This window comes from Schistocerca gregaria, chromosome 5 (genome assembly GCF_023897955.1).
Source record: "Schistocerca gregaria isolate iqSchGreg1 chromosome 5, iqSchGreg1.2, whole genome shotgun sequence".
NCBI lineage: Eukaryota > Metazoa > Arthropoda > Insecta > Orthoptera > Acrididae > Schistocerca > Schistocerca gregaria.
In genome coordinates, this window is record NC_064924.1 from 229,432,867 (window position 1) to 229,577,045 (window position 144,179).

The 144,179-nt window shown below is 42.5% G+C and overlaps 1 protein-coding gene across 1 annotated transcript; it reads left to right on the forward strand.

The window, feature by feature from the left end:
• Positions 1 to 41,528: 41,528 nt before the first annotated feature.
• Positions 41,529 to 104,527, forward strand: LOC126273296 (skin secretory protein xP2-like). Its single transcript, XM_049976842.1, has 4 exons — positions 41,529 to 41,743; positions 65,769 to 65,956; positions 87,342 to 87,551; positions 104,283 to 104,527. The coding sequence occupies exons 1-4, from the start codon at positions 41,529 to 41,531 to the stop codon at positions 104,525 to 104,527; spliced, it is 858 nt and encodes a 285-aa protein (XP_049832799.1).
• The last annotated feature ends 39,652 nt before the right edge of the window (positions 104,528 to 144,179 follow it).

Consider the following 144,179-nt stretch of genomic DNA (forward strand, 5'->3'; position numbering starts at 1 on the left):
AGGTCAAACGAAGGAGAACCGACGACCTTCAGAGAATTACGTTACAGCAGAGCTATCATTTATTGCACAAATGAGTCTTCAAGTTTCAGATAAAAATTGATGCTTCAAACGATGAACATGTTATATCGTCCAACCCATACAAGGTCAGAAGGAATAGGAAACGTGCAACTTCAGCTTTTCAGGCAAACTTTATATTATAAAAAAGAAAATGAGAACATATTGGTTCAGAAATTAAGCTTATAATTTTTTAGCTTTTCTTTTCTAACCGCCATATTAGAACCATCATTATGATTTTTACAGTTGCCAAATATTAGTATCGTACATATTTTCATGAAAATAATGGGATTTCTTCTGGATTTGGACAGTATATTCGATCAGGCGTTTTGAATATTTCAGATGTGGTGTCTGATTTATTATTAGCTACATCTACAAATCCATTTTGAACGACTTCTTTCTATATTCAACGAGGTTTTGAACTCAGACAATGTTTTCGAAATTCTGGCCCACTGCGAGACGACAAGATGCACCAAAAAGTCTCTGCCATGGTGACGTTATTTCATGAAAATAAAGGCGTAAACATGTCTGAGATGGCTACGCAGACGGCCGCGTGTCGCTCTGTGTTGCTGCCTGTAGCCCCCGGGCACCCCGCCCGTGTGTTGTTTACAACAACAGAGGGGCGCTACGCAGCCAGCCCGTCCCTAGCGCCAAAGTTCAGAGGCGCGCCGGAAGCCCGCAAAGGCCGTCGGAATAACACGGCCGGCAGTCGTGCACAGGCGGGGTTCGCTTCGTGACCGTGCTTTGATTGTTTCCCGGAAAAGCTCTGCACGCGTAATCCAGAGCCAACAATTAATTATTTTGCGAAATCAAGACTTTTGTCATTATTAGCTGTTGGCGGGCCCAGTGTAAATTCGACACAGACTGCATGATGTGTGTGTGTTAGTTATCAGACTTTGTTTGCATTATCATGAGAACCCTGACGGAACAACATGCACAGGGTGATTCCTATTACAGTATATGACGCTGATACAAGTAATGTAGGATAAGACACATAGGGTCGCAAATATGGGGAAATAACCCAAAAGTGGATGACAGATGCTGAACATGTGACGTCATCATCTGACGCACTTCACCGCACGTGCAGCGGTGGAGGTTACTGGTTTGTCGCACCTGATGATTCCAACCAAAGTATTCACGTCGGTGTGGCTCCGGATCTAAGTGCGTGACTTAAGCGCGTGTGGCTGAGGTTTCGAGTCTTGTGTCTGGCAAGTAGTTTTTTTTTGCATTGCGTTAGACAATTATTTGTATAAATTAAGATAATGTTCATTATTTTATTTATCGGTCTCGCAGTCTCCGCTGGTTAATTGCAAAGTACAGTACAACAAAAACCTACCATATTGCGTCACACGTAGATAATTATAAGCTTCCGCAATACAAAGGCCGTTGGGTTGCCACATGGTTTTGCTTCTTTTATTTGCGATGCATCTTCAGTTAGCTATTTTGTGTGGTTTTCCTCACGCATGTGCCACAATGGAAATGAGTTGTTCTACGTCTTATACGATAGTCATTCTTAGAATTCCACAGTTATACAAAGCGACTTTCTGCAGTTTCTATTGAGACGTATTTATTTATTCATTGGGTACAAATAGGTGAAAATCGAATAGTATGATGGTAGACACGAACCGGTGAAAAACAACTGTTTTATTGCGGCGCATATATGCAAAGAAAGGGCCACGCGCAATCGGCACTGAAGTTCCTTAGAAAATAAATGATGAGAAATGTGTCTGGCATTCAAACAAGCAGCCTCTCATTTAGTCGCAGAATCAGAATTTATACTCTAAGAGCACGCATCTCGTGGTCGTGCAGTAGCGTTTTCGCTTCCCGCGCCCGGATTCCCGGGTTCGATTCCCGGCGGGGTCAGGGATTTTCTCTGCCTCTTGATGGCTGGGTGTTGTGTGTTGTCCTTAGGTTAGTTCGATTTAAGTAGTTCTAAGTTTTAAGGGACTGATGACCTTAGATGTTCAGTCCCATAGTGCTCAGAGCCATTTTTATACTCTAAGAAAATACTAATATTCCTTATCTCGACTAGAGAAAACATAAAAAGTTTCATAATAAATGTTCATAATACTTTTCGGTTCCTTCTCATGTGTGAGAACAGAATGTGATATTGTCCTATTTCTAGCTTTCGGAAATATGTTGAACTGCACTAATGGTGGCTTGCGGAGTCCTGTGAGTTGCCTCATAATCACCACGAAAACTGCTTAATATTTTGGTGTACCATAAAAACCACCAGTACATCGAAGTATATTTGTTTTTCATTACTACAAGTTTCTTTTTCTTTATGCTTTTAAAATCATAATCTGTATAACGTGGATACCAACAAAATTGTTAGAATAGTTGAACAGCTGAGAGGAAAAACTTATTTTCATTCGATTACAATTCTGTAAGGGTTTGGTGGTGAGGCGAAAGTGTCTGATGCAACATAATTTTATTAACTGCTCATGTTCTTTCATATGAAAATGAACACGGACCTAAGCGTATAGAACAAATAGAAACACGTCCATGATCAAGAAACGAATGGAAAGCAAAGCTACTAATTACAATTAAAGGACTATCTTAATCCGCTGTTGCGGACTGTCTCCTGGGGACGGTGTCAGCGCTACCTACATATGTAAACGCGCTCAGCTACACCGTCCCGAATCCAATTACAAGATGTACATGGTATCAACAGGTCCCTGACCTCAGATATTGGCTATAAATGTTTCCTCACGGTCTAGCAGATCAGGTGATTAACAGTTTGATGTAGGTTCACTGTAGCAAGTAGTTTTGGAGAGAATGCTTGTCGTGGACTTTAAGCTGTAATCCGAAGATATTTTACCATAAACACTAAGGTGAGTGAGAACTTACGTATATTACTCTGAGATACAATATTCATTAGAGCACAGAATACGGAGACCCCGATGAGTAGGAAGGGGCCTGGATGCATAAAGATGATTAATCAGCGCAAAAATTCAAATAGGTAAATTACTTTAGTATTTCCCCCAAATATATATTTGTATCGACTATATACGTATATCATGTATTAATGTGTTACGGTGTTTAAATATTACTTGGCCCCTTTACCATTCCACTGGGAGCCCATGCCCCAGCACCCAAAAAAAGGGGTTGCGATATTCAATTGATCATACTAGAACTTCAGAAATTAGCATAGACAGATAATTTTTGATTTGGTAAACTACTGGTTAAGTTAAGAATTATTTCTATATATGGGTTAGGAGACGTATTCCTCGATCCATTAACCCCCCTTTAATCTATTTTTAAACATTATTGTTTTTATATTTTATCACTAAGACTGGCATAGCTGGCATTGAATTCCAATTATTATATTATAAAAATGCATTATTGATAGGCATTGTTGTGACATTTTATTTGTGAACATACAAACAATAGGATTTTTCATAGATTTTCAAGTCGGGCCACAATTGCTGCATGTAATTTTTTATATCCTCTGTAAGCTTTTCAGTTACTTCTTAGTGTCTGCTGACTCTATTTGTGCAGGAAAAGGTTCTTACAGTAATACTGCAAGTAAATTATTTGCTAATATGAGCCTCCATTTTTGTTTAGCAAGCGTAAGGACAAACGATCAATTTTTATATCACTGGGAGGAACAGTATCGTCTGCTGAGATCTCTAACAACAACATTGCAGTAATAGCATTCAGTTCTAGTAGTAGAGTTGATGAATGAAGTTTACTTTGTACGAAGTAGCACAATAAAATAGAGAAAATGCAGACAAGCTACGGCGCAGTGTTAAAACGCATTGCAGTGTATGTTTTATACGTTATAAATAATGATAGTTCTGAGGGACTGATCGTTGGAGACAATGAATATGTTGGTGGTGGTGGTGGTGGCTCTGACACTATGGGACTTAACATCTGAGGTCATCAGTCCCCTAGAACTTAGGACTACTTAAACCGAACTAACCTAAGTACATCACACACGTCCAGGACTTTTCATGGATCACAAATCATAAACAAGGCGAAGTGGTAACTGTGGCAGTAATGAGAACTACGTTGGACACTTGACTAGGTAGAGCCATGCCCTGTGCGACAGGCACAATGGGTCATATAACGCATTAAATAAACCTTATTTTGGGTGTGCAGGATAAATAAGACAACCTGACGGGTGTACACCGATCGGTACTGGTTCATATTGTGTACGAAGATACATAAAACGTGCAAGAGGGAAACCATTATGTGCTTGTGAGAGTTGATGGCAGCAGACCATAGTATTCGTTTCGGACCTCTTGGTAAGTATGGAGGTGCTATTACGCATGTCAATCACATCGCGATTACGGGCAGCATGGGGTTCACGCCTGAGCCTCAGGACGTGCGCTAGCAGCGCACGTCGGGTGTTTCAAGCGTCGACTTCGCGTCTTAATATCTCGGGATGTAATGGGAATATTGCGATGCAATCAACGCCATTGTGTATGTGCTATGGATTTCTGAAAAATAATATAGGAGGTCCATTTAAAAAAAACAAAAAAACATAAGTTTGTGTTAAGAAACACATATGCTTTCGTTTTAGAATGTTCCCAAATATGTACATTCATGGGCCCCAGCCCTACATTGATACCGCTGAAAGTCGTTTTCCAATAGCTGTTATTGTTCCAGAGATATTTTGGGTGGACAAGATAGCTGGGACACCCTGTATATGTTAGCACAGGCTGCCGATTTTTTGACTTTCTGTAGTTTGCATTATACTTTTTTTAACAGTTTATCATAAGCAGCAACAGAGGACTTAATGCAGAAAAGTTATTTACACCAAAAGTTTTTCGAGAGCTGAGGAACAGCTTCTGAAACAACCTCTCAGGTTTAATTATGTACTCGTACACTGTCTTCAAACGCGCTTGACGCGCTTGGTCTTCGTTGTGCACATGAATTTGTCCGCAATTGCGTGCCGGAATTTTATCTCTTTTCAGAACAAAAAGTAGTAATGCATATCGGTCTCTGAGCCAATAATTCCTGCCTGCAACCTTCATCTTTCACACTACGCGTGCTCACCTTTTATTGGTACAGACAGCAAAGAGAAATTACAACCATTTTAATAATTGCGATATTTAATTAAAATGTTAATTACAAACTGAAGTAAAAAATAAAACATTAGACACATCTCACAGTCGAAGCATGAACGATGTGGTGAAACATTCAGTTTAAAAAAATGGGAGACGTCACGAACAAACGAGATTATTTTTCCTGCGGCAGAGTTTGGGCCTGTGGTTCCGAAATATTTTTACGGGGAAACAATAAACTGCAACCTTACAGAGTCGTAAAATTGCTATCGCAAAGCACTGTACTGAAAAAGCTCACACACATTCATACAAAAGCTGACTGAATGTTCGCTACAGCGAGTAATGAAAGGAACATAATTAAGACGTGAATAGATTTTTAGAAATGTTGTTTTATTCAAAGTTATAGTTCTCGTAATTACCATAAGGGTAATATTAGCGAAATTCTGAGGTACTCTAAGTTTGACGGCATCTAACCTTACTGAAAATAATTCCGATATATCAAATAACGTCGTCTGAACAGCATATGGTACTTTGAGGAGTAGAAATGTACAGTAGCTCTATGGAATGTTATACAAGCAAAGAAACGGTTAGGTGAGAGAAACAATAGCTTGTCAGTGTCGTACTCATGACCTTTCAAAGATGAAATTTGCATGTTTAAGAAGACTTGCACATAAATTCCAACTGTAGCTCTCTTACTTGTTTTCTTAAAAACCTGGACAATACCGTTATCATCAGTCAACAACTGAGAACCGGTCACCTGCTCATTACGTTATGACCAGTCAACAACTGACTACCGGTCACTAGGACGCCAATAGTATAGGAAACTTAAAATACAAAAGAGGGCACAAAATGGTAAAAACTGACTCGAAGCGTCATATACAGCAATTTCTGATAACTCATGTGAAGCACAGTTTACAGATAAACTGCACTTAATAATAAGCGGTTAACGAGTTACTGTAGAGACGTACACATACACAGAAAATACAGAAGTAGAGAAGCGCGGTCTATAGTTTATCAAGTAGTACATCTCTCCCTTCCCCCCTTCACCCACCACCATCGCCGCACGTAGCACGCACGCACGCACGCACGCACGCACGCACACACACACACACACACACACACACACACACACACACACACACCCTTACGGTATAGTATATCAGGACACGGAAAGTAAACTATTATCCCATTATTGAGTGCAATTTAGTGGTAAAGCACTTCGCCGGAGCATTTTCATATCTCTTAATAAGTGGCAAAATACTTAAAACTAGATATGAAAATGCTCTCGATGCGCCGTTTCTTGAGCGTTACTAGATGTTAGTGATTTCTTGATGTTCGTGATTTCTTCAGAAATCTTCAAATGTGTGTGAAATTTTATGGGACTTAACTGCTAAGGTCATCAGTTCCTAAGCTTACACACTACTTAACCTACATTATCCTAAGGAAAAACACACACACCCATGCCCGAGGGAGGACTGGGTCCTCCACCGGGACCAGCCGCACAGTCCATGACTGCAGCGCCCAAGACCGCTCGGCTAATCCCGCACGGCTGTGATTTCTTTATTTGGTAACAATATTACACACAACAGTAGTAAATATTTTTGAATAGCGCTCAATCACACATTTCCGGTCCCTTGTTATAACTAACAGCACTGTGCAATCCGTGTCACCTTTAGTCTATTGCGTTCTCTTGAGCGCTAATCTAGTGGCACCTGATGTTGGTCTAGTTTATCCGAAAATCCATTTCTAGCACAAGTACAACAACTATAAAAAACGTTTGAAATACCAGATGTTTGGAATGAAACTAGATGCCGAAAAGTTATGGATACCAGCAGTCCCCATATTTCATAGCTGCTTTCCAATGAACTTCAGGTTGGCATGCGGATTAGTGCGCTCGCCAACAGCTACACAGCACTGTTCGGTTTGCTTGTGGCCGGTTTCAGCATTGCCAGATCATTTTGCTTTGAACTGTTGCGAAATAAATACGGCTGCACCATTGTCCGTTTACACCAATGAAGGATCTGTAGTCTGTTCTCAGGGTGTACAGGAGCTGAAGTTCATAGAAAACAGTTACCATAATAGGGGTAACTATATATTACAGTAAAGTACTTGCTAAATGGTCTGAACATTTCAGAAGCGGCTGAAGAAACGTTTAGGTTTAAGAAATAGCAAAACGTCCAGTTACATCCGCTACTGACGCCAACGTAGTGCGATTCCATGAACTGATTTTGAGTAATGGGCGATTTGCTGTGAATAGAGTGGCGAACTAAATGGAAATTAGCCATGTTTTAAATAGTTATGATATCATTCATCACGTTTTCAAGTTTCATAAAGGCTTTGCGAGGTGGGTCCCAAAATAACTCATTGAAGAGCGCAAGCATAATCGTGTGGAAATCTGTCAGCAGCTACTTTGGTATCACCATCCTAATCATGACAAAGTGTTTTAGAACTGAATCATGATTAGGTATGTAAAATGAGTGCAGCACTTAGATAAAGCGGGAAAACACGCAACATGGAAAGATAACAGCCAGAATCTCCAGCCAAAGTTCAACCCTCTACAGAGAAAGTGATGCTCATAGCTTCTTGGGGCAAACAAAGGCCAAGTCCGGAACATTATGTGAAAAAATAGTCAACGCTACAGTGACTGCAACGAAGTAACGTCTATAGTACGAAACGCTGTCTATTGTCAAACAGCGTACACTTTTTCTCGTGACAACGAGCGTCAACTAATCTCTGTCAGCACCTTTCAGGCTCTTCAAAATATACATATGGAGGTGTGGGAGGATCCTGCACACAATCCTTGTCCTGCCCTTGGGAATGACATTTGTTTGGTCCACTTAAAAATGGCTTAGGAGGCAATTTAATCACCTCGGGCGAAAAGGTGCGTACGTCCTCAACCGACAAATTTTTCTCTAGGGTACTGGAAATAAGGATGTGAAAAACCGACCGCTTAACGCCGAGTCCGGTATTTTATTTCTAAATAACAGGTATTTTTTGGTACTTGTTTGGTCTCCTTTATAACAGCCGCCCTTTTTTTATTTTTTGACTAACAACCGAAGGAAAAAAAAGAAATAAGTCAGCCATTGTAAAAGTGCTAAAATTTTTTGTTTTTAAATAAATCCACTTTTTAAAAAAGGATTAATTTTTATTCGTGAAACTTGCGGTTGCTTGGAATATTGCTGTATGGGAAAGTCAATCTGTGCAGCTAGAAACGAGCAACAAACACGTGGCCTAGAATTGGTTCAGCATTGCTGAGACAGTAACGTCCCTGTTGCCGTGTGTTGTGGTTTAATGTACTCGTGTACATGCAGTGCAAGACTTGCCCGCAACTGGTGTAAACGGTAATCTCTCGCTGTCGTCGCTGGACATCCATTATACTGCACAGTGGGACAAACTATAGTCTAGAAATACTTTTACTAAGTGACGGAGCAATGAAGTAAAATTCTTCATTTGCTTTAAAAGATTACATATTTGTCTGTCATTTCTGTGAAATAATAAAACAGGAAGGAAATTATTGTAACAGTAATAAATTAAAAACTTAACAACAGTTCATTCAGAGCATACAATAAAAGTAGGAGGTAGCTGATCTGCTGCCTGTGTCTGTATAATATGCGTTTTACTGCTTGTAACCCTGAAAACGAAGAAATTAACATGAATTTCAACTCCGTTTTCACCCTTTGTCACTGACTATTCGTAGTGCCCAAATAGTGGCATGAACCCCGATTGCTACATAGGTTTTGCAAAGAGCTTCAAAAAATTAGAATCAGTGGAAGAATAGAGGTGTTTTTTTGGTAGTATTCAACCATTTGTCACTTGTCGAGAACAAGAGTGAAAGTTGTACGGACAAAGCTTTCTTTTATTTGCCTGTTTAATTTAACATTTTGAGTCTATGTATCTTGAAACTGTGAGAGTCAAAATGTTTCAGTCTTTGTTCATTTTCTACATGGATTACAAAAACACTTGGAATAGAAAACCGAAAAACGGTTATTTCAGAAACTGGTTATTTTGAGCGGGTCGAACCGTCATATTTTACCGGCGTGGGAAAACCAATATGGCCGGAAACCGGTTGTTTCGGCGATAACCACCATCCCTAATTCTAAAGCTTGTGCAACAATTGAGGAAGTGCATTGGAATATGACGTCTTTGTAAATTTTATTCTGCTCTCTTGATAAATTGAAAAAAAGATTGTGTAGGTACTTTGTGATTTACACTCGCGGTATCCTATTGAAGATCCCAATATGCACCAAATGTTATTTTTCTCCACTCTTGCGTTTATTTCCATCTGGCGGACACTACTTTCTCCTGTCCTTTTAATAGGGGAAAAAGTGAAGAAATGTGTTAGGGCAGATAAAAAGTGAAATAATATCTCTGTCTCTGAGCTTCCACTGTACGGGATGCGCGACTGCGGCGGCGGTGGAGGCAAGAAAATTTCATTTTGCGCACGTGCATTAGCATCGGACAAGTCGCAACAGGAAATGTGGACGTGCGTGATAAAGTGTGCCTCTGTTTATGGCACGGAAATAATGTTGCACTTCCTACGGCCGCCGTCCTCTCAGGCATTCGGGCCCGCTCATGCATCTATAAACGCGCTGCGCTGTGCTCCCTCTTAATTATGGATGCCAGCAGCATTATCAGAATTAAAATACCTTTTACATTTTTTTCTCCCCATCGTGACGCGCGCTTAGTGTAACGTTATTTATGCTCGATGTATTCGAATTAATTTCTTCAGCCGGAATGTTTTGATGTATGTTGGACAAAAGGCGACCACTGTAATTGGTTCCCAGCGCCACAGAACATTAAACACTGACTGTTCATTAGAAATACTTCCTTTTGTTCCGTTCACAAATAAAGGGGCTCCTGAGGCACCGAAGAATCATTGTGGTTTAAGTTTTGTGATTCGATGGGAATGAATCACTGTTAGCTTTCTGCTTGTCACAGTCGGGTCTTTTAGTTCGTCAATAAAACGTCGCCAGAAGTAATTAATATTCGCTATATTAACGTTCCCCATGTCGATTTTTCTCATGATGCACATTATATTATTTACTGTCTATAGTTTTTAAACGGAAATTAACTGCTTCGCCGAAGAAGGGAACCAACTGGAATTGCTTCTGAAGTGCATTTAGATGGGGAAACTCTGTACCATTGAGCGAAGCGGTAGAAGGTATGTATTACGCGAATACGAGACATGCATTGAGCACCAGTAGCTGTCCTATTATAAACTGGGTAATGGGAAAGATTTATTCGTATTATTTGGCAAATAACAAATTGAAGTTTTATTATTCGTGTCAGCCGTAGATGATCATGATTTACGTAGTCTGCAGTTTGCTGAATTGGTCACAAATGAAGGAAATGCGATACAGACCGGTATTCCTTGATTTATCAGTCAACATTAGAGTCACGGTTCAGATGAAAACAGAGGAATACCCAGTTACTGCTCACGTTAGTTTCATGCCAACCACGTAACTATGTAATCCCCTGGTTTTCATCTGAACCAGGATTCTGATGATGACTGGCGCAGAAACATGTAAAAAAATGAATTAACAAATGAAGTTAACGAATGAAGGAATACCGGCTTCTCGTTTTTGGCAATCACATACAGTGATCGTTAGACGTGATTAGCACCTAAGGACTAGAAAGTTTAACAGGTCACCCCACTACCCAAGAAAAGAAACACTATTAATCCGCTGAATTATATGCCCATATTACTGACGTCGATTTGCACTAGATTTCTAGAACATATGCTGTGTTCGATCTTTATGTATTGCTTCGAAGAAAATCATCAACTGCTACGTGGTTAGATCGGATTGAGAAAATGTCAGACAGGGAATCTCAGACTGACTCCATATTTCTTAATTTTTGGAAGACTTTTGATTTCGTTTTTCTTCTAATGGAACTGCGTGTCTATGAAGTATCTTCTGTTTTACGCAACTGGTCTCTTGATTTTCTGTCAGAAAGGTCACCTGTATGGTGTCAGGCAAATCCAACACTTTCCATGAAAACCCTGACATGATAAGCAAATCCAGTAGTTTGTCACATAGCTCCGAATAAATCGTGACATTAAATTAACCAAAGTAGTACGAGTAACAAGTGAACAAATGGAATACCACAGGCTAACACGAGAATGCCTAAATGCATGTCATACCTTCCCACCGTGAGACAGACGCAGCTCCGAGGGGAGAAACGAGAACAGAAGCCGAGAGCAGAACCGTGTTAAACTAGAAGGCCCTCCGATAAGGGATGGGCGGACACCCACGTCGCCAGCTAACATCTAAGACCACACCACCCACAAGTTTTAGTGTGAGACTTTTTCGCGTCTCTGTTACGTTGCAAACTTTAAAAACATTGCCCCACCACGAAACATATAACGTTTCTCATTGGATAGACAGAATTTTTGTAGGCGGAGCTTAAGGTTAACATTGAGACCCTGATTTGTCAGATGAAAACACAGCCAGATATTTTTAAACCAATTTCGGTAGTAAGGAGAAGTTAGGTGAGGGGAGTTAGATCAGAGGCGGCGAGCTGGATGACGCCGCGCCGGCCGCTGCCCCCTGAAGCTGCCTAACCAACGACAAGGTAATGAACGGGCGCGATGCCGCATAACAGCGTATAAAGCTTCACTCAGAACTCCAGAAGTCTCATCTGTTACACCCCCTTTTTGCATAATACTAGTGTCGATCGTCAATTAAATCTCATGGTGTTCACATTTGCCACTTGAAGTAAAAATCTGAAACGCGATGATTTTTTTTGTTATATAGTTATTGAGAAGCCACATCAGCCACTGTAATTTACGACAAGTTAGATAGGTAATTAAAGATAATTGAGGGTCACTGCAGACCATTTTGATAGTTTTATCTTTTGTGAAACTTAATTTAAACCTAGATTATAAATGTGATATGGCATAGGTCATCCTTCGATCGATTGTAGAACTTGGAAACCCATTCAGGGAATATTCGTTCACATTTCTGTTGAACGCAGTTGCTTTTTACCATCCTGTATTAAAACATTTCCTTTTATCAATAGTGCAATTTATAAACAATGTTTTGTGAGTAGAATAAAATTTCCAATGGTAAACTTAACTGCTTTTTCGACGTTATTTTACCAGCTAACTAAAAATAGGAAAGCCTTGAACCCCATCCAATAAATTTAGTTAATACTAAGATTCTTTTACAGGGAGTGCAGTGGAGCTGACGCTGAAATCATTAAGTATTTGGTTATATAATCGCTAGTCTCACTGAAATCTTCTGAATTCTACATGTCACGTGTGGTCTGGCGTCCTCTCACCAGCAACAGGTCCCAGGTTCAAACTAGTCAATTCCCTAAAAAAACACGCCCAGAGCGTCGTTGTGCGAAAGTGGTAGGAAGACACGATACAGAACAAATAGACACCACCATGAATGTTAGACACCGTTGGTAAAATCATCGAATAAAACACAGGTGATACAAATCTTGATAAGTATACAAATATTCTGTGGGTACAAGACACGGAGAAAAGTCGTGTAGCGGGAAAGAGACAAAAGCTTATCTTCTTCACTCCTAGCTCGTGAGAACAGGGTGGATCCGGAGTGGGCCAGAGGGAATCGTAGCTGGAAATGTTTAGAAACGAATTTCCACTTCAGTATGTGCCTTATGGCCAAGCCGAACCTGCCGGAAATCCTGGTCTGGCGGGGGGTTGGAACTATTTTAATTAATGTCTGTGACAGTGTGTGTCTTTCGTGTGTAAACTTAAGTTTATCCGAAAGGCAGTCACAATTTTTACTCATAGAACTACTCATTTGGACTGTGAGCATCTCAGCATGACGGACGATGGAGACCAATTGAATGGCGTGCTCATTCACCGGATCTCAACCTGTGTGATTTCTGGCCATTCGGTCATCTCAAAAGTATCGTGCATGCAGTGCCCATTTCAGATGTGGAGACACGTGAGCAGCATATTTATGCTGCCTGTGACATTTTTCGGATGTAGCTTGGCCGGTGTAAACATGTGAGACAGAACATGCTGCAGCGCTTACACGCATGCGTTGAGGCACTTCGAAACCTTTTCACCACATACTGATTGTGGCTGCATGGTATAGCGCGTATTAGACCGCAGTTTCTGTACTAATGTATGATTGAATAAATGGTCTCTAGCATGGACAGGGCAAGACAGAAGATCCCTAGAGGTTGCACACGGTGGAAAAAAATATCGTCTGTATTCTTCAATTTTTCACAGCGTTTCTACTGGTGCCTCACTACCTACCACATCACCACACACACACACACACACACACACACACACATACACACACACACACACCAAGCTCTAAAGAGGTGCGACTACAGAGTGGTCAATTCAGTATGAATAAAATTATTTTATTGTCATCTAGATTTTGAAAACAAGTATTAGTCACGGCATTGTCCAAAACGAGTAATGACATATAGCATATGAAACACCGAGACTCATAACATAGCCGTCTGTGAATTTACAGTAGAGCATTAATAGAAAACAGAAGAGTTGGACAGTAACGGGGCGCCGTCGCACTTTGAGAAACTTTAGACAGACAGCTGTACTTGTCTGATTATCCTTTCTGGTAATTCCCAAATGACGGTGGTAACTGCGTTTCTTTGTAATCAGCATCAAACGCTGCGGATTTTGTTCTCTAATATGCCGTAATGACCACAAAACGAAATCTACCTAGGACGTATACAGGGTATTACAAAAACTTATACATTGAGAGGTCGCAATATGGAGCAAAACAAGACAAAAATGTCCAGTAGATATGGGCTCTGAAATGCGCACACTAAAAGCTATAAGCACATATTCTTCATCGCTATTGTGAAACTCATCTCTTCCCTCCTACTATACGAGTGATCTACAAAATACAGTACGGAAATGTTCCTGTGTTATGTTTGTCATGGATACCGCTTGTAATAAACAATTGTTGGTGTTAATGTAAAGCGTAAACACTATTCACAGTTCTAGTTAAGTGCAGCGCATACATTAGTTCTAATGGAACCAGCTCTATATCGAATAGTTCGTGTACTTTCATCTTCGAACTCAGCAGCGTAATGGAAGCCTATTATTCCACAAGGGAAAAGCAGACGTGATCTTCCGCCATGGTCTGTCAAGAGGAAGCCATTAAAGATGTATAAACTCAGTAGGAATGCATCATTACTGCCAATCGGAAGGTTTTCAGACAATACGTGATTCTCTGTGACGGTGAACAGAAATATGGCTTACTGTGAATGGAAATCATATTACGCACCTCTTTTAGTGAAGGCTTACAAATGGAGGTCACATGTTATAGCAAGCAGGTTACACTCAAAGCAGTGTTGTTTCACAGTATCAGAATAACGTTTCGTCACTTGTTTGTTACAGTCTGTAGGTCGTTCGTAATTGCAAAGAGCTTGCAGTAGAAGAGATGTGTTTCATAGTAGTGGAGGTAAATAAATGCTCACGACTCTTAAGATACGCATGTTAGAGTCATTGTTTACTGGATTTTTTCCTTGTTTTGGTCCACACTACCACCTCTTAAAAATATACTTTTTTAACACCTTATATAATGACTATTACAGTTTGTAGGAAAATATTTCGCAAAAACTGCCATCGTGCTGTCATCCTGTAATTCATCTGAGTTGATTTATATGCACAGGATAAATACACCGCCGGAAGAAAATGCAGCAACCTCTAGGACTGTGTTCAGTGGCACTGAATGTTTGCAGTGTTGATGTTTCATTTGTCACGGTCATCGACGATCAGATATCGCTCTTGAGGACTGTCTGTGAAGCCTCTGTTTTGACTCTGCAGGTAGTAACAGTGCTGAGTTCAGAGGTGAACAGTGTTTGCAACATTGATTTATGTATGTAATCATGGTCCACCGAATAACGCATACTTCTGCTGAACAGTTTCAGCCATCTGAAAGATGTCTCATTACGAGTCCGCGGGAAGCTTTACGCACGTGTCGGCGGACTGTGTAGATGGTGGGCACAATGTGTTGGTGGTTCGTCGCTGCTTTTATCAGTGGTCTGTGAAACATTTCCACATCTGTAGACCAGGTTCCGGACACATGCGTACTACAGCCGCACGTCATGATCGACACATAGAGGGCTCAGCGGTGGCGGACCGTACATCACGTAGGAAAGATATCGTGGCATTGATGCATGTGCTGCGTCGTCAGGGACCACTGCGAACCATCTGCTTCAAGCAGGATGGGGACCACTTGAGCCTCTGGTCAGGCTACCACTGACAACACGATACCGCCAAGTATGGTCTCGCGAAAGAGATACCTGGAGAGCAGAATGGTGCTCTGTTGTCTTCGGTTATGAGAGCAGCTTCTGACTGTATACGACTGATGGACGGACACGTGAATGGTGTGGACCTGATGAGCTGCCTATAAGAAAGTGTATTCGCGCAGCGCACTCAGGTCCCCTCCCAGGCTCCATGGTGTGGTGGGCCATCAGTTACAATTCGCGGTCGCGTGTGGTGTTTCTGCAGGACAAAGTGACCAGTGACCGCTACATTGAAGTGGCTATTACCCAATTGTTATCGTCATGTATTTGACAGGAAGCTTATGTGATTTTTTAGCTGGCTGCAGTGTGCTTTCTGTGGTATACAACAACGGCCCTGGCCAGCAAGGTCATCAAATCTCTCCCCGGCTGGACCTTACTCTATCTCCAGGGCCTGCAAGAACCATTGACGAAATGTAACAGGGCGCAAGATGCTTGCGACACTCTGTCGTAGGATGTCATTCTGCATCTTTACGATCGCTTGCTTGCGAGAATATACGTCTGCGTTGCCACAATAGGGGTATACTGTGTATCGATGAGCCTGTTTGTGTACTCTTTACTGTGATTTTTGTGTTTAATTTTGTCTGAATTTGGTATCATGTACTGCTAGAATGATTGACTACTCGTCACATTACTCGTCAATAAAATGACTGTGTCTCTTAGGGCACTACATTTTTTTCCAGAAGCGTAATATGTATCTCATATTCTCGAATACTTTGTTTCCAGAACGAAAACTGCTCCTACCGTAACACAAAAGGCGAATATATCCTGGGCAGATATAGGGACGTAAAAGAAAGGAACTAGCCTTTCGATATATCCAGCTGCTTCAAAGACATTTAAATCAAAACACGGACATATCCTCGTTTTTTACTTGTTTCATTATTACCCACGTCAACTAATAAAACGAACCAAGTAAAAAAACTAACATGATACATGACATATGGCCTCACGTCATCCAATATGGCGTTTGTCATTCAGTGTCACTAAAGTTTAGGATCCATTCATCCTCACTCTGGGATACTTCCTATTACAGATGCCGCCCCATTAGAAGATAATTCCCATTGCAGATGCATCTCACTCTCTAGAAGCACATAAATGATTCTTCTTACACCACTCCCCCTAAATGCAACAGGTCGACGCCATAAGAGAGCTCACTGGCCTGAGGAAGTATGGTTAACTCAGGAAAAAGCGTGAATTTAACAAGGGTTTTGATTTAAACGGTTTTGAAGCTGCCACATTATACGAAAAGCTAGTTCCCTTCCTTTACATACCTAACTCTTCTCAGGACATATTTGTCATATTTTTGCTACAATAGGAGAATTTTTCAGTGGGGTTTCCAACTTTTACGCTACATTAGACCAACATAGTTAGGCAACCGATGTAGTTTCTTGGTGACTCGGGCGACGACTGATCCGGAACACTTTTCCTACATTGTCTTTCGAAACATGTTGCTTACATAGTGGCAACGGGTAAAGCTTTCAGAAAACAACAGGATGACCTTTAATTTCATGTACTTGCTTACCTTCTTACAAACCTGGAACCGAATCGTACAAGTTGAAACAAAGAAGTGTGTGTAAAAAAACTCAGAAAAACGTGTTTCTAGCCGGCCCCTGTCCAGTCCGGAACCGCGCTGCCTTTGCGGTCGCCGGTCCGAATCCTGCCTCGGGCATGGATGTGTGTGACGTCCCCTAAGTCTAGGGGACTGATGACCTCAGATGTTAAGTACCATAGGGCTTAGAGCCATTTGAACCATTTTGAAAAACGTAGTTTCCCCGTAAAACCCGAATGAAGCTAGTTTTTGAATGCGTGCTTTCAGTTTTATCGCAAAAGTGTATTTTTTATTTATCTGGTACACTTTAAACCGTTTCCACGTCTTCAGTTCACTTGAGAACGATTTTTCATGCTACATTTAGCTCGAATTTAAAGCATCGTATGTCGATTTCTGGATTAAAAAAACATTGGTTTTGACTTCATCTATTTATCTATTTTTGTGTAGAGTTTGAACTGATTCATACAATTTTAGTGCACAGAAGTCGTACGCTCCGATAAACTCCAAGAATAAAGTCTTTTTTGGACGTAAAACCCAAGCGAAGCAAGATTTTTTCAAACGAATAAAAGTTTTCTTAGACAGTGGTCGATAAATCGCTGTACCACATTTGAGCCATCAGTCTCACTCCAGTCCGGTGTTATTTCAGGTTGACTGTTCATGCAGGTAAAATCCGAACGATGTATATACCAGTGGTCCTATTAGCTGAGAATTAAGTCTGTTCCTGCAAAAACTGAGCCAACGACGAATGAAGACAATCGTTCAAGTGACAAAAGTGCAACCCTTCCGCAGATTGCCGCAGATTTCAATGCTGGACCATCAACAAGTGTCAGCGTGCGAACTATTCAACGAAACATCGTCAATATGGGCTTTCGGACTTTTTATGACTGAACGACAAAAAGCAAAAATAACCGGAATTTCTTTCTAGAAAGCATACACTTTATTGTTTTCATATACGACCTTAATCTCTTTCGAAGTACTCCCCATTAGCATTAATACACTTGTCCAAACGTTCATTCCAGTGTTCGAAGCACCTTTTAAGTTTGTCCTATTTGATACCTGCTAGCACTTTCATGACATTGCGTTTTACGTGTTCCACATCCGCAAAACGCTTCCCTCTCAAGTCTCTTTTCATCCTCGGGAATAGGAAGAAGTCCGAGGGTGCTAAATGCGGCGAATAGGCCGCCTGGGTCAAGGTAGTCGTCTTCGTTGAGGCCAAAAACTGGCGAACGTTGAAAGCCGTGTGCGTGGGAGCGTTGTCGTGATGCAGGAACCACAGGCCAGAGTCCTACAAAGCCGGACGTTTTCGCGACAAACTTCTGCGAAGCCTTTTCATAACCTTTAAATAGAATTGTTGATTTACTGTTTGGTTTTCAGGGACAAATTCATAGTGTAAGATATCTTCGATGTAAAAAAGATCAACATCGTTTTCACATTCGATTTCACTTGTCGAGCTTTTTTGGTCGAGGTGAGCCAGGTGACTTCCATTGTGATGACTGTTGTTTACTTTCTGGATCGTACCCATAGCACCATGACGCATCGCCTGTAATGATTTTGTTGAAAAAATGTGGATCATCTTTGAACGCGTCCTTCATTTCGAATCAGGCTTGAATGCGACGATGCCTTTGATCTCTGTTAAGAAGCTTCGGCACGAATTTTGCTGCCACTCTTCGCATCCCCAAATCGATGGTCAAGATGCGGTGAATTGAGCTCCAGGACAAATCAGACAAGTTCTCGCGTTGGTTGATTGTCCTGCGTCGATCTTCACAGACGAGTTCACGGATTTTGTAGATGTTGTTCTCGCTTCGAGCAGTTGGAGGTCGACCGGAACGGGGCCGATCTTCAACCACCATTTCTCCGTTTTAAAACCGAGTAAACCATTCGTACACTTGCGTTTTACTAAGAGCATGGTCTTTGTAGGCTGGCTGAATCATAGAAACAGTTTCTGCTGAGCAAGAAACAAAACTTCACTGCCCCACGTTGTTCATAAGAACTAGCCATTTCCTCGTGTGACGTCTGCACTGTACGCACACTCAAAGAACTGTCAAAGAAACCACACTTCTCACTGTTGGGTGACGCCGCGTGGCAGAATGACTCAGCAGAGCTCTTACTGCAACCCTCTGGTGGCGCAACGTGCTACTACAATTATACGATGTGCAGCATTATGATTCCGGTTAGTTTTGGGTCCCCCTTCGTATCAGGGATGCCTTGCAACGTGCTGTTCAGAAGACATCTCCACCCCCTCGTACTCTTACGGATTTATGGACAGTCTTCCAGGATTCATGATGTCATTCGCTCGAGCACTACTTCAGACATTAGCAGAGTCCATACCACATCGTATTGTGGCACTTCTGCGTGTTCGCTGGTGCCTACACACTATTAGGCACGTGGACCAGTTTCTTTGGCTCTTCAGTGTATGTGCGTTACAGTGCTCCATTTGAAACAAAACAAATTGTAGACATTTACATTAATCAATTATTCAAAAACAGTCTTAATTGCATTTATTATTATTATACCGCCAACCGGTTTCAACCCAAAGTAGCGGTCATCTTCTGGGCGTTTGCACCATTGGTCGATTGCTGGTGGTGTCACTCCTCTCATAACGACCCTTATGTAGACATAGGGGTCATCTTCTGGGGGTTTGCACCATTGGTCGACTGCTGGTGGTGCCACTCCTGTCATATCGAGCGTTATGTGGGAATAGGGGTCATCTTCTAGGCGTTTGCACCATTGGTCGACTGCTGGTGGTGTCACTCCTGTCATATCGACCGTTATGTGGGAATAGGGGTCATCTTCTTGGCGTTTGCACCATTGGTCGATTGCTGGTGGTGTCACTCCTCTCATAACGACCCTTATGTAGACATAGGGGTCATCTTCTGGGGGTTTGCACCATTGGTCGACTGCTGGTGGTGTCACTCCTGTCATAACGGACGTTATGTAGACAGGAGTGACACCACCAGCAGTCGACCAATGGTGTAAACGCCCAGAAGATGACCCATACGTCGGGCTGAAACCGACTGGCGGGATAATAATACTCTCCTGGAAATTGAAATAAGAACACCGTGTATTCATTGCCCAGGAAGGGGAAACTTTATTGACACATTCCTGGGATCAGATACGTCACATGATCACACTGACAGAACCACAGGCACATAGACACAGGCAACAGAGCATGCACAATGTCGGCACTAGTACAGTGTATATCCACCTTTCGCAGCAATACAGGCTGCTATTCTCCCATGGAGACGATCGTAGAGATGCTGGATGTAGTCCTGTGGAACGGCTTGCCATGCCATTTCCACCTGGCGCCTCAGTTGGACCAGCGTTCGTGCTGGACGTGCAGACCGCATGAGACGACGCTTCATCCAGTCCCAAACATGCTCAATGGCGGACAGATCCGGAGATCTTGCTGGCCAGGGTAGTTGACTTACACCTTCTAGAGCACGTTGGGTGGCACGGGATACATGCGGACGTGCATTGTCCTGTTGGAACAGCAAGTTCCCTTGCCGGTCTAGGAATGGTAGAACGACGGGTTCGATGACGGTTTGGATGTACCGTGCACTATTCAGTGTCCCCTCGACGATCACCAGAGGTGTACAGCCAGTGTAGGAGATCGCTCCCCACACCATGATGGCGGTTGTTGGCCCTGTGTGCCTCGGTCGTATGCAGTCCTGATTGTGGCGCTCACCTGCACGGCGCCAAACACGCATACGACCACCATTGGCACCAAGGCAGAAGCGACTCTCATCGCTGAAGACGACACGTCTCCATTCGTCCCTCCATTCACGCCTGTCGCGACACCACTGGAGGCGGACTGCACGATGTTGGGGCGTGAGCGGAAGACGGCCTAACGGTGTGTGGGACCGTATCCCAGCTTCATGGAGACGGTTGCGAATGGTCCTCGCCGATACCCCAGGAGCAACAATATCCCTGATTTGCTGGGAAGTGGTGTTGCGGTCCCCTACGGCACTGCGTAGGATCCTACGGTCTTGGCGTACATCCGTGCGTCGCTGCGGTCCAGTCCCAGGTCGACGGGCACGTGCAACTTCCGCCGACCACTGGCGACAACATCGATGTACTGTGGAGACCTCACGCCCCACGTGTTGAGCAATTCGGCGGTACGTCCACCCGGCCTCCCGCATGCCCACTATACGCCCTCGCTCAAAGTCCATCAACTGCACATACGGCTGTCGCGGCATGCTACCAGTGTTAAAGACTGCGATGGAGCTCCGCATGCCACGGCAAACTGGCTGACACTGACGGCGGCGGTGCACAAATGCTGCGCAGCTAGCGCCATTCGACGGCCAACACCGCGGTTCCTGGTGTGTCCGCTGTGCCGTGCGTGTGATCATTGCTTGTACAGCCCTCTCGCAGTGTCCGGAGCAAGTATGGTGTTTCTGACACACCGGTGTCAATGTGTTCTTTTTTCCATTTCCAGGAGTGTAATAAATACGATTAAGACTGTTTTCGAATAGTTGATTAATCATACTAATCGTTGCTTCATCTTCACAACCATGTTGTCCAAACATTTACATTAAATCACGCATTTAAAAATATTACAGAGCGTACATAAATTGAACTTCCCAGTGGGTTAGATGTGGGATCCGATAAGTTATGTCAGTGACTGAGTATGCTGCAGCGTACGAGATTAAGTATGGCAACGTTACAGCTTGCGCCGGCAGAAGTTGAAGCAGCGGTTTTTGAATTTCGTGTGCGGGCTGACCATCAGTACTTTGGACGGAGCGGACCGCAGCGTGTGACTGGCACGGGGGCGGGGCGGGGTGTGGGGTGGCCGCCCCCCACTGCGGTGGGGCGCAGAGTTGCTGCAGAAGTTGTTGACGCCTCCTCGGCGTCGGCCGCAGCCAAAGGGCGCCGAGCGCCGAGCGCCGTGGCGTGCTGCCGACACATGCCCGTGGCGGGACGCGCGCCAACTTCGGCGTCGCCACTGCCGGGCTGGAGCTGAGCCGCGCCGGGCTGAGGCAACCAGCTACGTAAGCGGCGGGGCGTTTCCGCGGGGCACACACCCTTCCCTCTGAAGTCGCGCACACCGACGGACGCAATTAACTTCCCGTTTCCTTCGCTACGCTTTACAGCCATCTTCATCGCCTTTAACTGTTACTAATGTCATTCTCAATGGAGAGAAGTCTTCCGAAGTAAGAGCGATTTCAGGTGTGCCGCAGGGGAGTGTCATAGGACCGTTGATGTTCACAATATACATAAATGACCTTGTGGATGACATCGGAAGTTCACTGAGGCTTTTTGCGGATGATGCTGTGGTATATCGAGAGGTGGTAACAATGGAAAATTGTACTGAAACGCAGGAGGATCTGCAGCGAATTGACGCATTGTGCAGGGAATGGCAATTGAATCTCAATGTAGACAAGTGTAATGTGCTTTGAATACATAGAAAGATAGATCTCTTATCATTTAGCTACAATATAGCAGGTCAGCAACTGGAAGAAGTTAATTCCATAAATTATATGGGAGTACGCATTAGGAGTGTTTTAAAATGGAATGAACATATAAAACTGATCGTCGGTAAAGCAGATGCCAGACTGAGATACATTGGAAGAATCCTAAGGAAATGCAATCCGAAAACAAAGGAAGTATGTTACAGTACGCTTGTTCGCCAACTGCTTGAATACTGCTCAGCAGTGTGGGATCCGTACTAGACCGGGTTGATGGAAGAGATAGAGAAGATCCAACGGAGAGCAGCGCGCTTCGTTACAGGATCATTTAGTAATCGCGAAAGCGTTACGTAGATGATGGATAAACTCCAGTGGAAGACTGCAGGAGAGACGCTAAGTAGCTCGGTACGGGCTTTTGTTGAAGTTCCGAGAACATACCTTCACCGAAGAGTCAAGCAGTATATTGCTCCCTCCTACGTATATCTCGCGAAGAGACCATGAGGATAAAATCAGAGAGGTTAGAGCCCACACAGAAGCATACCGACAATCCTTTCCACGAACAATACGACACTGAAATAGAAGGGAGAACCGATAGCGGTACTCAAAGTACCCTCCGCCACACACCGTCAGGTGGCTTGCGGAGTTTGGATGTAGATGTAGATGTAACTATATGTTTAAACCATATAGTACTTCTGTTGAGTCTGTTTCATGTTGAATACAGTGAAAGTGCAAGGAACTGTACAAACGTTTCAGCACATGTCGAAGTAACTGACCCTTACAGGGCGATCAGCTGCTCCTACAGTTATCGTTTTGTGCAACTAGCACTACGTCTCCAGAATGAGATTTTCACTCTGCAGCGGAGTGTGCGCTGATATGAAACTTCCTGGCAGATTAAAACTGTGTGCCGGACCGAGACTCGAACTCGGGACCTATGCCTTTCGCGGGCAAGTGCTCTACCAACTGAGCTACCCAAGCTAAGCCATGTCTCCGCAATAGCCTTTCTTTCAGGTGTGCTAGCTCTGCAATGCTCGCAGGAGAACTTCTGTAAAATTTGGAAGGTGGGAGTCAACGTACTGGCGTAAGTAAAGCGGTGAGGACGGGGCGTGAGTCGTGCTTGGATAGCTCACTTGGTAGAGCACTTGCCCGCGAAAGGCAAAGGTCCCGAGTTCGAGTCTCGGTCCGGCACACAGTTTTAATCTGCCAGGAAGTTTCAGCACTACGTCTGTATCTGGAACGGTTTACAAACAGGCTACAGCTACGTAATCGATAAAAGCTACCTCTCAGAGCCTCGAACGACTATTAGCAATTGCAACATGATTTAGACAATTTATCTGTATGATGCGAAACATGCGAACTGCCTATAAATGATGCAAAGTGCGAGTTCATCCACAAGAGTACTAATAGAAATCTTCTAAATCTCGGTTGTACGATACATCAGAAAAATCCGAAGGCTGTAAATTCAATTAAATACTGAGGGATTAAAATTACGAATAACTTAAACTGGAACGATCACATATATGTCTTGGGAAAAGCAAAACCAAATACTACGACTTATTGGCAGGACACGTAGCAAGTGCAACACGTCCACTAAGGAGAATGAGTACACCATGCTTCTCTGCCGTCTTCTGGAGTAATGCTGTGTGAAATCTGTATCGGGTGGGACTGACGGAGGACACCGAAATAGTTCAAAGGAGGGCAGCTCGGTTTGCATTATCACGAAATAGGGGAGAGAGGACCACGGAGTCCGGCCAGAGTGGCCGAGGGATTCTAGGCGCTACAGTGTGGAACAGCGCGACCGCTACGGTCGCAGGTTCGAATCCTGCCTCGGGTATGGATGTGTGTGATGTCCTTAGGATAGTTAGGTTTAAGTAGTTCTAGGTTCTAGGTGACTGATGACCTCAGAAGTTCCATAGTGCTCAGAGCCATTTGAACCATTTTTTGAAGTGACACGGACATCATCCGTGAATTGGAGTGGCAATCCTTGGAACAAAGGTGTTTTCCGTTGCGGCAAGATATTCTCGTGAATTTTCAATCACCGACATTCTCTTGCTATTGCGGAAATATTCTGTTAGCAATCATTTACATGGGGAGAAATAATCATCTTGATGAAATAAGAGAAAGATTTAAGTGCTCGCATTTCCCGCGCCCTGTTCGATAGTGGAACAGTAGAAAAATATCTTGAAGGTGGTTCGAGGAACCTTCTGCCTGGTACTTATAGAGTAATCATGCACATGTACATGTAGATGTAGCAAACAGAATCATGAGACACACAGTATGTTTGGACCAAAATATACCTTATTTGTGCCATACTTGTCCAAGTGTCATCAGTCATTTGTATAATTAGTGGTATTGTCATAAGGTGTCTGGATGTCTCCGTAAGTTTATTCCGTGTATAATAGTTAACCTTCCATAAATAGTTCAGAAACGTGACTTTACAGCCGTCGGAAATAGCGAAATTACAGGAGACATAAAAATGGGAATTGTATAAGTTACAGATTCCATTATATAACCCAATGGAAAAAATTAATTAACATGGTGATTCACCTGCCCATATCGATGTCGTTTCATGCAACCCCACGTGACAGAACAATATTGTTGGCCAGTTTGCTCTGGAGATGTGAAGCACATTGTCAAATATGTTGCAGAGTAATTGGTAAAATCTACAAATTTTGGTTCCTGAAACTACCTTACAACATTAATGTGGTGACTCATATATTAATCTTTTCAGTCGATTAATTAATTTCGTTGTTTGTGATGCTGATACACATTTTATAAGTCAGTTTTTCTGAAATATTTAATAAATATTTAACAGAATAAATTTACAGATACACCCAAAATCTGTTTGACTGCTCTGCTAATTAAACAACGAAGGATTTGAGGGGTGAAAATGCCTCCAGTAATTTTTATATCGGTCCAACAATACCGTGTAACTCATGGCCAGTTCTCACCAGTGGTTTCTTATAATATGATTCCTTTTGCTAACAGTCGCCTAAAGCTCTGAAAGGGAACTTATGTCAATTACTTGGCTGTCGCTTGCCTGGATAACGTTCCTAATACAGGCGTAGCGAGTGTTGCACGGAACTCCATCGGTAGGGGCAGCTGACTCACTATGTATATGAGGACATCAGGCGTAAAGAATGCTAACGGACATAGTTATCGCATGTAAAACGTAATACGTGATGTGGTTTATTCCCATTAGCAGATAGTTCCACTACAAAGTAAGTGTCAAAAACGGGCTGCCAACAGTAGTAATTCGTGCGTTATTCGTGCCAAGAAAATTCTTTTCAGGGACGATTTCTATTAATCTGAGGACGCTGTGGATACATACGACTCAGATAAATATTGTGAACATGCTCCTGAACAGAAGTGTACTTCAAAAATTGTTGCTTATCAGGTAAGCACATATTTGTTCAACATACTTATTGAAAAAACCATTGAAAAATGGAAAAGAATAACCAAAGGAATTAAAATTAACGGGGAACGAATACACTGTATCAGTTTTGCAGGTGATTTAGTAGTACTTGCTCACTCAGTAAAGGAAATGGTGTTTATGTTCGTACAATTTGCCAAAATCTTAAGAGAATTTAATCTAAAAATAAATAAGAAGGAAACACAAACTATGGTTGTAGGGAAGACAAAAGAAAATGGTAAAAATATTAAACTAGAAGATGCTGTTCTAGAGCAGGTTGAGAAATTCTGTTATTTGGGGAGCACAGTCACTGACGACAATCAATGTATCGTATAAAGAGAAGAATAGCCTTGGCAAAGCAAGCTTTCCAAAATAAAAGGAATTTACTAATAGACAATCATATAAGCCTAGAAAGTAGAAAAAAGTTTGCCAAAGCTTTTGTCTGGAGTGTCTTAACATACGGATGTGAAGCGTGGACTCAGAGGCAGAGAAAAAGAGACTAGAAGGAATGGAAATGTGAATATGGAGAAGAATGACGAAAACGAGGTAGGTAGATAGAAAAAGTAATGAACAGGTCTTAAGGAAAGTGAACGAGAACAGAACGCTGCTAATTATATAGGAAGAAGAAAATAAAAAATGATAGGGCACATAATGAGACACAACCAGTTTCTAAAGACTGTATTGGAAGGAAAGGTTTTAGGGAAAAAACCAAGAGGCAGGCCAAGAGCAACGTATTTTAACAACATCAAAGAAGATATGGCGACAAAATCGTATGAAGAATTGAAAAGGATGAGAGGGACGTGACTAAATCGACAAGCCATAGCCTTTAGTTTATCATGATGATGATGATCAGGTAAGCACATAAATAATGTTAAGTCTTGTCCCTTACTATTGTTCAAGTGGATTTACGTGACAGCATGCTGTTATTGGACTTCCTTAACATTATTTATTAATTATTTATAATGCAGCATGGTTTAAGGAATGAAATGGTAGTTCATTTAACAAGATGTGATGTTTCCGAACGTAAGTAATACACACTACATGACTAGGACAGTTTGTGCGCTTAAAACATCCAGCAAATCTGGCTGTAATAACCAACTATACTACTTCCCAGCTCTTCTTTATATGAGAATTTGACAAGTTGTCAGATGGAGAAAACTGGTGACAACTGAGTTCTGTCGGTGATTATAGGCTGCATAGGATACATCGACTACCTAAATACCCTAATACACAATTCTAAACTTTTTTCGAGGATGCTAAAAGTACCGTCCTATATTATAATGTGTTGTAATAGGATGATTCTATTGTTGTCTATTGTTGTATTAGTTCTCTTTTAGCTAGAGAATGCCTTCAGACCTGTTAATATAATAAAACGCCTGGTAAATTGGATCATAACTTGTATTATACGGACATGCGACAAAGCGACGTATCGTGTAGCCTTACGTTGAATTTTAATGCTGTTTGTAATGAATTATGGCACTAAACACAATCCGAAGAAACTCTGACGTTAGAGCTGACACACAGTTGTTCACCTTCCACAAACAGTCGCTTTACCATTCAGCACATCACAACACGTGGTGTCACAGCTGTTTGATTCATAATGTTTATCCTATAAGTATAAGCGAAAACGTGACAGTGATTGCTAATCGCAATGAACAGCAACAACAACCATTTGCAGCGCAGTCCTCTGGCAACGAGAGAACAGCAGTGGACGGCACCAAGTCTTCCCCAGACGTCCCCTCCACAGGCCACCATGGACTCCCCTCCACGTAACTCTTGACGTTAGGAGGGCCTTTGATATTCAAATTGCTACAAACGAATGAGAATAAAACTTGGTACTCCGCCGGGTGAAACTTGGGTTACTAATAAAGCTGGCGCGGACCACCGGCCTTTGATCTCGGACAAACTGCGTCGACAAACATCGAGCTGCATTTAAATGTCGTGGAAAATTTGCCGTTTCTTCCCACGCAAATTGTGACCTCAGAAATTTTGTGAGGGTGTCGGTGTCTCGCCACCAGAATATTGAAGAACAGCGTCTTTGGTAGACTCTTTTTCCTTGCGTTGAAATGGGTTACTGTACTACATATGATCTTAGTTTTACTTCCTGGCTCTAACGTATTACTTTGTTGCAATATTTCTGACAGGAAAAATGCGTATCTGACAGTCAATCGAATGCGATTACTTCTTCACATTTTGAGGATTCCGTTCAGCTTCAAGTATGCTATCGTTTACGACTGCGCTCTTACGTGAAGGAAATAATAATGTATCTTCCTAAGTCTGCAAGACAAGCTTCGAATGTGAGATCATTTCCTCTCAGTGGAAAGTGCCAGAAGCTATCTCAACCTTGATCATCTACCTTTCATAGACCGAGCGTTACCTCTTATCTATCTCAAAGTGACTCACGAACCAACAAATGCACAATGGGTACCTAATTTACTGCCCGTGATGCTTCCGGAGATACGAGCTGACTACCTATTCAGCAAACAGCTTCAACAAAGTTCGATTTTGCACTTTCGTGATCACACGACTACTGAGATTGCTAATATCGATACGTTAATAAGGACTAAGAGACAGCAAACACAACCAAATTGTTGACTGAATCTGTTTTTAATGTAATATGATGTTAGGTCACAACGGTAAGTTCTTTTGGGCGGCTTACGGATGCTTATAATCACAGTACTATAGATCCACGTTCATCATCCATCCTACAACACGATGTATTAGCCGATGTCAAACTTCGTATCTGACTTTTCTGGGCTATCTCATGGCTTAGAAAGAAACTTCTGATTACCTAAAGCGAGCAGTAAGACTAACATGTGGTGTTCACCCACGTTCGTCATGTAGGCACCTTTCCAAGGAGGTGGACATTTTAACTACATATACATATATTCGTTAAATAAATTCGTCATAAATTGTCCATGACAGCTTGAGGATAATATTGATATTCAGACCTCAACACCAGTGGAGCAAATGACCCTTATTACTCATTAACAAACCTTTCAGTGTCTCAGAAAGGAGTTCAGTATCAAACAACAAGACGTTTTGATCATTTTTCCAGTACCATAAAATGTCCCGCAGGTAGCGGACAAGTTTTAAATCTAACCTAAAATCGTGCGGTGGTTTGACGAGTATGGATGTAGATGCATATTTAGATATATCCTGGACAAATCCTATTCCATGACCAATACTAACTTTTAAGTGTAGTGGCACATGTAGGTTAGAAATGTGTTCATTAATGTTGACACTAATCGTGTACACATATTCTGGAAGCTGACAAGTTCCACATCGTTTTTATAAAAGAATTGTTCAAATGATCTATGGGCGAGCGAGTAACTAAATAACATCAATTGAGTCATTTGTATGAACGGATCCTCAGCCCTTATAAATTTCTCGAGGGAAACAATATTATTGCATAAACTGTTGTTTTATTTTAAAATGAACGCTTTATTTCAGAATTTAGCCATTAGATAAATTCACAGCTGTCGACAAATCACGCTACATCACAGCAAAAACTGTAATGTATATAGCATGTATTCCACATATCCATGTGTGGGAAGCACTAGGGATTTTCCCATAGCCATCATACGGGCACAGCTATGAAGTAAACACGTTGAATCGAAAAAGGGCCCACTTCTGAGATAGTTGTGCCCCTACCTACTGTGGTCGCGAGAGAGACCACTACTAGGGGCGCCACAATATGTTGTTTACTCCTCATGATCTGGATTACATGAAGCTAGACGCCTTACAATTTGGTGTCATTTGACAATGCGCAAGGGGGTGCAATAGCTAATCGCCAAATTCTGAAATGAAGTGTGTATTTCAAAACAAAATAGCAGTATTTGCAGAAAAATGACTTCCCTCGAGTACCTTCAGTTTAGTAATCATTATGAGACCTGAGTCAATCAAGAGCGCTAATACTGAAACTGCTGTATGTTTGCTTCTCCTTGCTGACAGCATGCAATGGATGACGAACTAATGGTGAAGTTCCTTGACTCAGCGGTATTTTGTTCAGTTTTTGTTGCTGCAATTTCCCAGTCGTTACAATGGTCGAGCATAATTTACGTATTATGCGACAAAAATTCTGGCCTTGTTTCCTCGTTCTTATCTTACCACGTAACTCAGAGACTGCCACGGGTGGATGCACGACATGGCAGAGAACAGCTTTAACAATAGATCACGATTTTGGCCCAGGAACGAATTTAGTAGATGGTCCGCTCAGATGTATGTTTGTGACAAATGAAAACGAAGGTGAATATTTGCTAATCAAAGAGCTATCTTTCTGTTAAGTACAGACTTTCACAAAATTTTAGTACGCATTTAAGGTAACCACTTACTGAAAATTTTGTTCATCTTAGTTCGATCTGTTGAATTAATAACATGAGAAATACTATACGATCAAAAATCTGAGTTTGCTGATTTCATTTAGATAATAACGAAGAAACTAAGACGCTGAATACACCTTACAGTGTTCAAAGTCCACAGCAGAACTCCTGCAGCCAAGCGAGATGACAGAGATAAGACAATGGGCACGTATTTCGGAGGAAGATGGTTAACATCCTCATACGGATATGTAGATGCTTTTATTCTCCTTAATCATTTAAGGTTGGCCGATATCCTGCTCTGACCTGAGTTGTGCTCCGGAAAGTTAAATTCTAATCTTACTTCCTTATAGTTACAGCACGGTTTTTTACTTACTTTCTACATATTCACCACTGAATACCAAAAATAGTTTCTTTCATGTTTTAATTGGAATAATGTAGGGATAGACTCAGATGGGTTGAGGGATGCTTGGCACTCCGTTTTCTCTGTTCTCGAGTACGATGCACCTGTGTGAGGGGCATTATGTAACTTTAAGCGCATTGAATAGCATTCAGATAATTGGCACATCTGTTTCTGGGTAGGAGCCTTACCTGGTCCACACTGTATAGCCTCTCACTGACCTCTAACGACCTAACGTTAGCAGATACGATTTTGGGGAAAAAGGAAAACAAGAAAAAAACTGAAATTACAGGATAGTTCAGCTGTCCCTACCCAAGGGAGTTACGCAACCGGCAACGTCTTCATAAACCACGCACGATATTTTCATATTCTCTTGCTCGCTATAGGAAGAAAAAATGAACGCGACCTTTCTGTAGGAAATTTAATGTGGTGAAATTTTGTACTAGTGGACGTTTTCGCTACAGGCCATACTTTTAGAATCATTAAAAAAAAGAAAGACAAAAACACATACAAAGGTGACCTTGACTTTTTTCTTGTTTAACTTGAAAACCGTGGTGTCCAGAGACAACTTAAACACATTAAATTTCCTACAGAAGGATCCTGTTCATTTTCCCTAGGACTAACAGTTCGCCCCTAGCGAGCGAAAGAGTACGAAAATTTTGCGCGTTGCTTTTGAAGGCACTGCAGATGCACAAAACCTGTCTGCAGGTTAAAATCAAATGGCTCTGAGGACTATGGGACTTAACTTCTAAGGTCATCAGTCCCCAGAACTTAGAACTACTTAAACCCAACTAACCTAAGGACATCACACACACCGAAGCGGTCGCGCGGTTCCAGACTGTAACACCTAGAACCGCTCGGCCACCCCAGCCGGCTCTGTTGGCAGGGGCAGCTCAATCACTTTACTTGGTCGTCCATTAATAAGATGTAGATGAAGAATGGAAGTCTATTGTACGTAACTCAGAATGGCCGATGGTCGTTTTTGATGGCCTTCCTTTGGAATGCAAATCACCACCTCGCTTATCTAATTACCTTTGGTAATAGTACAGATGTTATGCGAAACAAGGGGTCAAGATCTTTGAAGAAAGTATGATGGTAAAATGCGATTTGGTGGCAGTGTACAAGCAAGTGAATTGCCTTGGTCGACTTACTGGATATTTTATCAAAGATACGTGATTGGGGGTTGGTGATAATTTAGCAGAGCATTGATCCTGATGTCGTGAGGGAAAGTTTTGTTGTTTAGTAGCACAGATTTTTTTTCGAGTAATTGGTCTTCTGACTGTTTTGATGCAGCCCCTCACGAATACCTATCCTGTGCCAACTTCTCCAAGTCACAGTAGCACTTGCAACATACGTCCTTAATTATTTGTTGGATCTAATTCAATCTCTGATTTCCTCTACAGTTCTTGTCCACTACACCTCCCCCTAATTCAATGGAAGTTTATCAATGATCTCTTCACAGATGCCCTACCGTCCTATCTCTTCTTCTTGTCAGTGTTTTCCATATACTACTTTCCACATCTACATCTGCATCCACATCTACAGCCATACTCCGCAAGCCACCTGATGGTGTGTGGCGGATGGTACCTTGAGTACCTCTATAGGTTCTCCCTTCTATTCCAGTCTCTGGAGAAACTCCTAATTTCTTACTTTTATCAGTCCGCCTAGTCCAGGTAGCACTGGTACATATTTAGAGAGATTCAGGGAAAGATAGTAGGAGTAATTTCTGTTGATTTAGACTTGGCAGAAACTAGGTATATGACGCAAGGCGATGGTAGTTTGTGAATTTTGGATGGGAGACAAGCGTTCAATACGATTGACAGGACAGAAGAAATCTGATGTTAAAAGTAAAAAGTTTTAAAAAATAAGGCGGAGTAAGTTGCTTTCAAGAGGTTGGGATATTAGAGGGCTTTCCCTGGGTCCAGAAATGTGAACTAAGTTATTGGTTCTAGAGGAGTGATTTACATAACCAGCAGTCTGCTCCGGCGCCGAGCGTGTATTGCGACTGGTCCACCATTGGGTCGACTGTTAAGGTCCTGTCTGTTCCACCTGTGTACTCTTGAGTGCTTGTCAACCTGTATGAGGTAGAGTTTCTGTTTAACGGGCATGCCTGAGCAGTTGTGCAGGGCCGGTTCACGCACAGAGTGTGTCGTCGGTGACGTCATCGGTGGCACACACTGTGTTCGAAGCGACCCAGCGTAGCTCCTCGCCTGTAAGTATCACACTGTAAAGTTCTGCAGGTGTCAAGTGGGAATTTGTGTGTTATTCACCGTCTGCCTTAAGTAAGATTACTGAATACAGAATAACTGGTTACAAAGGACTAAGGTAATCAAACTTCCCGCTGCGCTGTCTTGAAGCGAAGCGCGCAGGCGCGAGGCGGAGAGCAGCATTAGTCGCTCGGCCGCAGACCACTTGGCTTCACTTGAGGCGACGCTGGCCCAGGCGGGCAGGGCGTCGCCATCGATTACGCCACGGGCTGCCTGCGGCTGGCACCTCACCTGCCCGCCGCAATTACTGGCGCCAGCCGGCCATTTAATTATTCGGGTTAGTGGGCCGCTTTTCTGCTGCACCGCGACCGTCTGTTATGCAAGTACACAGTAGGGACTCAACAGTGTAAAGTGTGCGGGAGCGACAATACGACACGAGCAGTTTGCTTCGTCAGGCTTGGTACCTCTGCAATATTTCACCACCCAATTCATTTCTAACGGCTGTAGTTTCGTAGACTCTAAACTCTAGAGAGAGCTGTACTGCATCTTTTATGTCACAAGCATAGGAGAATAAAGTATACACAATATCATACGAGATCGCAGTTGCGACGATGGACATACACTGGAAGGCGCTAAATTTGCTTTGTAAAAATAGATAATCATAACTTATACTGTGTCACTCAAAGAAACATATATATAGAAAAAAAAATGGGACGCCAAGAAGGAGCTACGCTACATAAACGGAAGTTGGTCGGCAAGTTTCTACATCTGATAGGAAATCAGCGTGCAAATTAGGTTTGTTTTAAATACACGCTCTGACGGTCATGAGCGTTAGTTTCATTTGAAAGTGGTCAGTTGATGTTTGTCAAGAATGTTTTTAAGTCGACAAAGAAGTCATCATCAACACATCAAAACCTCACTGAGTTTGAACGAGGTTGTGTAATAGGGCTGCGAGACACTGGATGCTCCTTCCGCGACGGAGCAGAAAGACTTGGCAGGAATGTACCCACTACGTAATTACTGGCAGCGGTGGTCACCAGAACGTGCGGTCGCAAAAAGACCGGTCTCCGGACGGCCACGTGTCAGTATCAAGCGGGAAGTCCACCATGTTCAGCCTATTGCTTTTGTGCATCGTACTGTATGCGCAACTGCAATTTGGACAGCAGTTGTCACCATAGTGAAACAACAAATTATTAAAAATCGGTTACATCAGTGCCAGCTCCGAGCGAGACGTTATGTAGTGTGCGTTCCACTGACCCCAAACAACCGCCATTCGCGACATCAGTGGTGTCAAGCGAGAGCTCAGTGGTGGAAGGGGTAGAAGTCTCAAGTGTTTTGTGATGAAAGACGGTTCTGCCTCGGTGCCAGTGATGGTAGTACGTAGGCTAGAAAGAGGACAGCCTGTCTGCAGTCTGGACACAGTGGACCTACACTTGGAGTTATGGTCTGGGGTGCGATTTATTATGACAGCAGCAGCACTCTCGCGGTTATCCCATACACATTCTCTGCAAAACTGTATGTCCGTTTGGTGATTCTACGTGTTGTGCTGCCATTTTTTAACAACATTCTAGTGAGTGTTTTCCACCAGTATAGCGTTCCTCCACATACCACTTTCGTAACCTAACATACTCTATAGAGTATTGACATGTTGCTTGCTCGATCACTTGGTTTGTCTCCAATGGAGAACATATGGACATCAACGGACAACAACTCCAGCATCATCCACAATCAACATATTCTGCATTGACTGACCAAGTGCAACAGGCTTCGAATTCCATTGCACAGACTGACATCCGGTTTCTGTACAACACAATGCATGCCCGTTTGCATCCTTGCATTCAACAGACGGGCGGTTACACCGGTTCTTAAGGTACCAACATTTCTCATTTGCAATGGCTTATCTTGCAATTACATTAACCTGTGATCTTGAAATATTAATCAGTTAAGTATGTTACATAGACAAATGTATTCCCGAAATTTCATTACTCTATTATTTGGTGTTGCGTTTTTTTTAACAGTGTATTATTAAGTTTTCACGTAGCGTCCACCTTTAGGTCAAGATATTTCCAATTAAACCTGTAGTGTGTATTCTCTAGAACATAGTCCATCTACCTCTTCGTTGTTCTGTTTTTTCCCCTGCAGCCTTCGAATGCCATCAGGGCGGCATTATGTCAGGGCGGTATTGTGTCAGTGCAGGTCTGGTCTCTTCTCAAGACACTTATCCGGTCCAATCTGTGGACTCACCATCTCAGCTCCATCGAACCACTTGCACTGGTAGATGAGCTGTACACCACACCTCAGCCCCTTACAACAGCGTTTTCTCTTTTATTCATTCCTTACTCCAAGCGGTAGAGGGAGCAGTTTGCGATCTGGCGTGTTATCGAGTCTCTGTTACTTTCAGTCAAATACATGCGATTTGATGGTGAAGCGGATAAGTTTCTGGTGCATATTAGAATATAACAAGACTTGTGGCGTGATGAATGGTATACTTGCTCTCGATGTAGAAAAATGTATGCTACTGCCGATGACGGGGGAAGAAAACTCCTCTAAAATTTTTGCAATTTAAATATTTTGTTGCTTTTTGAGCTGCAGCTCTCTTATTTCAGGGGAAGTGTTTATTACAAATCTGTCACAGTTGCAACAAATATTTTCGTGTCTAGTTTCAAACTAACTGGTTCATTCTCAATTCTGATCTACTGGGGCTGCACTGAAAGTGCCCGACTATGATGTCAGTCATCTAAAACTGGCAATACGTACATCACACACTGATGGTGGGCTAACGTCTCAATATACATATGCTCATTATACATGTCAGCCTGATTCTGACTTGTATATTGAGAGTATGTATATCGCAATATTTACCCACCGTATGTATTGCCAATTTTAGATGGTTATCATTAACGTCAGGCACTTTCAGTGTAGTCTCAGTGGGTCGGACTTGAGAATGAACCTATCAGTTAAAAACCAGTTGTCGAAATATACGTGCTGCAAATGTGACAAACTTGTAATAATAACATTGTAAATCCTGTAATGTTCGAGTATATTACTCTTTAACATACTCAGGTGGATTTAATATCCAGGCGTAACGTTACAAAGTGATATGAAATGGAACGAGCGCATACGGTCGGAGAATTGTCGAGTTCCGTTTATTTAGAGAGGCAAGACTAACAAAAAAAATCAAGACCCGATCATATGATTTGTCGACCTGGAAAAAGCGTTGGACGGTGTAAAATGGTGCAAAATGTTTGAAATTCTGCGAAAAATATGGGTAAGCTATAGGCAGAGATGGGGTAGTATAAATAAGTACAAGAGCAAAAAGCGGATAAAAAGAATGGACGACAAAGAACGAAGTGCTCGGAGTAAAAAGCGTGTAGACAGTTATGTAGTCTTTTTCCCCTACTGTTCAATCACTTCATCGAAGAAGCAATGGTGGAAATAAGAGAAGGGTTCAGGAGTGGAATTAAAATTTAAAATGAAAGGATATCAATGATAAGATACGCAGATGACGTTGCAATGCTGTGTGACTGAAGAAGATTTACTTTAACTCCTGACTGGAATGAACACTCTAATAAGTACAGAGTATGGATTAAGAATAAATCAAGAAAGACTAAGGAATTAAGAAGTAGCAGAAATGAAAACAGCGAGAAGCTTAACATCTTGACTGATGGTCACGGAGTAGATGAAGTTAAGGAATTATACTACCTAGTCAGAAAAATAACCAATGACGTATGGAGCAAGGAGGACATGAAAAGCAGACTAACACTGGGAAGAAATAGCATTCCTAGCCAAGAGAAGTCTATTAATCTCAAACATAGACTTTAATATGAGGAAGAAATTTCTGAGAATGTACGTTTAAAGCACAGTATTATATGGTAGTGAAACATGGACTGTGGCAAAACCAGAACAGCAGAGATTCGAAGCATTTGAGATATGATGCTACACACGAATTGTAAAACTTTGGTGGACTGATAAGGTAACGAATGAGGAAGTTCCACTCAGAACCGGAGAAGAAAGGACCAGGAAAGCCAGACAAGAATAGGGACCTCACGGAGAGGCAGTCGTTTTCCTCTCATTCCATTTACCGCTGGAGTAGTAAATGGAACTATTAGTGGTGGTACAAGGTACCCTCTTCTAATCATCGTATGGTGATTGTATAGTATGCATGTGAAACCGAGGGAACATCTCGAAATCTTTGGTCCGCTATCCTCGTTTCCCTGATTTATTTGCGAGATAAATAGATTCACATGATAATACATTGCTGATTAACCTCAACTCTGGCTATTAATACATGAATACAGAAGCTAGTATCAAATACATTTTTACTAATACAGCTCGGTCAGAAAATCAGCATGCTTAGGTTCGTGAACGACAGTGGAACTTAGCGGACGTTGAAAACATAAAATTTTGTCAGTTTTACTTGGATAAACTCTCTTTCTCTCTGTCTGTCTCTCTGTCCCTCTCTATCTCTATCTCTCTCTCTCTCTCTCTCTCTCTCTCTCTCGCACGCACGCACGCACGCACGCACACACACACACACACACACACACACACACACACACACACAATAATAATGAATAATGAAAGATGCTTACCGAAAAACAGTAATGAAAGATTCTTATCACAGTCGGCGAGTGAGTTTGGGCTTACCTGAAATAAAAAGAAAACTCAGTTTAGACACAACTCGTGCGACGAAGAAACATTATTTAATGAGCTAGATTATAAGCACAGTTATTTCGTGCGAATTTTGGTTGGACAATGGTCAACATTGTGCCAACTATAATTCAAAATAATTTCAGTGGTCCGCTTCTGACGAACCGGCAATTGCTTTGTTGCGCCTTGGCCATATCGCCATTTTTGCATGATACAGGATCCATTCTTCAATAACCATCATACCACAATATCGGGTGCGCCTCTATGCATGTTCAGTTTACTCTTCAAATGAAGGCAATTGGGAAAGATGTCTATAATTTAATGAAAGTGAGGAAAGCCACATGATTTAGATTCTATATGTGAATGTGTATTTTTCATGATGTGTACTGCTAATGAAATCATCTCGGGCTTCAGCAAAGTGGCTGCGTTCAAATGAAGAGAAATTTTGGAAAGTGTAACTCTCATCATTTTGCGGCAAAGTGTCGAGATTGCGCGGGCGTACCACATGTTTTGTGTCTTGAGCGGCGGACGCTCCACATCCCTTCCCCAGGTGCGGGATTCAGTAACATTTGATAAGGGACGCGGGTCACCGTTCGATTCTCGGTGCGTTAGTTTTGCCCACATTCGCGCAGTGTCAACTGCTGGACGCGTCCTTGGCATGTAGCTATTAGTGCATGTCGAACTTAGCCGCTAGCCTTCGTTCTTAACTGATTCTTTGATGATGCTTTCCTGGGGGCCACTAGCTCTGCTACAATATTCTTGTTTTCTCAAATTCGAACGTATGTCGCTTGCTGTGCCACTGCTGATCTACCTTTATGCCACAGATGTTCAATTCAAATATGTTGCAAGCGACTTTGCGAGAAGCAGCGCTCTGTTTGCCCAGTTTCCTGGCGGCCACCTCTGCAAGTGTCACGCCGGATGTTTGCAGTTGTAATTTGTCCTTTAGAACCAACATATCTTTCGTTTTTCTTAGTGGTCAAAAGATGGCCTTGTCATTTTTCAAGGATTCTGGCAATTTTCGTTGAGGATAGGCCCAGTATTGAGGACAGAGGCGAGTTTCTCTCCCTCTTTTACTTCCTTCTCGTTGCTAATGGCTGCATCAGTCGTTTTCTTCAGTGCGTGTCTAATCTGCGCTTGGCTATTCGCAATATTGCGATATCCACATCTAAGGCGTTGCAGTTCAGCTGAGAGGCTGCCTTTCTCACAAAGGCACGTGTCCTACGTAGTAGAGTTCTGCGCCAGATGATAACAGCCCTTTGTAGGTACAGATCTCTGTGGATGTTCTTTCTGTAGACTAAATGTCCTAGTGGACAGTCTTCTTTCCTCCTTATTAGAATGTCCAAGACATTCATTTTGTTCTAGCTCCATGTATGTTTTTTGTTGGGCGCTGTTAAGATGGTCCTCCCAGATGACCGAACGTTGCTGCGTATGTGCCTCTGCAGCAGACGCTCAAGCTGACTCCTGTTTATCGTGGACGAAGTCTGGACTTTGCGCTGTAGCACTGGGTGATTTTTTTCGTATGAAATATGTTTTATGTTCCATTAGACAAAAAGCAAACACATATTAACAATCGGTAGAAAGGCCCAGTTCGGAGAAGTTGGCGTTATGTTCTGATAAATGTTTTAGTGGCCTTCACTCGGTGATCCATCTTTCTGGAAAGGACAGTGGAACATCATATCTATGCTCAGTGCGATGCATTCCACCAGTAGGACAATAAAACGTGTCACACAGCTCGCAGTGTACTAGCGTGGCTTGAGGAGTACCACTGTGAGTTAGCCGTGCTCCCGTGGCCACCAGACTTCCCGGGTTCAAACCTAGTCGAAGATCCATAGCAGCACCTGCAACCAGCTGTTCTCGTCACGGATCCTCAATCGGGAAACCTAGTGTACCTAGCCACGGAACTGGAGTCCGTACCTTCCAGAACATCCTGCACGTCTCGCAACGATCCGCACAACAAAAAGTGGTTATCTGGGCTGTTGTCCAGTTTTCATATTAATGCAACTGGACAGTGTATAATATTAGGTTAATGGTTGAATAAGCGAAGTACTACAGTTTGAGGCTGTATACGTATCTTCCAGCAGCGTAGCTCATGGAGTGCTAAATTCCCTGACTGCATTGATCCAGTTTCTGAGAATGAAAGCACCGCGACTTCCAACAAACTTTAAACTTGGTTTCAAACCTATTCGAAACATTTTCCGAGTGACAGCCACCACCAAATAATGAAAGAGAGAAAGTCGATCGCTTATTTCTTTTCCACTGTTCACACAGTAAAACTGCCGCATCACACATTAAGATTGAACTGATTACTTCTTATCGTACGACATAGTTCAGGAGGCGCTACTTCGTAAGAATTGGGAGGAGCGGCGCATCTTACCCAGATTATTATAGTGTCCGTTAGTGAGAACACTTAGCGACTAGAGCCGTTCAATAAGAAATGCAACACTGTTTTTCTTTAAGTAGGTTTGTTTTATTGTGGATTCCACTATGCGTTGTTATTCCCCATTCTTTTGCCTACAAAATACTATTTTTCAACATAATCTCCGGTCAAATGCTTAGCACAGCATTATTCGGGGGGGAGGGGGGGGGGGGACTGTATTCCCGCATGGTACCCATCTACAGGCTGACATCGTATCTAAAGTCTTGATCCATCAATAAACCCCTTCCCTTATCAATGTACTGCTTCCTGCGGACAGCATCCTCCATTGGGCCGAACAGGTGAAGGCGAAAGGTGCGAGATCCGGGCTGTGGGGAGATTGAGGAGTAAGAGTCCAATGCTGTTCTGTAGGCTCTTCTCGCATGTGCAGCCTTGCGTGAGACCTTGCGCTGTGATGGAGAAGAAGTTAGTCTCCATGGTTTTTTTTTGTCAAAGAACACTCTAAAGTCGTTCCAGCATTGCAGTACTCGTAATCGGGTGGGAAATTTTGTGTTTTAATTAGCGTACGGAGCTTTATTTCTACATTACATTTCCATTGTTGCTCTCTTGTGCATTTAATGTCAGTGTTATACTGGCAGTATTGTACATACCGTTGGGTGTATTGTGTTTGTCAAATGGCTCAAAGCACGATGGGACGTAACATCTGAGGTCATCAGTCCATTTCACTTAGAGCTAATTAAACCTAAGTAACCTAGGGACATCACACACATCCATGCCCGAGGCAGGATTCGAACCTGCGACCGTAGCAGCAGCGGGTTTCCGGACTGAAGCGCCTAGAACCGCTCGGCCACAGATGCTGACTTCTGTTTGTCACTTTGGGTCTTTCTTTACTTTTGTGTCAAAATGCTATAATTTCCATATTATTATATGATGTTATTTGCATTTCTGTTCTTCAGCTATTGTTGTACCTGTTATATGATGTCTGCCCTTTAATGTTTTGTGTTCTCTATAAGGACATTTGTATGTTTGTCATAATGTTGCTGTATAGTGCTGTTTGAACGTCTGCTCCAGTGTCATTGTCATCACTGCCGTCTAATTACGCTATTATTTTACTTTAAGAGTGTGTTTGCATCCCAACTTCCTCATTTTCGGCTGTTCTGCTTTTTTGCGATTATGATTCTTTGGCAATTTATAACCGTTGTTGACTGTCTGGTCCTTGTAACACAGAGCCAAGACAAAGAAATAAAAAAGTAAACCAAAACATTGCACACCACAGCTGTGCGCTGCAGGCCGGCACGCGGAGATCGGTGAGGTTTATGTGGCCTTGTTGCAATGATGACAGTCGTCTCGCCCAACGTCTCACTGTGGTTTTATTTTCGGCCGCGTCTCCGTAGACATTTTGCAAGCGTCTGTGAATATCTGCGATGTTGTGGTTTTCCTCCAAAAGAGCGTGCGTTACAGACGCTATTTTGAAGGCTACCCTGGAGCGTTACTATCCATCGGAAGTTCATGAAATCATACGATTTGAAGCGGGAATATTCCATTGTGTCCCACAGTAAATTCCACATTTTCTCAACAAAATTAGTTGAGAAAGAAATATGTTGCCTTGCGTACTGAACGACCCTTCTACATGGCTGTTGGTCTTTTTCAAAAATCGGCAAGTGGTTACGGGGATTATTGTTTGACAGTGACATGGACTGCTAATACAAACAAGTTACGGTTCTCACGCCCTCGTAGAGGTAGTATGTATTTTAAGTAAGAAAGACTGCTAATTGTCAGTAGGGAAGTGTGGACGAAAGTTTCAACGGCTTTACAATGTCGTTTAGCAACGTCCTGAGCAGTTGTGTACAGAGTGATATTGTAGATAACGCTAGATGTAGACGTAGATGCAGACGGGGCCAGGGCGCTATTTGCGGCGCCTGGCGGCTGTTCGCGTGCTGGAGGCTCATTCGCCGCCTCCGGGCCCGCTCTCTGCCCCGCAGGGTGGTAAACGCGGCCCTCTGCGGCGCACACGTTCGCCGCCATCATTACACCTGCTGATCGGCCGTCCTCGGAGCCCTCAACAGCTTACCTGTCGACTGGCCAGCTCCACCACACCACCGTGACCGGCAACTTCATTTCACTTTCTCCAGAATAAAAATGCCGACTCCGGATAGTGTTTCTTCACAGCTCAATGACATGGGACTGTGTTGTCATTGACGATGTTTCGTAAAATAAATACACTCTCACTGAAGTTTGTTACAATTGTGAGGAATGACTCTTGTGCGAAGGTGGAATATGTAGCCAGTTCTCAGAGCCCGAGACACACCAGTTACTTTTTTCACTTTCACATTTGTTGGACCCGCCATGTTAGCCTAGAGTGCTAATACGCTGCTTCCTGGACTCGGATTGAATCCGCCAGGCAGGTTAACGACGAGGGCCGGTGTGCTGGCCTGCCTGGATGTGGTTTTTAGGCAGTTTTCCACATCATGTTAGGTGAATACCGGGCTGGTTCCCACGTTCCGCTCTGTGCCACGATTTCCATACATTTGAAACACGTTCGCACTATTCCATGATTTACACTAGACGCAGACATCTGGGGTATACTGACTCCGTCCGAGGGGTTATGTTGTGTCGGCAGGAAGGGCATCCAGCAGCCTCTTCATATTAACCTTGCCAAATCCGTTGTAACCACGCCGACCCTGAGAAAAATGCGGGAAAAGGGCGTAAGCAAAAGAAAGAAAGAAAGATAGAAAGAGATTCTTTGCCATTACCAACTCAGGACGAAACGGTCACATTCCAACCTAACCTAGACCTACAGAACAGTCCGTCTCTAACCTAGTTTCTTCCTTTTATACCGCCAAGAGTCGTGCTCCGCAGAAAAGTCTCTGGGCGTAAGTGATGTGTCACTCCAGAGGAGTGTTCCAACCACCTTTAACTACTATAGTTACGAGAAAACAGAGAGGGGTGGGGAAATAGAGAGCACTTAGGCAAAAATAATTGTTTTGAAACATTCGTAATAATAGCCTAAAACCAATTATATGTAAAGTTTTGGTAGTTCCTCTACTTTCTCTGGCAATATATTAAATTAATTTAAATGGAAGAAACAGTACAGTGAATTTCTGCTGCAGATATCACAAAGATGTGATCATGCGCTATTGATATATTTTGTATTCCAGTTATGGACAAAAAAGTATTTTGTATGTAGTTGTTTGTTTTTGTGGTCTTCAGTCCGAGGACTGGTTTGATGCAGCTGTCCATCCTACTCTATCCTGTGCAAGCCCCTTCATCTCCGAGTAACTATTGCAGCCTACATCCTTCTGAAACTGCTTCTTCATTTCTCGGTCTGCCTCCATGATTTTCACCCCCGACACTCTACTCCTGTACTACCTTCGTGATTGCACAAAGTCTCAGTATGTGTATTATCAACCGATACCTCCTTTTAGGCAGGTTGTCCCACAGATTTCTTTTCTGCGTACCTCCTCATTAGTTACGTGATATACCGATATAATCTTATGTACAACCACTTTCAAAACTTGTATTCTCTTTTGTCTAAACTGTTTATTGTCCATGTTCCACTTCCGTAAATGGTTACACACCAGATAAACACTTTCAGTAAAGTTTCCCTAACACGTAAGTATATATTTGATGTTAAGAAATTTGTTTTCTTCACAAATGTTTTTCTTGCCATTCCAAGTCTACACTTTATATCCTCTCTACTTCGACCGTCATCAGTTATTTTTCTGCTCGGTCTACTACATTAAGTGTCTCGTTCCTAATGTAATCTCCTCTCCATCACCTGGTTTAATTCGGCTACATTCGATTAGTCTTGTTTCACTTCTGTTGAGTTCATATCGTATCCACTTTTCAAACCACTGTCCTTTTATTTCAATTGTTATTCCAAGTCCTTTCCGCACCTTACAGTATTACGATGTCATCGGCAAACCTGAAAGGGGTTATTTCTTCTCCTTGGACCTTAATTCGTACTCCAAATTGTACATCAAGCTATTCACCTCCCTCCTGAGTACACACAGCACGCTAATCATATCGAATCATCGCATTTAAAAATAGACCACTCACAATAATTAGCCAAATAAACTTCATCCCACAAACTTTAAGCTACATTTCGTGAACGTACCATTTTTACATGTACCGACTCGATAGATACTGTGTCTACTTAGATCTGAAGATCGCCATTACCGACCGAAATTGACAACCTGATATGTAAAGAGCTGTGACTATATAGCAACTAATTACCTGCCGTGGCTGAGAAACTGTGCGTGTGTAGGAGAGAAGCTTATATTAAATACACATGAGTGAAAATAACCGCCACTTAAATTGTTTGTCAAATTCTAGTCCCGCCACATAAATTGTCTGTCAAATTCTATTCGGAACTTTGAAGACTGACATGCAAATGAACAATCACATGGAATGTCTAATCACTATCATTTTTACATTTCAACAAATTTTAATATATTAATATTTTGGGTAATGAGACATCAGAAACATAGTCGTTGGGTGACTTCTTCAGTATATGCAGCATAATTCCAAGCAGAGAACCTACCACTCCAGTACCAAAACCCTTTGTATTTACTTACGTCTCCAGGAAGCATCTAACTCGTTAGGCTCTGTACTGCATGTAGTTCTTGATTTCAATCCGCCAGGGTACTAGTTATCGTTATCATAACAAGGAACTGGGCTCTTTTATCTGCCCCATAGTCACGCGTTCTATAGCTCAAATAATGCTTGTCTCCTTGTTCCTGTTTGTTTCTCCTTAGAAATCAGAAGACTGTAGCAGAACACTAAAATCTTCACGTTTTCGTGAACTTCAAGTGATAAATCTCTACGATTACGCAACTCTCCCTCACAAACCGCTAAAAAGGATTGAAATATAGGCTTTACGACAAGTCGACCATGATGACATCAGAGTGGTAGCACACATGTTCGTTCGTGAGTTTTTCAAAGGAACCGTCTTACGGTTCTCATTAATCCTTAGAAGGAAACCGTAGACGAGGATCTGACTTCCATTCCTCCTGGATGCTTGTCTAATGTATTAACAGTTGAAACATACCCTAAGTGAGAAGGGCGATATGGATTTAACTATGCTGTGTTCCAGTCATTTAATTCCAACTCACATTACTAGTTTCTTAAAGTTAACTAATACACACAATACACAAGAGTAACGTGCTCACTAAGAGTGTCAGGCAGTCTCGAAAAGTAAAGACGAAGAGTAGCTCTTTAACTGTTGCTCTCCACAAGAGATAGCGAACATTATGGAAATAGCAGTACGGTAAATGTCTTCCATCGACAAAGAAGTTTTTCGGCACCATAATACAAAAAATTATGATATTTTAAACATTTTGTGACTGTGCGCTCAGCAACCGTATATGCAAATATATAAAATATAACAGTCGGCCAACGGGTTGCACGTAACTTTTTTTTAAAAAACACATTAACAAGGTTTCGCTAACTCTAAGACTGTCTTCATCAGAATGGGAAAGGTTATATGAACTCACATGACAACTTTTAAATTTTCAGCAACAGTGCTATCGTCCAACAACATAGTTTTGTTCCATGAGTCAAGAACAAAGGTAATATTATTTGACGATAGCACTGTTGCCGAAATTTTAAAAGTTGTCATGTGAATTCATGTAACATTTACCATTGTGATGAATATAGTTTTAAAGTATCGAAACCTGGTTAATGTGTTTTTAAATAAAAGTTGTACGCAACCTTTATGCTGACTGTTACATTTTGTATATAGGCTTTACAAGTAAACTACTCTCGACACGATTTTGCAAAAGGTATATAATACTTTAAAATGTTCTACGGAACTGAAATGGATTGTGAGACTATGGATACTAGGGAAACCGTGTCTACACAATTTTTGTGGTGTAATTCACTTCCGGAGATTCCTAAATCGGGTACCGGATTGTAAGGCGCATCCAGGAGAAAATACTTCCTGTCACAGAGGTCATGGTTCGTAGTAATGGACGGAAAGTCATCTAATGAAACACAGGTAATATCCGATGTTTCCCCAAGAAAGTGTTATAGGCCTTCCCCTGTTACTTATTGGCATAAACGATTTAGGAAAAAATCTGAGTAGTCCTCCTAGACTGTTTGTAGATGATACTGTCATTTATCATCTTGTAAGTTCATCAGATGATCAAAGCCAAGTGCAAAGTTATCTGGACAAGACATCAGTATGGTGTGAATAGTAGCAATTCATCCAAAACAGTACTAGAAGGAAACCTTAGCGGTATCCTTTCAGTTACACGATAAATCACACAAATATAATTGCAGTGAATTCATTAGTTAGTGATTACAATTAGGAATATCTATAATTTAACAAATTTGTAGGCTTCGTTGTGGGGAAATCAAATCAAAGACTGTTATTTATTGGCAAAACACTCAGAAAATGTTACAGTTCTTCTAAAAAGACTGGCTACACTGCACTTGTCAACTACATCGGGAGTATTATTGCTTTGTGTGGAATCTGCGTCAGATAGGATTGATGGAGGGCATCGAAAAGGTTGAAAGAAGTGCAGTTCGTTTTGTATTATCGCGAAAGAGGGGAGAGAATGTCTCAGACATGATACGCTAGTTAAGGTGCCAACCATCAAAATAAAGGTGTTTCTCGTTGGGGCAGGATCTTCTCATAAAATTTCAATCACCAGCTTTCTCCTCGACAGGCGGAAATATTTTGTTGGCATCCCCCTACTCAAGGAGGAATAATCACCATAATAAAATAAGAAAAAATGAGCCCGCACGGAAAGATTTAAGCTTTCGTTTTTTCCGTGCGCTGTTCGAGAGTGGAACGGTAGAGGAAAAGTTCGAAAGTGGTTCGACTAAGGTACGAACCATCAGATGTAGCTCACTAAAGAGGCTACATTGGTATTCCACGGGACGCCTAGCGGTAGTAGACACAATCGAAACCCCACCCTCATCAGAAAACGGACTGCTAACTTAATTCGTGTCCGACTCTCTCGTGAAAGACTCAGAGATAATATTGACATAAAATCACTATATGTCAATGTTATCTTTGAGTAATATATATATATATATATATATATATATATATATATATATATATATATATATATATATATATATATATAGAGAGAGAGAGAGAGAGAGAGAGGCGTACTATATCAATCGGAAGTGATGGAAGAAAGAAAGGAAACCGACTGTTTCCACACTGTATCACATCTCTCTGTGAATTTTATCCTCGCCAACTGAGGGCTGACGCAGCAGTACTGGTGGATGGAACTGAATGTTAATGTCATAGAGAGAAGAGAGATTGTTAAGGAACAGCCTGGAAGAGTGAATGCTCCGGAATGGATTGAGGAAATAAATGCCGTGGTGCGAGGAGCTTTCAGCTGTTAAACTCCGCATGATTTCGGAAGTTGATCCACTTCTATATCCGAGCGCGCAAGGTTTCGCTTTGTAATTATTTTTCCTACCCTTTCTTCTCTGTCGCTGTACTGAAACGGACTCCCAACGCTCTTCCTTCTGTCGGAAACACTAATATCTCCCGCCAACTCTTTATATTGAAATATTTCAACAAAAATGCGAATAGCTTGACACACAGACCTCATGCGGACTTTCAAAATGACGGTAAAAACATCCTGTTGAGAATATTTGAAGTAGAAAAACACGACTAAATGACTTTCAGCGTCCCTGCTGTGAGAAAAAGAAAAGGCATCTCTCATTTCGCATACACCTAAACGTAGACAAGATTTATAACGCACAGACAATTTGACCCATATGGAAAATAAGCACTTAGGAGAAGTTCATGGCGGGCTGCTAACATATTTGGCGTCATAAATGCTAGCTGTTCCTGTGGCGTTTGCTGTAATTCGCCGTTGCTCATCACTTGTGTCATAAAAAATGATATCGTCGTTTGCATGAATTTAAGAAATGGTCACACTGCCTGTGCTATATTTGTGTGCAACACAAAGTAAAGCAACAAATAAGAGGGAAAAGTGTAAATTTGAAAATTACTACGCAAATAGAAAGATATATACAGGGTGGGCAAAGTAAAGTTGGCCCATAAAAAATTTATAAGACTGACGCGGAATTGACACTTGTACAAGAAAAGAGAACTGACAATTTCAGAAAATGCTGGAAAGCGTAATTTCGATGCAGCAGTCGTTTGCAGTTATATGCCTGCGCATGCGCAACTCTCGCATGCTCTAAAATGTCAAACCAAAATATCTTCAGTGTCTAAATTTCCAGTGTTATTATGTTGGAGAAACCTGTTTCAGCACCACATTACGCTACCTTCAGGTCCCCTGACAAGTGAAAATAGGGACCAGCGTTATGTGACTGGTATCCGTAGATTTCTTCTTAACATAGCGATTCCTTCTACCATCATCTGCCGACAGGAAAACGAGTGTACTAAAAATGGCATATGAAATGCATAACGTAAGAGCTATGAGCACTTTTTCATCTTCCTTACTACAAGGACATCTCTTCAACTGCAATCTGTTTGCTTTCCATATTCTGAGAGGTGGTAACACGAACCAAAACAAGGAAAAAATGTCCAGTAGATACGGGCTCTAAGGTGCTTATCGTAAGACCGATGGGCACACATTCAGTGGGAGAGATGTGTTTCACAATAGCTCTTAAGGTATGCACTTTAGAGACCATTATTACTTGAGTCATTTTCTTGCTTTCATCTGTACTACCATCTCTCAAAATATGGAGCACTTTTTTAACAGCCTGTATACGGATCGGTTCTGAGTGGCGTTTTGCCGTGTGCACGTGAAATGTGGTCTGTACGCGGCTGGAAGTGACTCGAGAGCAATAATAAACAGCCTCATCGGAAATGCGCCGGGCCATCACACACTGCAAATGAAACTGCTTATTTAACTGCGAATACTGAAAAACGGGTTCCGCCAGAGCGGCGCGATTGTGTTTGCTCCTCGTCGCTGCCTGTTGATCTGCGCCCGTTTCTGCCGCCATATTTCCGCGCTACATTTCGAAGCAGGATGGGGGGGGGGGGGGGGGGAGGAAAAAAGGGAAGAGAGTGCATGGGTTAGCGAGAGCGGTACAGTACGTGTTTTTGGACTGCGGCGATGTTAGCGAATCAATTAATCGTGCTGTGTTGGCAGTCAGTGTAATGTTGTTGTTCCGGGAGGAGTCCATCGAAAGAGGTGGCGGAGCTCGCCGCAGGTACACCCAATCAGCCTACCTGCTCGCCGCCGAGAGCGGACGGTCATTGTGAAGCGGACATTGCAGTCCAAATTATATTTACCGTTGCCACATATTGACGGTAGCGTTCATGGGCTCACCCCACACCCATGGACAGCGGTTGCATTTTTGATCCCTCAAATATTTGCGTTATCGGTCTGACCTCGAAAACGTTCCCGGAATGCATATAATTATCGCCGGTGTATGGATATCCTGACTAGAATGTACACTGTTTGAAATTCTTCTGCTCGCAGTGATAAAATACAGGGAGGGATGGTTGTATACTGCTTGCACGGAAACCAAACTGCAGTTGTAAGAGTCTAAGAACAGCAGGAGGTGCTATTCGATGTGCACACCGAACAAGCAATTAAGGGAAAAATGAGGATGTGGAGAGAGAATTAAAGTTCCGGGAGAGGAAACGAAAATGTGTCTGTTATTCTGTCGGAGATAGCAAAGAACAAGAGCTGTTTAATGGAACGGATAGTGTCTTCAACTAGGTTATAAGACATAAATGTTGTAAATGATATGCACGGTGCAAGGATTCCTTACCAGTACGTGTCCACCCGCTCAGTGCAATTTAAAACAAGACTCGTCCGACCAGGCAACATGCTTCCAGCCATCAACTGTCCATTGTCGCTGGTGATGGGCCAGGCGAGGCGTGTGGCTTTGTATCGTGCAGTCATCAAAGCTACGCGCCTGGTCCTTCGGCTCCTAAATTTCATATCGATGATGTTTCGTTGAATGGTTCGTACGCTGGCACTTTTTGGTGGCCTAGCATTGAAATCTGCAGCAATTTGATGAAGGGTTGCACTTTTGTCAAGCTGCACGATTCTCTTCAGTCGTCGTTGGTCCCGTTCATGCAGGGTCTTTATCAGGCCACAGCAATGTCGGAGATTTGATGTTTTACGAGATTCCTGATATGTACGGTACACTTGTGAAATGGTCGTACGGGGAATTCCCCGCTTCGTCGCTACTTCGGAGATGCTGTATCCCGCCTCTCGTGCGCCAACTGTAACACCACTTAAATTGTAACCTGCCATTACTAACAACTGCGCCGGACACTTGTTTTCTTATATAGGCATTGCTGACAGAGCGCCGTGTTCTGCCTGTTTACACATCTTCGTATTTGAAAATGCATGCCTATACCAGTTTATTTGGCGCTTTAGTGTATAACGACGCAGATTGGAATTGAAACGAAAATTTCAGCCTGCCTTTAACATGCCAACCTTAGGCGTAATAATAAGTGACAACGTATGATTATTATGTCTACTATCCAATATTATTTTGGTTCTACCATCAAACAAGAAGAAGACTATTCAGCTATTAGCCTTAGGTGCTAGATGTAAGGCAATTTCTTATATCGTTCCTTTGCAGCCATCGTATCGCAATTGGAGCTACGCTAGTTACGTAAGACGTTAGAGGACGTTTGTACGTATTTTTCACTTTTCCATGGTTGAATTAACCTTGTCTTGTTGATCTCCAGTATTTTACTATGATGTTAACAGATCTTCATAAAAACTAGTTGTATGAATTTTTTATGTTAATCGTTTAGTGGCTCATTAAATTACTATGATAGGTGTGACAACGCTAGATTTTGGAATTTCACATTGGTGTAGAACTATAATTTATCGATACGATCTTCCGAAAAAGGATTTCCTACTTTTTACCTCTAATGTGATGTAATAGTTCTGTATACGACTTTCGCATGAACCTATTAATGATTTTTGCATAAGATTTGGTGGATCTCTTCACCACTAACATATGAGCAAACACGTTGTAACTCGGCACTTCTTGATGTAATTTAAAGGTGATATGCAAATTTACTTGCTGACTTTATTTATTGAAAAAAGGATCTTAGACTACTGTATTGGAATGAAACTGGGCTGATTATTTTGTAATACAGATTTTACTTATACTACATGACACAGACTGAAGTTACTGCAGCAAGTTTGATGGATGGTAACTCACGCAAATGTTCTGTTGACTAGAGTGAATCATTGCTACTGCATAACGTGGTGTTTTACTTGCTGTTGTACGTAAATCAATTCTGGTTCTATAATTTCCTTTTATTTTTTCAGTGAAGCTGGCTGTTATGGCTAAAATCTGGATACGCAAGAATAATAAAGAAAACAGTAGTACTGCCGGTGATTGCTGTGTTCCTTCCCTCGTTATAAGATGAACTCCTGCAAAAGTAGAACGTGAGTGATGGAATATAGCCGAATTGCATCGGTTGATGCTGAGGGGAACAGGTTAGGAAATGGAAATGAAAATGTAAATGTGGTAAATGAGGTTTGTATAACTGACGATGGTCGAAGTAGGTGATATAAAATGCAGACCGGCTGTAGAAAGGAAATAATTTCTGAAAACGTTTACACGACAGTAGGCGCACACGAATTGCAATCCTCAGCTTACACATGGCGTCAGGAGGGGCAACCAGCCATTAAGTCGAATGACAAAATAAAGTTTGGCAATACTCGGTAAAAACAAAATTCCAAAAACAAATATGGCATAAATTCGTCTTTATTTTTGGCAACCAGTTTCGGCAGATATAACTAGCGTCACCTTGTCTTCAAAAACTTTCTGTTACAAAACGTGTTCATTCCGAGTTACAGCCTCATCTAATTGTGTCATCATAGTGGATAAAATGTAGCACATTATGCAAAGGTTTGCCAGAAATGAAATATTTATAGTTTAAAAGCACTTTGTGCAAATGGCCATGTCGCTATACGGAGCGCTCACAAACCATTGTTAATTCACAACATGCAGTAAAAAGCACATTTGCACATTTTGCGTGTGTGATTTTTAAAAATTAACAATCATCAATGAGCGCTAAGCATACCGATATGGGCAAGGTATGTGCACCAAGGGCTTTATTTATGTGATATTGGCTGTTGAAAGTTTTCTAGCCAGTAGAACACAGATCGCTGCTTCTAATTTCTCAACATGAGATAAATCAGTCAGAATTTGGCAAATTTCGAAAATGCTACTAACGGAATAAGAAAAAGAAAGATGAAAGCCCAATGGTAGGGTTAATTTTTGTGTTCGCCACAAGAGTTCCAGATGAAATACTTATACTTAGGCACTGTTTGGTTACTTTATTCATTTTCCCGGTTCTAGTTCAGTTTGAACCAAGAAACTGATTCATCGATAGGAACTATTATCCTGACAGCAATGGAGTGTTTGTTGAACGAAACTTTTTCATTTTTCGCACCATTCTTCAACTTCCTCGTGAAATCAGGTTAATTATTGAGCATGTAAACTAGTTCTGAGTGATTATTCCTTAGACAGTTTAGTTTCACCGAACCGCACTGCTATAAAGTTCTGAACGAATACAACAAAGATTCCTTTAATTATTTTACAGAAATTTTGTTTAGGTTCCAAAAGATGTCTCTTGTTACTAAATATACAATCGTTTTTAGATATTCACAGCGAAGTAAACAGTCGTTTCAAATACCATAATTTTACCTCCAGAATGAATTTTCACTCTGCTCCGGGATGCGCGGGGATTTGAAACATCGCAGCAGATTACGACAGTGTGCCAGACCGGGACTCGAACGCGTGACTTTCTCCTTACTCTTGATAATGTTTTACCGCTTGGGCTATTCAGACAAAACCCTTAGAGCTTTACGTCTGCCGGTATCTCTCTCGCACTTACCAAACTTGGCAGTAATTCTCCTGCATGCCTTCCGGAATCCAGCACATTTTTCTGGTGGATGCAGCTAAAATTAGTGTACCACGAATGTTAATATTATGTAATTTTCGTAATAAAGCAGTGGAACTCCTTTTAAGGTATCACAGACTCCTTATCGCACTAAACGCTTCACTTTCAGTGCACGTACACTGGACAGTTAATGTACGAAACTTGATCTCCCTTCAGTATCGCTTGTATTTTACACGCTATTGCGCCACAAAGAGGAAATCCTTGTAGACGAAAGGAAGGAAGGCCGGAAGTTGTATATAACTTTTCATAGGGAACATGGTCACTGGGTCATTCGAGAGGACACAGCAACAAACCGCCTGCGGACTTACGATGGGAACCATTTCAGTAACATTTTTGATACGAATCGTATCATCGGATCCAGTTGCGTAATCCATCTGTATGGAATATTTGCGACAAAACCGACAGTCAGAAAGATCCTAGAACCTTCATCCCAGCGCTTCGCGGTTACTGCTCCACCAACTGCTTTATACTAGCTGACTGTCTCCGAGCATCACTTTGCCATTAGCTCTCTGCTACACGTCTTCCTCCATTACTGTTTGTTCACAAACATAGCACTCTAGTCTCTATGAAGACTAGATATCTTGGAGCGGCTATTATGCGACTGAAATAACTTTATGATTTTTTTAGAACCGTCGAGTGGTAGAGGCCAATCCACCGACCAGGTCTTGGTCTCGCTCGACCGCCACATGCTCGCTGCGTTATCTCAATTTAGGTACATACTGAGCCTTGTCTAGCGTGCCTAGCTGCACGCCGGAAAATCTGCTCCCTGTAGATCACACACCTATTTACTTGGATGTATAGCGACTACTTTCATTGCATCACTAAAGATGGAGATGTGTTCTTTAATCTCCATAATGTCGATTTTTGGATGTGAGCAAATAATACCTTGCAAAAGCTATTTGCAGCATTTCAGACTGCAGTGCTAAGTAGAACAAAGTATTTCAAGCCTATTTTTGGATCCGAAATGTACCCTTTGACCCCTAAAGAAGTGTCGTTAAATGAAAAACTTAAAAGTTCAGCATTTATGTTACGTTTGCGCTAGTTATTTCAACTGATGCATGGGTGTCCGTAAGGAGGAGGACGTTAGGGGGCGGGAGGAGACGGCGGGGGCAAGAGGGGGCCATTTACTGCCCTCCCTCAGAATCTAAAGTCCAGAGTTTTTATTTATATATTGAGTGAATATTTATTAATTGCCTAGAATAATAAGTTTTAATGTCATCTATAAAATTTAGCTCTTATGCCGTGACACGTCTCGGAAATGACCTACTCATTCACATCAAAAATAGCACTATTAATGTCTTTCTCCCTCCTCCAAATGGGCGACCAAAGAATTTTATTTCGGGCGGGATATATTTTGAGAGGGCAGAGGAGGAAGGAGGTAGATATTAATATTGCTATTTTTTAGGCAAACGATTAGGTCATTTTCGAGACGAGTCATGCCATAAGAACTAAATTTTATAGCTGTCATTAAAAATTTATATGTAATAAATATAATAATAATAATAATTATTATTATTTTGACTCAAGTCTTCTGACTGCTTTGATGCGCCCCGGCCGCGAATTCCTCTCCTGTGCCGACCTGCCAACCTCTTCGTCTGAGAGTACCACTTGCATCGTACGTCTGCAGTTATTTGCTGGATGTATTCCATTCTCTGTCTTCTTCCACAGTTTTTACCCTCTTCAGCTCCCTCTAGACCATGGAAGTTATTCCCAGATGTCTTAACAGATGTCCTCTCATTCCGTGCCTTTTTCGTATCAGTGTTTTCCGTGTATTCCTCTCCTCGCCGATTCTCCGGAGAACCTCTTCATATCTTACCTTATCCATGGAAGTCAATGTATCAAAATTCCTTAACTTAATTTACTTCATAATCACCAATTCTGATGTTAAGTTTCTCGATGTTCTTATTTCTACTATTTCTCATTACTTTCGTTACCCTTCGATCTACTCTTATTTCGTTATTCAGTACCCACTGAACTGTTCATTCCATTGAGCGGATCCTGTTATTGTTCATCACTTTCAATGAGGAAAGCATTGTCATCAGCGAATTCTACCACTGATACCCTTTCCCCTTCAATTCAGATTACATTCAACTCTTCTCTTATTTCCGTCGTTTCTTTTTCGACGTACAGATTCCATAGTAGGGGCAAAAGATCACATCCCGTCTTACACCCTTTTTAATCTGAGCACTTCCTCCTTGGTATACACGGTGCTACGAAACGCATCGCCGAATCTTAAATGAAGAGCGTAGTTAAACATTTCTACGGATTATCTGAAATCCACAACAATGAAGATAAAATTAGGTCGCTTGGTGGGAATAAAGCTACGGTTTTCCCCCATAAGGAATATTCACTAAACAAGTACTTAACTTACACTGCTCTCTTGCCTTGTCCACAGGGCTGTAGGGTTACTGAAATACAAAAACAATGTTTCCTGAGTAAATGAAAATTCTTCACAGGAAAATGACAGTCTTTAGTGAAGACTTCTATGAACAACGGTAGTGAACAGGCGTGATAACCGCGCTTAAAGGCAGGAGGGAATGTAATTGCGCAGCTATGGACATAAACGGGACACGAGAGCGCGCCGGAATTTCCACACAGTGTAATGAAGTCGTCAGCAATTGCGTTTAACACGTGCACTGTTACACTGGTTTTATGACATTGTTGCGCACTTTCTGGCAATTACTGACAACTCGCCTGTCCCATTTGTCGACTGCGGAATGTCAGAGCTCGCTGCCGCGCGCAGCACATGCCCACTCCCTAACTCCCGAGTCCTGACCGGGGAGATGTGTGAGGGTTGGATGGGTGAGTTGGGGGGGGGGGGGGGGGTACAGGAACGGGGAAGAAAGGGTCAGAAACAGGTGTTTATTAACAGAAGATAAATACGTATAAAACATACGTAAACGTTTTTGGATGAGGTTAAAATTTAAATACGCCACTTCACTCATGACAACTGACACCCACGCACGGTAACTTCCGATTTGCCAGCTCCACTGTTTGCTGAGGCACGTAGGAGAAATACGATCGGTACCTGCTACTCTGTTCGAATCCTGTGACATATTTACACTATTGAATTTCTTTAATCAATCGTTTGAAAGCATGTTTTTTTATTCCCTGCTTACGTCCCAACAGATACATTGCAAAGTGTCCTTAAAGGACAACGATCTGTTAACTGGTAGGTACTCGCTGGATGAAACAGCTGCTTAGAATGTTAAGAGAACGTCTTGCACACAGCAGTGTCTGTAAGAAGTGTAGAGGGCAGGGTCTATGGAAAACACTTCATTCACAAACCACCTAACCCCCAGTGCAAGACATGTCCAGCTAGCAACCGTAGATATTAACCATGGCACAATAAAATGGTGTTCTTTTTTGTGTTCAACCAAGTTTCTGATTCAATTTCTGGAATTAAAAAATCTAATAGACAACTCTATCGAACACACGAAAGCACACCATTTATGGCTAGCATCGAGGGAATTTGAAAGGACATAGAAAAATATTCATGAAAACCCCGGCCTGAGTGCCTGGGAAACTTGGAAAATGGGAAAGACAGAAACGAAACCTTTAGAGTTATCTGAAACGGGTTGTTACAGAAGTCATCTAAAGATCTGATGAAAAGATTGTAAAGAAGAAACACTTTCTGCAACGAGTTAATGTGCTTGATAAATAACGTAATGAAGCGTGAAGATACTATGGCTGGCCACATTTTACACTATGAGTCGCTGCTGAATGCAGCTGAGGCCCATGTGGGAAATCGATGTACACGTATCAGGGGTCCAATATCCCTCCAACTGTCCGTGCCCCAGACCATTAAAGAGCCTCCACCAGCTTGAGCAGTACCCTGCAGACTTGCAGGTTCATGAACTCGTCTCCATATCTGCACAATTCCATCCGCATGATACAATTTCAAACGAGACCCGTCAGATCAGGGAACATATTTCTAGTCATCAACAGCCCAACGTCGGCGTTGAGGGGGCCAGGCGAGGCGTAAAGCTTTGTACTGTGGGGTATCAAGGGTACACGAGTGGACCTTCGGCTCCGAAAGCTGATGTCGATGATGTTTCGTACGCTGACACTTGTTAATGGCCCAGCACTGAAATCTGCACCAATTTGCGGAATGGCTGCACTTCTGCCACGTTGAACGATTCTCTTCAGTTGTCGTTGGTCCCGTTCTTGCAAGATTTTTTCTCGGCAACAGTGAATTCGGAGATTTGATGCTTTATCCGATTCCTGGTATTCACGGCACTCTCGTGAAATGGAAAATACACTGGAAAATCCCCGCTTCATCACTACCTCGCACATGCTCTGTACCATTGCTCGTGCACCGACTGTAAGACCACATTCAGACTCATCTTGATAACCTGCCATTGTAGCAGCAGAAACTGATCTAACAACTGCGCCGATCTGCCTAAGATTATTTACTTACTTTATGGTTCTTCCATTACCTCCAGAGCAAAGGCACGCTGTCTGTATCTCTGCGGCGAATTTCCTACTAATTATTCCGGCCGAACACGTTCGTAGATTCCTTCATTAAGCCGAGATTTAAGGAGTGCATTTGCCGAGCAGAATGGCATATCCTGGGAATTACAAGCTGCTTAATATGCGAAGTACCATGTCTAATTACGTGTGCCTCATCTTAAGCATTCCTGAGAGAGTCGGAGCAATTGCAGTTTTGTGACGCTGCCGAGGAAAAGGAAACTTGGTACGGACGCCGGAGGCTAAACTTAGCCGAACGCGGCACTTTGTGTTCAGTTATACTGATTCCAAATTCATACGTACTGGCGTACTCTGATCACTGTAGTCGAACTCCCATCCCAGGCGGAAACCGCAAAATAAATTGCGTTCGGTTCCGTTACGGGAAAGTAGATTCTTTTTTTTTTTTTTTTTCATTTCTGTTCCCTCCCGCCCTCTGTTCCCACCCGTTCCTCTTCCTCAACCCACACCTCTCTCCCATCTCTCTCTCTCTCTCTCTCTCTCTCTCTCTCTCTCTCTCTCTCTCTCTCTCTCTCTCGCTCTCCACATTTTCAACAGTCAGCGCGGCGAACCGGTGCCTTGTGCCTTCTCTGCGTAACTCGATAACCGTTCGGCTTCACTCCTTTAACGTTCGGGTTCCGTTTGGACAGGCGCTTTCCCTTTAAGCGACCCGCCCGCATACGAGTCCGCCCACGAAACCGCACCCAACCTCCCTCTCGCCACTCCGCGCCCCGCCTGTGGTCTTGAGGAAGATGGAGCCTTCGGAGATACTCCGTAGTGCATTCACCAGAGAGGCTGCCACAGTGCCCTACTGTGTAACGGAACAGAGCGCCACTAATACGTTATTCTGGGAACTCCGTCTCGTCTGATCGTGTTTGTTGATACGTCCTGCCATTTCGACGCGTTATACGCCCACCATCCTACTGCGAAAACATAGGGAGAGCGCCGGAGAGTAACCCGTCCCTAACCTAACCATCCAACGAAGACAGTCCAGCGGCGACGTTGGGGCAAAAAAAAAGTAGCAATATTCGTATCACACGGATAGTTGTATAACTTACATGAAAGTCGGATGCATTCTGTTCTCAATATTCTTAGGATCTGCTCCACGCCAACCATCAAGGATTATGAAAATATTGCTGAGCAATATCCAACTAGCGATTTTGTCACATGCAATCCTGACTATCGATGAAGGCAGTCAGCTAGACACGATACTTACTGACGTCCGAAAAGCGTCTGACTCAGTTGCACACTAACGCTTGTTAGTGAAACTGCCAGTACATTGCGGTGCCAACGAAATTTAGCACCACTGACGATTTTTTAGTAGGGAGAACGCTAGATTTTAAGGGTGAGTCCTCGACGGATGTAAAAGTAGTTTCTGGCGTTCCCCAGGTAAGTGTGTTGGGAACCTTGCTATTTTTGTGCACACACTTTTCGCAGTTGATGTAGTTATCTACCTTGAAGTTTTGCTTGAAAGGAACTTCACAGATGTCCAGACAATTCTTGCTCGGATTTCAAAGAGGTTTCATTAGTTAGTAATTCGCTTTGAACATTCAGAAATGTAAAACAGTGAATCTCACAAAAGGAAACCAGTGGCATACTGGGAAAATGCAATCTACGTACAAAGTAGATTGCTCAAGACGCACTCGTGCGATCTATCGTACAATACTGCTGAAGTGTGTGGTACCCCTACCGAATAGGGCTATCAGGGGATATTGAACGAATACGAAGAAGGGCATTCTGTATGGACAGAGGTCTGTTTGACACGATGGAGAGGTTTACAGATATGGTGAACACCCAAGCCGTCGTACACTTGAGGCTAGAGGCGAACTATCCCGAGAAAGCCTAATTGCAGAGTTTCATGACCCAGCTTTAAGTTATGTTTCTATGGATATGCTGCAACCATCACATATCGCTCCTTTAAAGATAGTGGATAACACATTAATTACAACACCTATGAAGGCATCTAAGTAATCCTGTAGGCTCGTCTACCATCATTGTACAGTAGGTCACTTGAATAAGGGAACGCGGCCTGCCTCTGGAGAAAACAGGTAAGTTGTTACAGTCCATAAGAACGGTCGCTAGACAGATATGCGTAACAATGGACCTGTCTTACTTACATCTTACATAATTATGGAACATACATTTGAATTCGATCACTTATGAAGCAAGTTGATGCAGTTATGTAGTATGTATGGAAACGAACATTGTTTCCGCAAGCACAGATCGTGTGAAAACTAGATTACTCTGTTGTTTTATCATAACCAGAAGGTGATAATTAGTGGACTTCTGGTTCATGCCGTGTTTCTTGACTTCTAGAAAGACAGCTGCGACCGGGACAATCGCATAACAAACAAAATACATGCATACGGAAACTCTGAATCGATATGCCGATATGACTGTTGTCAAGACTTTTTAACAAGATGAACTCAGTAAGTTGTTCTTGACGAGACATACAGGCAGTGTGGAATAGAGCCGACATTGTTCAGGAAATTAAAAAAAATAAAGATAAAGTGAAACAATCAGCTGGGACAGGAAAAAACGAAATGAAAGTTAACTGGTGACAGTGATGTTATTGCAGTTATTGCGACATTTACAAAATCAGTTCTAATTTACAAAGTACTTGCCAGTATGAACCAACTTTTCAGTATGACGTTGCACCCCCTCTAGTTTGGATGATCACCCTCATTCGGCTGGATTGAAGAGGTTGTTAGAAAGCGATTTTTAGCTGGTCAATTACCGTTGTAACTGGTTGATATCTTGGATATTGGCACTGGAACGGAGGTGACGTGGGAGCTGATCCCAAACATATTTTATCGGCGACAGATCTGGGGGCCTCACTGACCACCAGAGTACCTCAACGTCACACAGTCTGTCCATACAGACACATGCCATTTGTGACAGAGCATTGTCCTTGTCAAAATGGCACCACGATACCGTCGCATGAGATATGACACATTAGGACATGGGTGACCTTGACATTCCGTTCACAACACGAACGGCAGCTCAAATGGTTCAAATGGCTGTAAGCACTATGGGACTTAACATCTGAGGTCATCAGTCCCCTAGAACTTAGAACTACTTAAACCCAACTAACCTAAGAACATCACACGCATCCAGGCCCGAGGCAGGATTTGAACCTGCGACCGTAGCAGCAGAGCTGTTCCGGACTGAAGTGACTAGAACCGCTCGGCCACAGCGGCCGATCAAACGGCAGCAGCTGGATTGTTGCTGTGACCGGGAAGCATGGACTACATTCTATTCAGCGATAAATCGCATTTTTGCAGTAATCCGCAAAACCATATAAAAGTAAATAATTGTAATTATTTGCACATTTTGTTTGTGGAGCGATCAACTACGTGGTTATTAGCGCCGGGACTAATTCCCAATCTTTTCACTGTCCAATCTCCCCACTTTCCAGAATGATGATGAAACGATGAGGACTACACAAACACCCAGTCCAAGGGCGAAGACAATCCTCGACCCGGCCGGGAATAGAACCCAGGACTCCATGATCCAGAGGCAGCAACACCAGGCCGTAGACCACGAGCTGTGGACCATTAATGAAAATATGAGCTGACATCTGGGGAATCTAAGGACCTTTAGAATTTTTTTTTGAAGTTCTGAAGTCTACGTCATGTGATCACTTGCCTCTGAACACTTAAATGACTGGTACTGTAGCCTTATTAAGAATCTTTTTCTCATTGGTTCTGCACACGATCTGCCACATATGACTTTTATGAGTCTGTGTCAGGTGTTTTGTACTGAACTCATCTGAGTTCAGCGGTCATTATTAACTGATTCGCCCTACTCGCTGAAGTGACGAGTGTATTTTAAGGGTTCCCTGAGTTTACAACGCACATTATAATAGCTAACTGGTACATGTGATTTTTGTGAAACCTCTCACACGGACGCTTAGGTTCTCTTGGGACTATATTCCTACAGTTTTCGAAATCAATGTGAAACATTCGCCTGTAGTGCTGGTGTGTTTGAACCACACTTCTGTACGCTTGGATACAGAGCCGGATTGTTCTGTGCTGCATAACATAATCAGTTAAAGCCTGCTCAATGGGTTGTCTTTATGGCAACCTAGTGTAGTTTTGATGACACATTATGGACCAGGCAGCAGGTTCAACAAATATCATAATGGAAATTACTGACAAGTAAATTGGCATCCTGCCTTGTTACGAGAACAAGCTGGTCTTTTTGTTTGCAACCCAGTAAGATAATGCCTGAATGCCCCATGTAAAACATTACGAGGACACGTCAATACTCCAAAAACCTGTAAATACGACAGTTACGTAAGTCACCCATTTTACGACGTCATTAATGTCAGATGCGTACTGCATTTAAATTGTGGGCCACAGCAAGGCACTAGGGAAAAGTACGATTTGGACAGGCGGCAGTAAATTCTACGAGCAGGTAAGATGAAGAAATAGCACTCCCTGGGTTGTGTATTCAGCCCTCTCACGGCCCCATAAAAAAATACTTTCTTTTAGCACCACTGCATTTTCACTTTTGTTTTAAATGAAATGAAAGAGAGATATTCAGTCATCAATAATTTTATCACAGGTACACTCACTAGTACTAATAGAAACAGCCCTGTTAACAACACGTCACCAGTGATCTCACTGAATCACGTTTATCACATCACATTATGTTCAGCCACAGCACCGATTTCTGTTCGTGCTCGCTCCTCTTTACGTCACTTTGTAATGGAGCTTTAGGTGATGCAGTTTCATCTCGGATATGACTATCATTCTGTTACTGTACACAACTCATAGTATAGAAATATCAACAGATTCTAGGTGAATTAATTTCATTTTACAGTCACTGACGGTCGTTTAGGCCATCATCAGGTAGAAAAGAAAAAACTATTACTATTGGTTTACTGCAATTAATTAAAGAGAATTGCACGCCAGACACTTTTCACTTTCATTTATAAAGAATTCTCTGTAGTCATTCCGCAAAACTGGAGACATATGTTCGTACATTTTCGGTTGTTTTGCATTAAAAACAGCATTTTGTTCATAAAGTTGGTGTGCAACTTACAGTGTTCTTGCCTTTTGTTTACATATTCTCCAAGCCACTGTTTCTTGCCTCTTTGTTACCAGAGGTTGATGTCAAAAGAAACTTTTTTCAGCATATATAGTACAGTTGTCAGCTTTTTCCATTCTGCACTACTTCTTACTCTGCACTTGCGGTATTTACAAGTCACCTATTTTTGGAAGTGGAACTGAAGTTATGTGTGTTCTCACTCGGGCCACTAACACAGTGTTTGTTCTATTCATTCGTTTTGAGAATTGCCAATCTGTTAACCTATGAACCTACATTAATTTTTCATGACATAATTCGAGTGTGTGTGTGTGTGTGTGTGTGTGTGTGTGTGTGTGAGAGAGAGAGAGAGAGAGAGAGAGAGAGATAGAGAGAGAGAGAGAGTAGAAGTAGTTTGTGTAGTAGGGGGGATGGGGAGGGAGAGGGTAGAAGGGAGAGAGAGAGAGAGAGAGAGAGAGAGAGAGAGAGAGAGAGAGAGAGAGAGAGTAAATAAGTGAAAATGTCTTGTATGTTTGACAGAGATGTGAAAGGAGATAGGGCAGAGGGCGGAGGTGATTTAAAGTTATTTCAAGTTTTTTTTTTTTTTTTTCTGTTTTGGTTTCACAGATTGAGAATGCTCACGACTTACACGAAAACAAATAAACAGACATAAACATGGTAATGCTGTGTTGAGTGAGAACATACATTAAATCAGTTCCACTTCCAAAAGCGAGGTGACGTGTAAATAACGCAAGTGTGCAGTACAGGCAAAAACTGCCAAGTGTATATGTGTAAGAGGTTTCTTTTGCACAAAGAGGAAAGAAGCAGTGGTTTGGAAAACATGTAACCAAGAGGCAGAAATACCGTAGGTAAATTACACAGTATATTTATAAACAAAATGCTGTTCTTAATCCACAACAACCAAATACGTACAAACTTATGCATCCGAATGCAAAATTACCACAAAAGATGCTTTGTAAATAAATGTTAAACGTAGCTGCTGTAAAATTCTCTGTAATTAATTGCAATAAGGTTAAGACCGAGATACCAAAAGTAATATTGATTTTTGCTTTTGTACCTGAAGATGCCCCCATGAACCATGGAATTTGCCATTGGTGGGCAGGCTTGAGCGCCTCAGCGATATAAATAGCCGTTTCGTAGATGCAACCACAACGGAGGGATATCTCTTCAGAGGCCAGACAAGCGTGTGGTTCCCGAAGAGCGGCAGCAGCATTTTCAGTAGTTGCATGGGCAACAGTCCGTAGGATTGACTGATCTGCAATTAACATTAACCAAAACGGACTTTGCTGTGCTGGTACTGCGAACAGCTGAAAGCAAGGGGGAAACTACAGCGGTAATTTTCCCCAATGGCATGCAGCTTTACTGTGGGTTAAGTGATGATGGCGTCCGCTTGAGTAAAATATTGCTTAGGTAAAACAGTCCCTCATTCGGACCTCCAGGAGGGGACTAACCAGGAGGACGCCGTTATCAGGAGAAAGAAATCTGACGTTCAACGGATCGGAGAGTGGAATGTCAGATCCCTTAATCGGGCCAGTAGGTTAGAAAAATTTAAAAAGCGAAATGGATAGGTTAAAGTTAGATATGGTGGGAATTAGTGACGTTCGGTGGAACAAGACTTCTGGTCAGGTGAATACAGGATTGTAAACACAAAATCAAATAGAGGTAATGCATGAAGATGTTTAATAATGAATAAAAAAATAAGAGCGTGGGTCAGGTATTACGAACAGCATGGTAAACGCATTATTGCAGCCAAGATAGACACGAAGCCCACGCCTATCATAGTAGTACAAGTGCAGGGCAGCGTGGAGGGTAAAAATCGTAGAGGGAGACCAAGAGATGAATGCACTAAACAGATTCAGAAGAATGTAGGGTGCAATAGTTAGTCGGAGATGGAGGCGCTCTAGCACAGGATAGGGTAGCACCGACAGCAGCATCCAACCAGTCTCTGGACTGAAGATCACAACAACAACCTGAAGATGGTCTAAAAGCAATTTTCAAATGCACGTAATTCACCTAGAATCTGTTCTTATTTCTATACTCCGATTTATGTTCAGTAACAGAATAATAGTGTCATATCCGAGATGAAACTGCATTAATTCACAGTGGAAGAAAATGTAACCTGCGCTGACTCTCGCAACGGAACATCAAAAGAAAACTATTAAGTTACATTAAAAAGTGACTTAAAGAGTGGGGAACGTAAACAATAATTAGTGATAGGATTATCATTGTCGGCTGGAGTGGCCGTGTGGTTCTCGGCGCTACAGTCCGGAACCGAGCGACCGCTATGATCACAGGTTCGAATCCTGCCTCGGGCATGGATGTGTGTGGTGTCGTTAGGTTTGTTAGGTTTAATTAGTTCTAAGTTCTGGGCGGCTGATGACCTCAGAAGTTAAGTCGCATAGTACTCAGAGCCATTTGAACCATTTTTTTGTTTATCATTATGATAAGCTTGATTCTTTTGTACAACATTCTGAAGAAGGAGACTAACTGCCTGAAACCGGTTAAGGAAACAAAACTACGTTTATGCAACTTCTTGTTGATTATTTCCATAACTAGAAAAAATGGTTCAAATGGCTCTGAGCACTATGGGTCTCAACTGCTGTGGTTATTAGTCCCCTAGAACTTAGAACTACTTAAACCTAACTAACCTAAGGACATCACACACATCCATGCCAGAGCCAGGACTCGAACCTGCGACCGTAGCAGTCGCACGGTTCCGGACTGCACGCCTAGAACCGCGAGACCACCGCGGCTGGCCCATAACTAGAACTATAGTTGATGAAGATGGATAAAATACTAACACCACAGGTGTATGAAGCTACATCTATTATTTCACTACCAGTTTCGATCAGTGCACTTTATCATGTTACGCTGCCAAGGTCATCGTAATAAATTGTCTCTGAACTGTAGCGGTATCATGAATGAAAAAGTCTAATACCCTGAAGTTGAGGGCGCATTCCGGAATGTGATGGGCACATCACCACTCAGCAGACCGCCTGACAGAAGTCCAGAGAACAGTCAGTGTAAGGGAACATGGCGTATAACAATCCATGTACCCTAATGCAGCTGTTTTGGTTGTTATTTACACTAACATGAATCAACTGTGGGGCAGTTGACGAAGACTCTTTTCTGAATATTGTATTTCATAAAAAGTCTTATGACTTCTTAACCCGCGAATAACGTATGGAAAACTGTGCAGCTTGCTGAAAACTGTGCAGTGTCACAAAGTTATTTTTATGGAGTACGGCAGCTCGAATGGAAACTGAGCACCGAACAAAATCTAGCCTTGTAGCGTTCGTTTAATTTCCACCGTTCATAACTGGTGCTATTACGCACGGGTCGCCGTCAGGCAAAATACTTCCAGTCTAGTGCACTCAGATTGCCTGTTGTTTTCGACTAAAAGGGCGCCTCCTCCCACTAGATATATGGCGTAATTACATAAATATTATTTGCCTTTATTAAGCACGGGTACACACGTGCGGAAATAATTTTATCACTTCGCACCGGTGCGTCCATACACTACCCAAATGATTACAGATTCGATTCGTGGGGCTAGAGAAGAACAAAAAAAAAAAAAAAAATTATATATCGAGGGGTGTGTGTGTGGGGGTGGAGGGCTAAAGCTGACGCATTTTTTTTCGTGGCCATCCTTTTTTATTCGGCGAAATAAACGCGCGCCGGTATTGTTTTGGCGGGTGGCCGGTGCGCGCAGCTGCACGCGATTCCATTATGCGAGGCGCGGCGGCGCGCAGGTGCCGTCGCGAAGCGCCCTCGTCTGCGACGCAGCTGCGACCAATGGTTCTGCTTTGCCTGCCAACGAGCACGGGGTCAGCGGGACGGCGGCCCGGCTGGCGCGCTCCGAATTCAGCAGCGAGGTAGACGAGGAGGCGAGGGGCAGAGGCGGGGAAGGGGTGGAGTGGTTAGCAAAAAGGAGGGGGGGGGGGGGGGGAGATGATGGCGGAAAAGAAGCGTGCTGCGCAAGTAGGTAGACCGTGTGCGCTGGAGAGGCGTCGCCATCGAGTAAACTGGTGGGCTGCATTAGTATAGGGCCGGGGTTAGGATGTACGGTTACTGGATTAGATCTGACATTTTATTTTGCTCTGTTTAAAAAAGTCGAGCGTCTAGCACATGTGATGCTAGGAAGAATTACGCTAACAGCAGCTTAAATTGTTGTTTTGTTAAAGCACAACAGGTTTCCCATCCTAAAGCCTCATCACGAGGCGCAATCTACGCGGTAAAAAGCAAAGTACAGTTTTAGCACATTTTATGGATATTAAAATTAATAAAGGAATGTCTAAATTATACTCACAACGTTAAAAGATCATTGGCATAAGTATCGCTCCTAATAAGAATTTTCTATTAAGTGAATGTTGTCAATACTATCGCGAGCGAAATGTAACGAAGATGTGCTCCACTGATTTATGACAAATTACTGATATGTGGAAACTGCTGTTACAGAGACGTGTTTTAAAATTCGTTTGCATCCAAAAAGAAAAATATTTTATAACGACAGGATGCTGCAAGTTCTTAAAGGGGGCGGACTGGCGATAAAAAATAGACACTGCTAGTAGATGAAGTTAAGGAATTCTGCTACCTAGGCAGTAAAATAACCAATAACGGACGGAGCAAGGAGGACATCAAAAGCAGACTAGCAATGGCAAAACAGGCATTCCTGACCAAGGGAAGTTTAAAGCACCCCGTCTTCAGGCCACAGGTGGCCCATCGGGACCATTCGACCGCCGTGTCATCCTCGGTTGAGGATGCGGATAGGACGGGAATGTGGTCAGCACACCGCTCTCCCGGTCGTTATGATGGTTTTCTTTGACCGGAGCCGCTACTATTCGGTCGAGTAGCTCCTAATTTGACATCACGAGGCTGAGTGCACCCCGAAAAATGCCAACAGCGCATGGCGGCTGGATGGTCACCCATCCAAGAGCCGTCTACGCCCGACAGCGCTTAACTTCGGTGTATCCACTGCGGCAAGGCCGTTGCCAAGAGAAGTCTAGTAATATCAAATATCGACCTTAATTTTAGACAGAAATTTCAGAGAATGTACAGCACTGTATCGTAGTGAAACACTCACCGTGTGTGAACCGGAACAGTAGAGAATCGAGGTATTTGAGATGTAGTACTACAGATGAATGTTGAAACTTAGGTGGACTGATGAGGTAAGGAATGAGGAAGTTCTGCTTAGAATCGGAGAGAAAAGGAATTTATGGAAAACACTGAAAAGGAGAAGGAACATGATGATAGGACATCTGTTAAGACATGAGGGAATGAATTTCCTGGTACTAGAGGGAGCCGTAGACAGTAAAAAATGTAGAGGTAGACAGAAATTGGAATAAATCCGGCAAGTAATTGAGGACGTAGTTGAACGATCAACTCTGAAGTGTATTGTGCTGCCCTCAGGAAATCGAAGAAATTACTTCTGGGTGTTCGTCGCCAAAGAAGTGCAAGGGAGCTCCTCTTTCTCCATGACAACACTAGACGTCACACAAGGAGCTTCTGAGATGAAGACGTTGGCATAGGACAGGAATTCGTGGCGGGTCGCATCAAACCAGTCAGAAGACTGATGACAAGAAAAAAAGTCACGGCATTATGCAAATTTCTATGTGGTATGTATCAGGTGGCAATGCCCTACCAGTGTGACAGCAGGGCCACCCGGTGTTGGGCAAAATAAAATCGGCCCACACGAACCACAATAGTGGTTCGTTTGCTTGGGCATTACGATGCTGATCGTGACAATATTTGTCGACCGCCGTCACTCGCGATGAAACATTGGTTCATCAATTGTAACCAGAGACAAAACGGTTATTCATGAAGTGGTACCACACCACCTCTCCTCCGATGAAAAAGTTCAGAGCCGCAACCTCAGCAGGTGAAGCCAAAGCGACGGTCTTCTGGCACTCTGAACAGGTTAATCTATTTCATGTCCTCTCTCATGGTAGAACGATCAGCTGTGAAGTGTATTGTGCTACCCTCAGGAAATCGAAGAAATTACTTCTGGGTGTTCGTCGCCAAAGAAGTGCAAGGGAGCTCCTCTTTCTCCATGACAACACTAGACGTCACACAAGGAGCTTCCTCGTCCAGCCTAGAGCCCGGATCTCGCACCTTCCGGCTCTATGAAGGATGCACTCCGCGGGAAGCAGTACGTGGGTGATGCGGAGATTATTGATGCAGCATGACGTTGTCTCCGACCTAGAGTGGAGTGGTACCATGCGGGCATGAAGGCCCTCCCAATAAGGTGACATAGCGCCGCCCCATTGAAAGGAGATTTTGTTGAAAAATGGGATTTTATAATGAAAATAGTGTGGATTAATATGGTGTATTGGAGTATTGAAAAAAATTGCTTTTAGAAAAAGTGTGTCGTTTTACTTATTGAATGTCCTTTACACCCCCGTCGGAGGTTCGAGTCCTCCCTTGGGCATACGTGTTTGTGTGTGTTTTGTCGTTAGCGCAAGTTAGTTTAAGTTAGATTGAGTAGTGTATAAGCCGAGGAACCGATGACCTCAGCAGTTTGTCCCATAGAACTTAACACAAATTTCCAAATTTATTTATTTACGCTGTCGGAAAAAAATTCAACAATCTCAATCACTGCGTTCAGTGACACCAGGTTATAATTTGTGCACGATAAGGGACTATTGTGATACTGATTCATTTGTCTCGGGCATCGATCAACAGGCAGAGATAGGGAGGCTTTTCTATGCACACACTGTTTTGACCCTAAAGGCAGCAATCGTACAGAGTTTAGAGGTGAGCAGTTTTGGCAGGAGTCATTAAAGTGTACAACCGTGCGCTACCACCGAGCACGTATTCCTCTTGAACAGTTTCAGCCTTTCCAACGGGGTCGCATTTTGGGACTGCGGGAGGCTCGTCGAATATACCGACGGATTGCTACACATGTTGAGCACTGTTTATCTGTGATGTGTTGCTGCTTTGATATGTGGGACATTGCTACACCTATAGTGTAGGTTTTGGAAGTCTGCATAGTACAGACGCACGTGAAAATCGACTCATTGGGCTAGTAGCGGTGACCGATCAGAGACGAAATTCACGCACACTTTCAACCGGCTGTGTTACCAGGGACCACTGGTAACCCTCTAATTGCAGCAGTATTAAGCTCCCATTTGCCTACGCCCAGGATACCACCTACACCACATCACCGCCGAGGATGGATACTCTGGTGTCGTGGAACAGTCGACTGGAGAGTGCGATGGCGCTCTGTTGTGTTCAGTGATGAGAGCAGGTTTTATCTGTATGCAAGCGACAGACGCACAAGTGTACGGCGTAAAGCTGGTGGGTTTCTGTCACTGTTCAGTACATGCTTTGAACGGTATGGTGATTATGTGGAAAAAGTCAACAAGTGTATCAATCAATAAAACCCCGTATTTTTTTTCAAATGCGCTTATCTAATGAAACATGTTTAAATGTAGTACACTTAGTGTCTCAACATGCCTCGTATCTGCGAAACCATGCGGGATAGTGCGAATGTCCATAGGAAGTTTTTACTGGAAATGATCGCTCCTGTCATATGCCTAAATGCTGACGTCTCCTCCTGGGACACCCTGTATTATGATGTATTATTCCTGCTACACAATACATGCTAAATAATAATAATTTTGCTTTCATTCCTACCGTTTCATTTTCAATGATCATTATTGTACTTATCAATAATCGCTAGTACAGCATTTTCTTATTCTGGAGATCTGATATTACTTTATATACAGGTGATGCTGATGATTCCATATCGACACGTGTGCAATGTTTTCCATCTTTTCAGGATGACTTTATCCACTTTTTCAGTATGACATAAGGGTTAGGGTGACAAGAAAGGGGGCCTTTATGCAGCAGTACACTGCATGTTGTCTGCAACACGGAGGGTGACTCCCGCGGCAGGGACTACACTGGAAAGACCGTGGAGCGAGACTCGTCGCCTGGAGTGGCCTGCCGCGGACGCTCTGCGCCGAGTGCCCAGCTGGCGCTGCTAATGACGTCGGCGGGTGACGACCTCCGCTGACCACAGCAAAGCGCCGTGCCAGCCCCCAGCGGCGCTGACCACTGTTCCCTGGCCTTTGTCTCGCTGACACTCCCAACAACGACCGGCGCAGGCAACCTTTGACGGCTGGACGCTCACAGTGGGATACACAGAATAACGACGCTCGTACAAGACTCCTGCGTTTGCAAGCGAACATTCTAAACAAGAAAAAAAAAAAATCAACTTCGTCGTGGACAAAGCAAAGTCGCACTAAAGAGGGACCTACATTTGTAAGCCAGGTGGAGGTTAACTGAGGGGAAGATTGTTCATAAAGTGTTAACAGTGAATTAAATTTCAATGAGCTATTAGTTATATCCGTTCAGAACCCATGAAAGTCAACATCACATTTTATACAAAAAGACTGCATCAATCGAAAACGCATATATTTTAATTTTATTTTCAGATGTACCAGACCACAGCCGGCTGCGGTGGTCGAGCAGTTCTAGACGCTTCAGTCCGGAACCGTGTGACCGCTACGGTCGCAGGTTCGAATCCAGCCTCGCGCATGGATGTGTGTGATGTCCTTGAGTTAGTGAGGTTTAAGTTGTTCTCAGTTCTAGGGGACTGATGACCTCAGAAGTAAAGTCCCACAGTGACCAGAGCCATTTCGGTTCTTACTCGACATAACATCATTTATTTGATGAACATTATAGCCGTTGTTCCTTTGAAGATCTTGCAAACGTGGCTCAGATCACGGGGATCAGCGTCCGATATCATTCCTGCGCTGTGCGCCAATATATGTAACACAACGCGTTTCTGTGCCGACTGATGATCGCTGATGGGGTGCAAGTACAGATCAGCGTGGGTAGGTTATCTGACCTCTGCATTCTTCAATAAATATCGTACGTTTCTTCGAAGTTAAGCGAAAGGCGTTTTGTAGGAAAACATTTGTCAGATATTTAAAACACGTTACTTACTAGTTACGCTGGGATATTATTGTGGCATGGTTCAAATGGCTCTGAGCACTATGAGACTTAACATCTGAAGTCATCAGTCCCCTAGAACTTAGAACTACTTAAACCTAACCAACCGAAGGACATCAGAATATCCATGCGCGAGGCAGGATTCAAACCCTCGACCGTAGTGGTTTCGCGGTTCCAGACTGAAGCGCATAGAACCGCTGGGCCACACCGGCCGGCTTTGTGGCATGGGTAGTAAGTTTTACTGAATGCTGCCCTACACTTCAGTGTGACACAGACACGTTACACTATTTTCCAGCCGGTCGCTGTGGCCGAGCTGTTCTAGGCGCTTCAGTCCGGAACCACGAGGCTGCTAAATTCGCAGGTTCAAATCCTGCCTCGGGCATGGATGTGTGTAATGTCCTTAGATTAGTTAGCTTTAAGTAGTTCTAAGTCTAGAGGACTGATGACCTCAGCTGTTAAGTCCCATAGTGCTTAGAGACGTTTGAACCATGTGAACTATTTTCCAATATAGTACCGAAGTCTTTGTAAACTACATTCGCGATGTTCCATCAATTGTTTTTCGTCAACGGCAGAAATACATTCTTTGGCCACGGAATCATTCGAGGACCACAATGTGAATGTCTTCATCGTCGAAAAATCCGCGATGGATGTGAATCAGTTCTTGGACTGCCTGGACACTGTCTTCCGTGGTTGATGTCAATGGCCTTCCTCCCCTCTGAGTATTGTCCACGGTAGTGAGGTCTTATTTAAATTATTGGCAACATTTCACTACGGATTGGACGTTATGTAGCATTTGTTCCATACACCGCCAGAATTTCACGGTCTGTTTGGATGCAGCTTACACGGGTTTCCCCACATGAATCGTACTGGATCCGCATACTTCAACTTTGGAGTACGTTCCCAGTTGCCGCTCCATTTCACTCCCGCACTGTGATGCATCAGTTACTCATACCGCAGTAGAACAGTGTCTGCTGGAGACCAAGGTGCTTGGTTAGTGGTGAGTTACTGCGCGGTCATCAGAGCCCGTAAAAAGTCCAAATTTTTATACAGTCCAAGTTGTACAGAGTCTAGTCTAGCCACTCTTACGAATGATGATGATGATGATGATGAAATGATGAGGAAAACACAAACACCCAGACCCCGGGCAGAGAAAATCGAACCCGGGACCACGTGATTCAAAGGCATCACGCTAGCAACGAGAGCACGAGATGCGGACAAAGATCATGTATCCTCTCTTGTGCAGTGTTGCGCAATGGGATTTCCTGTGTAACTAGCTTCTTGAGGTCAGCTCGTATTTATATGAGGACGTGCTGGGAAATAATACTCTTCACTGTCTCAAGCCGCACCCGTCTACCGCTAGAGAGCTCCAAATTATAGCGAGTAACATGGCGCGGTGTAACGTAACACTGTCGATGCGCGCGCATGCTGTAATAGTTTGTCTAACTGCAGAAAATTTTCGTCCTCACATAGAGTACCCTCTCCATCAAAACAATTCCGGACAACACACGAGTGCTGTGACATCAGCAACAATCCGACTCCTTGGGTTCAATATCAACAATAATCCTCGGTAGTCTCGACTCGGCCCCATACGATTTTCATCTGTTTTCAAAAGCTTAGCTTGGAAGACTAGTGAGGATAGTGACGAAGCGGTGCAAGCAGTGCTGAGGTCGTGGCTCAATAAAAAAAAGACGAAAATTCTACAGTGATGGTATCAACTAACTCGTCTCTCGTTGGGAGAATCGTGTTCGTCCCCAGGGTAGGTATATTGAGAAAGAAATACGTAGACAGGAAGAATAACGGTACAGAATAGTAATCAACTTAGTTTTACTCAAAAAGCTTCAAGCGCTTTCACGTTTGTTTTCGTATTAATTATAGCGACTCGTACTGCTCTTGTCATATTCATACATAAAAAAATGTTTTCCATCATTCTGGTCCACAGAACTCCTGAATATAGACGTTGACTGTGGATATAGTATCTCAGGCACAATTCATTTGACTGTTCAGAGATGTTACTAAACCTGACCAAAGTTGTAAACAACTATGCATGAGCAGCGCCTGTCAGACGGAGGGGGTCCGACAGCCGAAGTGGCCGCGCGGTTCTAGGCGCTGCAGTCTGGAACCGCGAGACTGCTACGGTCGAGGGCTCGAATCCTGCCTCAGGCATGGATGTGTGTGATGTTCTTAGGTTAGTTAGGTTTAACTAGTTCTAAGCTCTAGGAGACTAATGACCTCACAAGTTGAGTCCCATAGTGCTCAGAGCCATTTGATTAAGAACCATCCTCCGATCGATAGTGCAACAATATCGGCAACAGATTGGCGAGGCATTCGTCTTCACGAACGACGAGCTAACATAAAACACTGATTGGAGTTCCTCGGTACGGGCTTTTGTTAAAGTTTCGAGAACATACCTTCACCGAAGAGTCAAGCAGTATATTGCTCCCTCCTGCGTATATCTCGCGAAGAGATCATGAGGATAAAATCAGAGAGATTAGAGCCCACACAGAAGCATACCGACAATCCTTCTTTCCACGTACAATACGAGACTGGAATAGAAGGGAGAACCGATAGAGGTACTCAGGGTACCCTCCGCCACACACCGTCAGGTGGCTTGCGGAGTATGGATGTAGATGTAGATGTAGACGTCGTGCACATTTTGTGAATGACTTCCTTCAGGATTACTCCATCGCTCGACTGGAGTGGTCAGGATGTTCTCCAGGCCTGAATCCTATCGAACATGGCTGGGATGGAAAGACGTGACCAACCAACCACCCTGAGTGATTTACGCCGATTCACCGTTGAGGAGGGGGACAACTTGGACCAACAGTGCCTTGATGAACTTGTGGATAGGATACCACGACTAATATACCCATGCATCAATGCAAGAGGACGTGCTACTGGGTATTAGAGGTACCGGTGTGTACAGTAATCTGGACCACCACCGCAGAAGGTCTCGCTGTATGATGATACAACATGAAATGTGCAGTTTTCATGAGCAATAAAAATTGCGGAAATGATGTTGATGTTGATCTCTATTCCAATTCTCTGGTTCTCTAGGAACCGAGGTGAAGCAAAACTCTTATGCGTGTATTTAATGGAAGATAATGCAAGTAAACGCGTATCAGTATCGAATAGCTTGGAACCATCTCCATCGAAGACTTAAGTCGTTGAAGGAAAAATGCAGTGTAAAACTTTCACGTAACTAACGGTCCACTGTCATTTCTTTAGAAATTACGATTTCGACTTGGAGCGCGACTGACATAAATACATAAAAGTGTTTTTAATTCTGCATTTGGGAGTCATTTCATGTAATTTAATTCAACATCCTGTTTCACTTTACCAAGTGTGAGGTAAACCAACTAAACCATTAGTTGGTTACTTTAGCATCACCTTTGCTTTACTAGGCCACAGGGCTCTTTGGAGCTAACATAAAACACTGATTGGAGTTCCTTCTTCGTTAGTCTCGGCCTCTAACTACCTCTTTGTGAATGTTGGATTATGCCCAAGTAAGAAAGAATAAAGCAGAAAACGCAAATTAGAAAGATACAAGTGTAGGAAAAATGAGATCTCTCCTCACCAAAGCTTCCTTGTTCCACTTGGCGTCAGTCTAAAGGGAAACCATCTTTGCCGTGGTTTATATGAGGAGGAAGTGTCGGATTATTGTCAGCAAGTTCCACAGAAGCTCAGTTCTGCTCTGCGGCCACAGGAAACCGATTTGCGCACTTGCGCTGCGCGTGCATAATCGTGACGCTTGACCGCTACCTGCGTAGTTCGCAGCTGCGCGCATTGACCTGTGCATCTCTCCTGTCGACTGTAAGTCCGGAAATGTCAATATCTCATTATCATACGAACCACTGAATTGTTTCGGCTGCGTATCAATAGCTCGGCTGTTTCGTTGTATACCCTTGTCGTTCGGACTGACAATCCGCCCATATACCTTTTGGATGCCACCGTTTGGTGCTGACGAAATCATTCCGCCGCTGCAGTGTTAGGGCATTGTGATGGAACTGCCCGGCTGACAACCAAGCGTTTCTTCCATCTGGAACTAGCTGTGCCCTTGTTGACCATGCGTCTGCTCTCCTGTGGAAAACATGATTAGCTAAAAAAAAATGATTTCGCGGAAATAGTATGCAGTGTTGAGGACAATGACAGGGGAGCATGACAAAACAGTCTGTGATCGGGCAGGAGGGCTCTCTTTGAAATACGAATTCAATGCTCTACGAAAGCCACGTAGGTTGCATTGTGTGTAATACATAGCGCTCCATTACCATTTTTACCCTCTTCTCTCATTAAAAAAAGGCGAGTGACAGACAGAATAACGACTGTGGGTGGACATCAGAACCATCGACAACTTCTCTAAATTTGTTTCCATGTTCGTTTCGTGACCTATATGTTAGAGGAAGCAATATTTTTCACGATTCACGTTAGAACGTACTCTCTCTAGATTAAAATCCAGTAAACCATGGCGCAAGGCAGAACGTCTCAAAAAATGGTTCAAATGGATGTGAGCACTATGGGAGTTAACTTCTAAGGTCATCAGTCCCCTAGAACTCAGAACTACTTAAACCTAACTAACCTAAGGACATCACACACATCCATGCCTGAGGCAGGATTCGAACCTGCGACCGTAGCGGTCGCGCAGTTCCAGACCGTAGCGCCTAGAACCGCTCGGCCATCCCGGCCGGTAAGAACGTCTCACGAGTAGAGTCTCTCATTGGGGACAGATGAGTTCGTGCTAAGAATTCTGTGACCATTTTTCGCTCTCTTTCCTAATATTTTATCACCATCCTCTTTCCAGATTTCCTAGTAATATCGACCGATGGGTCGTACGACTATTTTGTCACGTTAACGATTTTAGATCAGAACCGTCTGTATGCGGCTGCAGGAATACAATATTATTTATGCCAGATGCGTTTCACCTCAAATTATTAAGGCAGCATCAGTGGCCTGAAATACAAATGTATTTTAATTTGTATGCTGCACTTTCAACTTACATGTTCATGTAGGTTACTAATAATTCCAGCCTATACACTTTTCCTCAATCTAAGTTTTATTAGTAACTGCGTGTGTTGACATTGTTCCACAGGTTCTCTTGCTTAACTGTTAGTGACGCTCTTCCACCATGTTAACTTGTGTAGTACTACATATTGTTGCCAATTGTGTAATGCATTTTGTGCTGTCTATGATTAAAGGTTGTATTTGCGTGTGTGTGTGTGTGTGTGTGTGTGTGTGTGTGTGTGTGTGTGTGTGTGTGTGTGAGAGATAGAGAGAGAGAGAGAGAGAGAGAGAGAGAGTAATCTTTGGTCAGATTTGGCAATAAGTTGATTATGTGCGTATGGTTGGATATCAGTTGCTTGCTCTCTGCTATGGTTCCTTGAATGTGACACTTTTTTTCCGTGGATAAGATTTGGATTTTTTAATGTGATAGTTTTACTTATTTTTGGGACGAATTAGCTACTGTGGTTATTTTTTCAAATAATTTCTTGTCATGCAGGGTGTTTCAGAATGACGTAAAATTTGGGGAAGATTCCTTACATCAACAGAAGAAAATTAATTTCCATAATATTGGCTCAGAAACGTATACCGTAAGAGCTAGCAGCACTTGTTCATCTTCCCTAAAGTGAAACACATTTCATCTATCATCTAGCTATCAAGACCACTATACCACCTCTACTCTCTTCAGTGTTTCGGTCTTCCGCTAGTTTCACTCCTGGTTTCTCTTTCGCACTTCTCTGTTTCTGTTACATGTCGGGCATGGGATTTTTAAATATCCTGATATTGCACCAGGCGTTCACCTACCTGTACACCGGCATCAACTGAATTAAAATTTACTAATTAAAGCACAGTAGAGCAAGAAATCTATAGAAATTAGAACTGCATGAAAGCACAACTGCGAAAAAGGTTAAAACGACTATGTGTCTCCAGCCCGTGATCAAACTTACAGTCACGTTCGCCCATAACACGACGGACACCCAGAAAAAAGTTTGCGGATACAGTTCAAGCACCTGTCCTCTGGCAGTCTCTCACTGGCTTCTGGTGTTCAATGTTATACGGACAGTTGACGTATGCTGTTGTAAGTCGGACCTTTGCAGGCTGTAAACGCAGATACAGCTATGACAGTGGTTGTGCCGAATGCGAATCGCGCCGCCCGTGAAGGGCAAAGTATTATCCGTTTTGTGCAGGCGGTACATTTTAGATCCCAATTTACGGCGAAGGTGTAATAAATACAGCCACTGTCCGAAAGTGATGCATAATGTTTATGAGTGGGAGAAGAGACGTTGATGACGCAGAGAGATCAGAGCGACCCTCCGTCAACACCGGTGCGCTGAAACAAAAGATGAACGACATCTTTCGAGAGAACCAACGATTCACTTGAGTGACGTGCTTGATCAGTGTCAGGAATTGTCTCGTTCCTTTGCGTATGAAATTGACACCGAGTACATATGGTACCACGAAATCTCTGCACGGCGGCTGGCACGGATGCCCACTGATGATCAGAAAGCAGCGAGGACGGTCCCAGTATTAACTTTCTTTTCCACCTCGGTACTGCGAGAACAGATTGCCAACATAAGGGACCCAGGTTCGATTCCCGGCCTATTCCAAGATTTTTCTCCGCTCGGGGACTGGTTGTTGGTTGTCCTTACGTTCGTACTGTAGAAACTGACAAAAAAAAAATGGTCTCTAATGCACTGCCGTATCATCAATCCATTAGTGAGATGGGTGAATGGGACGGCAGACCTATAATTTTAAATTAAAGAAAAAAGTTCTTTGTGCGTTACGAAGGGGATGGCAACGCGTTCACTGACCAGACTGTTAGAGCGAGATGAAACATGGATTTCTCATAACAATCTCACAATGAAACGACAGTATATGGAGCGGCATAACCGTCAAACCCCACAGAAGCCACGCCAGTTCAAATCGCATAGTCTAAAAAGCTGAAGGCTTCTCTATTTTGGGACAGTGAAGGAGTCCTGCTAGTCAATTTTGTGCTCCGCAGCACAACAATCAATTGTGATGCCTACCCTCGAACGTCTTTGTTAGGTTATCCGGAGCCCCGAAGAGACAAGCTCTCGTATTGTTCCGTTGCACGACAAATGCATATCCGTTTACACGCCGGCAGACACAAGCCTTGCTGCATGATAAATCCTGGTGGGAAATCTTCGAGCATCCTTGATACGGTGCGGACCTAACACCAGCGGACTTTTTCCTGTTTCCAAAACTGAAGGCACAATCTGAATTTAAGTGCTTCACATATGATGAAGACATGAAGAATGCTGTCATGCCCTGGTTGAATAGAAAGGCCACATGGTGTGAATGGGGTACATAGAAAGTGGTGCCAAGGCATGACAGATATCTTAACGTCAATGGCGATTATTTGGAGAAGTTACATGAACGCATGGTCTGTTCACTTGGACATGTCCAAATGCGTGGTGTCTGATCTTCCGAACATATCCGAAACAACCAACAGCACGCATTCATATAATTGATATGCCTCGATGGATTATGAATCCGCAATCACCAGTGTTGGTACACGTTTCAGTTCGATCCCTGGTGGGGATATAAAATCAGTGAACAAGGGGGATACAGAGAGGGGCTGCAGGTAAGTGATGGCGCTAAGTGGTAGTGTGAGTCGGCCGAGGTAGTGCACGCATTTGCGATTAACACCGTGTCCGTGTGGCACAGTGGTTAACGCAACTGCTTAGTATGCAGAAGATCCAGGATTCAAAACCTGTTCCATTACACATTTTGGGGCAGTGAAGGAGTCAGTGACTCCGCATAATTTAGCGGTGCATCTGGTATCATCAGGTCGTTCCCTTTCCTTTCCTTTCTCCCTCCTCACCCATTAATTTAGATAATATGTGGAAAGAATACAAAATATGCATCGAAACGTATATGTTCAGTTTCCGTATTATTATTAAAGATTATCTTGGTTTGCGGAAATGTTATAAACGCCATACACAGACGTAACGATACTAAACGGTGTGAAGCTTGTTTCCGCCGGCGGCATCGAGGGTGAGTTTCTGCTGTGACCATCGGCGCCCTCGTGGCAGTCGACGTGTTAAAGGAAGGCCTTTCACACCGAGATCAATCGGACCATTGGCGTGCAGCCGCCGAACGTAGTTCATAACGGACTATGCGACGGCGCGCAGTAAATCACAGCGTGCGGCAATGGCCGCCACACGCACACGGCCCGGCAGTACGGGCAGGTGATTCTGCTGTGACGTCAGCCTGCTGACAAATGCGCTGCCCATTTACTGGATGGCTCAGTCCGGTGTGGGCGTGGCCCTGGGTGCACTGCTCGCCCCGCCGCGCCGGCCGTGCGTTAAACTGTGAGGCCACGGGGCACGTAGGATGACGCGGGGCCGAGGAATTTATGCGGAGACCCGCGCAGCCCCGTGCCACCTTGCAGCGGCGCGGTCGCCCCGCCGTAAAGCGCGGCTGCCGTCATAACTTAAGCAATCTATTCACTCTCCCAGGGGCGGATTAAAGTATAAAGGCGGCGTGATTACCGGCCGGCGGCGGTCAGTTTGCCCTCGTACATCGTGTTAAGCGTATTGCTTTATCGCCGCGCGCCGGAGATTTCGGGATCGCGCGCGGCGGCGGTGAGGATGTGGTGGCTTGGCCGAGGGTGGTAAGGGGGATGCGGTGGGAGGAGGAAGAGAAAGAGAGCCAGGAGGAGGAGGAGGAGGAGGAGGAGGAGGAGGATGCCGAGAATGAGGCGGGAAGGTCCTAAGCCTCGCAGCAGTAGCGACATGGAGCGCCGATGTAGTGCGCTGTAGTGCGGTCCTAAACCAACACGGCCAGACGCATCCCAGCGTCAAAGCCTACCAGTAACTCACGTACTTCCACGTCCAGCCATTTACCACGTCACTTTTAGCATGCCATGTAGCGTCCGTGTATTTTATCCTTCTGAACTTTGAAGGAAACTTAAAAAGAGAAAAGTAAAGAAAAAACAGTGACGATCAAATTGTAAGTAGGCTGTTTAGGTTTTTTTTTTTTTTTTTTTTTTTTTTTTTTTTTTTTTTTTTTTTTTTTGTAACGACACGCAGCGCTCTGTATGAAAATCACTGGCTGTGCTGTGTGCAGTCTGTGGCTGGTTGGCACTGTTGGAATATTCGCTGTTGTAGTGTTGGGCAGTTGGCTGTTAACAGCGCGTAGCCTTGCGCAGTTGGAGGTGAGCCGTCAGCTTTGGTGGATGTGGGGAATGAGATGGCGGAGTTTTGAGAGCGGATGATCTGGACGTGTGTCCATCAGAAAGAGTAAATTTGTAAGACTGGATGTCATGAACTGATATATATATATATATATATATATATATATATATATATATATATATATATAGAACACTATTAAGGTAAATACATTGTTTGTTCTCTGTCAAAATCTCTCATTGGCTAACTATGCCTATCAGTAGTTAGTGCCTTCTGTAGTTAGAATCTTTTATTTAGCTGGCAGTATTGGCGCTCGCTGTATTGCAGCAGTTCGAGTACAGAAGATTTTTGTGAGGTAAGTGATTCATGAAAGGTATAGGTTACTGTTAGTCAGGGCCATTCTTCTGTAGGGATTAATGAAAGTCAGATTGAGTTGCGCTAAAAATATCGTGTGTCAGTTTAGTGATATTCAGGATAAGTAAAGAGCGAAATGTCTGAGTGCGCCAGTTCTGCTCAGCTGTTTGAAAATCAAATAACGTAAGAGTTATCCAAGCACAGTAATTCTTAAAGTTTTCTAGGGGACGTTTCAAAATGTATTTCAGCTGTGACGAACTGTCGACCTTGGCAGACCGGGATCGATCCGTAGGTTTTCGGTTGTTTTTCAGAGGCTAGGTAGCTAGTCTACACACTGAGGTCACTAAAGCCATAGGATAGCGATACGTATATATGCGGATCGCGGTAGTAGAGGCTACACAAGTTATAAGAGGCAGTGCGTTGGCGGAGCTATCGTTTGTACTCAGCTGGCTCACGTGAAAAGGTTTGTGACGGGACTATGGCCGCTAGTTTGGAATTGAAAGACTTTGCAGGCGGAATGGTAGTCGGAGCTAGACACATGGGACATTCCATATTCGAAATCGATATGGAATTCAATATTCAGAGATCTACAGTGTCAAAAATGTGCTGTGAATACGAAAGTTTAGGCATTACCTCTCAGCACGTACAATTCAGTGGCCGACGACCTTCGCTTAACAACCGAGGGCAGCGGCGTTTGAGTAGAGTTATCAGTGCTGACAGACCACCGACACTGCGACGCATAACAGCAGAAATCAATGTAGAACGTTCAAAGAACATATCCGTCGGAATAGTGCGGTTAAATTTGGTGTTATTTGGCTATGACTGCAGAGAACCGACGCCAGTGCCGTTGCTAACAGCACGAAATCGATTGCAGCGCCTCTCCTGGGCTTTTGACCATATCGGCTGGATGAGTGGAAAATCGTATGCTGGTCAGATGAGTCCAGATATAAGTTGGTAAGAGCTGATGGTGGGTTTCGAGTAAGGCGCAGACCACACGGAGCCAAGGACCCAAGTTGTCCTCGAGGCATTGGTGGTGGCTCCAGAATGATGTGTGTTTACATGGAATCGGTTGGTCGTCTGGTCCGAATAAACCGATGGTTGACGTGAAACGCTTATGTTCGGCTTCTTGGAGACCGTTTGCAACCAATCATGAAAGTGTTCCCAAACAACAATGGGACTTTGATGGATGACAATGTGCCACGTCATCGGGCCACAGTTGTTTGCGATTGCTTTGAAGAACATTCTGGACAATTCGAGCGAATGATTTCTCCCAGCCAGATATCCAGACATGAATGCCATCAATGTCATGCAACATAATCGAGAGGCCTGTTCGTGAACGCAATCCCGTATCGGCACCGTTTTCTCGATTATGGACCACTACAGAGGCAGCATGCCACAATATTTCTGCAGGGGTCTTCCAGTGAGTCGAATCCATGCCACGTCGAGTTGCTCCACTAAGCCAGGCAAAAGTAGGTCCGACACGGTATTAGGAGGTATCCCTCATGACTTTTGTCACATCAGTGAATGTAATCGATACTAAGTGTTGTAGAGAGGGAGCAGAGTTGGGGAGAGGAGTTGCGGACAGAGCGATGAGAAAAGGTGTGGCATGGCTGTCTACGGGCAGCTGTAGTCACCAAGAGGGGTATCGCCGAGCCGAGTAATACGGCACCGCTGGGCACTGACACACGCAGCAAGGAGAACGGTGGACTCAGCAGCCGGTGGCCAGGCGCACAGCGCGGGAGTAGCACCTTTTAGTTGCTGCATGTCTATCCTACATTACCATGTGGGGATTGGCAATGCGTCATCGAGAACAACTGATGTTCGACTACGTGCTGGCAGACAGTTCGTGAATCTGGGGAATCGACACATTTAACAACCAGATATGCACGTTTCTGGCACGTCATTATGCTCTCGAATATAATTCAAGTGTTCTACCGAATCCAGGTAGAATATGACTGTCAAGGAAGTAGGGCTCCCGTCCTACTGTAGATGACGATTGGTAACTTGATAAACTATGTTAAGTCGAAGAGAAAGACTGACGTCGGAAAAAGACCAGTCAGAGGGGTGGGTCCCGCTTAAGAAGTAAATTACTTTTAATCATCAGGTTTAACTTCAATGATGGGTGTATATTTATGTGATTTTTAAATGGATGTGAACATTGGCTAATCACAAGAAAAGCTTCATAAATTTTCTGCCTTATTGTAAAGCGAGTTTGTTTAGAGCGTAGTTGCTGAAGCGTGATTTGTAAAAGCCCTAGTTAACAGGACATAAAGCTATTTTTTGAAGTTCTAATTTTTCTTAGCTGGTGTTCTACACCAAATTGAAAAGAAAATTTACTTGCATGCACAAAATTTGTGAATTTTTTATTTTTATTTTTTTATTTTTTGCTAAGAATTAAGTAAGGTAATAGAACACAGTACAACTGTGCAGCATTGTTTTACTCCTGTTTGGGCTACTGATATCAAATAAATGTTTTTAATAGTTTCTTTTGCCATTCAGTAAACCTCTGTCATTCCACTTCCTTAAATCTGTGTCGTGTTATTGTTCAGTATCAGAAGGTAGGCAACGTATCAGTAAAATAATGAAGTTGAGATTAGTAATTTTTAAACAATTTACAGAATAGGCGACAACAACTCAGCAAGCAAATCTTCAAATACCTTAGGGATAGGAAATTTACAACCACATGGATTCAAGAGGCTAGTAATGACTAGGACAGAAATAACGTGAGAGAGAGAGAGAGAGAGAGAGAGAGAGAGAGAGAGAGGAAGAAGAAGTATTGCAAAGAGCGTTTTTTTAGGGAAGAAGTTATAAAACAGGAAGGATTCGGCGGCGGAGGGAAAAAATGAACTGGCACAAAGAGGTCTGAAGACAGGAGAAAGAAATGTAGTGAAACTGTAAAGGAATACTGGAAAAAACGGAAAGAACAAGAAAGGATTAAGGACAGAAATAGGTTCCTAGAAGGTCTCCCCAAGAGGTAAACTTTAAGGCAGTCATGAACTATAGTTCGTAAATAATTTTGAAAAACTGAATATTAACTGTAGCATAAGCTTCCACTCATGATGGTTCGTATATAGATGTTATTACGTTTAAAAGTTATAGAATGACGGGAAGTACCCGATTTTTACAGAAGGCAATACATTAAAAATTAACATAGCGAAGAAAATGGCCAAGACGACTCGATATACAGGGTTATTACAAATGATTGAAGCGATTTCACAGCTCTACAATAACTTTTTATTTGAGATATTTTCAAAAATGCTTTGCACACACATACAAAAACTCAAAAAGCTTTTTAGGCATTCACAAATGTTCGATATGTGCCCCTTTAGTGATTCGGCAGACATCAAGCCGATAATCAAGTTGCTCTCACACTCGGCGCAGCATGTCCCCATCAATGAGTTCGAAAGCATCGTTGATGCGAGCTCGCAGTTCTGGCACGTTTCTTGGTAGAAAAGGTTTAAACACTGAATCTTTCACGTAACCCCACAGAAAGAAATCGCATGGGGTTAAGTCGGGAGAGCGTGGAGGCCACGACATGAATTGCTCATCATGATCTCCATCACGACCGATCCATCGGTTTTCCAATCTTCTGTTTAAGAAATGCTGAACGTCGGTATCCAGTTGTGGCATGAGCCGATTTTCCAGCATGTCCAGATACACGTGTCCTGTAACGTTTTTTTCGCAGAAGAAAAAGGAACCGTAAACTTTAAAACTGTGAGATTGCACAAAACACGTTAACTTTTGGTGAATTGCGAATTTGCTGCACGAATGTGTGAGGATTCTCTACCTCCCAGATTCGCACATTGTGTCTGTTCACTTCACCATTAAGAAAAAAACTGTTGCTTCATCACTGAAAACAAGTTTCGCACTGAACAGATCCTCTTCCATGAGCTGTTGCAACCGCGCCAAAAATTCAAAGCGTTTGACTTTGTCATCGGGTGTCAGGGCTTGTAGCAATTGTAAACGGTAAGGCTTCTGCTTCAGCCTTTTCCGTAAGATTTTCCAAACCGTCGGCTGTGGTACGTTTAGCTCCCTGCTTGCTTTATTCGTCGACTTCCGCGGGCTACGCGTGAAACTTGCCCGCACGCGTTCAACCGTTTCTTCGCTCACTGCAGGCCGACCCGTTGATTTCCCCTTACAGAGGCATCCAGGAGCTTTAAACTGCGCATACCATCGCGGAATGGAGTTAGCAGTTGGTGGATCTTTGTTAAACTTCGTCCTGAAGTGTCGTTGCACTGTTATGACTGACTGATGTGAGTGCATTTCAAGCACGACATACGCTTTCTCGGCTCCTGTCGCCATTTTGTCTCACTGCGCTCTCGAGCGCTCTGGGGGCAGAAACCTGAAGTGCGGCTTGAGCCGAACAAAACTTTATGAGTTTTTCTACGTATCTGTCGTGTGCCGTGACCACATGTCAATGAATGGAGCTACAGTGAATTTATGAAATCGCTTCAATCATTTGTAGTAGCCCTGTATATGCTATAGTTATGAACGTTCCTTTTTATTTCTTATGAGTACTTATTATTATTGTTATTTTTATTAGCACCAGAGGACTGTCTGTTGTTTGACCGAAATTTGTAGTTTTAATAACTATTTTGCCAAAATCTGTTTTTAAAAGTTGAAAATAAAGTCACAGCAATCAGCGCCTTTTCAAGAAAAAGAGACGATTAGGGGTAAAAGTCATTGTTGCTGATAATATTTATGAAAACTGGAAGTTTGGGGTTAGGGGGGGGGGGGTAGAAAAGAAAGGAAAGAGAGGGGGAGGGAAGGAAATAATGATATCAGCTGCGTCAGTACTTTATGCGGAATTGGCAGCGGAGAGGGTAAATGTGTGCCGGACCGAGACCAGAACCCTCTCCTACTTAGTAGGCAGTTCCGTTAACCACTGCGCCAGTCGGACGCAGTGTTTGCTGCAAACGCACAATCTCGACGCACTCCCCGGCCAACCCACGTCGCCAGCCAGCGTCACTATCCTCCATGCTCGCTAATTTTAGATTCCCCTCGGAGGCCGTACGACAATGTGCATCCGCACTGAAGGTTGTGTACTTTCAGGCGCAACCGTTGACCACCCTGACGCTGTGTTAAACACAGCCGCCAAGGCGCGCCTACAAACACCGGAGTCAACAAACCACACCACTACATTTAAGTTATACTTGTCCTGTTTATGAACAGTCTTCCGTAAATTAGGAAATTAGGCAACGACAGACGGAATCCCACCAAGTCATCTGAGAAGGTTAACTGTTTTCTCAAAGCCGCACGTGCTATAAACAATAGCGAAAACATAGCAATTTGCACGAATGTCTTCAACATAACAGGGACTTTGAATCAGTACTGCTACACTTTTTTTCTCAGCCTGTTTCGGTTAAAGAATACACAATGTGTTGTGGGAGATCGTGGAATACTGCCGCTTCAGCCAGTATAATTTCGTAAAAGTTCTGGTAGGCGGCGGCGCTATACTTCGCCTTCGAAACGAACGGTGGACGTTCCAAGTGGAGAGCTGTAATTGACTTTCTTTTGACGGAAAACCAGAGCATTACAGATATTCATATTCGCTTACAGAATGTCTACAGTGACCTGGCAGTGAACAAAAGGACACTGAGTAGTTGGGTGGGATGTCTGTTGTCAACGCAACAAGGCCGCAACCTCTCGCATCACATAGCTGTGACTCCTGCAGTATGTTCGTAGCCACAAAAATGGTAACTTCTACTTCTCGGTGGGAAAGCTACGCCTGACACAAATAGGCTCAGAAAACTTAATTGGGCCGTTGTTCCTCACCCACTGTACAGCCTGGATCTCGCACGTTCCGTCCGTCTGTTTGGCCCAATGAAAGATGCACTCAGCAGATAGCAGTAACTGAATGATGTGGAGGTTATTGATGCAGGACAACGTTGGCTCCGACGTAGAACAGTGTGGTGGTACCTTGCCGGCATGCGGGGCCAAAGATTAACGTGGCGTAAGGTCGTTGCATTGAACGAGATTATGTTGAAAAATAGGGATTTTAGCCACGAGTGTGAGGAATAACATGGTCTATTGGAATCCTGAATAAAAAGTATCCTGTTTTCAGGAAAAGAAGGGCTGCATTACTTACTGAACGCCCCTCCTACATACATAAAACATACAAACAAAATTTTAATTACTCTCTGGGATTGAATTAAAAAATTCCAGTTCCCACAGTTTCGCCCTAGATTTTCGAGAGGTTTTGCTTGTTCGTCAGGTACATAGCAGAACTGGCAAGCCCCTTCCACTTACTCCCATTTGGGAACAGCCACCCTAGTGATCAGCCCGTCTGATCCACTCGCGTTGGTTTTCCCAGTTTAGTATCATTCCTGATCTAGCCGTTATAAGGCGAATAATATTACGTTAAGAAAGGAATAGTCTTTCATTAAAGTTCAGTGGAGAAGTTTATAATAGATTGCATTTCAACAGTTTTAATAAAAAAAGCGTCCTGTAACCTTAGTACTGTTTCTACCTGAATGGGAGCTCGGTTGCAGCGATGACATTTTACTAGTCCCCTGCGATGTTTCATACGCTGACTGTGGTGTGGTGGGCATGTCCGTTGTGAGACATGGCACGGAGGTGAGGGTAAAAGTGGCGGTCAATTGTGTTTAAGCAGTACAAAGTACGTGTGTGTCCGCTGGTTTCGGCAGGACACATATCGGCAGGCACGATACGAATCATACCGTTAACGTGGCACACTCGTGACAACTGTTTTTCCTAGTGACACAAAGCTAACTTGCTGAAGAAAGATGCTGCCGATGGTGAAGTTTGCGACTATCCTCTTATGGTAAATTAAACACTCGGACTCCCTGTACGTTCCTGGGTAGCCTTGTCCATCAAGGACATCATCTGCAGCGATCCACGTCGCCCCAGCAATGGGTGCTCCAGGTACTGCGTGGCAGCTGATGCTCCTGCTGCAGCGGCGACGGCAACAGGCCTGGTCGGTCCGGGTCCAGATGGTGAGGCGTGCCCTGCATGCAGATGGCGGGATTCCCCTGCTAATGAGCAGACGCTAACGAAGCCTTTGTTGCTGCTCGGTAAGCGGCCTGGCATCTCCGGCCGTCGGACGCTCTATGTTTTCACGGCGCAACTCAGTGTGGCCCTCAGTTTGAAACACAGCTGTCAGTCTGAGTATGGTAGAAGGAGACAAACACTGAAAAAGCAAATACATTTACTAAATGTGTATGCAATAACAGTGGATATATTTTGACGAAAATCGGCTGGATCGCTTGAAACACTTACCCCATCAAAGGTATCGAGAGAGACGTTAGTGGTCATTATTATGAGGAATGTATCCACCTTTCGCCTTAGGATGCCTTGAACTCTACTGGGGACACTTTCAATAGGGTTTCTGAATCTCTTGGCAGGAATGACAGCCAATTCTTCCACAATTACCAGAACCGGAGACGATAGTGATGTTGGACACTGGAGCGTAGAGCGGAATCGACGTTCTCAGTCATCCTAAAGACGTTCAACTTTGGACTTTGGCCAGGTCAGTCCATTTCAGGATTGGTATTGTCCAGAAACCAATGTCTCACAGATGCTGCTTTACGACCGGTGCATTCTCATGAGGATACAAACAATCTCCGAACTGTTTCTCGACTCTACACACTACAGTATCCTGTAAGATATGGTCATATCCATCATATCCATCCGCATTTATGTTTTAGCGTTTTATACCCGCAGAAAACACTCCCACTCCACAACATCATCTCCTCCATACACCACTTGGCCCTACGCATGTTGGCATGTAACGTTGTTGAGGAATTCATCAAAACCAAACCTTTACATCGGACTGCCACTTCAAATCACTCGTTTCCAGTCATCCACTTTCCATTGCCGTTGCTTTTTATACTCCTCAATCGTCGCTTGAGAAGCTATTCTTTTTTTTTTACGCACACAGTCATTGTTCTACCTAGACTACTGGCAGCCCTTTGGAACCCACGAGTGCTTCCTTTTGATGATTTCATATGATTTTTTGCAGCTACCTTCCTCTATGCTCGATGGTGTCTGCCGGTCTTGGTTCAGCTGTGGTGTTCCTTCGCAATTCCGTTTCACCAACAAATCACCAACAGTCGACTTGGACAGCTTTGGACCGGTTTACCTGTGACAGATGAAGCTGTCGCTCAGGTGAGATCCAACGACTTGTCTACGTTCGTAGTCACTGAGCTCTGCCAACTGTCTCTCTCAGCTGGTACCACTTTTCTAGCGACATCACATTACTACCCGTCTCCTTTCATATTGTAGGGTTCGCCTCTTGAACATCTATTGACCAATTTCGCATTATGTATTTATGACTGTAGACTTATGGCCAGATCGTGTATATTGATTCATTTATAACGACTTTTGAGTTACTGACTTCATCTGATCAAAGACATAGATACCGTAAAACAACGTTGCGTGCCAATCAGTAAAACATTCAGAGGCAGTGCGACAGCCGGCCTGGGTGGCCGAGCGGTTCTAGGCGCTGCAGTCTGGAACCACGTGACCGCTACGGTCGCAGGTTCGAATCCTGACTCAGGCATGGATGTGTGTGATGTTCTTAGTTTAGTTAGGTTTAAGTAGTTCTAAGTTCTAGGGGACTGATGACCTCAGAAGTTCAGTCCCATACTGCTCAGAGCCATTTGAGCCATTTTTGCAGTGCGACAACTGTCAGCCTAAGCTGACGGGTGCCTCTTTGACGATTGCTCGGTCTTCACATTAGATGGCTCCCTAGGTTGACAGCTTCCTTCTTGACGCTGCGTTCGGTCATCGTTCATGCATTCCTACCAATATCGTCAAATAGCGGCTTGCTCCTATTCAATTGTGTTATTCGCTGATTACTTCAACTGGCCTCTTTTGAGCCCAACAACAAGTCCTCTATCAGTTGCTGACATAGGCGCGTATTTTTCACGCGCCTTTCTGCGAGGCACAGTTAATTTCCGACTGAGTACAAGGAATGAAATTCGGCAAAGCTTTATGCCCTGTTACAGGCATGTCCCCTGTTTACTGTCACAGACAGCTGCGGGGTGAAATTGCGATGCAGCGTCACACATTCATCATTCCCATGATCCACTATTGTGCGTTTAAGTACTCGAGCTGTATCACAGAGGAGCGATAAATTGGGACTGGGGCGTATGCTATGGATTCTGAAGGAAAGCATTACAACTCGTCATTTTACCTAATTATCGATCCTGATGTACAAGAGCGTGCAAGTGAAGTCTGCAACAAGCCTTACTTTATTTGGCGTATTTGTATGTCATTTGAGCTGCGTAGTGGTTGTTTCTGAGGGCCCTTTGAGTAAATCCTTCTAATAATTCTCTCTACCACTACGATATCGTTAGGTTGGCAATTTGTTATTTCTTAGGTGACGTCCGCTGCCAGCCAGTTTTCCGCAGTTAATTAACGACTCATTTAACAGCTGACACATTAAATTTATATGTCTCATTTATTCCGTACGAGGAATGTGTTTCTTATTCGAGCACCCCACCTCCCGCTGACGGAGGGGGACGGCCGGGTAGGTCGCGAGTCCGGCGGTGGCACATCATTACCCGGCTGGCGCTAAGGAGCAGCTGCGGAAGAGCGCCGCGCGTGTGTCGTAATGACGGGTAACGATCTCCTCGCGATGAGCGCGTTATTTAGGCCATCCAATTAAGCCGCTGCCTGCGGCGACGGTTACTAATTACCTGCGCGCCGTGTGGGCGACGTTCGAAACGGCGTGCTGCGCGCGTAATCACGCGGACTCTGTGGCAGGTGACGTCTTGAAGGCGGCCTGTGAAACTGACAGCCGCTGTGACCGCCCTCTTCCGTTACAATTCCCGCAGAATATGGAGGTAATTTCTCGGCTTGACGCAGAGGAGAAGTTGAGATCAAGTTTTAATTCTGTCGGTATATTGTGATGCAAGTCTATTGACTTCTACAGTATTTTCAAAAATCCGATAGCGCCTCTTTTGTCAATTCGAGGATCGACTATTTCAGATGAAACTCCTCTTTGAAGTGTAACTAGTATTTTGTATAATGAATATTGGTTCTAGTTAGTACTGCACCCTAGTAAGACTACGGTTCGGTAATTTTGGTACACCACAAAAATGACGCTGTAAATAGTAGGATTACCAGCAGAATCGGTAGCCTTGGTAAGGAAAGAAACGTAAATGAAAGTGTAAGAGAGAAACAGTGAGCCGACGATTTTTGTTTTGGTTTTTGTTTTGCACATAATTGGAACCGCACATCGTTTAGTGTTATTCCAGTTGTCCTTACAGAATATGAATTGCTATGTATGTAAAAAAAATTAGTTGATCCCGTTACCTCTGCCGTTTTATGTAACCTAAGCAATTTGTTTTAATGCAAGTACAGTTTACATGCACTAACATAAAAAAATATAATTATTGTTGTTATTTTCTAGTAAATAGAACGTTCTTCATCGCGATCAAAGGGAAGAGTTTCCTGTTATCAATAGAATTAAAGCTTTCATCACATTGCTGCCGATAAATCTTTCGGAGTATAAGGTAATGGTCCACGAAAGTCACAGAGGAATTTGGTGGACCACGACCTTATACCTCGAAAGTTCTCTCTGCTATCGTTGGTAAATGCAGAAGTTGTTCATGAATAACAGAAACATGATTTCTGTAAGTCCAAAGAAGCGATGTTTGATATATTCCTGTTTTGGGTTTCCTTTTATTATTTTACTTTCTCATTGAGGAAATTACGTTTCCTAGCGCTGCGTGATGAATCAGTCTCCTTCTCTTTATTTCTATTAAAACGTTTCTCTGTTGACAGTTTCAGTTTTACTATAAGCTCTGTTTAGTTTTAAACAACAGACAGAAGGACAGCTATGTAGAACTACAATTTTCCGCAGGTCTCCCGGCTTTTTATGTAGCCTAGCCTCAGTTTCTAGACGGTTCACCACACCTGGTTCTTAGGGGAATCTAATAAGACATCACATTCTTAAAGAAAGCGATATAATGATATAACTCCCAACAGATATGTAACACCACTTAACATACTGGTAACGCGAGTATGACCTTAGACGGTAACACAACAGACAGATTCACCTCAATTCAAGATTGCTTGAAATTACCTGTACCTTTCCACACACAAAGTCCGCCTCCGTAGCTGAGTTGCCAGCGTGGCTAGCTACAATGTGGAGGGCCCACGAAAAAAAAAAAAAAAAAAAAAAAAAAAAAAAAAAAAAAAAAAAAAAAAAAAAAAGAGAAGGGTTCAAATGGCTCTGAGTACTATGGGACTTAACATCTGTGATCATCAGACCCCTAGAACTTAGAACTACTTAAACCTAACTAACCTAAGGACATCACACACATCCATGCCCGAGGCAGGATTCGAACCTGCGACCGTAGCAATCGCGCGGCTCCGGACTGAGCGCCTAGAGCCGCTAAACCACCGCGGCCGGCGGCCCACGTTCGATTCTCGGTACTCGCAGAGAGTTTTCCTTGGAAAGGGGGGTTAGGGAGGGCTGGAACGGGGTGCACTCAGCCTCGTGAAGCCACCTGTACGACTGCTTGACCGAATAGTCGCTGCTCCAGGTCACGAAAACTGATAATAGCCAGGAGAGCGGTGTGTGGGTTCCATGCCACTCCATACAGCATAGGCAGAGGATGACACGGCGGTTTGTCGGTAGCGATAGGCCCATCAGGACTATGGACGGAGTTTACTTTCCTAATAGATAGATTTTTTTGTATTTTCATGACTTACACCAAATTTTACTGACATCAATTGGACGCCAGAACAACTTCTTATTTTCAGAGACATAATTGTTTTTCTGTTGGTTTGCTTATAAGAACTACTGCTGCATAGTCTAATGCGAGTACATTGCTAGTTAAATTCTGATGTTTTCAAAATGTCTTTTGAGGCAATCCATGTGTTTCTGTTGAAGCTCGAGGTTAAAATAGCTTATAACTAAACTGAAGGGGATCATTGCCATCAGCTGCAGCGGGACATTACGCGAAATCAGCGGCGACGATCGAAAATTTGCATCGGAACGAGATTCGAACCCGAGATCTTCTGCTTACCACTCAGATGCGTTAACCACTGCACCATCCGGCAAACAACGTTACCTCTACTTTACCGACTATCTCGCCAGCCTCAGGCCGACCATCTTGCCACCGAGCGCACCTATCGGCAGTCCCTGTCCTTTGACTCCATGTTCGCTACTCAAGAGATTCCCGCAGGAGATGGGACGTGTTTGTGCATACGCAGTGAAGAAGGTGGTTCCATTGCCCAGCCATTATATGAATGCGTGGCGTCTGTTCTTTCGGACATTCATATAAGAAAATAGCTTGATTATGTTAACTTGTTTTGCTCAAAAACGCGATGTTTTAATTACCATTATTTAAGATATCAGTAAAGATACATCTATAACTGTCGTCATAAATTGGACAAAATCCAAATTTAGTTTCATAATCTTCCTACCAAACGCATTTCAATAAGACTGACTTTTATCTTGGAATTTCTCTAGTAATTTCTATTTCATTATGCTTTTATGCGCTCTACCCCACTTCCAACCTGGAACAGTCAATAATTTATAAACTATTTTGCATGTGAACAGGGCCAACAAATTTTGAGGAGCTCCGGAAGTCATTTGAATGCATGAATTAGCCGTATAAGCAGCCATCGGCAAACTTAAAATTGTATGAAACTTAATATGATTCGTAAGACACCTCACATGAAATGTATTCGCAGTTGCGAATATGGATATCTATCAGCTGTACAATGAAATGACGACAATGAAAGCTTGTGCCGGAACGGGGACTCGAACCCAGATTTCCCGTTATCGCGAACCGTCGCCTCAATATTTTTCTTAACCTCATTTTGTTCATTCTGTTTGTTCGGGGCGGGCGACCCATCACTCTTGTTCCAGTTCATCGCTGATCCATTAACTGAGTCTTTTTATTACAGAAGGCAGCTAACCCTCTGACGGAACACGCTGAGCTACCGTGCCTGCACCATTCGGCTAGCAGAGCATGACTCACGACGGGACCCAAAATTCCGTACGTCGTCACCCATGTGCCTACGAATGTTCTCGTTCATCCATTACATATATTCCCGTACAGGCGAGACGTTTTACTTGAAAGTCGATTGCCCGGCATCGGCTGATAAGTAAGCTATGGCAGTGCTGTGTTATTCCGAATTACGATGCGGTGTCCCTCCGGGCGTACGTGCATATCTGAAGGAACAGGCATTGCAGCGATTACAGCCGTTTAGAAATACATGGTATGTATGTCTCGTAATTCTGTCATAGGCTATGTTTGTCGCCGCGCAAATGACGTAACAACCCAGCAGCATAAAAGAAGAGCCCTCAGCTTAACTCTTGTTACGATATTGACAGCTACAGATGTGGATGTTGTACAAGATGACCCTGAGAGTTTGCATCTAGTGTGTCGGTGGAAAACTGATATTCCAGTGCGTTCCACTTTCGTTACAATAAACAAGTAGTAAGTTTAGGTTTTGATTCTTATTTATAAAGTGAAGAACACGTCAAACAAAAAATGTCTCCATGGACCTGCACTTCTGGAGAATCAACGACCTCAACGTAAGTTTATCCATCTGAGTGGTGGATCTGGAAATCTGGGTCATTAGTGAAGGCTCGTATTAATGCCATTTCAAATACCCTCAGCTAGATAACTATATATTGTGCGAAAGGATATGTCAGTGTGGAAGAAGAAATTGTTTTTTTCGTAATACCTGTCTTAAATGAATTTTGTGTCTTTCTTTCAAATATAAAAATTGGAATACCGCGAAGTCATGAATTTTCTGCTTCTGTTGCTTTACCGCATACGACCCTGCACCCCCATTCGCACAACTAGGAGGCATGGGTTAGGAATATCCTTCTTGAGATTTAGTCAGGTATCTCGTACCCAAAAGTTTCGTAAAGTCTCTCAAATCTGTTTGCGGTTCGCCAAATCCTGACCAGGACGTATGAATAAAAGTACACAGCTGTCAGTCACACGTTGATTTCCTTTGACAAAAACTACCAATGTCAGTACCTTACAAACAATCCCATTAAAAAGGGAATAGAATTCCATAAAACTAGTTCCTTTATAAAAACACTGCCAGTTTCCAAGTTTTGTGACCGTAATTGCTCTTCCTGCTATATCCTTTGTCTTAGTAGGCCGGGAGTAAGGATGGAAGGCTAGGATCATTAGCGATGGAGCACGATTGCGAACTGGGGAAGGAAATCGGCCTTTTGCTTCATAAAACAAGCAACTCGGTATTTGCTCCAAATCATTTACGAAAGCCATGAGAAACATAAATCTGGGAATGGAATAGAGCCGACGGCCTTCCGAATATAGCTTCAGAGATACTGAGAAATTTTAGCAAGGAATACTGTTCCTATGAAAGAGATGGCTCTGAGCACTATGGGACTTAACAGCTGAGGTCATCAGTCCCCTAGAACTTAGAACTGCTTAAACCTAACAAACCAAAGGACATCACACACATCCATGCCTTAGGCAGGATTCGAACCTGCGACCGCAGCAGTCGAGCGGTTCCGGACTGAAGCGCCTAGAACCACTTGGCCACTCCGGCCGGCAATGAAAGAGAAACAATGAGTTAGTAAAACGGATGTGCACATCTTTGCCTTAGAATAATGTTGTTGCGCGAATATTAGTAAATGTTTTAAGTGTATTGGGCCAACAGGTTACATCCTTCTAGATGGATGTAGAACTTTTTTTTTACCGATTGTAAATCAGTTTTTTACTTCGTAACTATCGGCAGTTAAAAAGGTAAGGAGTTTCCCTGGCTTTGGTAAAAACTTATTTTCTTAAGCAAAACATCGTTACGTAATATCATGTATTCATGTATTAGGAATGCTGCAAATATTTACGGCTTGCTGTCATTCTGGTGTAATGTTTCTTATCGGTTTTGTAGCTTTTATTTCATCTTTCGCCGTTTCATCATTTTTAGTTAGATACCTTTAGGTTCTTCACTTTCTCTCTTCCACCTATGGCACTGAAATATTTATTATATGATATTTAATATCTGCTTATGAAATACAAATTAAACTTCAGCATCATACACATCTACGTACGTCTACTACAAGAGGAGACAGTTATTTTAGAGTCAGCCTGGCAAATGATGGTTTTCTTTTTGCGCAAGATTCAGTATTTAGTTCAATGGGTAACTACATTGTTCTCAGATGGCTTTCAAGAATTGAGAAATTGTCATAAATCACGATAATTCACATTGCGTTATTATTCTACCCGTAAGAGATAGTGTATATAGTGAAGACGCTGATATTAGGAACGGGAAGAATTATCTGTATGTAGTACACCCGTAATTTGTAAGAGTCCTTACACTAATAAAAATGACAAAAGGGTTTATGGTTTTTTGACGATATAATATTCATATCAGAACTGAATTGATTCGCAAATAGTTCAAAAAAATGGTTCAAATGGCTCTGAGCACTATGCGACTTAACATCTGTGGTCATTAGTCGCCTAGAACTTAGAACTAATTAAACCTAACTAACCTAAGGACATCACACACATCCATGCCCGAGGCAGGATTCGAACCTGCGACCGTAGCAGTCGCGCGGTTCCGAACTGAGCGCCTAGAACCGCGAGACCACCGCGGCCGGCTTCGCAAATAGTATGAACTGTTGATTGGTTCATTGGTTTTTCTTTTTTCCTTTCTTTTTTCTATCGTCCATCTTCTGAAGAACTAGATGCGGCAAGCATTAATATCCTCTCGTGTGCCAAACGCTTAATTCAGAGTATCTCTTACACCCATTAGTGTGCAGTAACAAATAATACATTATCACACTGTGCACGCGTACATGTGAAAATCCGTGCTTAATTATTATGTCATTTGTATTTCAGATGACTGCTGTAGAGAATGAAAGGCACAAAAAGTCACTAATTTTGTTGTAAAAATCAGTAATAAAAAATTACTAATTGCATTGGGAAAATAAGTAGAGGCACACTACGGCCGGGAAAAAAGGGAGAGTTTTGTTCCGCGGTGCAGAATATTCTGTAACAAGCAGAGCAGTGAAACGAAATATCAATGCCATCTACCCCGCAACGTGATCAACAGGTCGAAATGTCCGCGCGAGTGAAATTAATATGCATGTCCCCAGGAAGTTTGATGGGATAATACAGCTTCTTACGCGGGGCATTACGGAAAGCTAATGAGCACTAGCAGTCGCATTTGCATGTAATTAACATGTTTAGGGCCTGCTGCATGTCATTCCATGTAACTGGCCGGCTACTTCCTTTAACTGATAAGAATGTATGTGAAATAGACAGATGACTGTACGCTCTACAGAATGTAAAGTGTGAACGTCTTGAAAGGAAAAACGTAAATTTGTAATAATTGTGAGGTGTGTTCGAAATTCTTGTGGAATATATTTTGTCTTTATGCTTTCCATCCAGCACGCAGAAAAACTGACACCTCTTAGCCGCTAGGCATGATGTGTGATGATGCGGTACTTCAAACAACTGCTTACATGAATCAAATAATGGAAATTAAACACTAAAATAATATAAATTACTTTGCATATGAAAAGTAAATAAATCCATTTTCCGTTTTCCCCTTTAATGTTCACTTTTATTTTTATTTTAATAAAAAAACCAGAACTGAGACTGTCAAGTACAGCATACGGATTCCATGAGAAATATCATACAGCTTATAATCCAGAACGAATAGTGCGGTCATAAAGACCATTGAAAATGAAAGCCATTAAAGAAACTAAAACTAAAGTAAAATCCTTCCGAACACGCCATGAAGGCCCAAAGGTACCGACCGGCCGCCGTGTCATCCTCAGACCATAGGCGTCACTGGATGCGGATATGGAGAGGCAAGTGGTCAGCAAACCGCTCTCCCGGCCGTATGTCAGTTTACGAGACCGGAGACGCTACTTCTCAATCACATAGTTCCTCAGTTTGCCTCCCCGCTTGCCAACAGCGCTCGGCAGACCGGACGGTTACCCATCCAAGTACTAGCCCATCCCGACAGCGCTTAACTTCGGCGATATGACGGGAACCGGTGTTAACACTGCGGCATGGCCGTTGGCATTAAAGAAACTAGACTCGTTAAATTTCTCGACGGAACAAATTCTCTCCGTGGTCACAGAGTCATTGCAGAACCTCCGTGCGATTGTCTTTTCCTCACTAGAAAATCTCTTTTTTCCCAATGTTCTTTCAGCTTGCCGAAAAAGTGGGAATGGCGTGGTGTAAGATCTGTACCGTATGGCGATGCTTCCGTACCTCACGTCTAAAATGTTCAAGCAAAGCATACGATGCGAGTGCCGTGTGGTGTGTAGGATTGTCGTGCACAGAGTACTCATTTATGTCATAACGTCACTAGTAAGACAGCGTGTGTAGACCGACATTCTGAATGCCCTACATACGTACTGGTTGACTAAAATGAAAGAGCACCTGCTCACCGAGGTTCAGTGTGACCGTGACCTGTAATTACCGCTTTGCAGTGATATTTCGTAGATATTCTAACACATTAATGTGGAACAGATTTACGCTGGAAAAAAATTAATTCTGATTTTTGCCATCAGATGGAAGTCGGTGATGTGAATGCAAGAAAGACGTGTAGAAATGTTTCCACGTGCAGCAAGTTAGAAACAGGACGTGGGCAGAGAATGTAAAACAAGTGAGAAGGGCATTATTAACCGCTGCTTAGACACTTTGTTCAATATGACTCCCGGAGACGTCGACCAGATACTGTACAGAGCGTAATATGCATCTGGTAGCGAAAATTGGAACTACTACTTTTTCCAGCATAAGTCAGTTCTGCATTAACGCATTATAAAATCTACAACGATTCGCCGCCATACGATAATTACAGTCCACACTGGACCTCTCTGAGGATCTATAATTTAATTTTAACCACACGGTACCTTTAACCACCGAGAAATGTCGTTTCTGCCAGTTTGTAAGAGTGCAGACTGTGGAATCACACTTCATCATAAAAAGAGCCCCACTTTCAGTTTAGCACCGTCTTAAACGACACTTTTTCTGTAATATCAAAAGCCATTATAAAATAATTAGATAAATTACCTCGATAACATGGTTTTGTAGCCTTGTTAATCAGATTCAGCTTGGACTCTGTGAGAGCGTTGCTCGTAGTTAGGCGGGTGTTGGCTGTGTTCTGGTAAGCAGCACTTCATGTGGGACGGGATTAAATGACCGTCGCACGCTATTTGCTCATAGCGTAGCTGTTCCTAATCCGTTTGGCACGTGAGTGCGAGACCGCTGATATTGTTGCACTTACTTCGCGTTAGAAATGTCATTATAGCCCTTCACCACGTAACAGAAGGTTACGAGTTCTTCTTTCAAGTGGTCTGAGCCAGCAGTACGACCTCGGATTGGAGCCATAGGTACTTGCATTTATGCGTCTTTCAGAAACATGACACACGAAACATAATTAGTTAAAGCCATGTTAAATATAAAAGTTCCTTCTCTCATCATCATTTAAGTTTACCGTTTAGTATTGTCTGCTGCGAAATAAAATGCAACCATGTATGCTGTTGAAATAATTTTTAAACAGGCATAAGATAAGAGCTGAGCGTTTCATAAAGAACAAAAGAAGGAAAACACAGGAGGTGAAAAAGATAAATCATAATACTGCTGCAGTAAAAAACGTTGCCCAACTACGAACCACATGTATCAGTTTTTAACTGGTAATAAAACAAAGGTACAAAGTAACCGGTTTAACGTCCATGTCTTTCATAATATTAGAAACACAAGTAACTGGAAACGTTTGTAGAACTAATTATGTTGTAAAATTTCTTCCCGTTAAGATTTATTTGAATCAGTTACTAGTGTGCTCTCTCTCGCAATATGTTGGATGTGTAGCTTTTCGTTAGTGTACTGTAGTTAACTGTGTAACTATTGGAAAGCTTTGGTAGACTCACAATTGATCTAAGACCTTTGCTTCCGCCAAATGAACATCATTATTACGGTAAATATTTGTATCGACCTCATTATACGATATTATAAACGCTTTCTGATAATTCAACACAGTGAAATACAAATATGTTGTCCTCAAAAGCAGAGCAACAAACAACTGTCTTTTACAACAAAACGTATCTGTATCACTCATGCAAGAACTAACATTCCAAGGTTTTTAGATTATTTTTCGTGTTCATCGAACCTAACGCAAGCTCTGTTTTAATCGATGTGACATACTTCATATCTGCAGTGGGTATTTTTCTGACAGAACTTATCAATAGTCCGTATGTTATGTCATAGAGATGAGCATAGGCAATGCCATGTTTGGTGGTCAGTACCATTGCTGTTAGCAGTGAGTTTCAGAACTGAGTAAAAGAGTCGGGTGTTGGTCACATTACTGAGCGATCTCGAAATTGGTAACTGAGCACACAGATAAAGATGCGTAGGATGCTGCATTTTGGAAATATGATTGATCTGAGAGGTATGAATATTTTCAGATAATGTTGTTGCTGCATTGCTTGTATGATGTGTTTGGAAGAGGCAATGTTTTAGAATATTTCGATTTTGATTGCGTTGGTTGGTCCGATTTTCGCAACGTTAGTAAGCAAATTACACTCACAGTTTATAATTTTAAAACTCATTTACCATTCCAGTAACGAATTTGCAGATGAAGTCATATTTTTGTTAATACGACGTTTGTAATCGTTAAGGTATCATAATTTTACAGTCTGGTTTTGAGCATTCAATAAATTTAGTTTAATTTCTTGCCCGTCTCGTCACGAAATTTTTTTCTTGCAATAGAGTCGTCACATTGCACTGAGCGGAACAGAGATACTAAAAATAAAGAGTGATCTGCTTAGGATAGCTGCGTGGCATTGCATCGTACTTGCTCAGCGCTTTAATTTCTTGAGCTGGTTTGCTGCATTTTAGTGTTGACCACTTTCGAGTAGTACCGAGTTTCCGTTGCTGTGGGCAGTCCCTATTAGGGTCACGTGAACATCAGTAAGGAAACAATAAAATCATTTAATCAAACGAAACTGTACGGCTTCAGAGACCTCTTCGAGTCTCAAACAACTAGGATGTATATATGCAGACTGAAGAGACGAATTAAAATATGTACCAAGACCAGGATTCGAACCTCAGACTCCTGCTCACTTGGAAGATGCGTCCGGGAACAGTGACTGCACAAGTGCATGTACTACCTGAGCACACTTCACAGTCAGGCGTTACGTATCAAAATTATTAGCAGGTTCAATTTAGATAAAGTTCAGTGCAGATCTCATTTCTTATGTAGATATTTTTGTTCTTGCAGAGCAGAGTTAAATTCGCATAAGTGTCGTTTCATGTTTTAAATTCTGTTTTGTCAGTTTGAGTACGTAAATTTACAGAGCGTTTTCACAGAAGTATTTTGGACATCTATTATTACAAAATTCGATTTTTAATTTTATGAAGAATTTTTATTCTGTAGGCTTTGTATGTTGGCTGCAAGTCACGCACTGTGACGTCACATTGTAACGCTGTTCTCTGCCCGATAGAGAATTTCACAAGATAGTTTATTCAGACTACAGTTCCAGGGTTTTGATTATTTTGGTAAAAGTTAATTCAAATACAGTTATACGGAATTAGATATAGTTTGAGGATTCTTTTCACCAGACAGGGTTTACGTAAGCACACCACTCGCATTATTCAGGATTACAATACAGAGACACACGAAGTTAAGAACAGGAGTCCAGCTCAGTTTACAACAACAATCCCACCATGTTACAAAGTTGATCAACGATTACAAACGCTAAATTGTTGCAATACATAAGCTTCTTCGGTGGAACCATCGCCCTGCGACTGGATGGGGCCATCCTGATGCTATGGCACCCGGTATACGTCATCACGTTACCAGTCACCCTCTTCAATATTTTAGCAAGAGTCACATGTAAGAAATCTGAAATCGTAAGAAGCCGCTAAGAACGCAGCTACAGAGTTCTTTCCTCCGCTAATCGGCTCTCAATCATAAAATCTCTTGAGATACGTCCGCCTTATTATTATTTCAGGCAGTCGCCGGAAGTAATTCGTTACCCTGATTTGTCTTGCTATTATTTTTATTGCATCCATGCATGATAAGGATTCAGAAACCTTTTTGGGACGTAGGGATACTAACCTAGTGCAGGTGGCGTCAGAATCTGGGTACACAGAAGTTCAGCGCTAACCTGAGATGATAATGTTACGGATCCAGACATACTAACGCAAAAGGGTCACTTTGACCTCAGTACTGGGCCGTCACTGCAGCTCAGCCATTTCCAACTCTTCTTTACCTTTCACTGGTAGTCTTAAAGTTTAAAGAGTTACATGCTGCCATGAAGAAGCTAGGTCTTCTGTTTCTACAGCCTTGTAATTACTTGGTGAACTTTATCTGGTCACTGCATTTTTGTAGATATTGCTGTTTAGTATTTGCTTACGGCGGGACTGTGTTTTATACTGCTTCAAATAAGCTCACAGGACAAAATATAAATCATCCGGTTAAAAGAGCACAGTGTTAGCTTTGGAGCGCTGTAGATTGTCTTTAACTGATATCAAGGGCTAATTTGATCCTCGCACGCTGTCGTAGGTCATGGTAGTGAAGTGATGGGATCTGTCGGTCGGTTGTATGGAATCAGCGAAGTAAGATGGTCCAAGTGAAGAAGCGACAGAATGGCACAAAGGAGCTGTCGTGTTTCGACACGTCCCAGACCAGCGACAGTGAATCAATTTGCCCAAATGGTTAGTGTACTGACGCGGACTGTGCAACCTGTCTTGAAAAAAAAAAAAAAAAAAAAAAAAAAAAAAAAAAAAAAAAAAAAAAAAAAAAAAAAAAACTGCGTATCACAACGTGTTATTGACAGTCTACAAAACCCGACAGAAACAGAAATTGCTGCCGAGAATGAATGCTGGTCCCTAGCAACCATGTTTCCAGCGAATATTGCGGAAAATTGAGTTTCGCGGCGCGTACCTCGCAGCAGATCATTGGTCACAGCATCACATTAGTTTGCAAGTCCGCGATGAGCCAAATAGTACAGAAACGGGGCTGCAGCTGGCAGGACCGCGTGTATTCTACCCCGAAAAGCTGCAGTTTTCCCTCTTTTCAAATGATGGAACGTGTTGAGGGCACCAAGACCAAAATCATGGAAACCTGGCCAAAATTGTAAAATCTGCTCTAATACGGCCAAGAAATGGGTGTGATGGCGTTTCTGACACTTCTAATAACGAGTTTCATATCAAAATTGAAAAATTCGAAAAGGCGGATCAAATATAGCGAAAAGAATCTAGAAAAAATAAATGGAACAAAGAATTTTTCGTGACCACTTGTAATTTTAATGGCGAACTTACCAAAACTGTCTCTCCCTTACTGCAGAAAATATATATTACTAATAAAAATTGAAAGTTTTGTGTTTCTTGTTCTTAAACTTCTGTTCATACTTTCTCTTCTTCCACAAAATCTGCTAATTTGTAAGTTTCCGCAGCAGGTGCCAAAAGGGCAACAACTTCCGACGACAATGTTGTCATTTTTCTCAGCGATGGTTCCCGCAAAGAAGTACATTTAATATGTAACAGTAAAATGTAATTTAACAAAATTAAGTATATCTAGAAAAAATATTAAGGCTATGCAATAATCTAATTAGTTCATATTTAAATTTTTATTAAATATGAAACATATTGTTATGTTTAGTAATTATAATTTTATTTTTAATAGCTTATTATAAATGTTATAGAAATACCAAATGAGTGATTATATGTGCGTATTGTTTACTTCGCATTTAGTAAACTTTTCAATTCTATTTTCGGAGTGTAAACAACGACATTTTTTCAGCTGTTGCTTGAGAAACGGCTCAAAGCCGGAACTGCTGCTAGTAGCAGGATTTTAAGGATAATTCGTGAAGATAATAATACGTACATAAGGACGGAGTGAAAAAGATGACGGAATGTCATGAAATGTAGAACTTCTCTTTTTGCAGCTAGCTTTTTACAGTCTCTCTCTCTCTCTCTCTCTCTCTCTCTCTCTCTCTCTCTCTCTCTCTCTTCTTTCTCTTTGCATTCTGGTAAGAACTTAACTAACAATTAAATAATTGTAATCGTAATTAAGTTCACACCTTCTTGAGTAGCCTCTAATTAAGGAAATTTCGTATAACAAAAATATTACATCCGAACGAAATTCGAATTTCGGAAGAATTAGCTGGCAGCAGACCAGAATTCAATAGTCCCAATACAACTCTAGCCAACATGTTAAAGGTAACTTCAAAATCGAACATTTTCTTTTTTATAGTCACCTTATCGAGATCATGACCCTGTGTGCGACACTGCCCGCAGTTTGTGGAGGGCAATTTCAGGCCAGAGATGGTTCTATGACCTTTTAGAGTGTTTTTTGTGCCATGACTTCAGTCTACTTAATCAGATTACCGAGAACATGAAGTTGGATGTTTACAGTGACCTCTCCCTGGTACTTCTTCACGATGCATGTTGTGCAGCCACCCCAGATTTTCAAGATGAGAATTCCGTGTCCACAGTGTTGTATGCATACGTTCCTCATTGAGTAAGACTCGGGCTCTCACTTGTACAGTATCTCTATTGGCCCACTTAATGACCAGTTGCTAACCGCTTAAATTTGTAGAGGACTACTGGAAGAGGGAGTAAAGCGCAGCAATTATTTTTATCTCAGTTTCGTAGCTCTACGTGACCTGGTTATTAATGAGTGGCTACAGCCGGATGAGGCAAGCCCAAAGAAACTCGCGGTCTCTCTTCTTTGCTTGAGGTCGTTGCCGAAGAGTGACAAATTTTTTGCCCGGCGTGTTAATTTTGTGCAGCAGGTGTAATCTGCTGGTGCCCGCTTTGGCGTCTGGCGCGCAGCCGGCGCTTCGCCGGCGCCTACTTTCGGCAGGCTGGAGGCGGCGGCTCTCGCCTCGAGCGCGCCCTTTGAGGCCGCCCCGCTGGCTGCTCCGGCGCCGGGGGCAGCGCATTCTGCGGCGCCGACTTCCGCCCTTAGGGCCGCCCCCGCGCCGGCGAAAGGAGCGCCCGATACCGCGCGGCCGCCGTCCTTTCAGGATCATCGCTATTCAGCCGAAGAGAACCTGAAGCCGCTCCGCAGCAAGTAGTTAAAGGGCGGCCGACTTGCCCGCGCCGCCACTGATGCGCCCAACTCCCCATCGAGCACTACGCCGGCCCGCTGAGTGCCTTGCCTCTGATCAGCCACATTCGCAGGCACTGCTTTCACCTCAGTTCTAATCTTCCGACTTGCTCTCAGCGTGAGTTGGGTCGGCCTGGTCCTTATCACCTCGGCAGTTCCATTTTTTCACCCCTGCTCACCTCATTTATGGGCGCCCTCAAGAAACTGCACAAGGTTATTAGTTAATCCGTGAAGCATTCAAACAAGTAGCAGAAAGGGATCCTCCTTTAGTACACTAAAACACTATCTTATCTATTTCAAGTAAAATGCGAGGGCTGTCATAAAGATTTAATTATCATCTCGAAACAGTAAGGTTATGTAATTCATTCTTGTTTATTTGCAAGTGTATGTCTGCAGTTCCGGAAAACACTGAAACCTTCGTCCCACGACACCGTATAACGCAGCCAGCGGCCTTAAAAAAATGGTGCAATCCATGGAAAATTTAAGAGCGGCTGCGTCTTTCCTCTGGCGGCGTGCTACCGGTCTGTGTGTGCCAGGACAACAGACGTGTACCTGGAAACGAACAAGCAAATAGTAATTAAATATAAAATCATCTGGGTTGGTCGGACGCGTCGTATTCCCTTCTAAACTAATCGATGTTTCGACCCCTCTGCAGGGATCTTCTTCTGGATGTTTCGGTATCCACTATTGCTAGAACACTTTAGTGACAACGGTCACGAAAGCCTGCAGACTTACATAAAAAGTAATTACATAGCTTTAATTTCTCGAGGTGCCAGTTAAAACATTATGACGACAACTAGAACAAACAAATAAGAAAACAAACATTGTCGCAAAGGCCTTGAAGCCCTAACTGTAGCCTCGGGCTGCCGTGTCGTCCTCAACTCTTAGGCGTCATCGGATGCGGATGCAGAGGGCCTTGTGGTCAGCACACCGCTGACCGGTGCCACTGCTTGCCAGTCAAGTAGCTTCTCAATTGGCCTGAGCGCCACCCCGCTTGCGACTGCCGTTACAACTTCACAAATTTTTAATGCACCCATCTTCGATTAAAGGGCAGAAACAGTGTGATACATCTGCCCCGACAGACTGGTTTTAAGCAGGCTGCAACTCCTTCAAATACCATACAAAAGATTTTCGTATTTTCCTCCTCACTACACGTGAACTTAGTCCTACAGAAAAAAATGAATAAGACATTTTCATCGCAAAATTAATGTAGTTAAATTTTGTATTGGTTTACTTTTTTGCTTTAACTATGTTAAAATACCCGACAAAATGGTCCTGTTCATTTTTTCTGTAGTGCTAATACTTTGTGAATAGCGAGCGAGAGAATATGAAAACCTTACATGTTGTTTCTGAAGATGTTGTGGGTTGCATAAAACGCATTGCTAGGGGCAGCTGAGTTACCCTGTATGTGCGAAAGTCCTTGTTTCCACTTGTCGGTTGAGCATAGGCCATATTACATATTTCTTTGGCCATATATTTTTTCCATTCTTATCGATCTTCAGTAGTTTCTGTGATTCTCCTTTTCCCCCTCCTTTTCAAGATGTAAAATTCCTTTTTGTCTTTCTGTCATGGCAGTTTGGAGACATCATTTAAGATATGGGAATGAATTATTAGGTATCGATTTTAGTTTTGTTTTGTATGATCAGGTGTCTCATCTAGGCATATTTCGCTCACTGTAGTCTGCCACATGTATCTTATTTTTCAGCTTGTTTGCAATGTCTTATTTTTCTTCGTTAACATTAGCTTGAACCCAGCCAGTGGTGGTGGAATAACGCTTTTGGAAGAAAATAGTACAAATAAAATAAGATGTTTGAGTAATGACAAAGATGCTCCGACTCGCTTTGATGTTGGGACTCATTTCTTGATGCCTTATTGCTGCCCAGGGAAGTGCAGAATTTCAGCTAGTTTTCCATTCTGCAAATGATATTGAGAATTTTGAAGAGAAGTGGTAAGATTTCTAAAATAAGCGAGTTTAATAATAATAATAATAATAATAATAATAATAATAATAATGAAATGGTAGAGCTGACGAGAAACAACTTGAATAACTTATCAGGTATGAAACCTACAGTGACATTGTACTACCGTGACTTTGGCGTAAACCAGTGAATGTGGTTCAAGACATTCTGGATACTCTGGAGGGAGGGGGGGAGGGTGCCAAAAGATGCCAATGAGCACTAGACAACCACTGTTATTGATGATATATCCATCCTTCAAGGACAAGGAACCACTTTACTGGAATCAGAACAAGTTATCCACCAATACATCTTCAGCCCTAGACGCATAGAAAATGACCGATTTGAGATAAAATACGAGATATAGCACAGTGAATTCATTTGCTGCGTTTAATATTATAACAATGAAATAATAATGTCGGAATAAAAATTATTTACTGAAAATTGTAAGAACAACACATTACTAGATGACTGTGACCTACACAAGAAAGTGTTTAGGATTGCACTACAAATCAGACAAATTAGAAGAGTTGGAGAGAAAGCTGGGTAAAGCTGTTCGTTTCATAAGAAGCACAGAGGTCTGAAAAAAATAATGATAATATAGAAAAAATTAACAGAAACAATAAAGAGAGGAAGACATATTTCGAGGGCATTTAAAGAGAATGAATAGGTATTCAGCTGTCTAATTTTAATTCTGCAACTTTTACATTATGTGCTCACTTTCAGATCGTCTACATCGCCGTTTACTAACAACATAACTGTACAATAAATCGACACCTAATGGCTTGAACATAGCCTGTAAGGTGAAATTTGCCAATCGTGCAAGGTATAGTTTGTTGTGAAAGAGAAGCCGCGGTGGAAAGCTTGAAAATGTCCTTAATTCAACTATCAGTGGAACATGAAAATGCTTTTGATATGGGAAGTTAAAAAACTACACACTGTAAAAGAAGTAGTACCAGAAGAACCGAAAGGGTTGAAATCGGATGGAAGTCAGAATTGCAGTGCTAAGAGCAGTTGTCCATATGGAGAATCCGTCTTAAGCATCAATTGAATTAATTTAGAGAAGAAACGCGTGATATATTGGATTGCGTTGTATTTGAACCGGACTATCCGCAAACAGAGGTCTAATCACTTAAATATACCATCGCATTATTGGAGACCAGATTGTCAGTGATCCACCTTGCTCCTGATACTGGAAAGCCAGTACAGATGTACGTAAGTGAGATGGATAAGCGGCAACTGTCCTCGAAGACTTTACAAGTGGTCCAATTTGTTTCTTGAAGAAGGACCCACGAAATAGAAGTTACGCTGTCTCTCGATAATACGGACACAAGAAATCAGATTTTGATTAACTATCGGATTTACAGCCTCTCGTGATTACTATATTATTTAACAGTATACTGAAATTTCCACGTGAGGACGTGTCCGGCACAAATTAAAACGTTAAAACCTGCTCAGAAGTGTGATAAAAACATAACTAACAACCTGCTGCTCTCAGTTTCCGCTACAGCGCTGCTGACTCCGATTTAATGTAATCCCGTTCCCTTTTTGGATTTTTTTGCCGACGTAACGCGGTCCTCTGGTGTCTACCGCCGTATCAGTGGTAGCCCAGTGGTAACAAGTACATGGAGAAAAAAGAAGAGAGATGAACAACAAAACGCATTTAGGAGTATCAATCATCAGCCGATATTCACTCGGGAAGCTGCCTCTGATACATCAATTGTTATTGTTAATTGGGATTTTCAAACAACGCCCAACTCAATTAAGCGCATTGTCCTGTTTAGAGCAGTTCGACTGGCTAGTAGCAAGGGGGGGGGGGGGGGGGGGGGGGAATCAGGTGGCCGTGGTTTCAGCCTGCCGGAGTAAGCGCCAATCGTGGTCACACAGGTTTTACAAACGTGTGGGGGCAAACATTCCACTGGCTGGTGGCCTAAATCGAAATTTACGTAACTGATGACAAAACAAAAGCTAAAGGTAGATGTCCATAGCTTGGACATTTTCATCTTTACCTGCATCGGGGAAAGCAAGATGAAACATAACAAAAATGAACACACATGCATACACAAATTCGTGTTAGAATAATTATAGCTCAGCAAATAAATGGCAGTTCGGCAGTTTTAAATTAATGCACAGTCTTTTGCAGTATTAATGGCCATGCTATGGCTTTAAGGTAGCAAGCAATTTAAAACTAATTTAAAGGTGGCTATTCACAACTGAGTCTGATTGTGTGAATAGTTGTTCTGTTGGTCTAGACGGACATTGACACTGCAATAAAGGACACCATTATCCTCGACAAATACAATACAGGATGTGTGAATGCAGAGGCTTGCGGTGGTAACACCGACAAAAAAGCTCTCGGGATTCTAGCCGCTCCTAGTGGCTAAAATTTCACCAGCTATATGTCACGCACTCCATTTCTATTGTCAAATGGTATGACTGCCAGTGGACTGCTGGTACGCCCGGATGTGACGTCACTGGTGCTCACTCGCGGCCGGCGCGAAAGACAGGGCTCGCGGTGGTAACACTGACAAAAAAGCTCTCGGGCTTCTAGCCGCTCCTAGTGGTTAAAATTTCACCAGCTATATGTCACGCACTCCATTTCTGTTGTCAAATGGTATGACTGCCAGTGGACTGCTGGTACGCCCGGATGTGACGTCACTGGTGCTCACTCGCGGCCGGCGCGAAAGACAGGCCTTGGTGCCTACGCCACAGCACGAGACACTGATACCAGTAGCCGTGTCCGCCGGGGAGCAAGTAACTGTTTCAGACGAAAGTGGTTGAAAAATCAAAGGTTTATTTGCCATTGACGTAGGTTTCTATATTTCTAAAAATATCTTTCTTCAGAAGGAGTGGGCCTTGTTACATCACATGATGGTACATTGGATTAGATGTGGCCGAGCGACTCTTCTCATATATAAAACTGACAAAGAAGAACTGTCCCAAGCCACGGCTCTACATAGCAGCCGGATTAAATATAGCGTATTTCAGAATGAAACTCACTAATAAATGTCCACAGGTAGAGGCTCTTGTCAGCAGGCTGAAGTATTTGCATAAGCTACGTATACATCATACCAGAGATTAAGGACAAGTGTGCAGTTAAAAATGGCTCTGAGCACTATGCGACTCAACCTCTGAGGTCATCAGTCGCCTAGAACTTAGAACTAATTAAACCTAACTAACGTAAGGACATCGCACACATCCATGCCCGAGGCAGGATTCGAACCTGCGACCGAAGCGGTCACTCGGTTCCAGACTGTAGCGCCTAGAACCGCACGGCCACTCCGGCCGGCCAACTGTGCAACAGTCCAAAGGAACCTTGCATCCTAATCAGAATAACACCTCCACTGCAATATCGTATTTCTCTGCCGATACCGGGGAAGCGACTTTGATGTAGAACGTCTGACTCGTACGGGAATATACATAATGTATGTACGAATGCAGGTCGTAGACGCATGGTTGACAACATATAGAAGTTTGAGTCTCGCATGAGTCGTGCACGGATAGCCAAATAACCGACACAGTAGCTCAGCGTGTTTGGTCAGAGGATTAGCTGCCGTCTGTTATAAGAAAGCTGAGCGAAGGGATCAACAAAGAACTGTGAAGGGTGTCATGGGATGTCCGCCTCGAACAAATGCAAGGAACAAAATGAGATTTAAAAAATTGGTAAGGCGACCGCTCGCTATAAGCAGGAGAACCAGGTTCGAGTATCGGGCTGGCACACACTTTTATTGTTGTCATTCCATTCTACAGTTGTCCTTATTCGCAACTGCGAATACATTTGATATGAATGTGAGTCCATGTGACTACGTACAAGGGACTGATGACAGCTGCACTGTTAACTGGGATGTACAATAAAAAAGACAGATGATATTACGGCCGATGCTGACCTCCTTTCTGTCCTAGATTACAGAAAGCTCATGGGGCACAACTACTGCCATTGTAAGTAGGCTGTTTAGGTTGTTATGATGGTAACGCCACGTAGCGTTCTATATGAAAAACACTGACTGTGCTGTGTGAAGTCTGTGGCTGGTTTGCATTGTTGGAATATTTGCTACTGTAGTGTTGGGCACTTGGATGTGAGCAGCGCGTAGCGTTGCGCAGTTGGAGATGAGCCGTCAGCAGTGGTGGATGTGGGGAGAGAGATGGCAGAATTTTGAGAGCGGACGACCTGGACGTGTGTCCATCAGAAAGAGTAAATTTGTAATATGATGACTTTTGCACAGTATTAAGGTAAATACGTTGCTTGTTCTTTCATTTACTAACTACGCCTATCAGTAGTTAATGCCTTCAGTAGTTAGAATCTTTTATTTAGCTGGCAGTATTGGCGCTTGCTGTGTTGCAGTAGTTCGAGTAACGAATTTTTGTGAGGTAAGTGATTCATGAAAGTTATAGGTTATGGTTAGTCAGGGCCATACTTTTGTAGGGATTTTTGAAGTCAGATTGCGTTGCGGTAAAAAATATTGTGTGTCAGTTTAGTGTTGATCAGAATAAGTAAACAGAGTAATGTCTAAGTACGTTCAGCTCTGCTCAGCTGTTTGAAAATCAAATAACTTAGAGGTTTATCAGCACTGTAAAGGTCCACCCCGGTAGCTGAGTAGTCAGCGCGACAGACTGTCACTCCAAAAGGCCCTGGTTCGATTCCCGGCTGGGTCGGAGATTTTCTCCGCTCAGGGACTGGGTGTTGTGTTGTCCTAATCATCATAATTTCATCCCCATCGACGCGCAAGTCGTCGAAGTGGCGTCAAATCGAAAGACTTGCACCAGGCGAACGGTCTACCCGACGGGAGGCCCTCGTCATACGACATTTCATTTCAGCACAGTAAGGCATTAATTTTGCTAAGGGGACGTTTCACCATGTTACAGACATATTGCCTGAAGTCCATGCAGCGTCGAATGAAGCAGAGCTGAAATGTATCTGTTCTCGGTCTGCTTAGTCAAAGGGAATGAAAATGGCTGGTTGTAATGCAAGGAAGGCTTCCGGAGCTAACGGAATTCCTGATACCTCGTTGCTCAGCAAATTTATTTTCTTGCGTGGCAACCGCTTCTTAAATTCAGCTCACACCGCACGAGTATTCCATTAGGGAGCTAACTAATAGCTGCACATGTGATATCACAGGTAACAGCCGCTATAAAAACTAGTGAGGGCCAAATGTGTAGCTTTGTGGGCGTGTTAGACGGCGCGCCTCTTGTGTGTGTGTGTGTGTGTGTGTGTGTGTGTGTGTGTGTGTGTGTGTGTGTGTGTGTGTGTCCGTGCGTGCGCGCGCTTGCTCGTATAGCAGATAGGACTCCGCGCCAGTGTAATTTGGATGGGGCACGGCCTTCGCCGGAAACAAATTGTAAAGCCGCAAGCCTCGGCTCTCAGGTACGCAGCGGTTCCGAGATAAGGAAACAGGCAACGTAGCGCTAAGTACGTAATACCAACAATTTGCCGGTAATAAGGTGCCAGCGCGGAGAGCCGCGCAAGAAACCGCGCGCTAATGGCCGGTAATTCGCGGTCGCGGTCGCGCTCGGCCGGGACCTACTAGCATCCTCCCCCACCTCCATGCCTCACATCTTTTTATTCCTCTCGCCGGGGGGAGGCCGGGCACACGAGCCGCCAGGCGTGACGGGACATTTCACACCTGGCGGCGCTCGCCATTAGCCCGGCTGGCCGGGGACCGCGGTTCGCTGCCCGCCACCCCGTGGACGCCATAAAGCGCGGCTTCTGGGTCAGGTGGCCGGCCGCCATAAGCCCACGTCTGCGGCGCAACCGCCGCCTGGCTTCACTGCGCGGTCGCCCGGACTGTTGGCAACACTCCCGGGGCTCTGCAACGTCACAGGGTGGAGCTGACATCGTGCAACTGACGGCTGACGCCCACGCGGAGTGTCCGAGCTGGGATGGAAAATGTTTAGGGTGGTCAAAGTAATGACTATTTTCAGATAACTTACGGGAATGCAACCGGGTCACGTCGTTGCCAACCGGCGATATTTCGACAAGGGCACAACCTGCCATTTTAAAAGGAAAAATGCAGCAAGTAAGCTCTGCGATTCCGCATTTCTAACCTCGGTTTTCAGAGAAACTCTCCAAATAAGACACCCACAAACAAACAGAGACATAGACAGAGAGAAAGAGAGAGAGAGAGAGAGAGAGAGAGTAAACACTTGAGCCATTTCAAACCAGAGAAGACCGACGTCAGAGATATCGAAAGCAAATTTAATAATCAACGCCTAAGGTAGCATAAATTCTGTCCCATTTTTTTAAGAGGGTGGGGGGGGGGGGGGGTGGGGGTGGGCAGGATTTGATGCACAATATGAACAAAAACCACCATCTCTATTTATCAGTTTACTAGCAAATTTAATTTCAACAGCTTGCTTAACAACATTGAATTATCTCCCGCTGATAGTAATAAAGGAGCGATATGTTTTACGTACGAAGAAACGTTCGACTGCCTAGATCGCGTAAAATATTTCTTAACTCAAGGCAACGGGTTTCGACCGACTTTTCTGTCATCTTCAGAACGGTAATAAACTGCATACGCATGGAATATTGTCTCACAACGTAACTTAAGACGTAATAATTGAGAAAAAGTTTTAGTTTGCATTACCAAAGCGGTCAAAGGTTCAAATCCTGCCTGGAGCATGGGTGTGTGTGTGATGTCCTTAGGTTAGTTAGGTTTAAGTAGTTCTAAGTTCTAGGGGACTGATGACCTCAGAAGTTAAGTCCCATAGTGCTCAGAGTCATTTGAACCATTACGAAAGTCGGAAGCGAAATTGTGCATTTGCATACCTTCTACACCTACATCTACATCAATATTGTGCAAATCACATTTAAGTGCCTGGCATAGGGTTCACCAAATCATCTTCGCAATAATTTTCTCTGATTCCAGGTTCTTACAGCTCGTGGAAAAAACGAACACTTGTATGTTTCCGTGCGAGCTCCGATTTGCAGTATTTTATTATGATTATCGTTTCTCTCTACGTAAGTCGGCCTCAACATAAGTAGTTTCGCATTCGGAATAAGAGGCTGGTGATCGAAATTTCGTGAGAAGATCCCGTGCAATGAGAAAAGCTTTTGTTTAAATGATATCCACCCCAATGCTGTGTGTTCCTTCGAATTTAAGTTGTTCGTAATAGTAATTCCTAAGTATTTAGTTGAATTTACGGCATTTAGATTTGACTGATTTATTTTTTAAGTAGTGAGAAGTAGAACTGCTCAAGCAAAGGCTACTTTTAACAAGAAGAAAAACATCTTAACATCTAAGAGCATCAGCCTTGAAATCAGGAAAAGATTTTTGAAATCATGTGTGTGGAGTGTGGCATGCTATGGGTGTGAAACATGGACTCTCGGGGCAGAGGAAGGCCAGAATCTAAATTCTTTGGAAATGTGGTGCTATAGACGCACGCTCAAAATAAAATGTATCGACAGGGACACACACGATGTGGCTCTGGAAAGAACACGTGAGAAGAGAAGCTTCTGGAATTTCATTGTTAAAAGAAAAGTTCAATTTACAGGCCATAAAGGACTCCTGAACACAGTAATAGAGGGATATGTCGAGGGGAAAAAGACCAAGAGGAACACCACAGCTGAGGTGCATGGATCAAATCGTGAAAGATGTGGGATGTAACACCTATAAATAAATGAAGAGAAAAGCCGAAAGACGCACAGAATGGAGACAAGCTGCCATTGTAGCTGTTGCAAACCAATCCTTGGACTGACCACTACAGAGGAAGAAGTTTGTTAAATCGAAGTCTAACGTATTCCTTTCAACACTTATGTGGATCACCTGACACTTTCCATTATTTAGGGTCAATTGCCAATTTTTGCACCATACACACATCTTTTCTAAATCGTTTTTCAATGTGTTTTGAGCTTCTGATGACTTTACAAAACGATAAACGACAGCGTCTTCTGCAAACAACCTAAGACGCCTGCTCAGATTGCCTCCTAAACCGTTTATATAGATAAGGAACAACAATGGGCCTATACCACCACCTTGGGAACCCCAGAAATCGCTTCACCTTAAAATATTTCTGTTGTGGAACGTGTTAACTTGACATCATGGCGTGAGGCTTAACGTAAAATGAACACTTTTCACAAGATAAGATTTTTAAGGTATATATGCGTACAATTCCACTTCCAGTTTTTGTAATGCTGAACTAAAACTTTTATCTCAAGTACTACGTCTTAACTCATGTTTTGAGACATATTCAATGTAGATGCGCTGTATACAAAACTGAAGATGGCAAAAGACTGTCGAAACTGGTTGTCTTAAGTAAAGACATATTTCATGCGATCTAGGCTGTTGAACGTCGTTTAGCATCTTCAATAACCCTATTCCAATACTGCAAGTTCAGGCCGTATTGTCATATTCCATAAGACGTACGGTGCCATGACAATGTTCTTCAATGGCGGGTTTGCTCGGATGTCGCAATTCTGAGTGCCGCATATCCTCAGCACACCCATCTCCACTGTCCTGATAGTTTCCCCAAAACACGACAAGCCGCAACTGCAAGGGATACGGTAAACACCCACCCCACTCAAACCAAGATCATCCTTTATTGGACCTAAATGGACCCAATCGCCAGCTAATGGTCGAAGAAAACACTTCACATCAAATTTTCGCAAAGTTAGCTTGCACAGCGCTTACTTGCTGCAGTTTTGCCTCGAAAGTGGCAGGGTGTGCTCCAGTCGAAATATCGGAGGTTGTGGACTACGTCACCTGGCTGCATTCCCGTAAGTTATTATTTGAAAATTGTAAATGTTGGGAGAATCGAAGGTCTTACAATGATCATTTTGACTTCATCCATATTTTGAAAATGTGAACGTGACTGTATTCATCATATAGGCAGTATGAACAAAAATTGACTCCTTTCACAATTCTGTCGTGTTTTATTGAATTATACGATACGTTTCTGAACTTGTCCCAATCGTCTTAATATAAGCGACAACCAAATGGAAGCGACAAGGATGGAAAAGAGTACGTAAACTCTTTATTATTTCAAAAGTAATCATGATAATCCCAGTATGAAATACGACACTCAGTAACTTAATGGAAAAATGCTTGCGGAACCATAATTATGCACAGCTGTCCACCTCTTCGTTCGAAACAAATCGACGGCCACGAATCTTTTTCTTCAGGGCTTCAAAAATATGGACTCGAACAGGGAGAGATCGGGACTGAATGGAGGCTGTGTAACGGTTTCCCAGCGAAACCTTAGCAGCTTAGTTGTAACAATCACGTTTTTATTTGACAAGGATCCGCTACTCATTGACTTTCTGGAACATGGTGCCACAATTACCGCATAGTGGCTAGTGTACATTTCGCCGAAGTTGAGACACACCATCAAGTTCTAACGCCCAGGAATGTTGACTGATGGCATCATTTTGTTGCAGATTAATGGCCGTCCACATTTTACCAAGATTGTTTTGCCTAAGTTGTAGAGGATTCGCTGGGAAGACTTTACACATCCTCCATAAAGTCCCTAACTCTCCCCATGCGATATCCATATTTTAGGAGCCTTGAAGAAAGACCTCCGTTGCTGTTGATTTTCTTAGGATAGAAGGTGCGCTCCTGGTTATAATCGTAGTTCCGTAGGCAACCGCAAACATTTTTCCATGAAGGCATTTACTGTCTGCACAGCGAAATAAATGTACCGTATTAACCGTTACTGCGATTGCTTTTGGAGTAATAGACATGTGCTTGCTTTTTTTTATTACTTGCAACTTGTTTTCATTTGACTGCACCGTACACATAATTTACTTCTACTCTTGAGTGAGATCAAACGCATCCTTTCCTGTTACCAAAGGCTTAGATGTTAGATTTATCCTTCCTGTCATCGTACATCAGGTCACTAAAGGCGCTCATTTGTTGCCACATTTCAAGACACTTCACATACATAGTTTAAAATGTGTGACCAAAGAAATACTCAGGTTTCTGACACCACGTAATCAAATTCACGCTTGATCATATCACTTTAAACCACATCCGTAAGTGGTTTTCGAATGTGTAAACAAATATGCGTCTTGAGTGAAGGATGTACTACGACAGTTAGGATAAACCAACGTTTGCCGGCGTTAAAATGGGAAAATTTTTCTTCCTTTATTGTTGGGTAAGCTTTTCACGTTTTCTTTTATTTTATTTTTAATTTACTGTTTTTTCATTATGTTTTCTGCTGATGATACACGAATTGCAAAACCTAACATCTAACCTTCTCGTAAGAGAAACAAGCATTTCACCTCACTCAAGAGCAGAAGTAAATATAGTTTTAGAGCGATTAAATTGTGTATTAAGATGATTTGCACCTGGTGAAGGGCCCACAGTGTCCGAAATGCATCGCGCAATTCAATGAAATGGTGTAAAATTGTGACTGAAAGTGTTTTATTGACATTACTTGTGGAATGATCATTTGAATACAAAAAATTCACAAAGATATATGTCCTGTACTGAAGGTAACAGGGATAAAACACAGGGAGCGAAAGACTATACTAGTCTGCATGATATGAGACACTTGAAAATAAATATGTGCTCTTAAATATTCTTTAATTCTGATTTCACAGTTTTTCTTAGTTCTCAATTACCACGTATTTCCCTTTCATAATGGAATGAAGATAATTAATTTTTTTATTATAGGAATTACATTAGGGAACCATCCTGTGCACGTGAAATATCTGAGCTTTTTAAGTGGGTAGGGTAGCAGTGCGGAGCAAAAGCATTGAAGCATTGCTATGTCGGTGTTTGGCCTGATCGGATATTTTTTGATTTGGACTAAAAGACTTGCATGAACAGCTTGTAGTCTACAGAAGTACTGCTTCCATAATTGTATATCAAACTGATATTGCCGAGCCGCTCTGTAAGGGCTCTTCCATAAAATCCATTCTGCTTTACGTAACTTTATATGAAATATCCTAGTGTTTTCAGTGTATACCTAAATAATTAAAAAATAATTATAAAAATGGAGACAATGTACGAAATTTTAATTTTATATTTGTGCTTCGATTACTTTAATCTCGAAAATATGTGATCTTCCTTTGCGAAAAGAACTGATACCTTAGAAAATAATTAAAATAATTTTCTAAATCAACTTTACAAAGTGGTTCTGGAACACTCCTTTTTGAGAAACCATTTGACAAAAATGTAGATCCAGGCTTACGTCATCTACGAAATCTACAAACTTTTTTATAGAAAATTATGAACAACTAGTACGGATTACTGAAAGTTCCTGACACGCATACTGTCTATTTGATTATTACAACTCATTCTGGTTATCATCCATTGTCAGGGAATCTATGTACAGCGATCGAGAGCAGAAGACAAAGAGAAATTTGCAGTTGTTCTCGAATGAAATGAGAGGTTGTATAAACTAATACTTACAAAAGATTATATATTACTTCGTTGTTCAAATCTTAAGTTTCCACCTGCTGAGGACAGTAGCATCAATGAAGTTGTGTATAAAGAAATACGTTAAGGTGTTTAGATGGGTTTATTCATTAAATATCACATTTATCGTAGACTCGTAAGGGAAATTTATTTCCTTCATTAATAACAAACTTATCTTTTTGGTCATCCACTCTCTGAACTTTTATTACTACATGCATAAAGGAGCTACAACAAACGGAACATTTTGTGACAGTCTAACAGATTTGCATTACAGAAAGGATGTACGTCTCATAGACTTGTTTGTATTCTTGGAGTGTAGCTATATATACAAAAGAAATAATTCGAGCCCACCTTTTCCTTTGTCATCAGTCATCTGATTGCTTTGACGTGACCCATCACGAATTCCTCTCCTGTGCCAATTTTTTCATCTCAGAGGAGCACTTCCAACTTATGTCCTCTATTAATTGTTGTTTGTATTCCAATCTCTGTCTTCCTCTTCAGTTTGTACCTTCTACTACTCCCTCTAGCACTATGGAAGTTATTCCCCGAGGTCTTAATAGATGTCCTATCATTCTGTCCCTTCTTCTTGTCAGTGTTTTCCTTATATTGCTTTCCTCGCCGATTCCACTGAGACCTTCCTCATTCCTTACCTTACCACTCCACCTAACTTTCAACGTTCTTGCCTGGCACCCCCTCTCAAATGATTTTATTCTCTGTTTTCCGGTTTTGGCACAGCCCATGTACCACTGCTATACAATGCTGTGCTCCAAATGTACATTCTCTGAAATTCCCTATCTCAAATGATCACGGATGAACACCTGTGTTTGATACTAGTAGACTTTTCTTGGCCAGAAGTGCCCTTTTTGGTGTATGAGCACTAATTTATCTTTTTTTGGTCCTTGCACGAAATGTGTGTTGGCGGCCGTAGAGTCGTTCTGCTGTGTTCAAACGCAGCTTAATAGTGCCTCGCGAAAAGAACGTCGTGGTCCCTCCAGGGTTTCCCATTTGTGTTCACGGAGAATCTCTGTACAACTTGCGTGCTGTTCGATCCTCCCGATAACAAATGTAGCAAAATGCCTTTGAACTCCCTCGATGTTTTCTTTTAATCCGAACTGCTGGAGATCCCACACAATCGAACAGTTCTCAAGAAAGGGTAGCTCTAGTGTTTCACATCATGTCTCCTTTATAGATGACCTACACTTTCCTAAAATTCTACCAGCAAACCGAAGTCGATTATTCCTCTTCAGTTCTTATGCTCGTTCCGTTTCAGATCTCTCTTCAACGCTAGGCCGAGATATTTAATTGACTGTCAAGCAGAATAATACTAATGCTATATTCGAACATCACGCATTGTTTTTCCTACTTTTATGCATTAACTTACATTTTTCACAATTAATAAAATATCTCGGGCTGTTATTCCGTGGTCAAAGCGATTTCACTTTGAAATCCGACGTTTCGTCCCAATCTTCGGAGGACATTTTCAAGGGGGATCGTATCTTTGTTGAATGTCCGATTCGCACCCTGGCTCGCTAATGACATATTTTTCTACATTTAGAATAAGCAGCCACTCATCAGACCAACTAGAAATTTTGTCTGTCATTCTATATCGTCCTACAGTAGCTCAACGACGATACCTTCCCGTATAGCACACCATCATCAGCAAACAGCCACAGACTTATTTAAGGAATTCCACATTAAGGAAATTTATTTCCTTTATTTGGCAATCCACTGTGATTACTTTTATTACTGTCTGCATGAAATAAAACAAATGAAGCATTTGTTAATAAGATGACAGAGTTGTAATAAAGAAGGGATACACACCTCTAAGACTAGTTTCTAGACTTGTATCATAGCGCGTTATACGTAAAACTGTTCGTGCGCCACCGTTACTTATGCCCAGCTGAGTTGTTATTCCATCGACGTCCCTCCCTTCAGTCACTCCGCTGCAGGCAGAGATGCCCTCCGCGGGCGGTCCGGAATCTGTCGTTGTAATGGGCTTACTGATTACTGGAGTACTTGGACGAGTTATCGTCCAGTGAATACCTCCATCTCCACGTCTCCATCAGCTCAGCTGAGGGGCCTTCGATTACGTTTCATTATCTGGCCGGATCGAACGTATCACGACGTTGATCTGAGGGGGGTCATCAAGCTGACGGCGGAACCGGTACAGTCTGTTGCTAAAGATGCAGCACACTCGTGAACACGGCTGTTTAAGCATCACCTAACCTCGTCATATCAGACAGTTTGGAAAAGTAGTGTACTGAGAAAAAATAGAGGAAGATTAGTGTCCAAAAACTTGCTGGGCACCATGAATAATCACTTGCTAATACACAGTCCGTTAGTACGATAAAAATACTTAAGCAGGCTTTTAATTATAATACACCAAGCATTCAGTAACTCAGATTTGACTTCACTGTCTTTTATGTTTCCGTACATAAAAATGAGTTCTTTAGACCAAATATGCGTCTAAGAAAGATTCTGTGTTGGTATTTCTTTCTTTATGTGTTTAGAACGAAATTATTTCGCTGGATCATATGCAATAAGATGGACTTCCATAAATTTAAGATACCGTATCACGTGCTGGGACGAGACCGTGGGTTTATAGCAAAGAAATTATAACTAATATCTGTTGTTCAGGAGTAAACATGGCCTGAAGATGGCGGTAATGTGTCGCAGGAACTACTCGTGGGATGGAATAAAAATATTCGCTAGATACAGCTGTGGTGGTACTTCTTTTTCCTACTGGAACTCCACCGACAAAGTTTCTGAGGTTGATCACGGATGCTTTCTGAGTGGTTTGGGTGAGATATCCGTACTCTGCAGTGGCTCGTTATATGGTTATTGTATTTTGTCTAATTTCTTACCCACAATGCACTGTAAATATCTGCATGTTTCTTGTTTGGAAACGAACATGCTTCGTTCACTAACCGTACTTGCTCTTGACGACAGTAATTCCCAGTTCACTCTTGGACCTCCAACCTGCATTTAGTATTGTTAGGTTTTGTCTCGCGTTTGTTACACCGGCAATGTCAAGTGCACGTTAACATCGAAACGCAGCTGTATAGACAGCTTCACTGATGGGAAGTTGGCCGATATGCAACTCTTGTATGGGTTCAGTAAATGCAGTGGATGAGCGGTGCAATTGCGCTATGTTGAGATGTTCCCGCCCCAATTGCAGGAATATGACAGTACTGTACTTCTGAATCTCTCAGAGGGCTGTTCCATTACTCTGAGTTGTACTGTACTTTTCGTGATTGGATATCACATAAATTTTATTGTTGTTAAGATGGTTTAACAGACACAAAGGAAATGAAGACCAGGTGTCCCTTTAAAGCAAATTACTCAGAAAATACACCTGAATAAAATACGATATTTCTTATGTGCTACTTGGGTTTACCATTTCTATTCCACGCCAACTTACGCGTTCCGCAAGCCATTTCGCAGTGAATGACGGAGATCTTTAGAGATTATCTTCAGGAATAAATTTATGAGATCACTTAGTGCCAAGATTTCTTATTTTTATTTTTGTATTTTTATTTATTTTTTTACTATAAATGTACACTCACATGTATAGTTGGCGAATTGTTTTGATGCGCAAACCTAAAATATTTATTTAACTTCTTTTCACTGGTAACAATGGGGAAAGATACAGCTACAATGTGAGCGTATTTGGATACAGTGCTTTGCACTTTATATGGAAGCTTTTCAACGTTTAGCCTGCCGAACAGGTTTTTTGTTGATGTCGTAACCCTCTACCGTACCCATATATCAAATGTGATACAGTTAGGCGATATTTTTCCTCACAATCAGAAACAATGTTTTGAGTTGGCAGCCGTACATGTTACACAGTCTGTGCTTCACGCTCGTAATTTTTGAAGTTTCTCGCAATCACACGAAGGTAGCTGCACATCGAAAACACAGTGAGCGCTGAACGAATATGCCACGCGATAGATAAAATAAGAGATTGTATCTTCGACATTTTTTAGTTTCGTAAAAAGACTTAAAAGAATAAATAAATAATATATACAAACTTTGATTTCCGTTAATTAATATTTCGTAACCCAAAGTTCCTTAAAATGTCAATAAACAGCAGTAAATAAGTATTTTTTACGTTTGACAATTTTAGCTTCATAGAGACCTGGTGTACCACGTTTGGTACATGGGCTACGGCTACTTTTGCCTGATAGAGACCTGCTGTATCACATATGACATATGACCTATAGGTCACGTATGGAGTAATAATTTATTTATTTTTACAAATTATTGGCTTTCAGTGATCTTAAGAAGTGAAATATTTCCAATTTTCCTATTATTTCTTTAAAAGTTTCGATTCAGGTCTCTAGAAAGTAGAAGTCAGACGTTTCAATGTTTTCTTAATGAATCCACTTACGTGTTCACTTGTTAAACAGTGTCTCCACGTCCAACACTGTTCGCATGTAAGTAGGCTAACATCAGGGAGCTATTCTGACGCCTATTTAGAAAAAAAAGTGAAATAACTTATTTAGTCGATACATATGCGACATCCTGCGCTGCCTCATACGTTCCAAAATGCCGCGATTAGAAACTTGGTTCTTCCTGGGTCAATACCCCGGGTTCTGTTGGTAATAGAAAAGAGGGAGCAAATTGTTTGAAACTTTTTGCATTTCATGTGGTCTACGATGATCCTTAAGGGGTTTGTGGAGCATCATTATTTCAGTGGCGTTTCCTTAGAAAATCCCCCAATTTTTAAAAAATATCATTTCTTCGCACCAAAACCAAGTCGCAGATTCCAAGACGTCTCTGCTCAGGAAATGACTGAAATTTTTATTTATTCCTCAGATCCAAGTCTCGAACAACATCGACATTTTATTGATATCTTTATCCGTTCCCGGGTTACAGAGGTTCAAATTTACCCTAAGCGTAAAACACACACTGAAATTCCGATGCGAGATGAAAACATAAAGTGATGTAGTACCGAGTGTCTCCACTATCATCAGGAGGTTTCTGAGATCCGCATGTTGTAGTACTGAAGCACGTCCAGGTTTTTTTGTCCACGCAAAATCCGGTCTGAGGAGTAAAATTAGTTTTCACCTAAGGAAACTATCAAAAGTTCACCAACCCATGAAGTTCTTTTCACATGAGTAGCATATCGTGCTGTGTAAGGAAAAAGAAGTGATCCGGCTGAAAAATTCCCCTATTTGAGCACAAGGAAACCGAACATTCTCTCGTGTAAAAGATTTTGACTGAAAAGTGATACACCAACTGCCTCGTTCTGCTTTCCTCGGCACATTTAAAAATTTTCACAAAAATTTTGGCCTGCAAATTACTTCGCGCTTTTCTGTGCTAAGAGAGATGGAGGCAGTGGCAGTGTGAGGGAAAGAGAAAGATTCAGTGGCAGTGAAACACAACCGACAGTGACAGAACACTGCAAGGAAGAGAGTGAAGGAGACAGAGTCAGTGGAAGAGAATAAAATCTCAGAAAAAATGAAGGTGGTTGAGAGGCTGTATGGTGAAAGACACAGTCTGTGACAATAACAATGAGGGAAAGAGGCAGTGATAGTGAGAAGAAACTTCAGCAGTGAGGATGAATGAACGACATAGTAACATTATGAGAGAGCCCCAGGGAGACAATGACAGCCAGAGGAAACAGTAGTAGTAGGAAAGAACGAAGGAGGCTGGCTGTGAAACCCGGAACAGTAACAATCACAATTAGTTGTGTTGAATGAGTGAGCGAGGATGGGCAAGTGGGACGGAATGAGTATGAGCGACTTACAGCGATGGAAAATGGCTGTAAGTAAGTAAAATTTCGGAGAGCTTTGGGAGCGAGAGGTGAGTTGCATGTTAAAAAGAGGACGAATGTGTTCATATGCCAAATTTTCGGATTTTTTTTTTAAATTGCTGAGAAGGTAGAATGAGGTAGATGGGAGCCAGCTTTTCAGTCAGGTCTTTTGAACAGGGGCATATCCGCCTTTTTTGTGTCACCATAGGAGTATCTATCCGCTCGTATTGATATATTTCAGATCTTTAAACGACCCCAATTTATTTTTTTATATTTCATTTTCTAACATAAAAGTAACGGAATATGGCGTGATCTCATTTAAAATATACTGAAAAATTAACTTCAACTGTCCATTTGGTGAGCTTTTTTCCTTACAAGCTAAATGCTCACCACCACTGCTCCAAAAGCTGAGTGCACTAATGCGCCTAAACATTTACCGCTTAGCTTTTCGCCCATTACAGCTGAACTACTCTGTACTCAGAACACCACTGGAGACTCACGCAAATTGCATTAAATACGTCTCAGTAATGTAAAGTCTCCATAATCAGCTTAATTACACTTTTCAGCAACTCGAAGAGCATTTCTCGCGGATTATAAGATTGGCAGGCAAGAGGGCCACCGAGTTGTGTCCTTTCTATCCTTGGCAGCTCTACCGAAGAACTGTAATTTTTAATCAAGGAATGTGGCACCGTGATACTATGTAAACGTTAAATAACAAAAGAAATCACAAGGAAATAAAGAATGTAATAGTACCAATACCCCCATTTTACCTAGACGAAACGAACTATGATAGTCACTGTAGACGTTTTCCCATTTCTCCAGATTGGTACGTGTTATCCTGTACTTGGGAGACATAGTTAAGTCTAGTAGGGATTATACCTTTCATTTCTGAACGAACATTCGAATGACGTAGAGCATACATTACTGTTCTATACTAGCATTTAGCGTCAGCTGTGTGTATGTTCCCATTCAAATTTTAGGCTTTCCATAGTTTCCCTAAAAGTAAATGTTGGAATTGGTTAGATTCGCCCGCGACGTCTTTCTCGCCTGTACAGACGTCTTCAAATATTTGTAGGCTATATTCCAATCTCTGTCTTTTCCTACTATTGTTATCTTCTACGACTCCATCTTCTACATGTCCTATGACTCTGGGAAATACGTCCGACTCCCTTCTTTATCCCGAGTTCGAGCTCCGTACTGATCGGATAATCGTTGAGGGGATATTAATTCCTAATCTTCTTTCCTTTTCTAAAAAAAGTAACCTGTATTTATGGTACTTCTGTGGATCACTCTTCAGTGAAAAAATTTTCGTATCTCTCTAACTAACAAGATCCTTTAGTACTATTTGGGCTCTCTTTTGGGCGATTGCTTGAGACTATACTTTCACAACCTGTGCACTCTGAGCTTCCGTTCATTGAGTTTTCTTCATTCATTTGCTACAATTTTCTGTGTTCGTTACCCATAACTAAGTACTACAATCACTAGAGATATATCCTGTATCCATTACTGTGTGGTATAGATATCAATTAGCGTATTCCGAGCAATAACAGAGTGCTACAAGCATTATAAGGGACATTTGTAGCCACTGATAATTAGTATAAATATGTGTGACTAGCCATTGTTGAACACTATAGATATCAATGGGTAACGGTTGTGTTATCTGCTCTCATAAATTTACAAGTACGTCACGGATCGTATAAAAACCGACAATGGAAGTCTGCTAGAAATCTGTAACTGGTGCTGAAGATCAAATAAAATGCCTTCTTTTATCCACAACTTATCATTTGGCATGTATGAATAACGAAAACGATTTATAGCACGTGACACAATTTATAAGAAAAAATTCGATTAGTAACACCTAACCTGACAAGTGAAAGTATTTAAGTAGTATTGGAAAATAGAGTAACATTATATCTGCCCTCGGAGAGTTGGTGCATGCTATTCTGTCAATGCAGCATCGGTTTCAGAAGTAGAAAGACATCCAAAGTGCTATCCCGGTCCTGGGGAACCCTATAAAAAAGTATCACGTGATGTTAGCTCCTTATGGTAATGCACCTGGCTACATCGCTGGAATCATTTCCATGAGCCGCGCGGAGTGGCCGTGCGGTTTCAGGCGCCATGTCACGGATTGCGCAGCCCCTCCCGCTCGAGGTTCGAATCCTCCCTTGGGCATAGGTGTGTGTGTGTGTGTGTGTGTGTGTGTGTGTGTGTGTGTGTGTGTGTGTGTGTGTGTGTGTTGTTCTTCTAATAAGTTAGCTTTGAACAATTTCGTTTCCAAGTGAAATTTGTTGTTCATGAAATCTGTCAGAAGGCTAACACACCCGGAAACATTTCTATGAGTATGTCTGCCATCTTAAAGGTCGTTAGTGTGTAACTATTCAATTTCCGCATCACTTTCGCATTCCTGGCCGATCGACTGCCCTCCCTACTCCACGATGGGCTGGAACATTGACCAATATTCAAGTACTTTCTGGTAAACATACTCCGCGATGGGTCTCCTGACGAAAAAAGCAAATTTATTTGTGGGCTGTCAAATTGGATCTCAGTTATAGGAAGTTTCTCACATTGTGTCTATCGACTTTTCCAGACAGGTAAAGCATCACTTCATCCTATTTTGTTTAGTCGCTAGAACAACTTCCACTCAATATAGCCATAAAATTCTGCCAAACTACCGAACTCTTTATGAGATCACGGGGCTGCAATGCCTTGCTGCTGTGCATGCACAATTTTCTCCGCAGTTTATGTTAAGCACCTACAGCTGTTAGCTGGTTCCCCTCGATGATTACGTGTGGCTTGAGGTCCTCATTCCAAGCTTCTTAGTTCTTCGTCCTAATACAGACGCTTTAATCCTGAATCCTGTGGTCTCATTTCTTTGAAGGGGTAGTGAGTGTTTTCTAGTTAGAAGAGCTAATCTCCTACGTCTAGTGTAATTTAACTGTGCGTTTACTCATGCGGTGTCCGTCAGAGATTTTAGAGACGACTAGACTACGAATCAGCAGTTTGTAGTTACCGTAGCCTCTCATTTCAGGCTGCACTTCCACAGCATACAACATTAGGCCACACAAAATCTTATTACATATATCAGCGTTACATTGTTAAACATTTAGTATACCTATCGTAAGTCGTAGGGAATCAATAATGAGCCTCTGCCAATAAACGGTTTCCTATATAGGAATGTAGAATTATCACATTAACAATCGATAAATCACGTCGATGCTGGGATGCTACACGAGGATCACGACAGGTTCCTTCACTGTGTCTCTCTCCAACGGAGCTGTTGTTTCGCCTCCCACTGTATTATCAATGTTGACGAAACAGCTCTTGCCCTCCTTCGTGAGATGCCCCCCCCCCCACACACACACACATAAAAACTTTTTGAGATACGATAGTAAGGAAAAAATATTGAAACGATGAATGAGAAGACATAAAACTTGAAAAGAAAGATCTATTTACTGGTTTGTTGAAGCCGCCCTCTGCGTACTGAATTCCGGTAGAGCTATAGATACTAAGTTCAATTTTTATCTTGTGCACACAACTGGTTTCGACATCTAAAGTCCTATTTTTAAGTGCTACACTCCTTCTACAGCTAGAATTGATGTTCACGACCATTAAGAACGATCATAGACCGTCGAATGCATTTATAGCAGGCGAAGATTCACTCACTTGCATTCGCTTGGTATGACCTATGCCTATTCGAGTCATATACAAGAGTTAAAGTGACAGAAATAGAAGAAAATAGAAAACATAGTAATCGAAAGTGTTACATTTTGTAAAACGAATTATGGAGAATATTCGATGTAGTAGATGCTGAAAGACTGGTGCAAGATAGAAAGAGGTGGCTTAAAATAATAGATTGACGATTTATCAAAAAACTGACGCAGACTAAATACCTCAGTGCATAGTTCACATTAAAAGTCAAAATTTGTGTGTCGAATAAAAAAAAAATTATGTGACTTATGCAACTTAAACTAATTTCACAGTAATGAACGAAACCGATAAGAGAAAGTATCGACGGAAGATCAGCTGAAGGATAAGATACCACATGTGGAGGTATGTTCGAGGATGAAAGTTTAATGCCAGGGCCTTAAGATATAGGTTACTACTGTAGCTTAGGAAACTGGCTTTAGCGTCATTCAAAATACTATTTCAGTATTGGCCACCAGATGATTCAAATGGCTCTGAGCACTATGGGATTTAGCATCTGAGGTCATCAGTCCCCTAGAACTTAGAACAACTTAAACCTAACTAACCTAAAGACATCACACACATTCATGCCCGAGGCAGGATTCGAACCTGCGATCATAGCGGTCACGCGATTCCAGACTGAAGCGCCTAGAACATTTCGGCCACACCGGCAGGCGCCACTAGATGTGTAAGAAAATCATTTAAGTTCAACGTAGAAACGTCTCCCTGCGATACAAAATCCATCCTCTCCGAATACGACTGCAGTGGCGTCATTTATGATACCATTTCAATATTGGCTACCAGCTGAGTATAGAAATTAGTTTCAATTAAACGAAGAATGATCTCAGTGCGATACCAAGTCCTCTCTTGCCGAATGTGACTCCAGTGTCTGAAAAGCTCCACCACCTCCTTCGGCACTACATTTATTTGATAATAATGTAAACAGAAGTTATAGTGGGAACACAAATATTACAGAATGATAAGCTGCCATTCTAACACCTGCTCGATGTGCAGACCATTTGAAATGGACATCTGTGTGAAGTGTTGGACTTATCACATATTTTTCACGTACACTGACCCTAGTGTTTTCCGGTTTTCTTTCGCTATATTTCCGTAAATTGTGCGACCTGCTCATGTAGTGTAATGTGCAGTGCGCTCTTTTTTCTATTATGGTTTTAGGGAGCAAAACTGCTACGGTCATTAGCGTCCAGTCTGTGACTTAGGAAAAGGTAAAAAAACGAAACTGGAAACCAGCAGCAATGGGAACGAAACTCTAAAAATTTGAGAAACGAAAAACAGAAGGAAAGCTTAAAAAAACTACTATAGAAGTGGGTTGGTTGTCCCCAAAAAGAGCTTCAAATGACTGACGTCATCTCACTGGCACTAAGAAACTCGAGAGCGCGATCAGCTGAGCGCGTGTCATCTCCTAAAATGGAAGATATATCAGGCGACAGTTGTAGACGGGCGCGTAATGGAGTAAAATAGGGGCACTCAATTAAAAGGTGTCTTTCCGTCCACAGCTGAGAGCAGTGGGGACAGAGTGGGGGAGGATCGCCACTTCAAAGATGTCGATGGCTAAAACGACAGTGCCCTATCCGGAGTCTAGTTAAAATTACCTCCTCCCGACGACGCGTTCGGGAGGAAGAGGTCCAAGCACAGGGCAGAGCTTTCACGTCCCGCAATTTATTATGGGGAAGTGTCGACCAATGTGCGTGCCACAAAAGGGCAACACGACGACATAAAACACTCGGTAGGTCGGCGAAGGGAATCGTGCGAATAGCTGACCGAAGAAGAGAGACTGCAGCCTTGGCCGCTATATCGGCCGCCTCATTTCCACAGATACCAACGTGTCCTGGGATCCAGAGGAACGCCACAGAGACGCCCTCCAAGTGGAGCAAGTGGAGGCAGTCTTGAATCCGGTGGACCAGAGGGTGGACAGGGTAGAGAGCTTGGAGACTGAGGAGAGAGCTGAGAGAATCTGTACAGATAACATACTGTATCCGCTTATGGCGACGGATGTATTGGACAGCCTGGAGAACAGCGTAAAGCTCCGCAGTACAAACCGAACACTGGTCGGGAAGCCGAAATCGATTCGGGGTGTCGCCAACAATATAGGCACTCCCTACACCAAACGATGCTTTTGAGCCATCAGTGTAAATAAATGTGGCTTCCCTCATTTGTGCACATATAGCAGCAAATGCCTGACGATAAACAAGTGCAGTGCGCTGTCTTGTGAGATGCGGGAAGGAGGGGGGGGGGGGGGGGAGGGGGAAGAGACAGACAGAAGGAGGACTCGAACCTCGGACGGGGGAAGCCGCGCGAACCGTGCAAGACGACTCAAACCGCATGGCTACCCCGTGCGGCAATTTGTATGTGATGATTGACGAGATATAAGAAAGAAGTTCAGTACTTCCTGAATCATAATCTTTATTTGTGACTCTGCCGCAGCTTGTAAGATTACTGGGCAATGGTCTTGTCCACGGGTCGGTCGAAATGTTTTTATTTGTTCAATTTTTGTGCTTGTTTATTCGAACGCCTGGTCCCCATCTCCGGCCCAGAGAACAGAGATATATAAGCAGTCGAAATTCGATGACCAGGAAACAGTGGTCCCCATGTGACGGGATAAGCTTTAGGAAAATAGAGATTTCTGTAAATTTTGCACGAGATTACAAAGGGCTCTTCACGAAAAAGTTGATGCATTCCTGGTATAAAACTAAAAGTGCACTCCTATAGAGAAAATCTATCCAGCTGTACAACCAGTATAAACAGAAGAATGAGATGAAGCGCCTGGTCTGTAATACAGTTGTACGCAGGATCACCAAATTCTCAAACCCCAAAACGAGAACACGGTGTACAGGATTGACCAGGACGGTTCTAGTCCGTATCTCGATAAGAGGCTAGAATAAGGTAAACATCACTGACGTCATATGATATATAACGGTGCTAGAATGTTTCTCTTCGTTATAAATAAAAAGGTATGATTCTTGTACCCCCTATCTGTAGCATAGACCAGACAATAGGAACTAGATTTAGATGTTTTTTTTATTTTAAATAAGAAAGTACGATTGTTCTAAAGGAGGTAATCCGTAAATGTCCATTTCCTCTACGTCACGATGAGAATTATGAAATTGTCTTAAACAGAATTTAAACAAAGACGATCAAAACGCTTTGTTCAGCTGCAAATAAATTTCAGTTCATAAATTTTGGAAATCATGAAACGTTTGTTTCAACGTATCTAATAAGATGATCTATTGGCTGAGGGAGATCTAATTTAAAGAAGACGCAGCTGGGTGGATACACTTGTTTCCTAAAAACACGTGTACTGCACAAAAACAGATTTAAGTGAAAATCGGAGAGAAGGTATCACAGTGAAGCACCCATAACGTCTCTAAGCTAAAAAGATGAAAACATCCATTTAAAGCAATATAAATCGATATTTTTGGTATTACAGGTGTGACAAGTCGATTGTAAGGATTTAAGAAATGGCTGTAATAGCTGAAGTAAAAAGTGTGTACATTTCTCACGATATAAGACTGAAACAAAAATGAAAACAACATAATTCCGAAAACTAAAAGTTGCGGACTTTAGTCGCAATAGTAAAAATCTATTCAGACGGTACATTAAACCTGCAAGATGCGGAATGTGCCATAAATGAGGATGTATACTAACGCTAGTTGTACGAAATTCGACAAATAATTGTGCTTCCATTGTAAAGTGGGTTGAGCGTAAGTCGGTCGTTAGTTCTACAGCAACTCTAATTTCAAGGGCCAGACAGTTTTTTCTCGTTAACGATCGTCCTTGTAACTGAATTCAAGAGGAAAGCAAACTTATACCACGTAAACTAACTTCTAGGGAGTGGACTGTGTGATGACAAGTGGATTCACAGCAGGTCACCTGCTACTGCCTGTGGGCGGCAATGTGGGTGGGGGTGGGGGTGGTGGTGGAGGGGGGGGGGGAGTTCTTCGTCTCACGGTGGAGGCTCGATCCGGCGCGGCACAGCCGGGCGCCGCAGTGCGTCGCGGAAATTTTCGGCGGCCGTCGCGCGGAAACCACAAATTAACAGAGAGAGAGGCGGAATGGCGGAGTCACTGGGCCGTGAGCCGCGATAACGCACACTTTCTGCACGCCGTTTTAATTCCCTTTTGCTCCTTTTTTTTTCCAAGCTTTTCTCCCTGTTTACGTCCTAGTCGGGCAGCACAGTCACATTCAATCTCGAGAGCAGTATCTCTCGTGAATCGTCACTCTCCGGCGACTTAAATTTGAACAGAAAAGAAAAAAAATCTTAAAACAGAAAGCATAATTAACTGTATCAGCGATCATCGTACATGACGAATCGTCTTTTTCTGTTATCGTTTTCACTTATGTTCGCTATGCCTTGCGAATCTATGAAATGTCAGTTTCTCCATGGGAGGAGGGGGACAGAGATACCCAGGTTTCACAACCTGCGACATCGTCGCGATAAAACAGTGACCCGTATATGAAATAAGTTTCCTTTCTCGTGAATCGTCACTCTCCGGCGACTTAAATTTGAACAGAAAAGAAAAAAATCTTAAAACAGAAAGCATAATTAACTGTATGAGGAGTCACCAGCGATCATTGTACATGACGAATCGTCTTTTTCTGTTATCGTTTTCACTTATGTTCGCTATGCCTTGCGAATCTATGAAATGTCAGTTTCTCCATGGGAGGAGGGGGAGAGAGATACCCAGGTTTCACAACCTGCGACATCGTCGCGATAAAACAGTGACCCGTATATGAAATAAGTTTCCTTTAATTTACGTCTATGGTCACAAACTTTTTGTTGACAGATTACCGGTTTCGGTCTTTAATGACAATCATCAGATCTGTTTCATAAAAACGAAGTCTTAATGTACTGCAGCCATAGTGGCATCGTCAAACGTTAAATGCGGAATCAGCACCAGCATCGTCAAATACATATAAATAACATCACATGCACGAGTCATGTTGGCAGTAGGACATTAGGACAGTGGTACATTAGGACTTTGTTTTTATCAAACAGGTCTGATGGTTATTAAAGACCGGAACCGGTAATCTGCTAACAGAAAAAATTGCGACCGTGGATGTAAATTAATGGAAACTTATTAGATATCTATATTCCGCAAACTACCTTACGGTATGTGGTGGAGCGTACTTTGTGTTGCAGCATCACTTTCCACTTTTTCTGTTCCGGTCGCGAAGTGGTAGTGGGAAGAACAATTGCGGGGAAGCTTCTGTGTGTGCTCGAACCTCTCTAATTTTACCTCCAATCGTCTGCTCATAACTGTGGGTTCTTTGACTGCTCTGCGAGATGGCTGATCGGAACTACAATATGTAAAACATTAGTTCACTTTATTGCAAGGATGCTAAATTTATTTCCTTCACTTCAAATAATCCATTGCCATAGGAATGTGTCGAATATTTACAACTGTATCTGAACAGCAAAGCATCACTTCATACAAGAAATTACAAACTCTCTTCTTGAATTACAAGTTTAACATTTACACAAGTACAGTTCCATTTGACACTTAAAGAGCACTAGCGCCCTAAGTAGATGATACTGACTGGTTCATTGTAAGTCTCCAACTTGGGCAGAGCGTGTCCATACTCGATTGTATATTGACATCTGTGCGATGACGCAAAGAGGGGGCATATCTTCAGGAGCGTCTTCTACTCGTCGTTGAAGATTGCAGTGAGACATCACTATTGTCTATGGTAACTGTGTGCGTTGCCGATTTTGGTGTGTCATCTCGATCTTTGGACGATGCGACGACATGCATGACCTTCTCATGAGATGTACTCTAGGAGGAGTTGATTCTTGCAGCAATGTACGCTCTAGAAATTTTAACACAAACCATACTGTGTCTCTTTGCCAATGGAGTTGGCTGAGCCTTTACATGACACTTTCGTGCTTAGTAAATGAACGTGTAGCGAAAAAAGGCTGTTTTTCTTGGATCTTCTCTATTTCTTCTATCAGTCCTATATGGTACGGATCCGAGACTGACAAACAATATTAAAATATTCGGCGAATGGAGTGTTCTACTAAACTGCCTTCTCTGTGGGTGCGCTACATTTCCTTGAAAGTATGCCAAGGAATCTCAGACGGGCATCTTCATAAGGGCTGATGACGGAGATAAGGGAATTGGAGAGAAGCGAAAGGAGTCATTGCCAGAGAAAATGGAATTGAATGAAAAAGGGGTGGATGGAGTGTGGGGTGAGAATGGATAGGATGTGGGCTATAGATAACAGAAAGTGTTGGATGAAAGAGAGAGCGAGATAATAGATACAGGATAAGTGAAAGTGATTAGATTTCGGAGATTTCGTATGTAGGGAGCAATCGTGACCCAAGACAGAAGGTCGTGTGGAACGATTGTTCGAAGACGGGAACATTGGCAAAGGCTGGTCAGTGTAGGAAGGGAGAAGGGTAGGTAGATAAAGACTGGGGTAGGAGTTGAATGCAAAGGTGGGTGAGATGGAGTGAGATACCGTGAGGAGTTTGCAAATTTCGAGCTGTAGACTCATTGCGGGAAACTGAGTGCTCCAAATTACTGTTGAATATGCAATTTTAAAAGGCGTTAAGAGGCTAAAAGCTTTTGAAAGGGTAACTGAAATTATATTTTAAAAGTCTCGAGTGAGCACGTGTAAAATGTAGTAACCAATGGTTTACGATACACGGAATGTCCCTCAAGGAATGAAAATATTCAGCTGTATAACAGGAACAATAATTCGAAGCAAAAGAATTTAGTAAACGCGGTCTCTAAAATCCATACCTTAAAGGCTGTGAGTACTTCATCTTCTACTGTTAGCTCCTTTCCATGTTTTAAAAAGTTGGGACTATAACAAAAAAAGTCCAGTAAACATGAAAAACGAGTGCATACTTTAAGAAATATGAGCATTTGTATAACTTATATTGTATATTGTATAACTTATATTTTTCTTCTGTTGAGGGAAAGCTCAAAGTTCTTAAGGTACCCATCTTGGAGGCCATTATTACTTCACAGTTTTTTCTTATTTATTCTTTCCCAAAATATGGAAAACAAATAGCCTGTAGTAGAAGAGGTTTGTTTCATAGTATCGAAGTTGAAGAAGTGTTAAGGCACACATTTAGAGCCCATGTTTATTAGACTATTTTCCTTCGAATGGTCTTTTCTGTTCAAATGGTTCAAATGGCTCTAAGCACTATGGGACTTAAAATATGCGATCATCTGTCCCCTAGAACTTAGACTACTTACACCTAACCAACCTAAGGACATCACACACATCGATACCCGAGGCAAGACTCGAACCTGCGACCGTAGCAGTCGCGCGGTTCCGGACAGAAGCGCCTAGAACCACCCGGCCACAACGGTCGGCGTCTTTATTGTCATATCTCTGAATATTGACCATTTCTCCTGGAACACGCTGTATATAAACAGGAAGTCGGAATAACGGAAACTGAGGACAGAAAGCTCATTTTCTTAAAACTTTCTACTGATGACGTTTGACTCTTGTTAAAAATCAATTAAGGACGATCACCTCTGGAACCAAATTGCCTCCAGAATGAAACTTCAGCCTGCTGCGAATTGTGTGTTGATACGAAACCTGTGACAGATTAAAACCATGTTGCTAGACCTGGATAAATAGGAATGATAGCCCCGCAAGTTACCTGGGATAACTTTCGTGAAGTTCGGAAAGCAGGAGAAGCGGTATTGGCAGAAGCGAAGCTTACAGGATGAATCGCGAGTCGTGCCTGGGTAGCTCGCAGGACAGCTGTTCAACGTCTTGGGAAAGACACTGGCCCTTTTCTGTTATTCCTTTTCTCTTTTTTTCTTTTTTAGAAAAAACCTCGAGTTTCCATCAGTGGAAATTGATAAGTTTCATGTGACACACACAATGAACTGCTGTAGAGAGAAGACGCAGAGAGAGAGGAAATGTTGCTCATCCACGAAGGAAATGGTTTACAAGGCGTTTGTTCGACCTATTTTTGAACATTGTTCGTCAACCTGGGACGCTAACCGAGTAGGACTGAAAGAGGAAGGGAGAGAGAGAGAGAGGGGGGGAGAGAGAGAGGGAGAGGGAGAGAGAGAGAGAGAGAGAGAGAGAGAGAGAAAGAGAGAGAGAGAGAGAAAGAGATCCATCGAAGAGCGACCCTTTTCGCCACGGTATCGCTTAGTCGACGGGAGATCGTTGCAGAAATACTCAAAGCTCCAGTGCCAGAAGTTACAAGAGAGGGGTTATGCATCACGGAGAGATTCACTATTGACATTGCGAGAGAGTAGTTTCTGGGAAGAGTCGGACAGCACATTGCTTCCTCCCCTCTCGCGAAATGACTACGATGAGAAAATTCGAGAAATTAGAGCTAATATAAAGACTTACCAACACTCATTCTTCCCAAGTACCATTCGCGAGTGGAACGAGGAAGAGGGGATCAGTTAGTGGCACCAGAAGCGTCCTTCCTCACGCACCATCAGACGGCTTGCGGAGTGTTGATGTGAATGAAAAGGAGTAGCTCAGTCGAATTTAGGATGTTTCATTTGAGAGCACACTCTGCTGCAGCGTGACATTTTATTTTTTAACCAAAACAGGTTTCAGTTTTACATAATATTTTCTGGATGTCGGATGCGTATACATAACATAGGCAGAAATTGTGCACGGAGGGTACAGAAGAAGGAACTGACCAGCATTGTTTTGAATAGAAAATAAAGGCCAGGACTCTCCAGGATTACTACTGGACGATTGTAGTTTACTCTCCACTAGACTGGGAATAAGATACAGGTAATTTTACTATAGTCTTCAGACTCACAGCTATTTTTTAAAGTGTGTTAGCATTTTTGCGCTGTCGCTGTATTAATGAATCATGGGACCTGACTCTGCTTTAACGAAATTTGTGATCTTTAGTAATATATTTGTCTATGTAATTAATGCAAAACAGTAAAGGCTGATCCGAAACCTAGTTCTTAAGGAACTGAGAGTTTTGTGGATGAAAATATCCCTCATTGTAACTAAGACAAAACGAAGATGAACAAATTTAGTTTCATTTATGGGTATTGTGGAACTAATTCATTGCCTATAAGAAGACCACGGATATTAGATACGTAGCAAAAGTAAAGGAATTGCGAAAGCAGAACGATCAAGTTCAAGGAATTATAGATGATATAATCATAGGCCTGTTTTACATATGGACAAATAAATACAGTCTTCCATCCATTCAATAGCAAACTTGTCTGTGATACACAACGCCTTACCTATAGCCTCTGCCACAGGAGGTTGTTGGAGACATTCGCAGCGCTCTTCCGCCAACTAAACAATGCCGTAATGAAATAAACTGTTCTTCATTGGATCTTCTCTATGTTTTCCATAAATTCAACCTTGTAAGGGTCGTAAACAGAAGAAGAGTTCTGAACAACCTGGCGAATAAGTGACCCTTCTCTCATGGTTAAATTACATTTCCTTAAGGTTCTTCATTGAATCTCAGCCTGTGGCTTGCTTTTCCTACAGCTTCAGTGTTGTCATTTAACATAGTTCGCTCCAGGTGTTTTACTGTAGTTACTGTTTCCATTGGTTCGTCGCTAATAGCGTAATCGAACAGTAGTGGGTCTGTTCACTTAATTACACTAATTTACGTTAACGATCAATTGCCACACCCTCCAAAAGTCACTGATCTTCTGAAGCTGTTTTCACAATTCACTGCATTCTTCTAATCTATAAATTTAAAAGCCATCGTGAACAACCTAATAATGGAAAAATGTATATTGCTCCAATCCTTTTTGTTGCAGAAGGTGGAGATTACCATGACGCAAGCTCGACAGTCATTACAATGTTAGAGTAGATCGAAGGGACGCATTTTTAGTGGCACCAACTGAACTTTGAATCTATCCGCATGAAAGGATGTATCACCTTCCATAGGTCGTATGAAGATGAGAAGAAATTTTTAGCCTACGCTGAAGCGAAGTTACGTCCTGTACACCTCTTCAGGTGTAATTTATTGAATTGGTGTGCTGTTAACTTGGCGTGATAAATGGACACGAGTGAAGAACGATTTTACGCTTACAGAACGGATTAATTTAACGACCTGTTGCGACACCTCTGCGATCCTTAACAAGGGAGGCGACGCTGCGTCTTCCACGCTGGTGAAGTGCTGCTGTCTCGATCTCTATCTGCAGTGGTTTAAACACTTCGTTGTTACACTGCAGTGCCACAGCTGCTCATTTCAACATCCTTAGTGTACACACTGTATGCTTATAGCTCTGTCAAATGAAAAGAAAAGGAAAATGCGCAGCCAAAAAACTGTGCACCGTCAGTAATATACAGTACTGACACTGACACTGACACCAACTGTAGTTTTGTGGAACAGAGTATCATGTCAATGAGCTGCACACTCCCAGTACTCTACTGATCGCCGTTAAATTTCGTATTATCTCACAGAAAAGTAATTTACTTTGATAGATTGATACGTATAGTAAAAGACAAATAATGTTTTTGTAATTGCAGGAACAAAGCTTTTTTCTGAGTATTTTCGGTTGAAGACAATGCACTTGGCCTAGCGTGATCCAAATTACACCTTAATTCGAAGAAACTCCCTTTTACCTCTAAATCATTCTATGAGGCCAGGAAAGATGTAAGGTGGCATGACATCCACTTTTGACAGGAATACACCATCCGTCCATAAATTTTGGAACTGCTTCCATTCCCTGCGTATAGCCCATATTGGCATAATAAGTACGTTGGCAGCATGAACTAAGAATTGTAAAGAACAGATAGATATTCGATGAGGTAGTTACTGACGGGTGGTGTTAAATAGTGGACATGGACTCATGGTGTGTTAACGTTGTTGTGTCATAAATCGCAATGGAGCTACATCTCTAAATCAAATACTGAAGACTTACTCTAGAATGTTTTGAAGAAGAGAAAGGTGTGAGCAAAGTCTTTCCCATATATTTCAACCCCTGCGGCGAGCTGATTGAAATGAAAAACGCGGATAATTTTTTTCTGGGAACAATCACCGCGGGTGACGAGACTTGGTACTACGAATACGGACTAATCACAAAACGATAAAGCGAAGAAATTCACGTGGAGTGTCTGCGCTCTGAGGACGTAACCAACATTCAAACCAATGCAACGCGCGAGTTGAAGCACGTCCCTAAGAAGGTTTTCCAACAGATTAACAAAGTTATATGAACGCTTGCTTTGTATTCAATTGGGGGGGGGGGGGGGCGAGAGGGGAGCGGGATGGACTACTAAGAGCACCTAAAGTAGTAAAACTATTCACTTTACTTTTCACAGTTTTTTATTAAGCCAGTCTCGAAAATTTTTTGGAGCAAAGGGGTACTTCGTTTGGCACATGAAAGTAAAAAGCCTGCTAGTAAATTGTAAGTATCTGCCAACATAATCCTTCTATAGAGTGCGAAGTACACTGTGTACTTCATCGCCGAAAAAAACATGCAACACCCATAAGGACAAGGTCGTTTTATTGTTAAGTGAAGTGACAGGTAGCCACTGCAGCAGGAACTGAAATTGCCGAAGCTGTTCAATAGGCGTACGTAATCGTCGGCGGGGCATGGTTTTGCCCTAGAATGATGCTGCAAATACAGTTCACTTCTAAGCTCAGCACAGTTCCTGTCGGTAGAATCAGAACAGGGAGTACATACACAGCCCTCTGAGCGTCATTTGATCGCCGATAACCGTGATAAATGTATCGCTAACTGTACAACCTCTCAGTGTGCACGTATTATACTGTGGTGCTGCTGAAAACAGTCCTTGGGGGCATCACATTTTTTTACGGTAGTATATACATTTTCTTCCATGACTTACAGAAGCGCAGCGCAAACCTGTCTTCCAAAACTTTGTAACAGTTTTGAAAAACACAACAAAGTGAAATAAGCTTTGCAAACTGCTGAAGGGTAGTGCAGTTGAAACCGGCTAGGCTCAATAGAAACATCGTTAACCGAATTTCCCGCTATTTCACAGAAAAACTACGTAAAAAGAGACAGAGAACTGTTCACTAAATAAATTACAAGCACATGAAAACATGATTACATTTGAGCAACAGGTCACTACAGTGATTTACAAATTCGTTTTAGCGTGCACAGTTTTCCGAAAATGATGTTTTAATCAAAAGTGCGCTCTAACTACGCTCTCTTGCGAACGAAAGCGTAGGAGATCCTGAAAACGAATTCGCGTATTCACGCCGGCCTTGTAGTCCAAAAGTGATTAAACCTTGTGAGTTATACTGAAAGAGATCATGGACTGCTTCATATAAACAATTACTCTTGATCAGCTCTGGCGCAGTTTTCTGCCATTAACGTGCTGTAAATGCAGCCCGCCTTATTGGCAAAATAGCACCCGCGCCGTGATCCGCCTGTTACGGCAGAATGAATAGCCTATCATTTGCGGGATAAAGTAATTTCGGTCCCTTACATGCGCAATAAAGCGCCCTACACGCAGCTATGGCACAATAAACGGGGTAATAACACATGGCCCCGTTAATTGATGCTCCGAATTGACGATTTAATTGCTCCACTCGCCTTTTACTGTGGGCCGGAGTCCGAGAGTGCGGTGTAAACACAGCGAGGCAGGAACTGCTTCCACAAGCTCTCGCACCGAAGGCGTACGTCTGTTGGCCTTTCTCTGAAGCGAAATCACGGTTAGCTAAAGTGTGTGTATGTCATGATGATAAACTGAACGAGCTGAGCCTGTAGTAAGATAGCTTTCCCCAGAGATATTTTTAAAATTGCTTGTTCTGGAGCCAAAACATTACTCTGGTTTCCTCTCTGCAACATTGGCAAATGAGAGACGCAACTACCACCTTTGTAAAAAGTACCGTCGTGGCAGCAATCTGCCACTGGCTGGCTCTTTTTGAGCTGTTGGCCACGCGGTTAGAGGCGCCTTGTCACTGATTGCGCGGCCCCTCACGCCGGAGGTTCGTGTCCTCATAAAAATGGTTCAAATGGCTCTGAGCACTATGGGACTTAACATCTGCGGTCATCAGTCCCCTAGAGGTTAGAACTACTTAAACCTAACTAACCTAAGGACATCACACACATCGATGCCCGAGGCAGGATTCGAAACTGCGACCGCAGCGGTCACGCGGTTCCAGACTGAAGCGCCTAGAACCGCACAGCCACACCGGCCGGCAAACGTGTCCTCCCTCGGGCATGGGGGTGTGTGTGTGTCGTTCTTAACATAAGTATGTGTAAGTAGTGTGTAAGTCTAGGACCGATGATCTCAGCAGTTTGGTCCCTTAGGAGTTCACACACAATTCAACATTTTTTAGCCGTTGACGTGTTAGTGCAAATTAGGCCGCAGTTCACTCTTTTCCCACTGAGTGTTAGGAGATGTTCGTCCCACACCACCTTGAAAAGTCGGTCTGCAGAATCAACCGCCTCCGCTCGACTTCAGGAAGGGTCGCTTGTGATATTCCCGCTTCCGTGCTAAGACGTGAAGTTCCTCGGAACAGGTCTTGGTATAGTATAGTTTCGGTCTGTATGTGTTCTACCCGTCCGTACTGAGAGAATCACTCAATTCGCTGACTACTCTGTAGTGCCTTTCGGTTGTTCTTGTTTGGTTTCTTAAGCAATTTTCACGAAAAAACTCACCATCGTCCTTTGGGTTTGTTCATGCCAAGGGCGACCACGTGCCAGAGCTTTATTTGACCAGTAACATACCGTATTTTGCTTAAGAATAGCTCATTAATTGATTTCATACAAACCACAACTTCATTTAGATGGTATCCGGTGCTCTACACAGTATGCGATTTTTTCAGGTAACGAACGGCGTATAGGTGTAGTATGTTAAATGTAGAGACTATGTCGCTATGAAGGACACCAGATTAAATGCAGAACGAGTCACATATCGAAAAACATTACTCGATAGATTTGATGATTACAATTTTTATCGCTTCTAGTGGAAAATCTCTGTGACCTCTCTGTCACACACATGTAATTTCAATTATGGCAGAATGAACTGCTTCTCTTCTCTTAATGAGTTGCGTGTGGTGATGTTATTGTAAGGTTAATGTAGAATTGTCCATTTCCAAATTATAATGCCCCGCGCTTGAGTTCATTACACTGATTTTCAGCGAGACTAGTTTTAGGAAGATTCCGCCTCACGTCCAATTTTCCACTTCCTCAATAATGTCCCTCTCCCCCTCCCCCCCCCCCCCCCAAAAAAAAACAAAAAATGTTGTTTGAATTCAGTATGAAAGTTAATACAGTTTACGTCTATGTCTACGTCTACCTCTACATCTGTATGTAATAGACCTCTGTCATCATTGAAAGTGTTCCACTGCGTAAATTAATATTAGGGTTTTCTTCTCATGAACAGTTCTGATCAGCTGGCACTGCACACACAGTATATGTGAGAAAGGTATAATTACGTGAGCAACTTGATCCCTAACGTTACTGAGTCAGGGAAAATGCTGTGAAATCCATGTTATACGGCAGCTTGCTTGTCTATTAAACATAGAGTTCATTCGTGCAACCCCAAGTTCATCCATTCAAACTGGAGGGAGTAAATTATAACTCACATTGAAATAGGCGTAATACAATAGTGACAAGGACGGATAGGACTCGTGCAAGGTATTCCGTAATTTCCCTAATATGTTTAAGACGAATGACGAGATGGTTGATTTCGTTCCCTAAGTTCCCCAAACCGAGCTTGTGCTCCGTTTCTAATCACCTCGTCATCGACGGGATGTCTTGTAATAGTGCAGAGAATTTCTTTAGTTTCTGATGTCTAGCTTGGAATTTTGATTTTCTCTTGAGCAGATGTTCTAAGTTCCTAGACAACATCGAAATAAACCGTTTTTTCTTTGAAAAAAAAAAAACCTCTAAGGAGAAGAAGTGGTTAACGAACACGTATGAAAGACATTGGGAGAGAAGTTTTTCTGAGTAAGAACAGAACACAAAAGTCATAATATTACGCCCTTATACCTTGTCACCATCAGGCGTTCTGATGGATCGTTCGTGTTTCTGGAAATATCTCCGATTGACGAAGTAATATTGTGCCAATTCAGTACATTTAAACAGTTAGAAGGCTGGGCAACACTACATTCTCAGTGACGAAATTTTGTTAACTCAACTACTAATTTCCATAGAAATCGTCGTCCGAACATTATTGAAGTACACTAAAAATTGTGCAGTCTTCCATCAGATTCGGCGCGGTCTTCAGAATCTAGCTTTCTAACGTTAATTTATCTATGTTGGTCCTAATAAAAGGAATAAATGTTACTGTCGTTAACGGTAAAGGAAATGCCACAACAGAAAGCAAACTTTTTGGTCTCTTGTGTCTGTAACACTCGTCTAACCAAATTACCAATATGATGTGGAGCTTATCTTAAAACCAAGAAAATGCTCATTATGATCAGACATGTCCATTATATTTACGTTGCGTATTTCCCCGCGGCCGGCCACTTTGGTTCATTCTTCGAGAAATTTTAGAACATTACACAGTACGTGCAGTTAAATGTCATTCGGTGTTTACGTACACAAACAAAAATCCTGTTGTAATGCATTGAACTAAAGTGAACTGCATAGTAAAAAGCGATGTTTTCAATCCGAAGTGACAAGGGAATTCAAAATCGCTTTCAAGTGAAGACAGTAGGTAGTTTTCTGTAAAGTAACTAAACAATATTTTATTCTCAATTTTCCAAAATTATTTTTCTTCTTGTTTTCATAACAAGATATGTAAAACAGACGTAAAATATGACACAGCCTCTCCTGAAGTGTGGTACACCCTTCAGCTGCATATTAAAATATGAACTTTCTGAGTGGAGGCAGTTTCTAGTTTCGTTTATACGAGATATCTTTAAAAACTGTATCCTCTCACAAGATTTTCAGATTGATATGAATTACTAAACTACTAACGATAGCACACAATGTCCTAGAAAATATACTGGCGAAAACAAAATGAATCATAGAATGGAATTTTCATACCAGTTTGTCTCTGTCTGAGTACTGTTAATTTCTAACAATATTATGAAAAGGATAGTTGCTACTCACCATATAGCCGAAATGCTGAGTCGCAAATAGGCAAAACAAACAGACTATCAAAAAAATAAGTTTTTGGGAAACAAGGTCTTTGTCAAAAATAGACCACACACACACACACACACACACACACACACACACACACACACACACACACACATAGGCGCGCGCGCGCGTTAGCGCAGCTCACATACGCATGACCACAATTTGTAGCAGCTGAAGCTTTATTTCTTGCAGTGTTCTCCACCTAAGTTGAAAATCATATATTAACCTACTCGGTACAGAGCGAAAGGCTTTCACTTTTTAGCCATTCGAGCTAGCTATATCAATTAAGGGGCAGAACAGACAACACGATATACTTCGTATGTGATATCCATAAGGCAACAAAGAGTTAAGATGCTCAGATTCTGTGCGAAGCAGACTGGAGTTTGTTTCCACTAAGCCTCACCCTAAATCGATGATAAACGAGACAATTGTCTGACTCTTTCGTGTTTATACTTACGTTCGTGGGAAGCTATAAAGGAAGTGAGGCATTTCAGTGACAAAGAACGTAATTTCCTAACGAGTTTTATATCTCGCTATTTTTTTCCTTTGCCATTTGCAGACAACGATCTGTCCCTTCCGTCCACATCTCAGTCCATTCCAGTATTTGTTACGTAGATTTTAAAACTACACTATTTTCTTAAGAGTACATTCCTGGATAATATTCGTGTTCGACAGACAACAATAAGCCTAGCCTGAAAGTTATTTCCGGAATTAAACCTCCAGTCCACAAAATAACAAAACTTTGAACGGCTCCGTAATTCATAGTTCAACACGGCTATTGCATCTTCGCTTTCATTATGTGCTTTTTCAGGTTTCATTAGAATGAAGTAAAATTGAGATTACAAATAATATTACGTAC

Bases quoted from the DNA above. Each gene is read 5' to 3' on its own strand.
- LOC126273296 (XM_049976842.1), top strand. From the start codon at position 41,529: ATGCAGACGGGGCCAGGGCGCTATTTGCGGCGCCTGGCGGCTGTTCGC. The intron at 41,744-65,768 runs GTGACCGGCAAC...CGGTGCGCGCAG, and splicing joins GCCAGCTCCACCACACCACC to CTGCACGCGATTCCATTATG. The intron at 87,552-104,282 runs GTAAGCGGCCTG...TCTGGCGCGCAG, and splicing joins GAAGCCTTTGTTGCTGCTCG to CCGGCGCTTCGCCGGCGCCT.